The sequence below is a fragment of the Uloborus diversus genome, chromosome 7 (genome assembly GCF_026930045.1).
Source record: "Uloborus diversus isolate 005 chromosome 7, Udiv.v.3.1, whole genome shotgun sequence".
NCBI lineage: Eukaryota > Metazoa > Arthropoda > Arachnida > Araneae > Uloboridae > Uloborus > Uloborus diversus.
In genome coordinates, this window is record NC_072737.1 from 106,279,589 (window position 1) to 106,423,767 (window position 144,179).

A 144,179-nucleotide genomic window follows, 5' to 3' on the forward strand; every position below is an offset into this window, starting at 1 on the left:
AGCTCAATCAACAAACAAATCCAAAACTATCTTTAAATTTTATTTACAAATGCAGTTTTAGTATTTCATTATGTTCGGTACGTAAACTGGTAAAAAGAGATGCCATTTTGGTGTTGCAACCTTTCTTTTAAAAGAAAAAAAGTACAATTGAGGACCTGAATAACAATTGAAAAAACTTCACAAGTTTTCAAACGATTCAAAAGTTAAAGGGTTTAATTTTGATAATAGATCCAGAATATTAGTAGAAACTCTTTTTTTTTCAATGTTTTTATTCTTGTGTGTGTGTGATACTCGAAACACTTATAACTTTTATTCAAACTCTTTGAACAAAGCACATTATTCGAAAAAAAAAAAAAAACATGTTTCAGTTCTTACAGCTTTTTAAAAATTTTTATTTTCCTTAGCCCCCCCTCCCCCCTTAATGAATTACTCAATCGCCCCTCTCAACAGGATCGTTTGGATCCGCCACTGATCGCTCCCTTAAAATGATCGTCTATATACTTTCTGCGCCCCCCCCCCCCCATTGGCATGCGCCTTCAGAAAAATTGGGATATGCGCCTTTTTGAGGACCCAGTCCGACCCTGTACACACGCACCCACACACATGCGCCTACACGGGAGGGGGATCAAAGATAGCCAAAATCATCCTTAAGTAATCAATAAACGACCACTAAGTTTGAGAACGCAAGAAAAAAAAAATAAAAAAACCAAAGGCGCACATGTTCAAGAACGAAAAAAAAGGGGGGGGGGTGCTCAGGTTTGAGGGAGCAAAAAGAAAAAAGAAAAAAAAAAGGACCCCCTCCCCCCCCCGAAGTCGTACAAGTTTCAGGGCGCAAAAAAAAAAAAAAAAAAAAAAAAAAAAAAAAAAAAAAAAACAGGCGCACAGGTTCGAGGGGGGGGGGGCACGAAAAAAAAGAGGAAAAGAACAAAAAAAAAAAACAAAGGTACACACGTTTGATGGCACGAATAAAATAAAATGAAAAAAAAAAAGGTTTAAGGGCGCAAAGAAAAAAAAACGCTCATGTTTGAGAGTGAAAAAAGGGGGAGGGGGAGCTCAGGATCAAGAGCGCAAAAAACCAAAGGCGCACACAAAAAGGCGCAAAAAAAAAAAAAAAAAAAGAGGTTGCATAAGGTTTTATCGTCCCGTCAAGGGGAACACGTGGAGGCGCAGTCACGTTAGTTAAGGCAGTGACTGCTTGCAGAGGCGGACCCTTTTCTCAATGAGGCGGACTGGCCTGCGGGCCGATGCGCCCTTGAACGTCCTCTGTGTGCCTTCGTTTTTTTTTTTTTGACTCCCTCAAACTTGTGCGACTTCGTTTGCTTTATTTATTTTTGACGCCCTTGAACCTGTGCGCCTTCTTTTTTTCACGCCCTCAAACCTGTGCGCTTTCGTTTATTTTTGCACCTTTAAAACCTTTGCGCCTTCGAACCTCAGTTCTTTCGTGCCTTTTGGTAGTAAAGGTTGGCGTCCTCTTGGGGGACCCAGTCCGCCCCTGGCCCTGCCTGCTGGTCAATCTTTGATTTATAATCCTCTCCAACGCGATTGTCCTCTCACTTCTCGTCTTTATGTCAGCGCCAGTGATAACAGTCCGCATGCATGTCAGCATCCAGTATTTCGTACTCGTGCTTCAACGAGAAAAATTTCCTGAGACAAGTTAGAACTGAAGAGTAATAGAAAAAAACATTTTGATGTTAATTTAGTAATACGTCCCAAGCAATTCGCCGTCTTAATAATAAAAAAAAGCCTTTTCCATATTAATGCAGTGTTACAGAATTTGCCACCCCTAGCAATGTGCCGCCCGGGGCGAGTGCCCCCTTTGCCCCCCCCCCCCCTACGCTACGCCACTGCCAGACCGCCCGCCGGCCTCTTCAGGCGCGGCTGTCCCCCGGTCCTGAGCTATCCGCTTCTCCAGGTCGGAGGCGTCCATGTCCTACACACACGCACGCTCACACACATACAAACACATACACTCACACACGCCTACGTGCATACACACAGGTCCACGCACACACAGAGGCCTACACACACACAAACCTATACACACACACACAACTATGCACACGTAACCGACCAGGAGGAGGGGCAGGATTGGGGGGACTAGAGTCCCTATATGTTCTAGAAACAATAACACCAATGAGTAGGGTCCTGTTGCAGTTCGTGATTGCGAAAAACATAATTTGAATTCAAAATTTCAGAATTCAAAATAATTTTCTTTTCTTCTTCTTCTTCTTCTTTTTTTTTTTTAACGTGGCCGTTCCTGGTACTGAATTAGTACTCTCTGCGTGGCAGTTCTTTTGCGTGGCAGTGGCAGTTTTCGATTCAGCAGTCAACATTTTGTTGATCGGGGATTTCGTTTTGAAGTTCACGAATTTTGTGATCATTCGTAAACATTTGTGAATATTTGTGATTTCCCGTTGTCATGGAGCGTGTAATGAATGGCGAAGTCCCTAAAAAGTCAAAAGTAAGTTCATATTGAACTTATTTTGATTCTTTCTAAGCAATATTTTGCTGATGCAATGTTTTGCACGAGGTCTACCAGGAAAATCAACTACGTAAAATGTTTACGTATTAACCTCGAGAACCATGATAATTGAGGGAGAAGATTTGATTTTATTGTTACTTTTTGACAAAAAAATTAAAGTTTCAAAGTTATAAAGCTATATATATATATATTTTTTTTTTCTCAAACGTTTATGATGCAAGCATCTTCTGTTAAATCTACTACGTACAATTGTTTCTTGTTATTTTTGTGTACAAGTTTGACATCTGTAAATTTCAAAAATTTCATTACCTTACTTAATAGGGGCAATTCCATTGTGACAGGTGTGACATTCTAGCTTAAACATCCTAAAGAAATGTTTGAATTGTTTAAGTAATTAAAAATAATTAATATATTAAAATAAATGGCTTGCTGCTACCTAATTTTATTGAAACCTAGGGCAATTCCATTGTGATGGGAGAGATCAGACATGATAGTTACTGGTTAAACCACCGTTTTGAGCACTAAATCTGTTAATGAATACTAACAAAGTATTTTATTCATGTTTAACTATGCATTTTTTGAATAATTGAGCTAAAACAAAACTGCAGGACTCAATTTTATTTAAGAAATTTTTAAGCTCTAGTGATGGGTGTGACTCTTGCGAGACATGAGTTTTCACTTGCTCTCATATTTCTAGAAATTCCTGTGAATATTTAATATTTCATGACTTTTGCATTTTTTCCCTGTTAAAAAACATTCAAATGAAACTTAATACATGATATTTTTGATAAATTTAAATATTTTTAGTGGAGAGGAGAGGATTTTTTTCCTTGATGTGACTGGTGTGACATTGTGAAATTTTGAAACTTGGATGAGCAATTTCTAAAAGAACAGATTACAAACTAACAGATATCAGGACAGTTAACAAACTTTGCCATAGTGAATATAAATTTAAATTTCACAAGAAATAAAGCTAAATAATGTACATTTCTTTTAGCACTTCTTGAATGGCCGCTAACGAAATTAGGTCGGGTATTGCTTGTTTTGGTAGTGACAAATAATTTTTTAAAAAAAATTTCATCTTTTACGGAATAGTGAAACCCCTCTATTACGGACACTAACGGGACAAACTTATTTGTCCGTAAGAGAGGGGTGTCCGCTTTACAGAGGTTTTTTTAATTTAATTAACTTTAGTTATTTGTTTATGTTTTTTGAAATCTTAAATGAAATATGTGTGAATTCTACTCTTTCATATGCATAGATTTTTTTTAATTTGCTAGTTTTTACAAACATATACATAATAAACAATTATTTTATCAGGTTAAATTCAAATATTACAGTTTTGCACACTCAAATAGATTTAAATAACAGGTTCGCATAAAAATTACATACCTAATTTGTACTTTTAAAAAATTGTTCGATTGATGTCTGTTGATATGTTTTGATCGATGAAAGTCTTTCATTTTCGAAATGTATCTTAAGTTCTTGTACCAAGTCTAGTCCTTTAGGATCGTTGTGTTTAATTGAAAATTCCCTGAGTCCATCTAATACGCTTAAAGCTTCGTTAACATTTTTAATTGTTTTAACGTCTTCTTTTACGGACAGTTCATCTTCATCGTCATCCTCAACTGTATGATCTTCGTTAATTTCGCGCACTATGCTTGCAATTTCTGTTTCGCTTTCTTCAGTGAAAACTTGGTCGTCGATGGGAGCATAGTCTTCAGCGGTCACATTTGTGAACCCTGCTTGTTGCATTAACGACTGCAAATCGGATCCATCATTGTCACAATCAACTTCGTTGTCAATTTCCTCTGTGGCAGATCCTTTTTTGAATCCAACGCGATTAAAGCAACTTACTATTGTTTCTTTTTTAACTTCCTTCCATGCGTGCTTAACCCAGCTGATTGCATCTAACACATCAATTGTTTTGGACAATTCACTACTTGTTTTAGTTTCTTCCATTTTATTGATTAAATGCTTCATAACTAGTTGTCTGTATTGAATTTTAAATGCTTGAATTATCCCAGCATCCATAGGTTGGCATTTCGATGTTGTGTTTGCTGGCAAGAAGACTATTTCTATATTTTTCAAGTGAAAGTCTTTGGGATGGGAGGGCGCGTTGTCCATAAAAATAACAATATGCCTTTTTTCTCTCCCCAACTTCTTATCAAAAGTTACAAGCCAATCAGATATGACACTGGTTGTCATCCACGCTCTTCTATTTGAATACCAGTCTACAGGTAATTTTTTTATATCCAGTCCTTTAAAACACCGAGGTCTGGCTGCTTTTCCGATGACAACTGGTTTTAATTTTGTACCATCCATGCTGGCACCCAACAAAACTGTTAAGCGTTCTTTGGAGATTTTGCCACCAGAGCAGTTTTCTTTCCGTAAAGTTAAGGTTTTATCTGGCAGAGCTCTATAAAACAAACCGGTCTCATCAATGTTATAAATGTCACATGGCTCGTAATTTTCAATCAAACTAGGCACTTTCTCAAACCATTTCTCGCAAACGTCAGCATCCACATCCATGGATTCACCACATATTTTTTTAAAAACGATATCATGTCTCGTTCGAAAACGATCTAACCATCCATTGGAAGCTTTGAAATTTTCTATACCCATTTCAGTAGCTGCTTCTTTCGCCTTTTCTTGTAAAATAGGGCCAGAAATCGGAATATTTTTGCTTCTTGCGGACACAAACCATTTAAACACAATTTCATCCACTGCAAGGGCATTACTTTTAGGAAAATCTTTTTTCTTCTCTTGGTTTCCATTTATGAACCATTCTTTCTTAAACTTCTTTTTTCCTTTTCATATACAGCAAATTTGTGTGCGTCCCACACCAAACTTTTCAGCAATGTTCCGTATTCCAATTTTATTTTTTTCTGCGAAATCTATAACTTCAATTTTTTCTTTAAGAGAAAGAGTACAACGCTGACGATGAGTATTCAGAGCCATTTCAATGAGAACGATGAAACAACTGAATGCTTTTACCCTTAAGTTTACTTTATGATATTGCATTGGCTTTACTTTTACTCTCTATAAAATATTTTTGTTAGATGGTGAGTCAACTCGGCTCCACTTAGACACAACACGCCTGCTTGTTAGTCATCTGAAAAGGAACAAGGCAACGGGGGAGGGTGGGGGTATACAGACAGAAACTTGCAGAATAATCATTTTCTCTTTTCTTTTCTTTTATTTTTGACGATTTGATGATGTTTTTTGGAATGAAAAATGCATTTCGGTGTCAAGCTGAAAATTTTTTGCTACGCAGTAGATGCAAAGTAAAATTGCAAAGAAATATTTTTTTTATCTCCGTATAAGCTGGTCGACTTTGCATTAAATGAAGCCTTTCAATGGAGTAGCTATTTAATTCTCAAGTTTTAAATACTGTCCGCAAAAAAGGATATATCAATGTAAATGACTTCGAAAAGGGTGTCCGTGTCCGTATTTGAGGGTGTCCGTATGAGAGAGGTTCCTTATACATTAGGTTTAATGTCTCTCTGCCGGGGAATTAAAAACTGTCCGCATAAGAGGGGTGTCCGCATTAAAGGGGTGTCCGTTAGGAGGGGTTTCACTGTACATTCAACAGGGTAATCCAATAGCGTGCATATCTTTACTTATTTTTCTTTTCTAAAGTTAATATATAAAACACATAATAATGTGTGCTTTGTACCTACTACTGCTTTGGGTAGTTAGTGAAAAGAAGAAAAAAAAAAAAAGCTTTTTCAGTGTTATTATACTAATCTGACTTGGAGAAAGATATAATATTTGATTTGTGGTGATAGCTATATTTTACAAAGTAACCTGTGCAGTCTGTTCAGTTTAAACATTTTCAGAGCTGTTTTCCCAATTGTCTCTTCCCAGGACTTTTATTAATTCTTACTTGCAGATGACATTCACTCAGACTACAGTGTTTGCTTAAATGTCTAGTTCAATTCTTGTCATCTTCACTGCATAATTAAATGAAAAGCAGTTTGTTTTGACTCAGCTCAATTTGATAATGTTGGCTTTAATTAGCCCTCCACAAATGACTACTGTCCAGTTCTATGCAAAATAGTAAAAAATTTGTAATCTTATTTCAGTTGAAAATCCACTGCAATGGAAAGAAGCACTAGTATCATTGTTATACATCATTTTTGATTGAGCATTATCAGAACTTTTTTTCTCTTTTCATAGTTAAAAAAATTCTGTTTACCTACCAATGCTAGCATTTTAAAATGTTCCATACAGTTTATTTGTCATGATGCAGTAACTTACTCCCAAAGGGAGGTAGTTGCTTGGTGAGCAAAAAGCTACCCGCTAAACAGCATCGAAAGCAATTTAAAAGATCTTCCCTCACTGGTTAGGAGTTAGTAATGGGACAGGTTCTAGCCAAAATAGTTGTGATGAAAGAGGAAAACAGGGAGGATGGTAGTTTGGCAGATACTTGGCAGGAAAACTAGATATCATAACTTTTTAAGGCTGAGGGTTTTGGGGTTTAGGATGAAGGCTTTTTTTGTAGGGTTAAAGGTTTTCTTGGCGAGGGGGGGGGGAGGGAATTTTTACAACAGGGTTGTTTTTGATGAGTAGTAATAAACACACTTACACTAAAAATGTGGCTGCTTTAAATAATAATCCTGGGTGATTGAAAATACTATGTTTTTCCTAAATACAAGTTTGTGCAGTTATGAGAATTTTAGACCTAAAAAAAAATAAAAAAAATATTTTTATGAAACTTATCTTTACAATTTCAGAAACCTCATTTTATTGGCTTTAATTTGATATACAGTAAAACCTCGCTATAACGATATTTTGGGGACCAAAGAAATATATTGTTGTAGAGGGATATATTGTTATATCGAGGGCCTATATACTTTGATAATACAATAGGTTCTTTTTATTTAAATGTTATAGTATATGCATTACCTAGGTGTAAATGTTTTTATATATAGTATATTTGTAATACATTTATTGGCAAGGTGTTAATTATGATTAAATATTACTATCAATTGAAATAAATTCCGAGAATAAGCTCGTAAACATACCTCAAATCCGTTTTTATCGAAAAACATCCAATATTTTTGTTTGTTTGGCCGGTTTTTTGACTGTTAAGTCAACCAACAAGGTATACATTGAGTTCAAAGCACGAAAATGATCCTCGTTTGTGGCTGGAAGACTTGAAAAGGGGATATTTCGTTAATTGGGAATCTGGCTCGGTCGTCTCATTTTTGGCGTAAATAATTTTATTTTGGTAACCCTGCTGATTTATAGTAACCCTATGTGAATATATGTTTTTATCTCTTTGTTTTGATTTGCGAAGAAAAATAACTCTCGTGCAGGGACTGGAGCCGAAAATTTACGCAAATGAAGAAAGATCGCCAGATTCCCAATTATCGAAATATCCCCCTTGAAAAAAATGTCCGCAGAGATTCCATTTATTGGGATATTTGTTGCCCTCATCTCTTGAAACCACTTGAGGACGGCAGCATCAATGTTTTCATTAGTCGCGACTTTTAGTCGTTTTCGCATGGGATTAACTGAATTTGATCTCACAGCATCTTCAATATGTTTCCTCTTCTTGAGGAAGTTGCAACTGTAGATTGAGATAATCCATATTTCTTAACTGCATCAACCTGCTTCATTCCTTCATCAATATCGCTGATGACGTTGAGTTTATCTTGAAATGAAATTTGCTTTCTCCCTGCCATCTTAGGGAAAAATACACTAGTGAATAAAATCAAATCTTTCGTTTTCGTTGATCATGTGACAGTGATGACGCAATCAGACGGGAATGTTACACCTTTTCGGATCATCTTCATTTGCCACTCACTCAAAAAAAAAATTGAACATTTTCTGTTTTTTTACTTGGCAAGCATTTTTAGATGTTTAGTTTCCCTCTTTATGTGCATGTTTTCTTTTCCCAAAAAATAAATAAAAACACTGGTTTAAACAAAATAAAAGAAGAATCTCGGGGGGGGGGGGGGAGGACAGTTTCAGACTCCTTTGGTCTAGACGCCTTTTGATACAAGGGCGCCTTTTCTTTTTGTTCATATGTGTTGCAAAAGAAATTTATACAATTGTACTGCTGTTTTATTTATTTTGGAAGGTGCATATTTGTTTTGACTTGTGAAAATGAACTATCTCCAGCGTGACGCCATTTTGGAAACGCATTGTTTAAAATGTAGCGCGAAACTTGGAGCTAACCATTTTTAAAGAAAAAAATAAAGTTTTAAGTTTTTTTTTTTTTGAAAATAGGAGGGGTTACTTTCATGATTTTACTGTACTTGAAAACCAAATTATCGTAATAAAGAGGGGTTGAAAACTTAAAAAAACATCGCTTTACAGAGGTTTATTGCTGTAGAGAATATCGCAATATTGAGAGGAGGATAACATTAATTCCTATGCGAGTTCACCGGGACCACGAAATATTATCGTTGTAGAGGGATTTATCGTTGTATCGGATAGCGTTGTAGCGAGGTTTTACTGTATTACTTATAGCAATAAAAACATTTTTAAATTTCAACCCTCATGTCCACTTTTTCGGAATTGCCCATATGACATCCAGACCGAGATAAAATTGAAATCTGTCTGTGAACTCCAATAATTTCTTTAAAATGTTGTTTAAAAAATGCTGTACTTCTCAGAGTCTTATGTTTTTCTATTTAAACTAGGTATAAAACTTGAGGATGATGAATGAGTAAGGGCAGCAATTTCAAGTTTTTGCCTGGTTGGGAAAAATTGTAGATCTGTCACTGTGAAAACTAAAATAATGTTTGCTGTTGTTGTTGATTTTTGTCTCAAAGCAAAATTTATGTTTAATTCAAAAAGATTGTTGTCCATATTGATAAAGCAGTTTGGAGAATTGGATGAAAGAACTTATTCTCCAGCTAATTTCTGACTGATATTGGTGGAGTTAATGTTTTTTTTTTGCAAAATAAAATATTTCAATGAAAAGTTTGAAGCATAAGATGGGTTTAAGGACAAACACCAACACTTTATGTAAAGCAGCTAATAATGGGATGGATTGTTTCCTTTAGTCAAAAGTAGTACTTTTAGTCACTGAAATTGATAGAATAAGCAAAAAAAAAAAAAAAAAAACATTTACCCATAAAAATGCTTTTATTTTCCCAACAGTTTTTTTTAAATTAATTTTTTATTTTTCAAACAAGGCGTGGTCTAGATGACGTCACAAATGATGCTTTTTAGTGCATCTTTATACTGCGTTTCCATGTTATGATAATCAAGAAGCAAATTAAAATTGCACTCTACGCTTGCTATCAACCATATAGTTGCCAATACACATGACTAAAGATGCGAATTTAATATTTTGCTCTGAGAATGGCAGCACAGAATGGCATTTCATCATTTGTGATGTCATCGGCAAGAAATGTAAATAAATGATAGATCACCAATTTAAGTAATTTTTTTTAAATATTAAACTTAAATTATTTAAAAAATGGTTTGATCCTATTTTTTTAAACATGTTCTTTCAGGAAAAAATACTTTTGAAATATTGGAAACGACCCCATCGGGCCATTTTTGCTTTCTTTATTGAAAAAATACTCAGTAGCAGACATAACATAGGTTATATGACAGAATACTTCATGTTAAGCATTGTGACTGAACTTATGACTTATTAGTCAAAGTTCTTACATTGCTCCCTGGAGCTAATGATGAAACACTGCATTAAAAAAAAGAAAAAAATCTGTTTTTGAATTCCTGCATTACTTACAGAAACTCATTTTTTTTTTAAATTACAGAATTTATTTTTTGTATATATTCTGTTAGTCCAGCATTAAATTTCAAAAATTGATTTTCTAGAAAAGTGCTCCATTGTTTTTTTTTTTTTTCCAAAATCTGAAGCATTTTAAAATTAATCTCATGACTTGCATTGATTTTGTGCATATATTTTTTATAAATACAGATTAAATTATAGTTCTCTTCCATTATCTTCCTAATCTTTCCTGCTATGCACCCATCCCTCAAAATAAATAAATTGAATTAAAAATAGATGATTAAAATAAAACCATGTTTTATTTTTAGACACATATCTTTAGAAATTTACATTTCTTATATTTTGCACCATTTATACAAATATCATGTACCATATTTTAGAAACAAAACCTAGTATTTTTTGTGTTGTAATAAATAATAATGTTCATAACAAATGTTTTTCACTTGTAATTTCATATTTCTAGCTTGAATTTATTCTTTTTTGATTCCCAGACAAAATGAAAACTTATACTAATGCCCTAAAAGTTCTTCTGTTTTTTACAATTAACCATGTGGAAGAATTCGATGATAGTTATTCCTCGATTTGTGTGGTTACCTAAATCGTCTATTACAACAGTTGTGCCTTTAATGCAATCTGTCCGAAAGACATTCAAGGTATTGCATAAGATTTTTGACCCTTTTAATTAAAACTTCTTCCTTTACTACATATTATTTAAAAAAGTTAATCTGTTAAATCTTATTGCATCAAAATTTTATTATTGCACAAAATATTAGAATTTCGTTATATAAGAAGCATTTTCAGAACAGTAAACTTTACATAGAGATTGCAATCAGAAGTTAAGCTTTATGATAATTTAATTAATTTGTCAATAAAATACAATAATTTAAATTTAACACAAATCATTGTACTAAACATTAAGTGTTTAAATTTTGGTAATGTAGTAAAATTATCAGTTGTATCATATTTTCAAATTAACACATTTCTTAAATTGATTATTGCTGTGATTTTGTTTTCAAAATTAATTTTGTTCCATGTGATAGTATGTTCAAAGAAAAAGATAAACATTATTTGTTAACATAATTGCTCAAGCCCAGATTCTGTGCACTTGGAAATAATTGAAACATGCATTAAAGATGCTCAAAATACAGTTATAACCTCAGTTTAACGATTGTCATGGGACTGGCAAAAGTTATCGTTAAATCGAGGAGCATAAACATTCAATGCAGTCAAATCTAGACCAGTGAAATGTTTTTTTTTTTGTAATTGAGGAAATCGTTAAATGGAAGTTATACTGTGTATGCTAAAACTTGAAAAATATGTGCTAATTTTCTATTTATGCAGCATTAAGTTCTCTCAGACAGAATAAAAAAATATTGTCCTTTTTATTTTTGCATTTTATTAGGAAAGTGCTAAATATTTTTAAGCAATTATTCACACAGCAAATGATATGATGCACATTAAATATTAGAGATGTACCGAATATCATCACCATAATACCAAGCGTTCGGTTAAAATTCTAACTGAATATTAGTGCAAATGCCGAATATCGGATTAAAAAATTTTAACTGTGTAATATTTGTGTTTTTTTATTTTATGCCATTTCAAAGTAGATAATGTTTATGAATTTTGTGGGAAATGTAAATGCACTTCCACTATTAATTAAAAATAAATAAAATGTAATAAATCATTCCAAACGCAAATTGATATTACTTTTCTTCCCGATACTGATATATGATTTGTTTGACAACTGATTAATCATGTTAACATCTTAAAAATAAAGATTCTTGCAAAACGCTTAATGCTCCTTTACCACTCTTGTACTTTGATTACAATCATTAATTTAATTTCTTTGTTTTTGAACAGTATATTCAGTATATTTTCTATGATGGAAAACTTCAGAAATATTACTGCAAAACTTAAAATTCTAGTGTTTTTGTTATGTTACATAATTATTAACCTGATTTTTTTTTTAGCTGTATAGTTTTTAAACTATTAGCATTTTGACTTTTCTTATTCATATACACTGAACATTTTTCTTCTGGTACATGTCATATTAAAAAAAGTTTGTAACAATGAGGTTAATAATTATGTGTTATAAAAAGAAGTGGCCAACCACCCATTAGGTGGCTAGACAGTGTTGAAAATAATCTCGAAGTGATTGGTGCTGAAAGATGGAAGACAATGGTACTAACAGGACAAGATGGCGAAAACTTTTTGAAATGGCCTCGACTTTTCCTGAGCTGTAGTGCCAAAAAAGAAGGAAGATCAATATATCCTTTCTGCTTCTGCAAATGTTATTGGGCAAAATTTTAAGTATTTGACTTTGTCCCATGCCATGAAATATCAACCCTTACACAGGGTTTGTACGCTCCTTATAAACTCCTGCTTTTTAAGAAAAGAAAATAAGGACCCTTAACTCTTGAATTTTGTTATTATCTCCTTAAAAACTCCCTATTTTTTTTATTCTACACGACCTTAAAGATTTTCTTCTATCGCCAATCTGATATGAGTGATTATGTTATACCGAATTTTACCGGAATTTTGCTATTTTTCGTCTGTTAATGCCGGAAATTCGATTTTTTCCTTTGACTATTCTCTACCCCAAATCCAAATTTCTCACGATTTTGTCGATAATTATTAATAATATTAAAACACCTTGTAGACTTGTTAAAGTATCATTTTGAAGTTTTTTTTGTTGCTTTAAATCATTTTATTCATAATGTTCTTTTTATATGAGGGCATGCAAATGTTTATTATCATTATTTTTATAGATTTTGAGAAAAATCGTGACTAGCTCTTTACTTTCGACCTCAAGCCCTGTTTCTTTTTCTTATAAGCCAAGCTTTTCCGGCAACATATGTAACTCTTGATATCTTTATTTCAGGGGAAAAAAGCTGCGATGGAGAACGAGGAAGAAGATGGCCCTCAAAAGTTTGTACTAAAAACGCCTAAGGGTACAAGAGATTATGGACCAGTTCAGATGGCTGTCAAAGAAAAGGTGTTCAATAAGATTATAAGTTGCTTCAAAAGACATGGTGCAGAAACTATTGATACTCCTGTATTCGAGCTTAAGGTTAGTTTTACTATTCATTTATTGCAAAAGAAACCCCCTTCTTCTTCGCCATCCTCAAAGTGCTCAAAATTTTCTAAGAATGGGGTCGTTTCCAGAATTTTAAAAGTATTTTTTTCTGAAAAAACATACTTAAAAACATTGAATCTGACCATTTTTAAAATAATTTCTTTAAGTTTAATATTTTTAAAAAATTACTTAAATCGGTGCTCTTTCATCGTTGAACGCTTCTGCTGATGACATCACAAATCATGAAATGCCATTCAGTGTTGCCATTCACGGTCCAAAATATTGAATTCACATCTTTACTCACATGTATTGGCAACGATATGGATGATAGCAAGCGTAGAGCGCAATTTTAATTCGCAGCTTGATTATCATGACGTGGAAACGTAGTAGAAAGATGCGCCAAAGAGCATCATTTGTGATGTCGTCAACACCACGTGTTGTTTGAAAAATCGGACATTTAAAAACAATTAAGTTAAAAATAACTGTTGGGAAAATGAAAGTATTTTCCGGGTCCATGTTATTTTTTTGCTTATTCTATCAATTTCAGTGACAAGAAGTACTACTTTTGACTGAAGGAAACAACCCCATTAATAGCTCCCTTTTGATTAATGTTGAATACAGCAACTCCTAAATCCAGCCTAAGAATAATACAATATCAATAGAATCTGCTTTTCAACCACTAACTTAAATGGGAAAGTTGACCTATGCAGTTTATTATTTTGATAAGCCTTTAAACGTCCATTTGAGTGTCAAAATGGTTCTAATGTTGATTCAACGTCCTTGCTGAAATCACAAAATATTCTTTTTATAGAAAACAGAGAGTGACTGCAGTTTGAAAAATAAGATAGTAGTTATTTAATTCCATGGTCTTTCATGTGAATAATTTCATAAATGAGGCAGTGAGAAGCAAAGGGATGTAAGTGGACATTTTCAAGTTTTGAGTAAAATCCGTTTAAAGATAACGTCGTAGGTAGGCTTTCATTGAATTTTATTTTATAAATCATGCTATACAGCAACACCTACCTACCAGGACTACTAATTCTATCTCTTGCCTCAAGACAAAGGAGAGATTCCCTTAGCATTTGTACTGATTATCTGCAAATTTTTTAATTTTGCCATTTACATCCCTTTGCCTCTCACTGCCTTAAATGAAGTCTTATTTTCTTTTTTTGAAATTGTTTTTTCTTCACAGGTAATACTTGTGTTTTGAAAAAATAATTTACCCATGAATGTAATCTGCTTCTTACTAATTTCACATATTCCCCTCCTACACACCTTAAAACAATCAATTATGTTTTAAAACTTTTTTTTTTTGTTAATTTTGAATCAATCTGTCTTGCAAGTCTCAAGCACTGTATATAAAATGCAAGGTTGCTATTAGAATTTAGTAAATGCGCAATCGATTTTGGCATTATATTCAGAAGTGGTTGGCTTTCAACATAAGCTCACGATATAATCATAAGTTTGAACAAGAACAACCAACCCAAGAATGTATTTTTCAAAAATTATTCAGCTGTAACATACCAGAAAAAAATAATGTATAGTGACAGGTTTTTTTAAATAATCATTATAATGTTTTTAGTTTTCTTTGCAATATTTCAATAGAAGAAAATCAGTTTCAATAATAGTTACCTGGATTTAAACTTTAACTTAACATCCAGGCAAAGTAATTGCCTAAATGCAATTAGAGCTGATTTATATGAAAAAATTCAAATACTTTGTTTAATTCGTCCTGATTCTGAAATTGTGGCTTTATCACAATTTAAAAATTATCATCAATTATATTGAAAATAAAGTTTTTTTTTTTGTAGTTTCATTAATACTTTTAGTTTACTGCTGATACTCTCATAATCCGTTTCATCAAACAAAAGAGCTTTCTGAAGTTGAAGTAAATAAACTGGATTTAGATAAATTATATTGACGCAAGAGATTTCCTTGCATATGTAAATGATTGAGTTTTAGTGATTAGTATTTGAAATTGAGTGTGCATATTAAATACTATATAGAATATATTTTAATAAATTAACTGGTATTTATTTTTTGTGTGTAGGAAACACTCACAGGGAAATATGGTGAGGATAGCAAGCTTATCTATGATCTGGCTGACCAAGGTGGAGAAATATTGTCATTGAGGTATGATTTAACTGTTCCATTCGCACGCTACTTAGCTATGAACAAAATTACCAATTTCAAGAGGTATCATATTGGAAAAGTCTATCGTCGAGACAACCCTTCATTTGCGAAAGGAAGATATCGAGAATTTTATCAATGCGTAAGTTATTTATGTACTTATGTTTATTAATATTTTTCCCCTATTAATATTAGTTATTAAAACATACTTTCTATTTTAATATGTGTCTTTGAAATTTATGAGAAAAGAAATAATTCATAAAAAAATATGTTAAAATTGAAAGTTTTAATTTACATGCGTGCACATGAATGCAGAGTTGGAGTAATTTGAGGTAAAAGAGTTGAAGTCTGTAGTCGAAGATTTAAAGTTCCAAGAGTCGGAGCCCATCATTTTCCCTTCAAATTTAAAACTCTGCCCGTGCTTGCAGAGTCGTTGAACTGATTTTGGGTTAAAGGAGTCGTTGGGGTCAAAGGTACTAAAATTTCAGGAGCCTGAGTCTGTTTTCCCTCAGACTCTGCAGCCCTGTGCATGCATGTCACTTTGTGAGTTATTAAAAAGGTTTATTTTAGCAAAATGTTATGCATGAAAAGAGATCAATTAAGATCAGCAAAGATGTATTGAAACTGTGTTGTAAATCTTGAAAGTATGATACAGTGAAACTTCGGTAAGTCAAAGTTTGATGAGCCGAAGACTTCGATAAGTCGAAGTGAATATTGATTCCTGTCTAACTGAATGGAGAATTAATGTTATTTAATTTCAATAAACGGAATTTTGTTGAGTCAAACAATTCAATACGTCGAATTTTATTTCATGACTGTCGTCAAAGTTTCCTTGCTAACGTAACTTTATAAGTCGAAATCGTGTTTTTTTTTTGCTCCCAAAAAAGAATGAGCAAAAAGAGAAATAAATCAGCGCCATTGTTTGCATCAAAAGGGGTCTAGACAAAATGGATCAAATAAATCTCTGTAGCCAATTTTTAAATTAATGTTTACTTCATTTCCTTCGATAGAAAAGAAAAACCTGCTATGGGGAAAACCAGAACCTAAATAGCATGGAAAAAATTACAGGAGTGCGTATATTCGGATTTATTTTTCGATTGTAGCGTAGCAAAAACTTAGGAAATTACATTGAAAATGAATTTGACTCCAAGTTTTGAACAATTTTAAAAATCGGAAATCATTTCGATTGGCAGTGCAAAAAAAAAAAAAAAGAGAAGCAGCAGATGCATGGCACATTTTAATAGAATTCCTTCCGAATATTCTCGACTCCATCTTTGATGCTTTAAAAGTATCCGAAGATTACTTAATGAAAGAACAGATTTCGGCTCAATGCACAGTTTGATAACAGATTTTTTTTTAAATATTTCTTTTTTTCTGGCAAGTAAATATTGTTATATCCTACATAAAATAAAAGTTATGTTTTCCAAACTATACAAACTCTTAAATTTAATGAATTATGTACGTGCTATTATAAAGTATGTGCAAGAATAAATCTTTTCCTTAGAGCAACAGTAAGACATATAATTCCAGGAATTACAGTGAGATATCCTACTGTTGCTTTGCGATCTTACCGTTGATACATTACTCTATCACTTTTTTGCTCATATTATAAATTTAATGGGCGTCAGTGGTGGTAATTCTATGGTTTTGTTTTTCGTATTCGGTGAACCGAATTCTGGATAACTCGAATTTTTCTCGCATTCACTGCAACTTCGACTTATTGAAGTTTCACTGTAATTGAAGAGTTGAAAAATGCAGTCAGGTTTTGTCCGATTTCAAGATAAGCTTGGGAGTTGAAAAGCTTTAAACAATGACCCTTGCCTTAGTTTTGTCATTTGTGCTGAAATCTATCCCATTTTCCATTCAAAGAAATTTAATCAAGTCTGGAATCATGATCTAAATTTGAAAGCCCTTTTACTAATCTCGTTGCCCTCCTCTAAATCCTTTCCAATAAGTTAGAGTTAGATTAAGGTGACCAAAACTGAACAGCAAACTCCAAATGAGGTCTCTTACCAATCTTTTGTATAAAAGTAGAACTTCCTTAGCATTTTGTGAAATAGACCTATTGATAAAGCCCAACATTTTGCTGGCATTTTTACTTGCTGTCCTACACTATTGACTAAACTTATACAGACTTAAAGCAGTGACAGACATCCACTCAAAGCCAAACTGTTTCGAGTGGACTTTCTCCTTTTTCAGTTCAAATGCGTCAAGTTCACTAATCTCCGCTTTTGCACTCAGTGTCTCAAAACTTCTGCTATCTTGATGCGAGCATGTGTTGTGTAGGTTTTGATGACGTCATGCTCTGAAGGTCTCGCCAACTAACTACCATTTGCTTTTTGAAGAGGCCTTTTTTTTTTAATTTCCTTTTTTTTACTCCTGATAGCACAGTTTCATTTTAAATCTATAATTTATTTTGAGTATGCTTTAGAAAGTATTATAATCATATCAAAAAATAATTTGTTTAAAGAAATTCTGTGAATTTCCTAAAATTGTTCCAATATTATTTAAAGAAAATACATTTTATCTTGTAGAAAGTTGTATCTCAAGTTACTGAAACTTTTGTGTCTTACTCATTACCATTGCATCATACATTTTATTTAGAAATTGACTTTATTTCTAGAATTTAATTTTATTTCACTTAAAAATGGATAATTTTGCTGATTGCTTAAATTTGTTTATGTATGATTGGTTATGTATTTATCTAGATGTATGGTTTGTATGTACATACTGTCAGCATTTCAAAAAAAAAAAGCTTAAGTGTGTTTATATTTCCATTCAAAATTTATTTTTCATTTGTTTTAGGATTTTGATATTGCCGGAGCGTATAATGATATGGTGCCAGATGTTGAATGTGTGCGAATTATGAAAGAAATTTTAAATGAGCTTGACATTGGAGATTATGTGATAAAGGTTTGTCCTTTTATTTCTTAATTTTATAAATAATGTTGCCACGATCCTTAAAATCATTCTCACTTATTTATTTTGTTTTATTTTTTGCATAGAAATCAAATTCTTTGAAAAATTATTAAAAATGGTTTTTAAAATTTGGGGCCAAAAAATAAGCAAGATGAACTATCAACATAAATAAAATACAAATGTTTCAAGAATTACAGCAGCTAGTTATATCAATACTTCACATGGTCATCACATGGAATGGGAGAGCGAATGAACATAACCAATTGGCGAGAAATTCATCATCCATTATTTGTAAATATACAGGTGAACCAAATGACCTTTTAATTTTCTACTACGGGCAAAGCTCTGTGGGTACCACTAGTAAGAAGTATAGAAGCAGAAAAGGAAAAAATAAAGGAATAAAACAACTTCATAAATGGCTTCAAGTCAAAACTTTGATTAGAAGTCCAACTAAGGACAGTAATATGAAAAGCATGTAAACTGCTTCCATGCTTGCATTTCCTGTAATTTTCTTCATCTTAAAGAAGGTGCTTGAGGTCCCGATATGTTTAAGATTTGAAAGAGCTCATTTGCTAAAGAAAAATACTGAACAAATTGAAATGAGAAATGGAATTCAAAATGTGAATCTAAAATGTGTACTGTACATGCTCACATACGAGTATAAGTCAGTTAGTGGTTAAGTGGTCCCACATTTTCAGAGGGAGAATCTGTACAACTTCAAACCCCCACTTTCAGAGAAAATATTGAAATATTTTTCAACATCTTTATAAAAACATCAAACCTTTGTCAGATGCTCAATTTTCATCTATAAGCTCACATTTTATGCATTGGGAAAGAGATTTCTTGTAACCCCTAAAACCTGTGTCTTCAAATTTCATCTGCTATTTTTGCTTCAAATGTTGTTTTTTGACTTTTAATTCTTTTGTTTAAAAATTCGGTCAATTTTATTCAAATTGTAACCCAAAAGTTTAACTATGGGTTAATTCCATATGTGACAGACATTACATCAGGCAACTATTTTTCTTAGTTTCAGGTACTAAATATTAAAATATGTTAATAAATTTTGGTGTACTAAGACATTTTTATGCCCTTATTACATACAAATAAAAAAAAATATTTTGTTGAATTAAATATTTGAGTTATAAAGGAATAAAACACTGCGACAGACATTACAAAAAATGGACATGGAAATGAGCTGATGCCTTGTTAACCAATTGCTCTGAATTGATTTATGTTATGGGTTCAAAAAAAAATTGTTAGTAAACAAAGAATGTTTTCTACAATATTTAAGTGAAAAAAGTAAAAATTTCAAAAAAGTTTTTTTTTTTTTAAATATTTCAACTGTGTGACAGACATTACAAGATTTTGTGACAGACATTACACGTGCAAAATTTTTATTTAAATTTCTATCAGTAAATGAAAAATATTTATTTCTTATGACATTAAATGTTACAAATTGAATACTTAAATGATTTGGAAGATGAAAAATTGCTAAACTACATTATTAAAGTTTGTAAAACCCACGAGAGTTGACCAAAGTTGGAGCAACTGTGGTTGCTACTATTTGTGTTTTATTATACCAAACAGCATGGCTTCTGACTCAAATTTAAATAGTCCTTTTATTTTGGCTGGCATGAGACACTTTATTTGGTACTGTTCTCCCTCTGTTTTAATTATTATACCATTAAACTTTTCACTGTCATATGTTGCAGTGACCCATTGACCGCATTGAAATTCTTCACTACCTGAAGGTAATGGTATTAAAGAGCTTTCCACGCATTCTCCAGTTTTAAAATATAAAATTATTCCTTTTTTGCTGTCTGATATTGAACCATAAAATATTTTCCCTTCAGAGCAAGAACGGAAACAGTGTGCTTTCCTGGTATTTGGAATTCCCTTGATTTCTTCATCATCTATTCTCCACAAATTATCCCAATCTGCTTTCATTGCTACTAGCCTCTCTTTACACGTCGTTTTATGGTTCCACCAATGCAATCGATGCAACCTTTACCATGGGAGGTGGCTGAAAAATGCCACGCTGTTGAGAGTTTGAGTCATAGCATAAATGGTGTACTTTTGTTTAAAATGTTGTGATGTACCATCAGATATAAATTCAGCATGCTTCATTTTAAACTGGGGATGTTTTTGAGAAAACTGTTCCAATATTACGTCATTAAACGTTACATGACAGCATATTTGTCATGATTAAGATAGTCGGACACAACAACATAGGGTTCAGAACTTACATTAGCACTCTCCGGTGTTTCTCGATAATATAACATAGTTGTGTAAATTGTGGTTGATGTGCTTTGCCAATGAGCTGACCAAATTTTATCTTGATAGACATGGGCATAGTTTTCACTAAAATCAACATGAAATAAAAGTGTGCCATAAGGTATATTCGATTTAAGGTTTTCCAAATATTTTGATTGTTTGCGCTTTTGTATCTGTCTGATTATATCATCTGTCTGTCTTTGTATTGATCTATTGTATTGATTTTACTCTAGATCATCTTCTAGTTCTAAGCAGAAAATAATGCTCATAAAACTTGAAACACTCACAGTATGAGGCCTAATGGGTTGTGTTGAGCTGTTTACTAAAACTGTTCTGTTGTTGCCAAAATCAACTTAGAAATTGTTACAATTTGATGCTTGCATATTTAAATAAACTATTGTGACAGACATTACACATGTGACAGACATTACATATGTGACAGACATTACAAATTTAAAAACCCTCTATATAATTGAATCTTTTAGGTTTTTTAAAATTAACTACATGGACATGTTTCTTATAACACAGAATAAGAGGAAATATAAATAAAAGTATAAGATATAAACATATAATTGTTAAAACTTAAAAAAGTTATGTTTTTTGTGACAGACATTACAGGTCTCAGAGAGATTATTCTAAAACCTTTAAAAAATTCAAAAATATTTTTTATCAATAACTTTGATGGTTTTCAAGTGCTCATGAATCATTTTTCTTGACTAATAAAACTTTTGAAAGGGATCCATTTCAAATTTTTAATTTAAAGGAAAATCAAAGTTGTGAAAATAAAGCTTGTAGTTTCGGTCACAGAATTCAATCTAAAAAATACTTCATAAAAAAATATTAAGATATATTAATAGCAGTGAATTTTATTAATTTCAAAAAATTTGTTTTATTTTCTACACATTATGATCCAAAACTAAAAGTTTTGATGAAATTTAAAAATTAGTAACTATGTCCACATATTCATGGAATTAACCTATGGCATAATTTGAAATGACCTTGCATTGCAAAGTCAAAAGTTATGACTTAGTATTGTTTTTTTTTTTTAAATCTATGTATATTTTTATTTTTTTAATTTTAGGTTAACCATAGACTAATACTTGATGGAATGTTTGATGTATGTGGAGTTCCTTCAGAAAAATTTCGCACAATATGTTCATCTGTTGATAAGTTAGACAAAACACCTTGGGATGAAGTTAAACTTGAGATGGTGAATGAAAAGCATTTGGATGAAGCTATTGCTACCAAAATAGGAGAATATGTTAAAAGACATGGTATGTATGCATGCACTTTTGATAACTTACATAAATTTTTATTAGTGCTTTGTTTCAATGCATATTATTTAAATGTTCTTTCATTTTGTAGGTGGTGCAGATCTTGTAGATGAACTTTTACAATCTCCTGAATTGTCCGAGAACAAATTTGCTAAACAAGGATTAGAATCTATGAAATTATTTTTCGTATACTGTGAACTGTATGATGTACTAGATAAAGTAAGTATTTTAGATGATATTTAGTTTTAGTAAACTTTTTTTTTTTATGAAAGCTTTCCTCTCACTTAATTCAGTTATTCTTTTACATTTTTTTACTGAATTTTGGTCCTTATTGGACAATATTTTTTCAGTTTTTGTCGATCATTCTTTTATTTTGTTTTGATATACTTCCGAAATCTTAAGAGGTTTCCACAGAAGTCATTTGGACATCACAATTAACTGTTTTGCACAAATGCTTAAAAGTAATTAATATCAAATATTCAAGTTTATTCCAGTTTATAGTTTTTTCCAGTTTTAACAGTCACATTTTTTTATTAATCATGGAAAAACATCTATATTTTGTATTTTCAAATGTTCTGTTATCTACAATGATTTCTAGCATAAAAAGGCATTTTGCATGTAAATTTTACTGAGTTATTTCAGAAATATATATTTTTTCTGTGCAATTTTCTGCTGTCCTTATAATTCTGACCACCACTGTATCCATGAGAGATAATAGTACTAAAATTTCCATCATTTTAATTTACATAAAGTGTTGTTTTTTTTGCTGTGATTAATTTCATCTTAATGCTGTTGTGCTAGTAATCAGTCCTAATTGAGAAGCTATGGTATGAGAGCAAAGGTGCCCATTTGGGGAGGGAGGCTGAAGCCCCCCCCCCCCCCCTAGAAATTAGAACTTCCTTTCTTTTCTTTCTTTTTTATTTGCAAAAATGTAAAAACATTTCTCCAGCCGTTAATGAGTAAGTTATTAAAAACGTCAAATTTTAATAACTCTAATCTGCACTAAAATCAGTTTCCATGGGGAAATTATCCTGCTAAACCATTGGGAAAATATCTGAGCCCCCCCCACCCCTCTTGCAATTTTGCATATGGGTTCCCTTGTATGAAAGAACTTTTTGTGCTCCTTAGAAGGCGTACATTATGGTGGTTTACTATTTTAAGCCTTCAATGTTTTATACTTTTTTTGCAATGTTTTTATAACTAACTTGATTATGCAGGTTTCCTTTGATCTAAGCCTGGCAAGAGGTCTTGATTATTATACTGGTATCATATTTGAAGCTGTTTTAAAAGGTATGCTTCTTTTGTGACCAACCCTTTCTTTTAAGTTTCTTATTGTATTTATTTATTTATTTATTTTTTTTTGAAACTATTTTTGATTGTAGAATGTAAAATGTATCGAATTCATGTTCTTTAAAAGTAGATTTTCCCTTTATTTTCAACACATTAACTATTTAAAATCTTGAAAAACTTAATCTTAAAATTCAAAATTCACACATGACAATTTTCAGTTCTTCAAATTTTGTTTACTGATCATTAATTTTTATGTAATTCTGAAACCAATTTATGTTATAATTGCATTACTTGTACAATAAAAAATCATATATTAATTGGAACACCCCCCCCCCAACTGCAGCAATGTACTTAGTGTTAATGTTATTTTGATTTCTTTCTTTTCTAATTATTTTACAGTTATGTGAAAGTGTAAATCCACGAATTGGGATGTAATTTCCCACTTTAAATTAATTCTAAGGTGACCATTATTTAGTGACTACATTTAGAAAGCCTCCCTCTTAACACTACTGAAATTTCTTCCTTCAAAACATCTTAACATCTGTTCTTTACTGTTCAATTAATTGGTGCTAACTAAAAAGCAGTGCATTCTTGTTAATGATTTTTAAGAAAATTAGTTCTTTGTGGTGCTACTTGCTACCCATTATATGCTATCTCAGAGGTTCCCAAGCCTTTTGGCTATGTGTGCCACCAATTTGGTAGAAAAAAAAAATAATATCTGAGAATATTTTGTCTCTGAGAGCTCTTTGTGAATCAGAAAGGGTCTTGAAGTTAGCTTGGAAAATTTAAAGGAAATATCCATCCAGTCATTTCTTGATAAAAAATTAATTTTATTGAGGTTTTCATAATATATCATTGGTTTTATGGTGCTGCTGTGACGATACCATAATTGCAGTCCATTTCCGCGACAAATACTCGTGCTGCCATCTAGTAATAGAACAATAAGTTAACTTCTAATTTATTATAGCTGATTGCAAAATTAGCGGAAAAAATATTGACTGGAATTTTGTCATGGGCGCCCATATGCAAAATTGTAAGGGGCAGCTCAGATATTTTAACCATGGTTTAGCAAGATAATTTCCCCATGGAAGCACATTTCAGGACAGATTCGAGTCATTAAAATTTGACATTTTTAATAACTTATTCATTAATGGCTGGAGAAGAAATATTTTTACATTTTTTCAAAGAAAAAAATACTAAAAGCAAGGAAGTTCTAATTTAGAAGGGAGGGTCGGACCCCCCTTGCCCCCCTATATGGGCGCCCTTGAATTTTGTTAAAACTATTTTTCGAGTACGAAAGGAAAAGGTTAAGGATGAAAACTTTTTATCCTTTCTTCAGCGAAGAGAGGATTAATTCTGTTTAAATCAATGAAATTTGCTAACTGCACAAGTTCGTTAGAGATTTTTATAACTCATTACAAAAGTAATGTAAAAAATATGACATTTAATGCTGTTGTATAGATCATTTGAAGAGCCCTAAAAAGATGTAATAGATAAAATAAAGCTTGCAATCGAAGTTATTTTGTTTTCTGCGGAGGCGGGGGTGAGGATTAACGAGATTGAAAAGAAATGTAAAATGAAAATAAAGGAATTTTTTTAAAAAATTTTTTTTTTGCCTTTTCACTTCTCTTTTACAATTAGAGATTTTAGAAACAAATCATTAAAGTGAAAACAATTATATTTTAGATTTTTCGTGAACTAGAATTAAAACAATGACACAGGTATGAAAAATATCAAACGTTGTAAAATGATCAAAAAAAAAAAAAAAAAAAAATCAATAGCACAACAAAAATTAATTTCATGATAATTCAACATTTTCTCACTACAGTGATCCAAAAATTAATATTAATAACCCAATAAGGAAAATACGGCAAAAATTTAAATGAACAAATAAGTTTTACTAAAAAGCATAACTTTTAGTAATGAAAATATCATAGAAAATAAAAAGTTTGATATTTTTCCTGAAAGCAAAACAGAAAATGGATGAATTACATATAAAATAGCAAATTTGCTAAACTCGTACGGAAGTATTTTGGGGTTACAAGTATTTCCTTTTTCCTTTCAAGAAAAATGTCAGCTGGCAAATTAAAAAACTCTACCTTAGTCCATTGTCTCTGCTCACGTCTTTTCTGCAGTAAAATAATAATAAAAAAGAGTTCCCCATGACTTCAAAACATGTGTTTTGAAGTCATGGGGCGAGTCAAGTTTAGCGAGTTTTTACCAATTTATACTTGAAAAAAAAAAATCTTTTGTTGGTACATTTTAGTAGTTCTTATTTTCCACTAAACCATCAGTGAGCACAAAATAATGCCTCAGTATCAAAAATAAATAATAGAAATTATAACACACTGAAATGAAAAAAATGCCTGAAACTTAATTAAACAAATACGTTTTGCTAATAAGTATTACTTTTAGACATGTAAATATCATAACGAAGCAAAGTTTCAAAATTTTCTGAAAAGTAAAAATAATTAAGCAAAGTAAGAGAAAAAGCATAAATCTACTAAAACTCTCGGGCACGTGTTTCGGGGTTACAAGGAACCTCTTTTTCCTTGCAAAATAGATATAAGCCCTTGAATTTAAAGACTCGTGGCCAAAAAGTGATCCCCCCCCCCTTTCTTTTGTCGATACTGTGGCACTGCCTTCATTCTCTTTGAGCTCACTATTAGTTTAGAGGAAAATAAAGACTTAAAAGTACCAAGTTTTTTTTTCTTCCAAGTATAAATTTGCAAAATTACGCTGAAACGTGTTTTGGAGTCATAGGGAGCTCTTTTTTTCAATGCAGAAAAGGTGTTAGCTTGTTTATGTACAGACAATCGACTGGGGCGAAGTTTTTAAATCCTCAAGCTCACATCAGTTTTGAAAGGAAAAAGGAGTTCCTTGTAACCCCGAAACACATGCCAACGAATTTTTGCAATGTTTTGTCATTTTGTATTTATTTATTCATTTGTTTTCCTTTTTGCTTCAAGGCTAATTTTCAAACTTTTTATTTTTCATGATACATTACTAAAAGTTATGCTTTTTAGCAAAATGTATTTGTTTAGTTACATTTCAGGTATTTTTCTTCTTTTCAATGTGTTATTATTTCTATTATTTATTTTGATACTGAGACTGAGACATTTTCATTCACTTTCAGCTCACTAATAGTTAAGTGGAAAATAAGGACTAAAAGGAAAAGTTTGTTTCTTTTTTTTTTTTTTCCAAGAATAAATTTGCAAAAACTCGCTGACACGCGTTTTGAACTCACGGGGAGTACTTTTTTTATTATTTCATTGCAGAAAAGATGTGAGCTGAGACAATCGACTGATGTAAAGTTTTAAAATCCGCGCACTCACATGGGGTTCCTTGTAACCCCGAAATACGTCGGTACAAGCTTTTGCAAATTTATATCTTTTTATATTTATTCGTTTATTCATTTTCGCTTTCAGGAAAAAATATCAAACTTTTTATTTTTCATAATAAAAGCATAACATTACTAAAAGTTATGCTTTTTAGTAAAACTGATTCATTCATTTATATTTCCACCGTGTTTTCCTTAAAAAAAAAGGGGGGGGTGTTACTAATGTCAATTTTTGAGTAGTGTCGTAAGAAATGTTTGAATTATCAAGAAATAAATTCTTATTGTGTTATGGATTTTTGTTGATCATTTACAACGTTTGATATTTTTCATCGCAGAGGCATTATTTTTATTCTACTTATGAACAATCTAAAATATGATTATTTTCATTTAATGTATAAGGTGTTTTCTTCGCGTACGATTTATTTCTATAATTGTTAAATATAAAAATTAGTAAAAACCAAAAAAAAAAGGTGAAAAATTTGCATTCATTTTTATTTTCCATTTTTATCACTTTTCAATATCGTTAATCCCCCCCCCCCCCCCCCGCTGAACCCAACACAATTTGGATGGAAAGCTTTATTTCATCTATTACACCTCTTTCGGGTTCGAAAAATGGTCTTTATAACTGTATTTTATGTCATATTTTTTAGTGATTTTTGGATAACTTTCACAACTAGCAAATTGTATTGATTTAAACAAAATTCCTCCTCCCTTCTCTGGAAAAAAAAAAAAAAAAAGCTTTCTTCCTCAATTTTCATGTTCAAAAAACAGTTATAGCAAAATTTCGGTCAATAATTTTTCGTTAATTTCGTAATCAACTGTAACAAAGTAGAAGTTAACTTGTTAACGTATCACTAGATGGCAGCACTCAACATGCGGAAAAGGACTTTATTTATGGTCTCATCTATTGTGCATGTTTTCTGAAATTTCCACTAAGCTATCTCCTTCTGGCCTGTTTTTTAATTTTTTTCCTGGGAGTGCAATGAGTGCATTTTCAATGCATAGCCTTTTCCACTAAGCTATCTCCTCCTGGCCTGTTTTTTAATTTTTTTCCTGGGAGTGCAATGAGTGCATTTCCAATGCAAATTATACAAAAAAAAAAAAAAAACTCACCCACTGATAAGTAAAAAATATTAGTTTCTGAAAGCCAGCGGGAGGCAATTGTCCATTCCTGACCTTCTGAATGATGGGCATGTTTTTTTGTTTTTTTTTTCTTGGAGCAAGAGGTGGTTTCTTTAGAGAGGTTTCACTATAACTCTACACAGTTAGTGATAAAAATATTTCCTTTGTGTTGTAACAATTTCTAATCAAAATAGCAACTAAAATTAGAATTTTAACCACTGCTTAATTTTTTTCTTATTTTTGGTAAGATACCAATTAAGGCATAAAGAACAAAGAGATGCAAGTGCATACTTGCCAACTCTACTGTTTTTAACGGGAGACTCTCGTTTTTTGCTTCGATCTCTCGATTTCCCGTTTTTTATAATTTTCTCCCGTTCTTGCAACATTTTCAACCAATCATCAAAAGTTTCACTTTCTTCTCAATAGATGGCGCCTTTTTCTAGTCTGCCAATGTCAGGGAATAAGATTTTTTTCATATTAATAACTCATTTAGTAAAATTTAATTTTTTTTAAAGCTTTCCACATTGCATGTTCAACAAAGCACGTGCTTTGCCGAAAATTGCAGCAGATTTCAATCCTTTTGCATCTTGAAAATATTTCAATTAATTGGAAAGTTTGAAGTTATTTTAACATGTGCTACTCTTAGTGATGTAAAATACCTGGGTATTTACATTTAGGGTAAATACCCAGGGTATATAACCAGGTAAATACCCAAAATGGGTATATACCCCGGGTATTTATTTCAAAAATTTATATTCAACTAAAATACTTTTCTGTATGTATTCCACTATGTATATATACAGGGTGTTTTGTTTTAACCTTCAAGACCTCTATTTTTGCAACCGTTAGTCCTAGATGCATACTTCCAATCACAAAAATGTTCAAAATCAGATGAAGACTTAATATATTGAAAATTTGAAGTAAAAATAAAAATGAGTAAATAAATACAAATTTTAACTTTTTACACGGGCCCCAGGTCCTCTGATTTAGGGAAATAATCTCCATTGAAAAACAATTACAAAAAAGTTTGACATTATTACGACCAATATTCACTGAGATATGAAACGCAGCGTTTTGTGATTTACATCACTTTACACTTGCCCTCAGTAACATCTTTTGGGGGAAAATATAGCAGTTAATGGGTGTTTATATAAAATTATATGTGTGCAGAGTTAGGTTTTTCAAATTGTTCAAGGTTTTGCAGCATGTTTTGTGTATTACGGCATAACATTTGCATGAATTTTTGAATAGAAATGAAAAATGTAAATACCTTGTATTTTTTACTTTGCCAACCTATCATTCTTCTGAAAGGGTAATAAGTTCTAATCTCATCTTCTGCATGGTCCCTTAAAACTTTCAAATGGAATAATATCTCCTTGAGTTTTGATTGCACAAACGTCAAGTTTTTTTTGTGTCATTAAGTTTTAAATGCAGATCATTTCTCTAAATATAAGTTAGGGGACCTAGGGCCATATAAAAAGTTAAATTTTGTAGTTTTTGACTCATTTTTATTTTTGCTTCAAACTTTCAATATCTTTACTCTGCATCTGATTTTGAATATTTTTGCAATTGGAAGTATGCATCTAGGACTAAGGGTTGCAAAAATAAAGGTTTTTGCAGGTTAAAACAGAACACCCTGTATAACCAACCATATACAAAACAATGAATTTTCCCCTAAAATTTGTATTTTGATCACATATTTAAAGAATTATTGTGTGAAACAACTCAGCAAGCTTAAATGATATTCACATTGAATGTGTTGGATATGCCTAATCAATGTTGATAGCCAAATTTCACATATAAAAAGCCATTCTACAAAAAGTAAAAAGCTTAACTGGTTACTAAAAAGAAAAAAAAAATCTTATGGCATTGAAAAGAAAGATTCTTTGGTTCATGATATGTTTCTTTCATAATTTCATTAAGTCTTTCAATTAAAAAAATTATAAACTGTGTAATACATATGTATGTATCAAAATTACCAATTATTTCATATTTAGATTTTAAAAAAAATTCCTCGTTCACTTTTTGCATTTTTTTTGTAAAATACCTAGTTTTTGGGTATTTACCCAGGCCTTGGGTAAATACCCAAAAAATATTTACCTACCCACTGGGTATTTACCCAATACACATCACTAGCTACTCTATACCTACTTATTTTATATTTCATTTTCATTATATATTGTGTTTTTTTTTTTTTTTTTTTTTTTTTTTGATTTTAGTAAGTAAATTTTTGTAGCTACTTTTTTGGTAGAGACGAGGGAATGTATGAAACTTAAAGCAAATTCACGCCTTATTATTTGGTTTATTCCTTTGCAGTATATTTTTTTGCTACTACCAATTTGCTTACATTTGAAAAATCCCCATTTCACTTTAAATTTAGTATTCGTGTAATTTAAAAGCATAATTTAATGCTTCTGTTGTGAAGATATGTCGCTGGTGAATCTCCTATATACCTCTAGTGGAATCTCCTGTTTTTTTTTTCTTCGAAGGTTGGCACGTATGCAAGTAGCAAAATTAAAAGTTTGGAGATAACCAGTGCACATGGTAGGTGAACCTCTCCTCTGTCTTGGGGCAAGAGATTGTACTAGTAGCCCTGGTGGCTGCTGCTGTACAGCATGATTTAGAAAAAAAAATTTCAATGAAAGCCTACCTAGGAGCTGATCTTTAAACGTGTTTTACTCAAAACTTCAAAATATCCACTTGCATCCCTTTGCTTCTCACTGCCTCAATTGTGCAAGTAGGATTTTTGTGAAGGTACTTTTTCCCAGCAGTTGCCTACCTTTTATTTTTACTTGTTACCTTTTTACTTAGGACTGAAAAAGTTGTAGGTTTCTCTCACCCTCCTTTATCATCTTGGGGGGAACGAACAACAGCTGTCCGTCCTAATCTTATAGACTTTTGTGAAGTTGCTCACAAATGGCAGTTAAATCACTGTTTTATGGAATGAAGGAGTCTCCTACTGTTAATTGATACTTGAATCTATATATTTCAATCTAATGAAACTTGGTTTAGATAAAAGTAACATATTATTATTTCAGGTGAGCCTGTTCATCTAACTGATGCAGATGGCGAATCATCAAGTGTTGGAAGTATTGCTGGTGGTGGTCGCTATGACAACTTAGTTGGAATGTTCGATTCAAAGAACAAAAATGTTCCATGTGTTGGCATGAGTATTGGAATTGAAAGAATTTTTGCTCTTATGGAAGCAAAGTTACAGGTTTGTAAAATCTACATTTCAGTTTTTGTTCGCCTTTTGATTCATGAAAAGGAAGGAAAAAACTTCTTTACTGAAAAAAAAAAGGAAAACTCTCAAATAAAATTGAAGTGTAAGGTATGGGAAGTGTTACAGATCGAATTAAATAATGGTATATTTATTTATATATATTTATAAGTAATATATATTTATTTATTTATTCTAGGGATGAGTCGTTCATGAACGAATGGGTTCAGTAATATATATATATAACTTGAAAATGGTGGAAAATGAGCATTCAATCATGAAACTTCAGAAATGAACATGCTGTTAATTGATTTTGAGAGGTCAAAATTATAAATTCAAAAAAAAAAAAAAAAAGAAACAGTGATGAAAAAGTTGTAATAAATAAAATCATAACCATTAGAATCAATTGGCTGATGATTAATCAGTAATTGGCCAATTTGCTTATAGGTGTATCCCTAATAAAAGCTTCTGAAAGTTTATGTATCAACAAAAAGTAAAGTTTAAAAATTTGGATATGTAGAGCCTATGTGCTAATATTGACATACATATCAAATATCTGAAGTGCTATAAATTCATTTTAAATTGCATAAATACATTAATTAGAATGAGACATTATGCAGAGCTTGGTCCTAGGCATGTTATCCTTCTCAAAGTTTGTAACAGAAATTGAGGATTTTCTTGTCAGGGCTTGTTTAATGTCAGGTATTTTCGTTTTGTGGAATATTTTGTGCTATGACAATAAAATTTGCATTTTTTAGGCAAATAACAAGAAGATACGAACCACTGAAACTGAGGTGTACGTTGCAACAGCCCAGAAGAAATTAGCCCATCAAAGAATGCTTTTGTGTCGAGAAATGTGGGATGCAGGAATAAAAGTAAAATTTTATTTGAAATTAATTTATTCTAAATTGTATGGTTTGTGAACAATAGCATTAATTACATTAATGAGTTCTTTTTGGTTTCATCCCGTAGTTTGACTTGTTATATTATTGCCATTATCCGGATTAATTTAATTTTGACCTTTTCCGTAAAATTTTCTAGTTTATATTCATAGCTAATTTGATTTGCTGTTAGAATCCCAGTGGCAAAAAGTTTTGTAGCTGTCTGCGACAAGCTTTTAGAACTTCATAACCCGTCTGCAAAATTTCTCAAATGTTTTCAATAAAAAAAAAGTAAAGTAGTCTTTTCAAATAATTTTATTTAAAACATGTCAGGAGGTGACCCTACCCCACCCCCAAAGACAATGGTGCACCTTCCTAAGTTCTAAGAAGCACTATCCTCTCAAGAACGAGACCCCCCCTCCCAAACTGAGACCAAAATCTTGCTCAAATTACTTCCCCCCGCCACTTAAAAATTTCAACCCTGCAATCTGATGGCCCCCCACCCCCTGTCCTTAGTAGGCACCTGATATTTGCAAACATGTGCTGACTACTGAATAGGAGTCTGTCCAGGATTTTTCACAGAATCCTTTTTTTTTTGAAAAATCAATTAATTTTGAGAAAATTCAAATAATTTTGTGTATGGGGGGGGGGAGTGTAAAACGAATTTTCAAAGTGGTTTTCTTTTTTTGTGGTATTCTTTATTTTTCAATAGATAATATCATTCTTGAAGGTTTTCAGTAGGGGGGGGGGGCGGAGGGCGCAGCGGCATCACTCACTGGGAGATAGGAGCCCGTTACATATATTAATACTCATGCATCATTCCACATTATATTAAATTATGCTATAAATGTTTATTGGAAATTTTATATTCACACATTTAAAATAATTGAAAAAAAAAAAAAAAAAAAAAAAATCAAGTAGTGGTTGAGCATCTTTGAAACTCTTAAAAATCTCAGAATTTCATTTAAAACTTCTAAACTTCGAGATTTCAATACAAATAAAAGAAGAATTTATTTGTTTACCTCTTAACAAAGTGTTCTAAACATCAAAAATTTGATTCTCAAAGCAGATGCAAAGAGATTGCTAAAAACGGCTCATAAAAGAATTATTTAAAAAAAAATATTTTAGAATTGCATTTTAGAGGCCTATGATAAACGTATCATTAATATCTATTGACATAGTTGCAGCAAAACTAAAATGAAACCATCTATTCAGCATTTAAATTTTTACTCATAAACAAAAACTGAATTTTGTTTTAAAATCTTGAAATGATGGTTTTAATAGACGTTTATTTGCCTCCATATGAAGCGAAGTCAGCTTGAAAAAAGAGAGTAAAAATTCGATTCTCATATCGGATGCAAACAGATTGAATTTTCAAAATGATGGCAGTAAAAGTATAAAAATGGTAAATGAAAAAGTTTATTAAAGTAAAACAATTTCGGGGTCGGAGGGGGGGGGGGATAGGATGAGTCAAGGTTTAACACCAGATGCTAAATGGCGATAATTTTATAGCTGGAAACCCTATTTTAAGTGAAGAAAAAGTCCTTACATTGTATTTTCAGAGAACTTTATAACAACACCACTGCTAATAAAGATATGCTAAAACAAACAACCAAAATTATTCACTATGTTAGTTATTTATCACTTGCATCACAGAAGTGTACTGACCTTTTATATATATACTAGCAGTACCCGCACAGCGATGCCCGTGCTAAAAACTTAATGGAAGTCCGTTGAATGAAAAAAAAAATTGACGCCCTCTCCCCCTCTGATGTAAAATGATCATTTTTCTTTGTATAAAATGCGTACACATTTTTTCAAAGAAAAAAAAAACCTATTAAGGTTTCTTTGGAATTTAAAACTTTTCGTCAAATCATTAAATTAAATTTACAGTTGCTTTAAAACTCTATTTAGCGAGTGAAGCGGTTTTTACTACAATTTAAAATATTTCGCAAATAAACAAAAAAAAAAAAGATATCAAATAATATCTTTCAAATGTAAAAATAGTTCCGCAACTCTATTGTTTATCGCCAAACTCGCCCAGCAACCACGCTCTCATAATCCATCCGTCTAACGAAAAAAAAAAATCTAATTTGAATTCTGAAACTTTGAATTCAAATTATGTTTTTCGCAATCACGAGTTGCGACAAGACCCTACTCATTAGAGTTATTGTTTCTAGAAATGGCTCCCCCCCCCCAAGCATGTCCCTCCTCCTGGGTGGTTATGTGTGTATAGTTGTGTGTGTGCAGGCTTAAGTGTGTGCACGTAGGCCTGTGTATGTGTGTAAAGGCGCTCACGCGTTGGCGAGTGTGTATGAGCATGCGTGTGAAGGACATGGACGCCACCACCCAGCAGAAGTGGATTCCGGGGGACAGTGCTCAGGAACAGAGCAGCCGTGCCGCCGCAGCGCCGGTGGGCGGTGGTGCTGCTGGTCCAAGCTGAAAAATAATCCCAACGTCAAGGACTGTCAAATGAGAACAATAAGCAATCGTGATTGCTCAAAAAACATCCAGTGGAACATTTAAAAATCATCGTTAGAAAAAAAGAAGAAAATGTCGTACATTTCACTCGGATAAAAGCAAATCAAAAGTTTCTTTTCTTCCAAAACAAATCGCCAAAACAATGAATTACATTTACGGTTGCTTTAAAGATAAAATCCTAGACTGAACTGCTCAGCGCCTAACTCGCCAAGCCACCACGCTACCGGAACCCAGCCCATTTGCAAGTGAAGCGGATGTTTTTTCTTTGGCAAAGAAAAATGTAAACTAATAGCAAAAGTACCCGGCGTTGCCTGGGTTAGCAATAATTATGAGAAACAATCGTTACTTGCATTTGTTTTCTGTTTTAAGTGAAAGAACTTAAAACACACCTTTTTGACGTGATTTAAAATCTAGCTTCTTCCTTACTCATAAAACTAAAGTAGCAGTAAGTAAAAAGAGCAAAATAGTATTCATTTAGAAACGAAAACACGAAATTTAAGCGTATACAAATGTGGAGAATTTCTGAAACATGAAATTAAACTTCACATGTTTAAAAAGATTTATCAGTTAATACTGTTTTTTTTTTTTTTTTTTTACATTGAGTCTTACCTTCTCTGCATGTCTATTGAAGAACGAACTGTTTAAAAAAATGTAGCCGCGCGCCCGTGATCCCCTTAAACTTGATTTAGTTATTTTGGAAATTTTCAATTATTGTGGGTTCTTGGTGCGATTTAAAATATTACCGAATTCGCGGAAATCGTTTTGGGATACCTTGGATAATGCTCCCCCTCCTTACTTTGTAAAACGGTATGTTACTAATTTTTGTTAAAGAGATATTGTTGCCATATGCTAAAATACTTTTGGTCACCATAAAATGGCGCTAGACAATTTCATCCGTAATGTTTCCAAAATAAGTAGTAAAATTTGACGTTGGTTTGAATTTGTGCACAAAGTCACATTAATGGAAGTTTTTGTGCTGTTTATGGATTTGCCTAATTTAGTTGCTGGATTATTTTACAGTAAAAAAAGTTTTTAAAGATTCTTTGATTGGCGATATTTTGTTTACATTCTGAAAGCTGACAAACATTATTACATAGTCTTTGGCTTCAAAAACCGCGACAGTTGAAAAAAATGCCAAATGCATCCGCTACTGAAATCTTTCTACATAAATTTTGGAGAGGTTTCTGCTGTTAGATTGGGTAATGATTAAGTGTCCAATCAGCACAAATAAATATAAAAAAAAACCAGTAATTACAATTGAAGTTCCGTTTAAATGGAAAATAATCAGCCAAATCTAGTTATTATTAGCCAATCTTGGGGAAAAAACGTTACTTTAAGATTTGACTTGAGAAAAGCCTCTAACAGTCAGACGAAACACAAAAATATTCAACAATTCTAGCTTTGAACTGGGAGTTGAGATGATACACTAAAAAATGAATTGTATTGAGGAAAGCCTTCGAACATGGAACAAAAAAGCCCATAACTCGTTTTTCATACAACTTAGAACTTTCTAACAGATGCCATCTTCAGCAGAAAAATAAGCGCTTTCGATGGACACATAATTTTAATATGTGCACATATTTTTTCACCGTCATATTGGGGCATTTATGCGAAAATTTGAACAAATTAGAATAAAAAAGGAACTATCAGTCGGATTTTTTTCGAACTGGTCTACAAACCTCCCCAGTGCCAAAAAGAACAAACGGTGAAAGTTTCAGCCAAATCTGCCGGGCAGTTTCTGAGATCTTAGGGAACAAATTTACCAAACTCCATTTTTATATATATAGATATATGCACACAGAAATATGCGTTATTTTGATTTGACATGACATTTGCTTTTTCATTAAACAATGTGAGAAAGATCGGACAGCTTTTTTTCCTTTCTTTTCTCTGCAGATAAACTTTTTTTTCCCTGGACGGATAAATTTTATTCTTTTAGGGAGGACAGTCGTGAGAGGGGGGGGGGGGGGGTCGTTGTCTGCAACAATGTTGCCCTGTCCAGATGTCATCGTGTCGCTGTCGCAGCGTTTCTGCCACTGGGGTTAGAATTATTTACAATTTTTCTCCTATTAAAAAGATATCTTCTAAGAAAATCTAAATAATAAACTTAAAAGTAATTATATATTTTTTGGCATTTTCTAAATAATTTATTTAAATAATACTTGCTGCATGAAAAAATAGTAGAATGTTGCATTTCCTTTCTTTGGATTGAAATCATAATGTATTTGTTTTTATTTTTGTGTTCGTTTTTCCAATCAATTTATGAAGTTTTGGTTTCAGTTTTACTTTCAACAGTTGAGTCACTTTGGTGAGAAATTATTTAGATTATTTGAAATTAAAGTCCTAATTAATTGATTATTTCATTGTACAAAGTTTTAGACTGCTTCTTTTACATGCATTAATATAATTTTGCAGGCTGAACAATCATACAAGTTAAATCCAAAATTACTGGATCAGTTACAGTATTGTGAAAGTCGTGGTATTCCATGGGCCATAATCATTGGAGAAAGTGAACTTCAGAAAGGAGTAGTGAAATTAAGAGACATAGACACCAGGGAAGAGGTGAGGAATCATATCAGAGCATTTAAATAGTCTTCAATTTTAATGACCTTTCTCCTTAATTTTGTTTCTGTATAAGACTCTCATCAGGTATCGCCAATATTAATCTATTTAACGCAAATCATTGTTGAAAGTCTTCAGTAGTTTGCTAGTCTGAGATCAGTAACTAAACTGCCAACATTGTAATCACATTCAAAATTAAGCCACATTTTAAATTTTATTTAGACATAGCTTAGTAAAATTATGCATTTACATTTATGTAAAATGTTCTTGGATGCGCAATAAGTTTGTTTAAAATATTTCTTCCGATACATTGTGCAAATTTTATATACAATACATACTTTTAGGCCTTTGTTGAATTGTGGTAGAAACATACATTGTGGTTAATTTTAAGTTAGCCACTAACACATTGCCTGTAGACCAGTATACCTTGTCTTCGTATTTACTGGATTCAATGATCAGTCACATTTTTTAGGATTTCTAACAGTTTTCTGCATGTAATTGATATTTTTGGTTACAAAGCAGAGCTATGACATGTTGAATAGCTGCGAGACAATTTAAATGACTTTGTAAACCAAATTTCAAGGTCAGACATAATTTAATGTTGATTTTTAACAAGTTATATCGTAAAAATAATAAAGACTACCATTTTATTTTAAACCTTTCGTTTCCAGAATATCCATATCACGCCAATAGTTTCTTACTTCTGCTTTGAATTTGTTCATGCTCTGGAAAAGCTTGGTGCATATCCAGGGGTGTTCACCTAGGGGGGTAATGGCGCAGACTGTGGCATTGAAATTTTTAGGAGGGGAGGGTTGAGAGACATTTTTCTCTTTTTTAAGACAGAAAAATACCTTTCTGTTTTCATCATAATTCTGTTGCAATGACCCCGCCCTGGGGTGGTTCATCGCGATATTTAGAAGAGGTGCACCCTTGCTCTTAAGGTGTGGGCACCCCTGGCATATCAGGTGAAACATTAGCCAGAAACATCCTTATCTGAAATACACTGCCAGCTCAGTCATTTCCAGCCGAGGACTGCAATTTCGTGCTTATTAGCACTCATCAGCTCGGCATAGGAAGTGCCTGAGCTGGAGGTGAAAAACCTTTTAAGGAAGCCAAAAGTGCCAAACAAACTGGAAGCTAATATAAAATTAGCACTAACCAGACAAGTGACCAAAACAATGGTTCGGTTCAACTGGAAGATAGTCCTGGGCTGGAATGACTGAGCTGGCGGTGTATTTCATGTATTTTTGCCTTAGCCCTGGCTATAGGGCGGTAACTTACTGAAAACATCCTTATCTCCCTACTTTGTGAGAGGTCGTGGTTTCATTTTTATGCACATGCTAGGGGGTTGAGTTTGGGTTGTCTTGGTAAAAAAGACAGAAGCCGTAACTACTTGACCATATAGCTTGGCATAAAAACCCACAACAAAGTAGAGTAACATCAAAAGTGTTTCTTATTTATTTCTACCCTACGTGGGTTGCACTCTTAGTAACGTTACTGCAATTGGGTACATGAAACCAATATTTTTTTTTCTGTTTGTAGCATTTTTTGACTGAAATCAAAGTATGTTAACCTAAGCAATTTCTCTAAATTATGAAGTTTTGCATTCTGTATTGCATTATACTACACTAAATCAATGCATAAAGTATTTCAATTTATTGTTCAATTTTTGTACGTAACTTATCTGTTTATTCTTTTTGCTGATTCTGAGTTTTGTGTTTCATTTAAGTTTTGCTATATTAAACAATATTTTTCTCCTTTTAAATACTTTTTTAGGTGGAAGTGCCTCGTAATAAACTAATTGAAGAAATAAAAAAAAGAAGCTCTGAAAGTGACTGTTCTTAATGACTATCTTTTACCTAAATAACTCAAATCGCTCCTATGTTATATAGATATTTATTTTGTATTTATAGTCTATCAGCCTGTAAATATTATGCATTGTTAATTTTATACCATAAAATTGTGTAATTTTGTATTAAAATTAAAGCAATTTTACTGTATTAAAAGTTACTACACATTTTAACAGTCATACTTTGACATTCTTAATAGTTTTATATATTTATAAAGTTTATGATTTCATTTACTTCACCTTTGTGCTTTGAAATTTTAATAATGCAATTTTTAGGACTCGATTATACTAAAATAAATAATTAAATACAAACATCATATATACAACTGTGGCATACGGTGCCCTTCCAGAACAATTATTTGTACTTAAAGTCATTTTGAAAAATTGTGATCAACATTTTTTGATTTTGCTTGATATGTTAAATTAACAAAACTTTTGTGTCATCTGCAGGATTTTTTTTTTCATTACCAGTTCTTTTATTTTTAAGCATAAATTAACAGTGGAGTATCAGAAACATAGTGAAATAATTATTTTCGTAATTTTGACTTAAGTTCATTTTAAAAAGTACCAAAGACTACTTATCTTGCTGGGATCTTCATCTACATCTTCATTCTTTGAAAATTCCCACCAAGTTTGGGTTTTCATGCAAAATATTTTCAATATGCAAAAATGAAATCATCAGTTCAAATAAAAAATTTTTAGTGCATTTCTGCTTTTCATTATTACTGCTGTTGTCATTATTTTGCCTGTGTTTTTCTGACATGTTTTTTTTTTAATTTAAGTTGTGGCCAAAGCATTTACTTCAGTAAGTGTTTTAAAAAAAATGGTTCAACGGTGGTAAATTTAAAAGTACTTTTTAAGAATGTATTTGCACTTCAGAAAGTCATTTACTTTTGGTTTTTGTGTTTACACTTATATTTATCTTTTGTAATAGTGGATAGGATTTTCGGTCATGAAGTGCAGTCATTCAAGCTAACTTTGAGCCGTTATTTCTGTGTTTTATACTGCTCCACTCTTATTTTAATAGTTATACTGTATTTTTTTGTTTAAAGCATAAGAAACACTCCTGGAATAGGGTATAGTTATCCAAAATTTAAAGCATATAATTATTTTTAAAATGTTAAAATGAAATATTACCCTGCTTTTTAACTGTTCTCCCATTTAGAGTAACTTTGAGCCACATCAGAAATGAGGTGCAAAATAAATTATTTTAATAAACCTTATGCAACTTTAATGCACAAAAATAAAATTTGTGCTAAAAAAACTCTCTCATTGCTCTTCACAACCTTCACTAAGATTTCTATCTTTTATAATATTGTGTTGAATATCACAATGTGATAAATGTCTTTTCAATCACTTAAAAAAAACTTATAATTATAACATTGGTTAGTGGGTTCATATATTTAAAAATTTGGTGTGGTGCAAATTTAACCGCAATGGCTCAAAGTTACCATGGGTGACCATTCTAAATTTGATACTGAAATAGTATTGAATTGACACTTATAAATTGGTTGTACGAAAATATGTAACTGACTCAATAAATCATTGATTTATCCAAGTTGAATTGTATACTCATTTAACCAAATCCATATACAGTCAACTCTCAATAACTCGAAGTCCCAAGGGACCAGCTAATACGTTTGAGTTATTGGTAGTTCGAGTTATGGGAAGTTTCTACAACAATCTCAAGAGTTTGGAACCCGATGGAAACTTTGAGATAAAGTAATATTTGAGTTGTAAACTTCGAGATTCGACTGTACATACACAACATATATGTATATATGCAATTAGAACCGAGTAGACAGTGTATATTTTATCTATAGATGTATATTTTATCTATACAAGGTGAATTTGATCTAATCTGCCACATGAAAGGGGGTGTTAGAAGAGCCCAAGTGGAGCATAGAACCACTCATTATCGTGGTTAATTTGCTACTGCAAACAAGTTTGGGTAGATAGAAGAAACATGAGCCTAAAAACAAATTTCCGAAGTTAAGAACAATTTCCGAAATTCCTAGGAAATCTACACACTAAATAAATACACATTGGAAAAGAGTGGAGAGAATCCTATAAAAGGACAATTTTTTAATCAAGATAGTTACATTTTTCAGCGAGTTACAAGCTTTGAAACATTCAAAGTACTCAAAGTTGAATTGGCGCTAAAATCTACTAAAAATTTGTCCACCCCACTAGCTTTCAAATGACATCACTGTAAATGATATTGGGACTCAAGTTCTGCAGAAACAGCATTTGTCAAAAAAAAAAAAAAAAGAACTAGTAAAGATATCATAGCCTTTAAGTACAAAACCCATCTGCAAATTTCTACCTTGATTTATTTTTTGAACAAAACACAAATTTCATACATAATTGTGTTCAAATGAATATGTTTTCGCCTTGTTTGCCAATATATGACCGAACGTAGAGTAAACTCGTATCACCCTCTTGGATTCTGTTCGTGTTTTTCGCTTCATATCGCAGAAACTATTTACCTGCGTGTAAAACAATTTATGATGAATTAAGAAACACAAAATTACCTTTAAAAAAGTATTTGTATTATATTTATATTTCAATTGCTAGAATATCTAATTCTAGCTAAATTTAATGGCTGTTTTTTAATGTCTCCCAAGCTTAAAACCTCATATTTCGATAACGATGAGATGAAAGCTAATGATTTAGCCTGACAAAAAACATGATTCTCTATGCTCTTTCAATTGGTACTTATTGATCAATGATCAATTGCTTAATTACCTCATCTGATCGTTTTTGTCATTCTTAATGATTTTTCAGATTACCATGACAACGAAAATAAGTCTAGCTTGTTTTTATGTTTATTTAAAGAAACTAATTTTTTTCCTCATTGCTACAAATTGTTCGCATTCATTAAAGGCAGGTTTATAGTAAAAGATGTTTTCGTGTGTGTGTAAAATCACGTTTTTTCAAGTAAAACAAATATATATATGAACTTAATAGCAAAACTTCATCTAAATACAAAACTTTCCAGATTACTAATTCCCATCATTTAAGTTATAAGAAATAAAAATACTATAATAACATACATTGCAATTATGATCTTGATAAAAATAAGTGTGCAAAGTGACTGTTATATTCACATACCTCTGTTACCGCATCCTAATTACCATTTCTTTTTTCATTGATGTGCATTGTATTACCTAATCTAGAAACTCACCAGTCATATTTCACCAATCCATTCCATTTCATTTGTAGAAACAAGAAACCTAACGAATAGAGCCCTATCACAATCGGTGATTGCGAAAAGCATATTTGGAATTCAAGACGTCAACATTCAAATAAATGCCAGGAGCTGCAGGTGCTGGATTTTTTTTTTTTTGAACTTTTGAGTTGTTACTCGGGGTTGTTGAAGCTTGTACTTGGAAGAGTCAACTTCAAAAATAGTTGAAAATAAGAGGTTGCAACAGGAAGAACAACATAAGGTTGCTACAACCAACTGTTGGAGAAACAGGTTTTTTCATGAAGTATTGTTGCTTGTTCACAATAACAAAAAAATTTCAATTGAAAAGTCAGACTAATCTTCATGTTAAGGTGCACCAGACCTGTGATTTAAATTTTTTTCCAAGGAGTAAGGGATGGGGTGTGCGCAGAAATTTTGTCGCCTGTCACAAATTGCATCTATGAGGTCCCCTCTACATTGTTTACCCTTACATATATTACACCCCTCGTTTAATCAATATTATCACGTCACTTCTCCCCTTGAATAGTTACCCTAGTAAGTTTTTAAAAATCTCAAAACAACAACAATTGTTAAATTTGTCTCTTTTGAGAAAACATGTTATAGAATAAGCAATAAGTTGCTGCCTTCAAGCCAAGGCTGAGGCTGAACAGCATTTGAAATACCAACAGCAAACGGTTTGTTTGTAAGCTCAGTTTTAATGAAATAGCATTTGCCTGCTGCTCAGTTATTGTCTATTTCAAATTGATGAGTCTATAACAAGGACGAAACGAGTCAGGATGTCATAACTGGGCTGTCGGCACTTAAGCTATGATGTTAACATACGAAACAATACATAAAAGAGCATGTTTTAATTTTGTAACATAGGGTGGAAAGTTATTGTTATATGAAAATGGAAAATGCGCGATTTTAGTGCTAAACACTTCTATAAAAATGTTAAACCGTGAAAATAATGAAAGAGCAAAAAAAAAAAAAAACCTACGATCTTGACAACGTATTTCGTAGTGTTAATTAATGAAGAAGACAATTTAATCAGTGAACAATCTGCGAACGTGCAGACCCCGCATTGCAAGGTCCCAACGGCCCAAGAAATTGAAAGAAAAAAAATAGCACTAAAGACTTAACGTTGCAAATATACACTGCTGGCCTCTAGTTAGGAACCCCTCAGATTTTGTTGCAGGGGGGTGGGGGGGGGGGGACAAAATCTTCGATTTCTCCGCGGCAGGGAAAGAACTTGATACTATCGCTCTTCCTTGAACTCTATATCAAATTTTAATTAAAAAGAGTAAAAGAGAAAGAGGGGGAAAACATAATTACGGTGAATTTATAAAACGTTAAAACAGAAATTATTTTTCTGAGTAATTTATTGCTCTGAAGGCGGCTCCATCTTTGATGATGTCAAAAGAAGGATCCAGAGATTTCTCTCGAAATGTTTTCGAAACTTAAGTCCCTCTTTTGTAGTGTTAAAGAGACGAAGGTAAGGAGGTCTACATGGTAAGCAGAAATTTTCAACATTGACGTCAAAAATCTCAAATTAATGCACTTTTTCGTAATGTTAGGGAAAGGGATTAAGTTGGTACTCCCTTCCAACTTTTTTCAGAATTGAAAGTCAAATTAAGATTCTGGTGACAGAGGCGGACTGGGGTGCCAATGCGCGCGCCCCCAAACACCCTCTCTGCACCTTCCGTTTTTCCCCCCCCCCCCCGCCCTCAAACTTGTGCACCTTTGGGTTTTTTTTTATATTTTAGATCTCTCTTTGGTCTCAAACCTGTGCGACTTCGGTCTCTTTTCTTTTTTTTTTTGCGTCCTCAAACCGATGTCCCTTTTCTTTTTTTTACTCCCTCGAACACTTTTTAATTTGAAACTAAACTCGCCCCCTCCCCACCCTTTTTTTTTAAATTTTAATAATTTTTATATGTTTCTTTCAACCTTTTTCTTCCATGGACTACAATATACTGGTATGATAATACATTTCGCTATTACTTAGAACTATAGTGCCTAGAAAGAGTAGTGTGCCGATCGGCGGGGAAAAAGTGAGGTCAGATCTGAGGAAAAGCCAGGTGGCGCTGCACTCGAGTAGTACGTTATGCTCCTCAATCAGACTCGTTTTAAATCAGCGATTGCATGCTGATTTCGCAGTTTAAAAGCCCCGTTTTTCGGATTAAACTTATTTCTGCGCAAAAGACAAATTCTGTAATAAGTGCTAATTGTTACATGGGTGTTCGTTTATTTTTTGAAGCATATAAAATTACCTTATTACCTTACTATAAAACTACCTTACTTCAATGAAAATAGTAGACTATAAGGGCCCATTCATTAAATACGTAAGGGTCCCGAGGAGGAGGAGGGTTGGAAAAGCCTCTACGTACCTTACTTGGGGGGAGGGTCAAACTCATTCTTACATAATATTTTCCAAGTCGATATTTCACATTAGAAACTGCGCGGTCAAATGATTTGGCAGAGATTATGTTCCATTTGCTTCTGGAAGGTAAGAAACGTGTTAGGATAAGATGTTTTTTTATTTGTTTTACAAAGAATTTATAGTGTAAAATATAATAAAGGAGTCGCATTGCGTACGGCATGTTTTATTTGTAATTAATATTCCATCAAAAAAAAAAAAAAAAAAAAAGTCGAAAAAACATTCAGTTTAGATTCTTTTCAGTAACTATTTCTTTACGCAAAAGGTTTAATTTAATAACGATTCCAGTGATGTAACGATTCAAGATTTGTTATTTTATCATTTTGAAAACGAAATGGAGTCTTACATAAGAATGGGGGGGGGGGATTCTTACGTACCCTTGCATGGGGGAGGGGGGGGGTCAAAAATTGCCAAAATCATCCTTACGTAATTAATGAATGGCCCCTAAGTATTCAATAACAGCGCGTCTCTTATTCTCTACTAATAATAAAGCTGAGTCTTTCTGTCTGGATTTCTGTCCGGAATTCTGTCTGGATCCCTGTGACGCGCACAGCGCCTATACCGTTCGGCCGATTTTCATGAAATTTAGTACAAAGTTAGTTTGTAGCATGGGGGTGTGCACTTCGAAGCGATTTTTCAAAAATTCGATTTTGTTCTTTTTTTATTTTTAAATTTTAAAAACAGTTTCCGAAGCAGAATTATCATAAGATGGACGAGTAAATTACGAAATTATCCTGACGTGGAATCGTAACATGGGAAGAGCGAATGAACATTGCCAATTGGCGAGAAATTCATCATCCATTATTTGTAAATATACAGGCTAATCAAATGACCTTTTAATTTTCTCCTTCGGGCAAAGTCGTGCGGGTACCGCTAGTTACAAAATAAAACTGCATCTAAATTCTTGAAGCTAATTAAAATTATCAGGGCTTCTCAGTCTGAGTCGAAGAGTCGGAGTCGCTTGAAAACCTACCGACTCCGACTTGTTTTTTTTTTTTTTTTTTAATAATTTTCAAGGACTTTCCTTACATTAAAAAAATAATTGGGCCACTTGCTCCGATCACATATATAACTACATACTAATTTGCAAATAACTGCAATTGGCAAACAGCTGGTTTGATTATTTGTTGAATTTTCGGTAATACTCATCAATGTCAAACTGCTAGTTTGCTTATTTTTACAACGTTCTTTAGAACTTGTCAGCAAACGGTTTTGTTGTCGAAATAGAAGTAGTTTTTGAATCTGACGCTATCACTGTCAAAAAAAAGTATTTATGTATCTTTATCTTTTATCTCATATGTAAAATAGCGAAAGAAATGTATCCTTAAAAACTAAAAACAAATGGGGCACCTCCTCGGCCCTCTCCTTTGTCTAACATTGCTTATGATATCTTTAAAATGTTCTTTTAAAAGGAAGCGCAGCTTCTGAATCTCGATACCCTTAATTAGGAAACAACATGACAGTGTTACAATTAAAAAATCTAAATAAGTAGCGATCAAAAGAACATGTTTTTGGGAGCAAAAAATATTTTCCCCTTGTCGATATATGAGATTTTAAAGCCTATGGGGAATTTTAAGAAAAGCGAGTCTCGTTGTTCCAAATTTAGCGAGTTTCGATGGGGACAGACATCTTTCTCACGCTCTGTAGATATGGATGTCCTGCCACATGCAGAGGAGGAAATCGTCTGTGAGAAATTGGTACCTTCAATCTCTCGCCAAGTGTTTAAATTTGCCACTTTTCTTAAAATTTTGGGAGACTTAAATACCTTTTATCTCGATAACGAGGGACGCGATAACAATAATACTTTTTAATTTTATACAGGATTTTAAAAAGCTAAAATTCAAGAAAAAAACTTTTATTTTAAATATAACTTACGTGCTCGTGAATTCCGTTTGTCCGAAAGTCTTATGGTCGGTCACTTACAGATACATGAATGGGGCTTGAGTCTCCCAAGTGGCATTAAAAACAACAACAAACGGCGCCCTAAGCCATCTCGATTGATAATACATTTGCCTTAAAATATAAGTATCAGACTTTCAGAGTCAATTGTGTAAAATTTTGTTTCGAAAGCATCCTTGTCTTTGTGTCTACAAATTGATAGACAACTAATGTATTACCCTTCAGTTATTTCTTCTCATCTTTAAAAAAGCGATTTTTTTTCTTTTCGACTGACGATTTTTATTTATTTGTTTAAGCCTCGTGATAATAAACTGCACAACAATTTTTTGCGTTAATTCATTTTGATGTTGTAAACAATCAACTTTTGGGATTTTTGCTGGATTGATGAAACTAATCATATCCAAAATGCTATCACAATGTAATTCATTGATGCTGAAACAATGAGTAAATTCCATTGCAACTTTTACGATTGGATGCAGCAACGCAAGCATCAATTGCTAATTTTTGCTTTGCTGTTAACTGTAAAGGTTTCGAAAGTTTCGCCTTATTCTTAATTTCCTTAACTTTTAATTTGTTTGATAAATCCATTGATTTTTTCTTCAGACGGTAAGTTACTTGATGCATATTTTTAATTTTTTTCGCAACCATACTTCTTTGTAAATTTGCTATATTTCTTTTGTTTTTCAGAGCTCCCTGTGTCAACAAATATTTATGTTTCTTTTTACAAAAATTACAACTTAATTTTTCACTCAATACAAAACCTTGACATTTACAGTGTCTTAAAGATGAACCATCAGCAAAATATTCAGTTCGTTTCATTACAAGCAACACAATTTTGAATTCCTCTGATGTACCCATCCCATTGCACACGATTCTAGCGTCAACGTCAATAAAAAGTTTTGACATCCGATACTGATTTAAGAACAGGATAATCTACTTTTACACCTTTGACTAAAATAGTAGCACTGATTGGTAAATTTTCTTCTACTTCAATAATGATCTTTTTATCGTCAATATTATTTTCCACATAATTTTCATTATATACAAAAACTACAATATTTGGAGATTTTTAAAATTTCATACAAACCCAATATTCGTTAGGCAAATTAATATGCACAATTTCATTTATAATAGATTTATATGTGGTTATTTCAGTTTCATCTGCGGAAAGATCAAGTTTTATTTTTTTCAAACAGGGAACATTTTTCTTAACTGCATAATTTCTGATGGACCTTTGCTTTGGTATTTTTTTAGTAAAGTATGTTGTTTCAAAAAAGGTTTTCCTCGAGGAATCAAAACTTCCTCACCATTTATAATATGCTTATAATGCGTTTCAATAAAATGTTTTTCGAAATGCAGAGCACAAATTGAGCAATATTTATCAAAAAACTTTATCTAACTTGGGAATTAACGAGTTCCCCTTCTTAAGTTTTTCTTCATCTGCTGGAGCTTTAAAAAGCGAAACTTTTTCTTTGCATGTTTTGTATCCACTTTTGCACCCTGGTACGAAACAAGATGAAGCTTTATTTCTTCTAATATTAAACTTTGATGCCTCCATTAAAAGCCTTAAACGCTGTTTCATGAAATATTCACGAAATAAAGATAAAAAAGAGAAACGCGGAACTAAATTGTAACAAAATCTCGCGTCTGCTAATGTAAACACCGCGAAATTGAACGTACACCTCGACCCCACTGCCCTCTAGCGGTTTTCATACATTTTGTCTTCAAGAATCGAAGGGGAAAAAGCGCCGATCGGCACACTATTCTTTCTAGGCACTATACTTAGAACAGTGGTTTCCAACCCTGGGGTGATAGCCCGCAAAGGGGAGATTTAACACTTCAAAGGGGCAATAAGTTTGTGTGGGGCGATAGGGGGCGTTTAGTATTCAAAATACCGGTTAAAGGGGGGGGCATCTCCCTACATGACAGGTTTTCCATCGCCACCCCCTTGAATAGACTGTAAATCCGCACCCTGGTGCCCTCGTATGTTTCTTTTGTGCCCTTGAACATGTGCACTTTTTTTTTTTTTTTTTTTGTGCCCTCAAACCTGTGCACCTTCATTTTTTTTTTTTTTTTTTTTTAACGCTTTCAAGCCTGTACGACTTTGTAGTTTTTTTTTCGACATCAAACCTTAGCAGCTTTGCTTTTTTTGTGCCCTCGAACGTGTGCACCTTTCGAGGGGAAGGGCTTTTTTCCCCCTTCTTCTTTTTGCGCCCTTGAACCTGAGCATCTTCGTTTCCCCCCCCCCTCAAACCTGAGCTCCTTAGGTTTTTCTTTTGCGCCCTTGAGCCCGTGCGCCTTTTTTGTTTTTATTTTGTATAATTTTACTTTATTTGCGTCCTTGAACGTGGCCACTTTCTTCTTTTTTTTTTTTTTTTTTTTTGCGCCTTCAAACCTGTGCACCTTAGCTTTTTTTTTTTTTTTTTTTTTGCGTCCTTTGGGGGTCATCCTTTTGGGGGTCCCTGTCCGCCACAGTCTGATATTGGCGGTCTGAGCCTCTCTCGAAATTTTCCAATATCACTTTTTAAAAATGCAACTTTTGATGACCTTAGGGAAATAGGAAAAATTCTGAAGCTTTAAAAATTTATGAAACAAAACATAAAAATCAGGTGTTTGTCCATGATTTTTCACAGGGTCCTGTGTTTTGTGAACTTAAAATGCATTTTTTGTGAAAAACCAAATCTTTTTGTGAAATTTTAAAATGGAAACCAAAAGTAATGTATCAATATGTGGTAGTTTATTTATGACGTTTTGCAGGGGTGTCCACCTAGGGGAATGGGAGGAATGGTCATGTCAAAGACTGCGCCATTGAAATTTTTTAAGAGGGGGGAAGGTCTTTTTTTCTTTTTATTCGGGGCTCTTCCTTTTTTTCTGGGGGGAGGGGGTGCACCCTTGATATTAAGGGGGGTGGACACCCCTGCATTTTGAGTACTGCTTTATTAATAAATGAATTGTGTGAGGTCCAATTCGGCCAATCTAGATTTTGTGAAGGGTCTGTTTCGATTAATCAGAATTTTGTAAAGGCTCCTTTTTTAACAAATTATAATTTTGTGAAGTGTGTTAAAAACAATCTCAATTTCCTGTGGCCAGACCCTTTCAACATAAAAATGCAATGTAAAACTGACTTCCGCCTTAATAACACTCCTGATTGTAACAATACAATCAGTGGATATCGAGAATTTTAATCGTGTTAGAATCAGGCCCTGATTACCCAAAAGGCTCTGGAAGCTTCAGCTTCCCCTCAAAATTTTTTCAGGGGCCTAAATATGACTATAAAACTGAGCTTCAAAATACCGGTTTCTGCTTTTAACTGCGTTTTTTTAAAGGGATTGCTAACTTTAGAACTTGCTAAACAAAAATATTTGAAAGAATTAAATAACTACAGAAAGTGAGGACACATTTGATAAAATGTAGTCATAAGCTAGATTTTCAAATGCAGAACTTGATTCTACTCTGTTACAAAGTACTTTTATGTAATTTAATTTGGTATAGCATCAAATATGGTTCAACATGCTATTACATATATTTGCTGAGTATTCAAGTGCAACGCATGTGATAAAACAAAATTTGTCAGTCAGTAAGGTGGAATAAAAGTAAATCTGAGTTCTTCTGGGAGACTTAGATTTAGCCAGTGTTGTATCAATGTGCATAGAACGTTTTGAAAATTTTCCCCGAACAAAGTGGGGGCCCCAAAGTGAGTCCAAGTTTCCTCTAATTTCAGATTTTAATCGGGCCCTGGTTAGAATGCTATTTGCTTAGCTATCTATCAATTCCACCTCACTGCTCAATAGGGAAGTTGCAACCTATTAAATGTTCATATTTTGGCTATTGGATATTGTTAATCGACCCTCAAAACTGAAAAATTTACCATCGCCAAATTTTAAAACACCGTGGTTGATTTTTAATGAATTTTTAAAAATCCACGCGCAAAAGTGCGCGCTTCTGAAACGTCACGAGCCTACGTCACAGGGCGCGAATGGGCAGCCTTCCGCCGAAGATCCCTTGTTTTCGCTAGGAACATTTTGAGCGCGCTGATATTTTTATTTTTTAGAAATTCAATAATCCTTTTGAACACTCGATGGAGGCCGGATTCGTTAAAGCACAATCTAAATAATCTTCCTCAAGTAACACCAATAAGATATTCGAATATTTTCGAGAGGATGAGAGGTTTAATGTTCCAGAAACGCGAGGGGTTAAATGCGAGGAGAAAGCAGCGAGAAAGCCTTTTACGTTTCGTCTTCGAAGTCGAATGCGCGACCTTCGCTTCTCCCCTATCGGAAGAGGGGATGACGTCACTTCCTATGCCATTTGACGTCACAAGAGCTTGAACTTTAAAAATTAATTTAAAAAAAACTACTTATCGTATCGCAAAAATTTTTTCACCTATGATGTTCATACATGTTACTCTAAACATATAAAAATAAAATTGAAAAATCGAAAACTTCCCTATTCTTTGGAGAATTTGGAGTAAGCAAGTCGCAACTCCAATAAACTATAGGGGGCGCTGCAACCACTGTCTAATGGCGGATGAAAAAGGTAAAACAAACACATGCCTTAACTTATAACTTGCTTTGACACTTGGTGAATGACAGTAATTTGTCAACGTTTTTGTAGGAAGCTTTCTTTTCTATTCTTCTGGAATTACATTACACCATAAACTGTCTAAAGCCTGTAATTTACCTCAAAGAAAACACGTGGAATGAAATGTTTTATCTTTTTCTTAAGTATTATTAATCACCACAAGGTAGCGTATTCGAGCTCTGGAGTTGCGAAGGGAGTTAGATTTTCATCAATGTCACGTGCCTAGTCCACGGAGGAGTTTTCCTCGTTAATGAAGTCAGGCGAAGCCGACTCAAATTGACTGCTGCAATATTTTTCCTGTATATATTGAACAATACTGGCAACAGCAGATGATGAAGAGGAAAAATGTCGGGAAATTTTAAGGAGTGTAGCATGTATGGGGCTTCATTGCCGGAAATTCAATAAGTGAAGTTTCCCCTTCCTCCGTATCATAATTAAACCAATAAAATTTAGAAAAAAAAAATAACGGTAAGTTTATTAGAATTATAATTCATCTTCATGTTGAAAGTTCTCGTCAGTTAATCTGTTATGCTTTAATCATGTGATTTTTTTGTTTTGATTTTTTTAAACATATAAACAAATTGACTTCATACCGTTTTATGAATTCGTCTTTTAAATTAATGCTCGGAAATAAATATTATTTCGAAGAAACCGTGTACATTTTTGCATTACAGAAGAAAATTGAATAGGCTTTGACCACAAAAATATAAATTTATTTAAAACAATTGTCAGGTTTAATGAAATGCTTTTAATTAAACTTGCTCAATAGTTAGCGTCGCTTTTTTTAGCCACAATGAAAAGTTTCTAAATTACTTTCATGAATAGATTTACTATTCTACTAGATGAATCGTATGTGGATTTGCTTTTTAATACTTATTTAGTGTAAAGTTGGTAGTTTTTATGTATATATACTGTATTTTATCGGTCTAGTATGAGTTTTTTGTTTTTATTCGTTTAAGGTTCCGATTTCACGTGATTAGATCGTTTTAGCTTCAGCAATAAATAGACTGCATTCATTTTCGCAATAATTTTATATTCATTTGCTTTGAAATATTTAATTATCTATTTACTACCTTGCATAACATGTTTCAATCTTTTTGTGTCTGAAGCAAAATCATATTTTTCAAACTGGCAAATATTGTTCTTGGGGGAAATCCAAATGGAACAAAATAATTCAATATAACCTTTTTTAGCTTTCCCAATTTTGACCAGTGATAATTTTTATTTGAGATATTTTTATCTATATTTTTAAGAAATTATTTTCAGCTGAAAAGATACTCTGTGCAGTAACGGATTTTAAGGGGGGGGGCACGTGCCCCCCAAAAGGATTAATTAATTTCACTATTTTAATTATTACTTTTTAACTGACCTTTCCTTTGCACTTTTTTTTTTACGTAGCTAATTAAAAAGAACACACACACACAGCATATTTTGAATAAAAGCATTTTTGTTTGCTAAAGTAGAGACGTACCGAGTAGCACTTTGGCCGAGTAGCCGAGTACCGAGTACTCGGCCTTTCACTACTCGGCCGAGTACCGAGTTACCGAGTACTCGGCATTTCACTACTCGGCCGAGTTAACAAGTACCAATTATGTTTTAAGAAGAACCACTGACACACACATGATCAATTTTGAACTTATTGGAATAGTAGTATAGACCTCTTTGTCCATATAAAAGTTTTTAAAACTAAATTCCTGCTGAAATTTAATTTCGCATTATTAAAAAAAATTTTGTTTACGTCAAAAATTTTACAAAAAAACTATTTTTAAAATTAAAAATAAATAAATAAAAGGTATGATAGATCAAGTTGGAATTAAGACAAACTATACCAATCTATTTTAGTTCTAGTCCGCTAAACATAAATAATTTTTAAAAGCAAATGTGCAGGAACACTGCACACATGTGTTTCTGCGTTAGAAGGAACGTCTTTATCGGTGCATAAAATGTGAGCTAACAAATGTTAAGACATTCGACAAAAAAGTCCGACTTTTGTCGGATGCCTTTAAATCTACAAGCTCACATTTTGTGCATTGAAAAAGGAATTTCCTGTAACGCGAAAACACGTGTCTGCAATGTTCCTGCACTATGCTTTTAATGTTGTTTTATTTCCCTTTTTTTTAAGCAAAGGAATTTTTATATTTCTTATAACTAATTTTTGTTTGTAGCAAAAATCTATTTTTTATGCAAAAATTTCATATTTTCTATACTCACCTTTTTTGCACAATTTTTAATAAATAAGTTTTATTAACTTTGGGGACATTAAAATAAAGATTTATTCCATTAAAGCATTAAAAACTTCATTATTCTCAAAATTTAAAATTGACTTGTAAAATGATTGCAGAATATTTAATATGCTTGCACTTTTTTATAAATTTTAATATCTGTCTTGGACAATATTCAATTTTTTGCAACTACTCGGTATTGGCCGAGTATCTGATCAAAATTTGGCCGAGTACCGAGTACTCGGCAAATTGGCCGAGTATGCCGAGTACCGAGTAGTTACCGAGTACTCGGTACGTCTCTATAAAGAAGTATTACTGGAGTCAGAGGCCCAGAGTTGCAGAATACATTTAACTCATTGGCTTCAAATTCAAGAGACCACATTATCACGATTTGTCTATTAATTCTTCTTTGATTGAATCAATAATTAAAATTTTTTTTAAATGTGTAGGCACACCTAAAAGAGTCATTTTGATGTAGGAACCTATTTGCGAAATAATAGATTTCTTTTTCAGCTAATAAAAGATGCAAAATGAAAGAAATCATGTGGTGGTTTCTTGGAAAAACCATGATTTTTAATAGAAACAGCATGTAGTATCAATATGTTATCTCAACTGTATCATGGCTTTAAGAACAAATAAGCAATTGTTTTGAAATTCACACAGAAATAGTTTCTGAATTCTTTAGTGAAACTTATATATGTTATGAAGTTATGATTAAATTAATTTTAAAAAACTGAACAAGAGAAGTATGGGTTTATTTAATAACCTTGCCCTCGTGTTATAATCATTATGACAATGTTCCTAGATCAAGCCGCTCATTGTCTAGCATCTCGGTGACATTATATTGGGTTAAGTATTTAAATGGCTTGAAACGTTAAAGATGTATTCCGTCCACATTCGAAGTATATTAGTGCATAATATTCATGTACTTAGAAGTAGATTCATTGACCTTAAGGAATTCTAAAAAAAAAAAAAAAGAAAAAAAAAACACGCACATTAAAAAATAAAGGAATTCTAAAAAAAAAAAAAACGCACATTAAAAAATAAAGTCATCAAAACTTTGTTATGAAACATCGAAGGCGGGGGGGGGGGGGGGGGGGGGGGGGTAAACAATTTCCCGTGCCACCTCCAAAAGATTTTTCTGTATCCGCCCCTGACTCTGAAAAAAATATATTGCAGAAAACCTTTGAAAAATCAGTAAAAGCTATTGACAAAAAATTTACGGACACCAGCCGTGAAAGCCTTCATTCTTACAAGAAATTTACTTTTTAAACTTTTATATTCTATTTACTGTTTTTTATGTTGATGTGAAAAACTAAAATCGGAAAATATTGTCTTTCACTGGGGATTTGCTAGAATTATTTGATCTTTAACGCCAAAGTCTTTGTTACCATGCCGTGCGTAACTATATATCGCGAGACCCAGCAATGCAGATATGCCCTAAGTTGAAAAAGGGCAAAAAATTTTCAGCCTTATTTTCTTTTAATTTATTAAATTGCTTTTCAAAACAAACTAAATTTAAGGTTAATTTGGTTTTTTAAAAAATGAAATAATTAATTTTTAAAAAAGTTAAATGTTATATATATTTAATTTAAACTAGAAAACAAATAAAACCAGAATATAAGTTTCATCAAACAATATTTAATGTTTTTTATTTAAAATATACTAATGTTTTTTACAAAGATATTTAATGTTTTTTATCAACTTGCTGAGTTCAAAAAAAATGTTAATGCTGTTTCCGTGAAGTTTTAGTTAAAATACTGTATTGTCACTTTTGCCTTTCTGATAAAAATATATTTTTAAAAAATCATTGATTAAAATCATTTTATTTTTAAAACTAATTTTGCACTTTTAGAATGTGTTGCTCTCAATTTAACTACACTGCATTATACAATCTAAACTTCAACTGTCTAAACTATATGGATCTCTTTTTCTGTGTGTCTAACAGATTTTCAGACTCTTGCAGTATTGCTTTTACTGCAAAATTCCAGTTCAGAAAAAATTAAGAATTTGCAGTTTATCTTATACACCATGACTAATATATAGTTAATAAAAGTAATTGTTTAACATATTATTTTACATTAAAAACGTACATGATGATGGTAAACTTATCTTTAAGCAAAGCATAAAATAAAATCACATCTTATCTAAATATTTATAAATTTTTGTTCAAATGTTTAACTCGTTGTATCGGATGTTTCACTGTATCTGTATTTGTTGTAACGGGATTTCACTGTATAGGGTACTAGTGCTGGGCATTCTAAAAAACACACATCATTATTTACTCTTAAGAATTTTTCCTCTAAAGCCAACTATTTTCTTTTCGAGAAAAGCTATTTTCTTCTCGAGCCGGGCTACGAAGGCGGCTAATATATATATAAACAATGTGATGCATCACAATGTAAGGTTGGTGATGCATAGGCTTGCCAGGTTTCTGAAATGTTCAACCGGGACACCGGAATGTCTCCCCGCCCCCAGTGTCACTAGAATTTAAAAAGGGGGAGTAAAAAAAATAAATTTTCACTAGGGTGGAGTGAAAAAAAAAAATTTCGAATTCCGAAAGCCTGGGGTCTTAAAAGTTGCTTTTTAGCATCAGTAGATCACCCCTTCAAATTTTAGTCTCCTAGGTTAATATCTATAAATTCCAAAATTGCCCCAAAAATACAAAAAAATTGATTTTTTTGAAACTTTTTAAGAAATTGAAAATATTTTATTTTTAAAATGTTTGAGGGGGTAAATGTTAACTCTTGCTAACATTAATATATCATACGAGTTTTACTTCAATAGAGTAATTTCTTTACATTTCTAAAAATCAGCAAAAATAACCAAAAATCGACCTATTTTTCTTTCCAATTTACACGATCGTTCCAATTTACACAATCTTACGAAGCAAAAATAGATTAAATGCGCAAAATATAAATATTTAAAGGGCAATTCCATGATAAGGTCAACCAGATGATCAAATTTTCAAAATTAAAATTTCTAAACAAATAAGGTATCATTTTATAGGTAAAGAGTTGTATATTTTGAAATGCCTGTCTTAAAGTTGATAACTTCACTTATAAATAAGTTACAGGCGGTTATACTAAGGTCAACATTTTGAGTATTTTCAAACCATATTTGGTAACTCAAAGAAGTTCTATTTTTTCCAAAAAATACATATCAATATTATGAATTGATATGACACATTGTATCCTTAAATAACCACCATTTCCTTAAATAACCACCATATCCTTAAATAACCATACAACACATTGTATACTTAAATAACCATTTAAAGATACAATGTGTTGCTGGTGATGTTACAAAAATGTGTCAAATTATAATTCATATTAATTTGTAAAAGAATTCCTCTGGGGTATGTTAGTATTTTATATCCAACACCGAAATGTGAAATTAATTATGCTGAGCCAATAATTTTAAAGCTACATACATGTATTTTTGGGTACAAAGCAAGATTTTCAATCTCATTGATGTAACCTGTTTTAATTTTGTAACAAGTGAATATTTTTTATTAAAATCTAGGTGTCGGACGTAAATTTTTTTTAACGTTCAGCACCATTTATGTCCGACACTGTTACATTCCTTTAAACAACACTTGTTTTCAACTGTGTTTCTCCTATTTTTGCCTTTAATTTCAAAGTTAAAGCAAAATATGCAAAAAGAACAACTTAGTGAATTTATTGTATATACATATAGGGTTAAATAGGGTAAGTAGTAGTACCCTTTATGAGAAAGTTCGTGTACATAAAGGTAGGCTGAATGAATGTAATACAGTTGATTAAGATCAATTTTGGCAAATTAGGCAAAACGGTAAGTTGAAAAAGAAATTAGAAACATTAATTGACTGCTGGGTTAAGCATTAAAAAATATATGCACTCCACACATCTTCTTTTTCTTCTTGACAGAAATGCACATAAAGGTAAGTTTAATTAGAGAAAAAAAAACCCTTTTTGTTTTATAACCGAGAGCTTTCTTGGTCAAACACCAGAAATAAGTCAAGTCTTCGTTCAACTAGTAACATTGGGTAAGGTGTGTCTTAATCACAACAATTACATTTTCTATTTTAGATTGCCTTTGAAACTTAAAATAATAATTGTTAATTTTTGACTTTTAAACATTACTGATATCTTCAGTAAGTCACCGCCCTATAGCCAGGGCTAAGGCAGAAATACATGAAATAACACTCTTGGCTTCTTTAAGAGGTTTTCCATCTCTAGCTCAGTCACTCCTAAGCCGGGCTGATGAGTGCTAATAAGCACAAAACTGCAGTCCTCAGCTGGAATTGACTGAGTTGGCGGTGTATTTCATGTATTTCTGCCTTAGCCCTGGCTATAGGGCGTGACTTACTGAATACCTGCCTTGCCTTCAATATTCGAGTTGAACCGAACCATTGCTTCGGTCACTCTTCTGGTCAGTGCTAATTCCGTATTAGCTACCAGTTTGTTTGTGCACTCTTGGCTTGCTTAAGATGCTTTCCACTCGTCTGGTCAATGCTAATTCTATATTAGCTACCAGTTTGGCACTCTTAGTTTCCTTAAGAGGTTTTCCACCTCCAGCTCAGTCACTCCTATGCCAGGCTGATGAGCGCTAATAAGCACGAAATTGCAGTCCTAATCACTTTTTGCGGAAAATTCCAATTAAAACTTCCTGAAAAATTGAAAAAAATTCATATTTTCAATTTTCCTGTAGTGGAAATAAACCCCTTCGGAAAAAAAACGGATTTTTCCTGACTGTTTTCATTTCTAAAAATAACATAAGCAGATAAAATTTGAGCATTTCGCTTCTTGAATGTAAATTATTTACAATTCATTCTAGTGAAAAAAACACTTTGAATGATAAATAAAAAAATTGAACAGTATTTGCATATACTTTTCATTTTATAGGACTTTTTTAAGTCTTTTTTGGTTTTGATCTTGTTGTAAAAATCCTCACAAGCTAATTCATTATTAATTTAACAAGTCACTGTTACAAATGATACAATAATTATCTAAAATATATTGTCACATTTAATTATTTTTAGAACTTTTTGGTCATTTGTAATCAAATTCATCATTTCCGAGACATGAAGTAAACCAGCGGGGACACCGCGATTTTGTCTGAAAACCGCGATTGTCCTGGTCAAACCGGGATGTGACAAGCCTAGTGATACATCAAGATGTAGAATTTTTTTACATCGCTCAGCCCTATAACGCATGTGTTCGTGATATGAAATCATAATTCAGCTTGTAAAACTGACTTCAGTGGAAGTAAAAAAAAAATTATGTTATTAAAATTGTCAGGGAACCTATTTCTACTTTTAGCTCATGAGAGTACCAAATGTTCAAGCCGTTTTTCAAGTTTTAATACCAAAGCATCTTCTAGTAGAAAGGTCTTAAAGAAAGAAACTTAGAAATCCTTTTCTTTCAGAGTTTGCAAGTATCACAATAGGTTTCAAATATACCTTTTAAAAGAAAAAAAGATGACTAGTTATAAAAATAAATCAAGATTACGTAGTGTTTCCCTCAGATACATTTTAGGAGTGTGTTGCGCCCTGCTTTTTTTTTCCTTTTTTAATTGCATTTGTTAATGCGCCCTCATTGCCCCTCCAAAATTTATCAACACTTGATCACAAAAGCAAATTTACTTGCTAGAAAGGTAAAAATTCACTCCAGCATGGCTTTGAAAATTTATCTTTCTCATTCCCTTTGTCCAGTGGAATGGGTGTAGGAATATTATGCTACAAAATTTTGTACTTTTTTACAAAAAAATTATGTGGAGAAAGTGTCCTTTTATCCAGCAGCACCCTGCTCCTTTTTGATCTAGGAGAAACACTATTATTGATAAATTTTGTTGATTAATGCATTTTGTTGTCTTTATAGTTATGGTATATTTCCAATGTAGAAATTAATATTTCTATTGGCATTTCACTAAAATACTCGAAAACTATTTCTCGTCATGTACTGTCTGCCTTTCACGAGTAAAGCTCCGGCCGTCAAGTCTGAGCCTGTCTATTGCCATAGAAACGGACTTCGTTCATTTTCTGCAAGGGTTAGCAGGAAGGCTTTTTGGCGTCATTTCGCCAGTCGTCTGCTGGCCTTTGTGCAGTCGTACGGGTTTTTCCAACATCAATCTTCCCTTGAAAAAATGAGACGCGGCTCGTTGCTATAGCAGTAGACAGGCGCAGACATTTCAGCGGTTGCTTTTCTAGTGATGGTCAGACAGTCATCGTACGATGTGTTATAAATGTCCACAAATATTTATTTTTTGTGTCTGAAAATATTTCAGTATGTATTTTCTTTTCAGATGGCATCATTAAAAGGTAGTAGCAAGTTGAAGAAAAAACATTTCAAACCAAAATACCAAAAAGCTAAATTATTTCGAGCAAATGAGCCTCTGATTAGTGTGTTTATGTGGGGAATAAATCATACGGTAATTTATGAACATTCATTTATTTATTTTTAAATCAAATTGGTAGATTTAAATTGCTTGAATTTTTCATATTTTTCTCATTAACTATACCATCATTCAAACTTGCTAATTTTACTCTAAATTGAAGCCATTTTTGTAGTATTTATCTTGTATTTATTACTTTTAATGTTTTAAATTCAGAATTCCTACTTTTATTAACTAGAACATACAAATTATTTTTGCAAATAATTGTGTTGATTAAATCAGTATCTAAAGTTTCTTTTGAAATTGCATGTGTGAAGTCATGTAGGTTTGACTGTTGACTTAACTATGCTTGAATTAACAAGATTTCACTATAGTTGTTTCTTTCCTTAGATCAATGAGCTGACACATGTAAATGTACCTGTTATGCTTCTTCCTGATGATTTCAAATCTTTCAGTAAAATAAAAGTTGACAATCATCACTTTAACAAGTAAGTAACAGCATAGAATATTTTAAATCATCTGTGTTTCAGCCAGGGTTGTAGTTTTGCCCGGACAAAACCTATTTTGGCCATGTGACTGGCAAAAACCGGCCAAAGCTGGATTTAACCACCATAGAGCTGGCCAAAACTGTATTCCATAAAAGCACACTAATATGTATAATGTTGCAAATTTTAATGCATAATTAAAATAAATAGGATGCCTGTTTTGTCATAATTGAAATAATTTTTAAAACTGATTTATTGATTTTAATGCAACTTTTCTTACATTAACATTAAAAATTGTTCACAGCAAAGACAAATTAAGACACTTGTTTATAAGGAATACGAAACAGACTGCAGCATAAACTAATAGCTATTCTTCACAAAACTTGTAACATGTATTCAATGAATTAGAAAATAAATAATATACTTTGATTTAGTTTTAAATTAATTTTGTGCGCATAAACTATAAAAGCAACTACTATATATTGTGCTGTTTACACTGTTTAAAACATATTTTTAAAGAACTATGGCATATTTCTCCTATGATACCACTAACCGTCTTAAACATGCCACCATTTATTACTTGCCTAGGGTGTAAATTAACTGTTTACTGAAATAATGAATAGTGATTGATTATGGGATTGATGTTTCATATATCTTTTATTTATGTACTCATTTATTTTAATTAAAAATTTTATTACTTCCTATATCCACATCCAATGGCCGAAACTGGACAAAACTGATTTTATCCAAGCCGGTTTTATCCGTGGTTAAAACCACTACTTACAACCCTGGTTTCAGCAAAAAAACGTGTTATTAGGCATTGGTCATATTTACTGTGTTATTTCCTTGATGTGTGAAAAGGAATAGTTCATAATATTTTTTTGTGGGTTTGTCACTAGCAAAACATCAATGCCCAGTAGCAGAAACTTTCTAGCCAGTCTGCGACACTATTTTCGGTAGTTGAAAATATTCTGCAGCATTATTATTAGTTTTATTTTAAGTTTTCATAAAATACACTAGTCTTTTGTGAAGGTCAAAACTTGGACAATTTTCCGACTGGCCAGTGACCACTTGGCCCAAAAAACTTAGTGGCCACCACTGTCACTGAGTTTTAAAGCATTAAGAGGGGGAGGGGGGGGGGGAAGGCAGCAGCCTTCACTACTTTCATAAAAATAAATAGAACTCTACACACTATGAAAAATAATTATTGGAGACATATTAATTTTAATATGGAAAATTTGCGTTGAAATAGGTTTTTAAATATTTTAAATTAGTAAATAAGAAGTTGGCAGCAAACTGCACTTTAGATGAAATATTTAGCTTATAGCAAAGCCTTCAAATCAATGAGGATCAAATACAACTGTGCAGATAATAATTCGCATTTTTCAAAAAAGTATTTTGTAAAATGAAAAAAAAAAAAAAAAGATTTATTGAACATTTTATGTTATCTTCAATAGTTTGTGTTAAGGTAAACATTCAATTCTGTTTTTGGAAACTTAGGTAAGTAATAGTATCGTTTATTTCCATCTTGCAAATGACCTAACATGTCGTCTACACTTAAAATTCATTGTTATAAATAGATATTTGAATTTGTTACTCATTTTTAGCACATTAGCCTCTAAAGCAATGAAGATAAGGTAATATTCTGACGATAAAATTTTGCATTTTTAAATACAATAATAAGGAATTATCCAAAAAAAAGTTTGCATTGCAATGAACGTCCAATTCCGTTTTTGAAAACGTAGGCACTTCATGAGTCTTGCGTACCAACATCTTGGGAATGACCAAAATGGCGACTACGCTAAAAATTAAGATATAAATTTCTGAATTTGTTGCAAAAAATATTTTTAAAGTAAAAATCCTTATGAGACTAAACTTTAGTTGAAAAGTTTTAGCACTTTTGCATCCAAAGAATTGAGGATAAGATGAAATTTTCACATAAAATTTTTCGATTCTCAAGAAAATTATTTTAAAATATAAAAATAAAAAAACGATTTTCTGCACATTTTAAGTTATTTTCATTTCTTGGCAGAAAAATAAAACATCCAATTCATCTTTGTTTTTGAAAACTTTTGCACTTTTCTACTTCAATTTTGTGAATGACCAAATATGGCGACTATGTTTCTAGCTAAAATGCTGAAGCATCCATCGCTCAAAAAGCGATCTCCAAACGATCTTTGCCAAGTTGTATATATATTTTTTCTTTTATTTATTTATTCTTTCTTTTTGTTCTTTGGTAAAATTATCCAAAAAATCTGCAACGCACGTCTCGCGTCTCGCAGTTTCTGCTACCGGGCATCAATGCACCAAAAAGGAGTTGTTAGAATAGAAAGGAATTTTATGTACCTAAGGACAACATTGATATAAAAAAGTAATAACAAAATTAAGACAAAATGATTACTTAAGTTCCCTGTTTGAGTGCCTCTCGCACAAATGCACGAAGCAATACTGGCCATGGGTGCCCATATGCAAAATTGTAAGGGGAGGGGTTCAGATATTTTAACCATGGTTTAGCATGATATTTTCCCCATGTGAACCAATTTCAGGACAGATTAGAGTCATTAAAATTTGACATTTTTAGTAACTTATTCATTAATGGCTGGAGAAGAAATATTTTGACATTTTTGTAAAGAAAAAAGTACTAAAAGCAAAGATGTTCTAATTTGTAAGGGGGGGGGGGCTCGAGCCCCCTTGCCCCCCTATATAGGCATCTTTAATACTGGCCAAGAATGACAGGGCACTAATATGACCAAACTTGTAGGTTGTCCAAAATGATCCCAGTTATGCTCGATTTGCAACAAATCAGGATCAAGCATGCCAGAAAAGGTGGTAATGTGGAAGAAGAAGTCCCCTTGCATCCTTGCTGTGTGTGACTGAGCATTGTCCTATTAAAAAATTACTCCAGGGACGCCGCTATGACTGCCAATGCATGTGTGTGAAACATGCTACAAACATTCCGTTAGGCTGTCTTGGTCAATGGTTCAATGTTTGAGATGACCATGTTCATACATGATAGCACCCTAAGATATAACCCAGGTGCAGTGTGCAGCTGAAAAGAATGCACCCTATTTGGGCATCCACAAGCATATCCGCTTGTCGTCATTGCTCGAGTTATTAAATCTGGATTTGTTGCTAAAGACAATCTCTGTTGCAATCTAACCCGGTAGAATATAACTCTACTCCAAATGTCGGAGAGAGTTTGCAACTCCTAATCCTGTCTTAGTGTGTGTGTGCTTACCTTGCAAATTATTTTTATATTTTTAAACTGCTATAAGAAATTCTACTTTTGCAAATGTGTATATAATTTTTTTTGTTAATGTATTTGAAATGTAAATTTTATTATTTATATTTATGCAAGAAATATTGTTTTCATTGCCAAAAAAATACTTCACATTTTATGTTTTATATTAGAGAAAGCATGCCAAGTCATTTTAAAGTCAAGGAATATTGCCCACTTGTGTTTAGAAATCTGAGGGAACGTTTCAGTATAGATGATACAGATTATATGGTAAGTCTGTGTTTTAAACATTAGAGTTTTTTTCTTTCGTTCAATCATTAAATGATCTTATTGATTATTTACTGTGTTTGAATGTTTTTCCATGCAGTTTAACTGCTAATTTACTTGCTTATTTTCAAAGAATTTTGATGTAATTTTGGGAATTTTATGAAAAATGGTTTAGAATTTTGCAAAAACAGCTTATAAACTGAAGTTCTATTTATAAGTAATAAGCTTAGCTTTTGAAGCTTAGACTTTTTTTAAAGGACCTTTTTAAGTTGTTTGGAATGTTAATGTGGATCTTGTTTGAAGAGCCCATAGTTTTAAAGATTAAAATCTGGAAGTTTTGGAAGTCTTCATACTTTGTGACTTGGTGAAGAGTTCGTAATTTTACCGAATCTTCACAAACAAGTTGATGAGGTTGCTGTTGTTTGATGATTGGTAAAGAATTTGTAAGCAGACCTATATTTTGGCATACCTGACCTGGCAGCATTGATTGCGTAACCAGGTTAGATTTGCCTCAACTAAAGTTTCTTTCTTGAAGGACCCATTTATATAATCCATGTTAGGATTTTTTTAAAGATTGCTTGTTTTCAAAATAGGTTATGTTGTATGTAACACAGTTCTTGCTGGGTTTAAAAAAGTAATAATAATAAAAGAAGATCAAATATGTTTTAAAGTGACATATTATTGCATGATTTTATTTTTTCAGTTGCATATATAAGTTAATACTACATACAAATTAAAAGTAATATTATAAGAAAATCAACATAAAGTAAGCAGAAATTGCAAACATTTCACATGCACGTTTTGTTTTTTACAAGGAACTTTGTAAACACATGAAGTTATGAGCTATAGAGTGCAAAATTAGAAAACCATATTATTTGTTGTTGCTTAAAAATAGTTCTGCTTGCTCAATCCATTTACATGTTTGTGGGATTTTTTCTCATGTATTTGCAGTTTAGTCCCTGAATTTTAAACTTTGATTTTCAATTGCGACTAGTGATTACAATACTCGCATACCGGTATTTCGAACAATTTTGCAATTTCGAAATACCGCTATTTACTGAGGTAAAATACCGATATTTTTGCTATTAGCTGAAAATAATAAGTTTCAATTAAAGAATTTTTAATTTAACTTATTAAATGTCTACTTATATTTTAAATGCACATTTCTTTTTCCGTGCTATAGAACCAAAATCAATCTATTGATATAAAAATTTGGCTTCAAAAGCACGAGCTAGTAAAATATCATTAAAGAAAATGTAGTGGAAAGATTACAAAATGATACTTTTATTACTAGACAGTGAGATGAATTGCATTTTTGTGCATTTTGGTGCACCATATTTTTTTTTTTTTTCTACTTCCCTGATCACTCACTTTCTCTTTAGTGAAAGTTAATTTCGAGTGTAATTTTGAATGTATTTGTTCTATGAGTAATTTATTCGAACCATTAATTGCAGCAATACCTTATGGTATTTTCTTTAAATATTTGTCTCAACTGTACTGAATTTTTGGAAGAAAAAAAAACTTGTTAGTAAAATAAATGGTAGTTTTTTGTCACTGGTATTGGTTTGTAATCATGTCTTGTTTTATACTTGGCAAGATAATATTTCAAAATTATAGAGTGCCTTGAAAACTTTCATAGATGATACGCATATTCAAATTTAACACATATTTTCAGATATTTACATAATTATAAATAGTTAAGAATTTTGAATAGAACGCGAAAACGAATAAGAGAAACTAATTTCCAAGATCAAATTTCATCAAGTTTATCTCAAATTTAGATAGTATTTTTAGTAGATCTAATAATAAAAATTAAAAGCAAACCTGTCCTGCTTAAGAGAAAATGATTTCAATATTGGAAAAGCATCGTCTCGGAAAAAAAATTACTCTTAGCTATAAGTCTAAGAAATATATATAAAAATAATACAAACACATTCAAAAGGATTTTTTCAAAAAATAACACTTAAGATACCATCTTATTTGAAGATGATGGACTTCTAGACGCGATAGTTAGACGAGGTGTATCGCGCATTATTACCAGTACCACCGACCTGCGTGAATTCAGAAAGAGTATTTTTAACTGTTATAAGATTGAGCACTAAATGAGTTCCAGGCTTAGAGACAATTCAGAAGAAGCATTATGTGTTTTACTCTTATTGTATTTTTGTTATGACATTTGTTCTTTCTTTTTATATTTGTTCACAATGAGTTTTAAAAAATAATACAATTTGTGTACGAAGTTATAAAATGTGGCAACAAAACAAAATGATTTCAAGCATTTTTTGATAAATTTCAAATACCTGCATTAATACCGGTATTCCAGTATCACATTTTAAAAATACCGAATACCGGTATTGAATTTTTGCTGCAATATTGCAATCCCTAAATGTGACTTATTTGACTATGAGGAACCAGTATGTATCAGAGTGTGAAGTATCATCTTTCGTTCTTGGTAATTATATGTACTCCTGATAATCTGCGAGAAGTGTGGGACAGTAACCGCAGATAATCTGTAAACTAGTTAAAAATTATACTAGTGTCTGCAACAGCTTAAAAATATCAAGAACAGTTGCATACATTTAAACTACCCCTAAAACAATAACAATGTATGAAAAAGTTAAAAAGGAAAAAAGGTGAACAAATCGTGTAAACTGATTAAGGGCCATTCATCAATTACTTAAGGATGATTTTGGCAATTTTTGAGCCCCCCCCCCCCTTTCTCATGTAAGAGTAAGTAAGATTTTTCAAACTCCTTTCCCACCTATCTTACATAAGATTCCATTTTGTTTTTCAAAATAATAAAATAACGAATCTTACATCACTAGAATTGTCATTAAATTCACTATTATTAATTTTTTTAAAAAACTTTTTGTGCAAAGAAATATTTACTAAACGGAATCTAGACCGAATGTTTTTTTTTTAAATATTTTTTTTTGAGAAATATTTTTTGTATATGATGCAATACTAATTAAAAATAAGTTATGCCAGTATATGTAAGACACACAGTGCAACTCTTTTATTATATTTTACACTATTCATTCTTTAAAAAACAAGTGAAAAAAAAGCTCATCCTAATGAGTTTTTTACCTTCCAGAAGCAAATGAAATATGATCCCTGCCAAACCACTTGACCGCCTGATTTCTAATATAAAATATTAATTTGGGAAATATTATGTAAGAATGGGTATGACCCCCCCCCCCCCCAAGTAAGAGTATGTAGAGATTTTCCCAACCCCCCTCCCCCTTTGGACCCTTACATAATTAATGCATGACCCCTTACCTGTGAAAGAGGAAACTAAGTTACATCGAAGGTTGAGATTTTTTTCACGACTTGTCCAGTCACTCGTAACTAGTCAGATTTCAGTGTCCTTGGAAGGTTTGGTGTCGTTGGAAGGAAGGGGAAAGAAATAAATAGGAATGTCTAAAAATAAATTTTGGCACTTGTTAAGTTGAAATGTGTGCATTTATCTATATTCAGTTTATTGTCTGCAAAAAAGAATTTCTTTTGAAAAAGTGAAAGTTCACAGATAAGCGGCCTGCAGATAATGGAGAGTTTACTGCAATTTTTTTTGGTGGAGGAGACTGTATATATTTGAAATTTCTGCTCACTACAAAATATTCTCTTGATTAAAAAGTCAAACTGCTATGTCTTGATAAGATTTTTGATATTTATGTTTAATTTATTTTTATAATAATGTTATCTATTTAAGATGTAACTATATATGATGTGCTTTGATTCTATTGATGATAATTTGAAGGTGCTAGATTGTCTAAAAATATGTGTTAAAAATAAAGGAAGTATTTAGAATTTTGTTATTTTTTAATAATTTTTTGTATCTGCAAGTGTTTCAGTTTCAATTTTGTTATTTTTGTACAAAAAGTTTTGTCCACCTTTCTTTTTTTTTTTTTTTTCTTTTTTTTCTTTTTTTTTTAATAATGAAACAATTTCAGTGTTTAAAGAACTGAATTTAACTATATATGAAACCAACAATTTAGAAAAGAGATTAATGGGCTTTTATTTTCAATAATGTTTTTTTTTTCAGAATTCTCTTACCAAGTCACAGCCCAGACCCATTAGTTCCCCAGGTCGGAGTGGAGCCAAATTTTACGAATCATATGACCATTTATTTGTAATGAAAACCCTGCAAAGTGAAGAAGTTGAACAGATGCACAGTTTGCTGAAGCAATACCATCCTGTATGTTTGAAAAGTTTATAAAATGCTTTATTTAATTGCAAGCAGGGAGGGGCTGAAATTCAGGGCAGGATGGCAGGATTCCTCTCTAAATTTTTTTGATCTCCTTGAAAGTATCCTGAATGGAAGACTTGAACAGCTTTATGAAACTGTTTTGAAATCTATTTTTTTTTAAAACTCATCCGTAAAGTTACCAATATTATTTTTAAAACACCACATTATTGTGCATAGAGGTTCATCTGAGTAATATCAATGATTGATTATACAATCAAACCCTGCTATAATAAACCCTCAACTGACCGACTTGAGAGATCACTATAGTCAGAAGCTCGCTACATCCGATTTTTCCAAAAAAATATTCGCTAAATTACTTTTATAATGAACATCTTACTTATGTGATGTTTCTATTTGTAGTTAGAACCAATAAAGTGAAATGTATCAAGTTTATTGTATCCAATAATAAGCTTATAAGCTAACTATAAAGTTTTAGTTTTTTTTTAAAACTTTCTATAGCATGGAAGTGTTATTTTCGGTTGCAAACATTCAGATTTTTACATTTCGCTAATTTTTTAGTCCGCTAGTGGAAACAAACCCACAACATGTTGATCTATAGTTTCTGTTGCCAAAAAAAAAAAAAAAAAATCAAACCTTTTTGACAGTTGCCTTTGGAGCTGAAAATGAAGGTCCAGGATCTTCTGTTTTGAATCACTCTAAAGAATACTTATATTGAAATTGATGAACAGCTAAAGAGAAAAACTTAGCTCAAACACTACAGCAAAATTTAGAAAAACATGCCAAATATCACAAAATGATATGATCTTTGCTATTTTTTTGAGTCGGGATCCAAAGTCTGGTACGGTTGCAGTCCAGATTTGGTTTCCTGTACTTGATAGATGCATCTTACTACTGAACAGGGCCGGCTCTAGTAATACTGCCGCCCTAGGGGAAAATTGACAAGTACCCCCCCCCCCCAGCCATTGAATAATAATAATAAAATAATGTATTAAAAAATAGAAATACTAGTAAAGTGCTTAAAATTAAAGTGAGTTTCTTTTTAAATTCCAAACTGGGTTTTGCATATCCAAGCACTGGTACACACTATAAATTATCTTTCTTAACTTTAAAGTAGTATGGCACTGAAACAGATAATATTTTCAAAAGACTTTTAAATCACGCAATTTTCCGCCTCTAAAATTAAATTGAATTTCTAGTTAAATTCTGAACTATGCTTTGCATATCCAATAACTGGTCCACACTCTATAAGTCTAAATTATTATTAATTTTTTTAAGCATCAAAGCAGTGAATCTTATGGCACTAAAAGAGATATTAATACCGTAATTTCGGGTAGATAAGCCGCCCTATCGTATACGCCGCACATGCAATAATTTACTAACTAAAAACAAAAGTTCATCTGATAAGCCGCCCCATCGTATCAGAAGAGCCTATTAAAACATGGCGCCTCCCTCTCTCTCTAAATATTATATATATATATATATATATATATATATATATATATATATATGCATATATACGGATGCAATCATTTATTATAGTTAGAACAAAACTGTAACAAGCAACTGCACTTGTTGACAGATAGAAATGGAATAAACTTCGTGTAAAAAAAAGGTCAGAAAATGCTACGGTTACACAAAAAACTAGTGTTGCCAAATGACACCTACATTTGGTTGGATGAGAAGTTTTCAAATCATTGTGTTATACATAGCAGTTCATCAAAAAATTGTTCAACCTTTATCAATTTATTCTTTTTTTTTTTTTTTTTTCATATTTATCATCATTGAGACATTTTAAAACACTACTCAGACTACAGGGACTCTAACTCAGACAAACTAGCTATTCCTCCATTTTTCAGCCTTGTGAAACGTATGTTACCATCACGAATCTGGCAACACTGGAAAGAACAACAACAGCGAACAGCGGCAAAATCAGCGCAAACTAATGCAGGTTTAAGGATGTGAGAAATTAAATTTAATGAAAAACCTGTTTCATGGTGCAATTTGAGAGCTCTACTAGCGTTTTTTAATGAATTTTAACATTGCCGCTCGATTGGGCGAACATGAAAAGCAATAAGAAAGAAGGGTGGGGGAGAAATTTCTTCAGATACGCCACTCTGGCAGATACGCCGCAGATGTTAAATTTCAACTTTAAAACACGTATAAGCCGCGGCTTATCTACCCGAAATTACAGTACTTAAAAAAAAATTTTTTTTTTAAACTTCAAAATTTACAGCTCCTAAAATTTGCCGCCCTGGGCAGCTGCCTAGGTCGCCTACCCCAGGAGCTGGGAATGCTACTGATAGCAATTGACTTTTTGCAATGTTTGCTTTATTGCTGATGATATCAAAGCTCTGTTTTGTTTTTGTGAGGCAATGGTTAATCTGAATTCGCTCTAGTTAAAATGCAGTTTAAATCTCTAGTTTTGAGTAGTATTGATAAGTAAATTGGAAAATTTTATTGATTTGATTTTGAATAAAAACTATTTCCTTTTTATTTTAAGGGGTCACAGTACTTTTTGAACATTTTTTTTTTAAATTTATGAATATTGTGTTTTTTTTTTTTGAAACCATAACATACATACTCAATTCTCAACCAATGATTTACTTTCAAAATCTTAAAATATTGCCCACATTTTTTAAAAGTTCAAAAAATTTAGGAAAATTTCAATTTTTTAAAATCTCTGAGGCGTTTTGTTTTTGCACTTATTTAAAAAAAGATTTTTGCTAAGCAAAAACAATATTCAACTCTAAAAATCTGTGCATTCATTTGTTTATGTATGCATTGGAACATTTTCTGTGATTAATTATGTAAAAAATCGTTATTTAAAAGAAAAAAAAAAAATTAAAGGTATAACATGCTCTAAACATTTGAGTAATTTATAAAATGCTTATCCAATGCACAGTTTTGTTAAATATATTATCCTGACTACAAAAAGTATTACTTGAAAGCTGTATCTTTAATAGAAAAAAATCCTTTTGATTTTTTTCTATTAACATGAAAACACAAAAAAAAAAAAAAAAAAACCCCGCAAAAAAATCTAATAACATGAAAACACACACGAAAAAAAAAACACACCGAGAAAAAGCAATTTAAAATTTTTCTTTTGCATAAGAACACATAGCGAGCATGACCTAAAACTACTCATAACTTTTTAAATATGTGAAGTAAAGCGATGAAACTTTTTCCCTGTGTTTGGAATAATTTGTAGTTTTGAAATTAGCAATAAAATATTTTTTGATCCTTTGATCATTTTTGAGGTACTGTGACTCCTTAATCAAATGAAAGGATTTTTTAAAATTTGTACTACATTGTACAACTTATTAGGTTTTTAAAAATTTATTTATTTTTTTTAAAGTTTACGACTTGCTGTCAATTTATTAGTTGTTGACCATAGTTTTAACAGGGGTGTTTCAGCTTCCTCAGAGTTGTCGAAAATTTCACACTATCTTCAGAAAATTTTACTGCTTGAGTCCACTGTTACACCTGTTTTTTTTTTTTTTTTTTTCACCATACCTATCTTTCAAAATATTTTATTAATGTGTTTCTAAACAATTCATATTAAAATTTAGTTTTGTCTTTATTCCTTTTTCAGTACATAGTAGAAAGGCATGGAAAAACATTGTTACCTCAATATCTTGGCATGTACAGGTTGACTGTAGAAGGAGCTGAAACTTATATTGTAGTGATGAGGAATATCTTCTCAACACGATTGAGGATTCACAAAAAATATGATTTAAAGGTACGCTGAAGTATTTTGTTAATTGCTGTGCATGAACAAACAAACAAAAATAAGATTTAATGTATTACTAATGTGAATTATTTTCAAAGTTAACTCCAAAATGTTTTAGACTTTAAAACAATCATACCTTATTTTGCTGGATTCTTATTTATGTTAGCATAAAGTTATACCTTGACTGGAATTCTCTCATAGTATTTTATTTACAGGGATCAACTGTAGACAGAGAAGCAAGCGAGAAAGAAAAAGTAGGAATTTACATTTGTTTTGATTATAAAGTCAGTTTATGAATAAATCTCTTAATGTTATGGTACATTAGGCATGTTTTGATGATAAGCTCTTTGTTGATGCTAATCAAGGTTTGCCAATATATATCATGATATATATCAAGATATACAGTAAAATCCCTTTAATGGGGCTCATTTTTTTGTCCGCAATAGAGGGGTGTACACAGGACAGGGGTTTAATAATGTTATTTTCCTTGGAACCAGGGAATTAAAAATTGTCCACTTAAGAGGGGTGTCTGTTAAGTGGGGTTTTACTGAATATCCGATCAATATTTATTTTTCTAGCTATGATATAAGCAACATAGCAATTATTATATATAAATTGTATGAATTTTTATCATTTATTGTAAAAAATAAGTGAAAAAGTAATATACTGTATTTATATTATATATTGATTCTTTATTAATATAATATAATAATGTAATATTATTTTTTAAAATTTTACATTAATAAAACTGTTAGTAATGTAACAATTTCAATACAGATTAAAAATGTCTGGTTGAAAGTTACTCAGAAAAAAGTAAAATGTCTTACTCTTAGAGCAAGAAATATAAATGGAGGGAGCAAGTCCAATCATTGGCTTAGCAAAAGCTTGGGCAAAGATCTCAAGTAACAACTTTTGTTTTCAACAGATGGTTGACACATTTTGCGTGAAGCTAGCAAAAGAAACCTGATTTTTTCCAATGCTTTGCTTTAAACTTTGTGACTTGGTATCTTTGTTTCACGAATGAAAGTCTTCACTCCTTCCGTTTTATCTCTTCCCGCTGGTCTTAGATCTGTCAGCAGACTAATGAATATTTTTATTTCTGAATCATACAATTTTGTAAAGTAAGATAACAAAAAGCTAATAATGCTAGCAAAAGAATAAATGAGTAAAGCAGCTAATGTTTAAGTAACTCAATTAAAATTAATAAAAATTTTAAATAAAATAATTTAAAAATTCATATAAACATTATGTATTACAATAAGCAAGTATACTTCCATAACATATGCTTTTTAACCCCCTTGCGGTTGACCCATCCCAGAATTACATGTTAAATGAACAAGTAATCTCGTCAAGAACTACAAGGTGGTTAAGTCCTTTTTCTTGATTTAATTTTGCATGGTATTTTATTATTATAAATGTGATGCTGTGCTATTTTTCTGTGATTTTTACAGGGCACATGCATATATGTAATAAGTTTTATGTGCTCTGTAGAGCACATTTAACGTAATACATTTTTACATAAAGTGTTTATCTATGAATAATAAAAGAAATATTAGTTTTAAGTCTACCGGTGTATTATGATAATAAAAAGAAATAATCAACAGTGATTTGTGAACACAGTTACCATTTAAAGACTTCAGTTTTTGCTGATTGAAAATCTCCAGTATATAACAAAATATCAGATACAAAATATCAGACATTTTCTATATTTTCAAAAATATCATACTTTTAAACCCTGATGCTAACAGCTAAAGTATGAAGAATGATTTCAATCCTTATAAAATTCTGAGAAATTACAAAACTGTTCAATATTGTAAAATGGTGTTTAAATATGCAATGCATACAGTTCAGTTTATTATAACTGATCTAATGGCCCATGTGTTTCTTTTGTTAAGTTATTTTTTCTTTATAAGTATAAACGGTACAGATGTGATATACCCCCCCCCCCATTTGGCAACATCCGATTTTTGCACAAAATCAAAATATTTTTCTCGCCAATGAGGCGATAATTTTTTAAGTATGACACATCCCAGGCGAAACTAACCTGTGTATGGTAACTCGAAGGGAATCTTAGATCTGTTCAAACTTGTTTACTTGGGTTGTTTACTCGGTTTCACGCAGGAGAGATACGTGTTGTTTCGTGCAATATACCTTACAGGAAAGCTTACTTTGTGTTAGTTTAAATTCAGTAGTTGTGTTTTGAAGTAAAAACATTAGAAAATGCCAGTTGCTTCAAACTTGAACGTTAATTAAAAGTTAACACCATCGTGGTGTGTATCTGTAACGTGCCATTGTCATATGATGCATTGTTTTAGACTGAGTGTGAGGATATATACCATAAAAAGGTAAGTTCTTTATTTTAGAATTCAAAAAAAAAAAAAAAAAAAACTCTCATTTCCAAAATTCTTTGTTTTTACAAATACTTGGGGGATTCTTGTAGTTTTAACTTTATTTTTACTGTATGTAAATTAATTTTACAAAAATAGTACAGTTATTTTGTTCTAAAAGTTAATTCTTATCAATGTCACGAATTATTTAGACATTCTATTAACGTGCCTCCTTTAGGTACTGAATTTCTGAAAATAAGTTGACTCCAGCATTTTATAAAAATATAAAGGTATTATTTTATGTAAAATATAATAGGTATTTTGAAAGCATGCCTGGATAGCAAATAAATGTATGGTATTTTTATATTATTTATGTTTAGGATGTTCTGTTGAGACATTTCTACTTTTTACACGTCGAAATTTGAGTAACTATGCGCTTTTTTGGCGGAAATAGTTATTGATTTTAGGGATGTTTTCCGCTTTAAACATCGCAATTTGAATCGTTTTGCTCTTTTTTAGCAGAATATAAGAAAAGTTTTTGTTCGATGAAATGCATGTTGGAAAATAGCTTTTATTTCTATTGGTACATATTTCATTGGTGAGCTGTTATAGTAATTTGTCAATTTAAGGGTGCTCTTCACTGAGAGTCTGAAAGATTCGGATCTAATGTTAACCTACGGGGAAAGTTGAATGTTATTTTACAAAATTCCTTTGAAGTTTTCGGGTCAATTTTTTTCTGAGTATTTTTCAAGCCTATGTCTGTGTATTTTAGTTTTTACTTTTTTGATACGTCCATTCTTCGATTTTTTAAAATTCGAGAAAAAATGAATTTCTTCGAAAACGAGGTACTGTTCGACCTTTCGCTCTGTAAAAAAGCTGCAAATCGTGCTATCGAAATTTTAAGAACGCCCCAACATGCAAAATATTTCCAGCTCTCTTTTGAGACTAAGTTTGAAATGATGCGACCATTTCTAAAAATATATCGGAGTTCCAACCATCTGAAATATTTTCGAAAAAGCTCAATTTCTCTACTAAGCCACGCCTCCCACCAGTCCGTCCTTACTTGAGGGGAAAAACCGGGTGAGATGTATAAGATTTACAATCATTAGCGCAAACGACCGTTTCCATTTACTACTCCCCTCTTTTCCGGAGGCAATTTTCAATGAAGGAATGAATGAGTGCTTTTGAAAGTGAATCCACATGCTTGGAAACATCTTCACGATTTGATTTGCGGTCAGAAAGGATATAGTTTTTAAAGAGTGCTTCTGAGATAATTCTTGTGAATTCTTGTGCTAAATGACCTCCTGAATCCAAATATGACCACCTTTTCCCATTCAAACGTCCCGCTTTTTTGGAAATGTCACCTGCAATTTTTTTCAGTTTTTGACAGTTTCATAGCCATTATTTTTATTTGGAGGGGAAGCGATCGTTATATTATGCATTAATACTTTTCTGAGGGGCTAGAGAGGTGCTAAGTTAGTACGCAAGAACATATGGAGGAAATTGGTTAACTCATGGGGGGGTATTACCACTTATTACATTTTTAAAATCATCAAAAACCATCCTTTTTTCTAGGGGTTTGTTTTAAAAAATTTTCCCTTATTTTTTGGCATGAAACCAGAGTATAGGACTCACACCTATAAACCCTATATCCGAAAAAAAAAAAAAAATTCACGTTGTAAATTTAAAAAAAAAGGAAGTATCGCATTTTGCGTAAAGTTGCATCGCAGACCTTCAGTGAAGAACCTTTCCGTGTTTCTCAAATTAATTCACGGATATAATTAAGATTAAAATGATCTTAAGTATGCTTATAATATAGCATTAATGAATATTTCTATTTCTGGGGATGCACTACCCCCATTACTTTTCACTACATCAAGAAGGCATAAACAATGGAGCTGGTGCATCCAACGAAAGATAAATATGTATATTAATGCTACTTCATAAGCAAATTTAAGGGTGCTTTTCACTGAGAGTCTGAAAGCCTACGGATCCAATGTTAACCTGCGGGGAAAGTTGGATGAAGGTTTTACAAATTCCTTTGAAGTTTTCATATAAATTTTTTTCCGAGTATTTTTCAAGCCTCCATCTGTGTCGTGTACTTTTTGCTTTTTTGAAATATCCATTCTTTGATTGCTTAAAATTCGAGAAAAAATGAATTTCGTTGAAAAAGGTGGTAGGTACTGTTTGACATTTTGCTCCATAAAAAATCTGGCAAAACATTTCCAGCACTCTTTTGAGACTTTGCTCGAAATAATGCGACCATTTCAAAAAAAAAAAAAAACCGGGGTCCAAAACCGTATTCCAGATACTTACTAGATATTTGGAATCTATTTTTGTCTATATTATACTATGTTACTACAAATGTAAACGCATAAAATGCTTTCACAGCTCAACAAACATTTTTGAAAATAATTTCTCGAGCCAAACTCGTAAAAAATTCTTTACAAGGTATGTACACATTGATCATGTAATTCATAATACAGTGAAATCCAGTAACAATGAACTTCAAAATCGGGACTAAAAACTTATTTGGTTGAAACGGGTATTTCGTTATACTGATATACGTTGTAACAGGATTTCACTGAATTTTTCTTTTGAAAACTTTCTAAGGAGAAAAATGATACATACCTGCATTTCTTTAAAGCATGAATGAGAATAAAAAAATTGTTTTAAAGCAGGGGTGGGTTCCCAGGGTCGTGACCCCAAATGGGGTCGTGTAGCATTTCTTATTCGGTCGAAACATTATTCCTACTACAGTATAGTTGGGGGTGGATCGAATCTAACATAGCAGTTTTGTAATGTAGCATCTAACGTAGCTTTCACAATGTTGCCAGGTTAGGTCCACACCTAGCGGTACTTTACTGACATGTAGGCTACGGGATCACAGGTCCTTTACTTGGACAAAAAAGGGTCGCAACGTGCAAAAGATTGGGAACCACTGGTTTAAATTTATAGATAATTAGAGAACTGATGGGGGAAGGGGGAGAACACTGACCATTTCGTTTTTAACTGGATGAATACACAATGTTCTAAGAATCTTTCGGTAGTCGTGTTACACTGAAATTTTCATAAGCTCAGACAAATAATTTGTCTGGCGTCTAAAACATTTCCCTGAAACCTAAGGTTTTTCAATTTTAGCCGGTCTTTATCAATATATATTTGTGTGTATGCACTGTGCAGTCGCGCCTGTTCATAGTGAAGTCTAAGGAACCGAATAACAATTTCGTTTACAGCCTCAATTTCGCTATAAAAAAGGTAAACAACAAGAAGGGAACTGAACCACAAATACAATATATACGGCTTGAATATTAGTACAAAAAACCAAATTTCTAGTTGAATTTTAATTTAAAGTGTCAAAGGTCAAAGTTTTTTAATATTCTGGATAAAAAAACAAATACATAGCCACAAGTTTTCAATCAAGCAATGCATTTTCTACACTTATAATTAACATCTTTTACATGTGCTTTTAAGACGTTGTTTTTGACTTTATCTGTTTCTTGCACAAAGCTCATGCTTTTTAAAGTGCATATTTTATTTACAATTTACACATTTAAAAATTGAAGATATTTTGGAGCACCCGATTTAAAATGGTGTTGAAGCTTCATTGAAACATTATCATTACTTAATATTATTCATAAATGGGGGGAAAACATTCAAAAAATAAATTAATACCAAACAGAAAAGAAAGAAACATTTAGCATCCAGCCCATAGCTTTCATTTGAATTTTGACGTCTTGAATTTAAATTATGTTTTTCACAATCACGAATTGTGGTAGAACAATACTCGTTGGGTTTCTTATTTCTACAAATGGTTCCTATCCGAATTATATTTGTAAAAGTCATGATTTGAATACAAGACGTCTACATTCAAATGAATTCCAGGGGCTGGATGCTGGACGTTGTTGACTGAATGCTGTTTTTGTCTGAAAAGTATTGTAGAAAATCGAGAGGGTCGGGAATAAGTAAAGTCGATAGCGGGGGATATGAACTTCACCGCCCAGGAGGAGGGACATGATCGCGAAGACACGTGGAACAGACGAGTTTGCATTAAAAGCATAGAAAAATAAAGTCGAAAGAACATCAACTATACGGACAAGTGAAAACAATAACCAACTGTGGTCGCTCAAAAAAAAAGAATATATTTGGTCTTGGTCAAGCAATAATAAGGTATTCGAGGGCGAATGATTGGTATTAGTTTCATGCAACTTTGCGCACATCTCTCAACTTTTGTTGATTTTAAATGTTAACATTTATTAACATAGAAATTACACTACTTTAATGTACAAACGTGCAAATTAAATTACACTTGTTTCGGGGTTACTAAGAACATCTTTATCAATAGAGATAGATACATGTGTTTCTGTCTTTTACATCGTTCAAAAAGTTTTTATTGGGCCTGACAGATTTCTCTTCCACGTTCTAGAGTTATTTGAGTTACACTAATTTTGCTAACAGTTTAAAATTTCCCCGGGAAGTCGAGAAGAGATCAAAAAAAGAAAAATTAGAAAAATTAGAGCAATAAATGTTAGTACACTCAACAATTTATAAATTCTGCTTCATGAATACTTTTATACAAAAAGAAAAAAAAGAAATTGAAATATTTTTTAAACTTAAAGGATAGTATACTAATGTGTGTGATTTGCAAATGTCGGATTATATTTTCAATTCTGATATTTTTTTCTGAATATAAATTACGTATGTAAGACATTGTTCACATTCTTACGAGCAAACAATTGACGTAAGTAGGGAATATTCCACGTAATTGTTACGATTGTTTGATTGATTGCAATAATTTGCATCAATGAAAGCTTGATTGAGTGCAGCTATCAAGTTTAGGACTTCGTTTGCACAAAGCTGTCAACATTGTGTGATAATAAAGATGTTTCATTTAATTTCGAAATGCGAGCATGAATGAATTTTCTGAAAATTGTGATTTTAGCCGTTGCTTTTCTCACCATAGTATCCGCAGAAAGGAAAGCATTTCTGATTATTGTTATTGTTACTATTTTGAATCGCAGAAAGCAATGCATAACTAATGTAACCAAAAATTGAAAATCATTAGAAAAAAAAAGACCTGAGAAGAAAAAAATCAAAAAAAGTTTTAAAAAGTTATTCTATTCCTCCTAACATTTTGCATTTGAATAAGTCGAAGTACATTGTTCCAAGTGTACTACAAGTAAACTGCAGCTTGTATTTTTAATTTAAGTACATTACTACAAGTAATTCCCTGTTGCTCGCGTAATTCCACCCACGAAATGTATTTTCAAATGTTCTCAAATATCATATAACTGCGTGCTTCAAAAATACACTTCAATAAAAGACTTACCAACTACTTATTATTATAGCCTGTTGCACTTTTCCTCTGATGCGTAAAATATTATTTATTATTAATATTATTTTTATTATTATTATTATTATTTTTGAAAAAGAATTTCAAATTTAAGAAGTATATTAATCATTTAGTCTTGTGTATGCTGCTCTAGTCACCACGCTGATTATCTATGTTTTTGCGGGATGATTTGTTTACTGATAGTAAACAAATGCAGCCCTGCGCATGATGAATCACCGGAAAAATATAAATAAATATCTAAAACATTAATTGATTAATTAACAAAAATGTCAGTTCAGGGTTGCATATCCTCCATCGAATTGCAGAAGTATTCCTCTTTCGACCATATATATATATATATACTTATAATAGCGGGATCCTCCCCCCCCCCCCCTCTTTGAAATGTAACCATATCCTAATATGAAATTGTTTTCTGATTACGACATTTCTGCCGTCCTCCCAATAATTAAAAATAAAATCAGCATCGTTCCACCTCTTGACTGTAAATATCCGATAACCGATATGTAATCATCCCTCCTCACCCCTCACCCTTTTTTTCCGGGACTACACCACAGTTTTACACTAAGCTTATACCTCTTATGTTTTTTATATATATACTAGCCGCCTGCGGCGACCAGCTGGTTCACCTTCTTACGCCATTCGCCTTTCTGTGCAAGCAGCCACCTACGGCGGCTGTTTGGCTAACTTGTCATTTACCTTTTTACTTCAAGTTTGCCGCCTTCGGCGGCTGTTTAAATAAATTAAGCAGCAGTATTAATCAATCCATCTCTATCTTTTTTTTTGTGCCATTCACATTTTTACGCAAAGATTGCCACGTTCGGCGGCTATCTACCTTTACGATCTATCTCTAAATTTTCTTAACCTTCTCTACTTATTTTAACCTCCCGGCTATTTCCTAATAAAAACAAACATCACTCAAAAAACCGATTTTTTTTTTTATTTAAGTAGAAGAAAAAAAAATACCCGTAGTGTGCAAAAAGTAGCGTTTGACAAAGATGAAAAAATCTCGCTGTTTTTATTGAATTAAATGAGCACAACTATGAAATGTAACGTAATATAGATACAGCAAAAGGTCCAGCTTGTGGGGGGTGGGGATGGAAAAAGAAATAAACGCAATCCCTAACTAAAACAAAAAAGGAAAGAAAAAAAAGTAAGCGCTGCTGGAAAAACACGTGGTCATCACGTCATAAAATGTAGAAGTAAAATATATAGTAAAAAAAAGATTAACATTGCTTGCAATTAAGATTCCATCGTAAATATCGAATCGAAACCCAAGTAGTGACGTCACAGGCATAAAAGATTGAAGAACGCTGTTTTCGACTGATGCGTGAAAGGACATGATGTGTTCAGCATTAAAAAAATTGTAAAAAAAAACTATTGCGTATTTTTAAGATCTTTTTTCTTCTGAAGAGGGTGAAATGTTTTTACTATTACCAACTTAAATTTCAGAAATGAGGCTTTGATACTTCTCGCAGGATGATATTAGAAAAAAATAAAACTCAGGAAAAACTGCAAATTAAAGGTTTTTTAAAAAATTCGTAAAAAATACAAAAATTGCTCTGTCTTCAAATTTTTTTCATTAATCATATTTAAAATTAAATTTCCTACCCTACAGTACAAAAAATATTTGTGTGGTGCGATTGGTTTGGGGTCTGTGAGGTAAAAAGTACTAAAAAGTGCTAAAAATCACATAAAACATTAAATAACTTTTTTTCTAATCAAAATATCAAAAATCGAAGCCCGAGGTGCACATCTTCAGCAAAAACTGCACCTGTATACCAAATTTCATCTTTCTAGGCGTTACCGTTTTCCCGGGATGCGCGCCACACACACACACACAAACATCTTATTTTATTATATGTATATATATATATATATATATATATATATATATATATAATCATATCCTAACGCAAAAAATTGCATTCTTTAATTAAACTTCAGACAAGAAACGAATTAGCTTTATGAACGAAATAAAATTCGGACGTGGTAATTGAAAACATCGTTTAAAAAAAAAAAAAATAAGACAATCGTTTTTACTGTTCAATTTATGATAAATTTTCATTTCATTCATCAATTTTTCATGAATATAAAATCTGGGAACGCATATCCAAAAAAAAAAAAACTTTGTTTCAAAAATTACCGCAGACCCTTTGGTACTGACTATTATTTTCTGTTCTGTTCAACCTTCGCGTCGGTACTGTTCAAGTGGGGTTTTGGCCGCCAGCTAATTTCCTTGATTGCTCTTCACTACGGGGGTCATTTAGGGGTTCCTTTCCCTCCAGAACAATGACAGCTGTGACAGGTCACGTGTTCCTGCCTTACATCGATTACCGTCCACTCCATTGGCTGTTGAAGTGTCAATCATTTGATTCAGGTTCACTCCCGTCGTTCAAGGAAGAAAGTCATTTACACCCTAACTTCAATGTTTTCCCTCACTGAAGAGCAGCCTTAAGCATTTTAAATACTTTCTAGTCATTGTTCTTTGTGTACAAAAACTTTCTAGTTTCTGGTATTTTTGAAACGTATATTCGTGATGTTTTTTGTTGTGGTTTTATGTTATTTTTATATATATTGTGTTCTGAAGTGCTTTGATCATGTTTTTTATCTGATTTTTTCCTGTTGGCGCTAAAAAAGCATCACTAAGACCGATGTATGACATATGTCGTCATACATCGTTTTCTTGGCGACGCTTTCTTGGCATCAACAGGAAAAAGTCGCCAAGGGTGGGGTATATCACATCAGTTCCGTATAAACTACTAGTGTTCGACTTGAAAGTAATCACTCGCCACTAACTGACTAAATTTAACTGACTTCCTTTGCCAACTACTTAAAATACTAAACTGGACAATTTTTAAAAACCCTATCAGACATACATTCATTACTTCATTGGTTTTTTTGTCAATAAATTGTTTCACTTTTGCTGCTGATATTTAGTGATGTAAAAACAATCCCAGGTTTCATAAGTATTCCATATCACCAACGGATAAGAAAATCTCTTTTTTTAAACAAAAATTGAGGAGGTTGAAGCACCATGATTTATAAATATGGTGCTTCATTTTTTATAAATATCCATATGCAGTTAGATCATATGCCAATATTTTCTTTAAAAAAGAAGTCTTGGATAAAATAGTTGCTGATAAGAAAAAAGTGACTACTAAACTAAAATATCGACCAGTCACTGCAACATTCTAAAAAATTTTAATTTTCAGGCCTAACCAGTGCAGTATTGGCTATTGATGGTTTTACCTTATTCGTTTTCAAAATGTTTTTCTGAAATTTTAGAAACTAGAAAATTAGTGTCATAATTAGTATCAAATTTAGTGAAAACATTTTCTGTAGAATTTGTTTCGCATAGAACTTGCATCAAAAAGGTAATTTCATGATGATTTTTTGATTAAGATAGAACTTTTACCTGTCTATAGCCTTGGTCTCTTTCTCTCTCTCTCTGTGTAAGGGGGGGGGGAGGTATTGGAATAATTTCCATTTATATCCAAAAAATGCGATTTCTCTTGTGAAACTAAATTAAAATCTTATAAGTTTTTCTTTTTTTGCTTTGTTACTACATAAAATGTTCAGAGGGCTTACCTGGAGTATTAGTGCTTATTGTAATATTTAATTTCAGGAGAAAACTATTCCGGTGTTGAAGGATAATGACTTTGTCAAGGATGGATGCAAAATGTTCATTGGATCAGAAACCAAAGAAAGAATATTGGACATGCTGAGTGCTGATTCAATGGTGAGGAAAGCAAAATATATTTAAATAACGCTATTTCTTTAAAATTGTCATCAAATAGATTAAGATGTTAGAAATTTGGATAATTTGTCTAAACAGGTTTATAAATTATTTATCAAATGAGGCAGTGAGAAGCAAAGGAATACAAGTGGCAAAATTAAAAATTTGGAGATAACCTTAACAAATGGTTGGTAAACCCATCCTCTGTCTTTGGACAAGAGATAGTACTAGTAGCACTGGTAGGTTCCGATATACAGCTTGATTTAGAAAAAAATTCAATGAAAGCCTACCTAGGATGTTATCTTTAAACGTGTTTTACTCAAAACTTCAAAATGTCCACTTGCTTCCCTTTGCTTCTCCACTGCCTCAAATTTCTTTCAAAAGTTGTTTTTCAAATTATCATCGCTAATGTAAGTAAAAAGAAAGAAGAAAGAAATAGAAAAATGATGTTTACCTAAAAGCTAAGGTGACCTAATAAAACCTTACCTTATTCCATTTTGTTTTTTGCAAAGAATGCAAACTCAGCATACTTTAATGCAGTGCTGTCCAACTGGCGGCCCCTCAACTTCTTATTTGGTATATTTCTTTTTTCGACATGTTATGGTATCGAGAAGCATTCGAAACAACCATTCTTGGTCAAGTCGTGTCCCCAAAATTTCCTCTTGATCGCTCTTTTACTCCTTTCATTTTATTGTGAGAAAAAGGTACAGGCCATCTACAGATCAAGATCAAGCAGTCCTACCCTGCACGCTGGTGTTCAAACGAATTCTTAGAAATAGTATTGCCTCTCGTTGGCAGTGGGAGACAGGAAGGGAAGAGAGAAACATTTCAGATAAGTAAAACCTGCCTGCAGTTCGTTAAAAATAAATAACCCCCTCAGCCCTCACTGACTCTACGGCCTTTGTTGATTTCGAAAAAGAAATTGAGAGCTTGCTCTTGTCAACTCTGCGCTCTTTTCTGTTGATGATATCGATGTTGACATTCCTGCCCTTGTAAAGAAGGCGGATCGGCCTCAGTTTTCCCATTAAATTGTAAGCGAATTTTTTATAATAATTCTGTTTCATTGTTTTATAACTAATAATTCAACTATTAATTGTTATTGTATAAGAGATAAGAGGTTATTATTCAACTTTTTCAAACTGCGGCCCGCCAAGTGATCAGTGACCGGAATTTTGGCTCGATTACTCTTTGCAGTTGGGCAGCCCTGCTTTAATGTATGTACAGTTGGTGCTGATTAATGTGATTGCAATTAATTTTATCAATTGCTTATTGTTATCAAAAGCAATAACTCCCAATTTTCTCTATATCTGTTAAAACTATCACTTTATGTGATCATTACATTGTTTAATGTTATCAGTTTTCAAATCAGGGATCATGTTTAAAATGACCAGAAACTACTTCAGTAACTTATTTTTTAAAAAATAGTTAACCTAAAAAAGATATGAGCGACTAGTACTAGACACTAGAAATAGTCGTAAAACGAAGATGCGAATAGAACTAGTTAAAAAGACACGAAAATATTCAGGTTTACTATCTCAAGAGTTCAAGCCATAGATAGATCAAAATATCCCTGTCATTTCCACATTAATATAGTGTGAAATTTTCTACAATGTAATAGAAAAACAAGATGGAGAATGGAAGTGATGAATTAGATTAAGAGTACTTTGTTGTTGATCCCAATTCCAAAAAGTTTAAATGAGGTGTTGAAACGTGGAGTACAACACCACTACAATGAATTTAAAAAATGTCGATTGCAAGCAATTTCAAATTATCCATTCAATTCAATGTATCTTTCCATCAAAATGTAAAATTATACATTCTTAAAAAAGAAAAAAAAAATCGTTGACTGTCTCCCAGAAGCTCAATCTGGCAGACAGTCTACAATTGATTTTTTTTTCTCTTTTTCTTTTTTAAGAATGTATAATTTTATGTTATGATGGAAAGACACAACACATGAATGTAAGATTTATTTTTAAATTTTATTTTGAAATTCGGTAGACTAACGGCACCAGTAACAGACAAGAGTCCAGTTACTGACATTTATAAGTTTAGATTTAAATAATAAGAATTTTAGGTGGGTAAAACTGATGTTGCTGTGGTACATGAATACAATGCAACCATATAATGTTATCAGAGTGAATTTTATGAGCTAGTTGGTATATTTACAAGGCAGTAGTGGAAGGTTATGACGAGATACCATAAGGTCAGCTGGTGTTTCATGTTCATTTGAATTTAATAAGGCTTTACTTCTCAAAATAGAGAACTTTTGCACATTTTGAAGAGAAAGGAGGAATTTTGTCCATTACTCATCCTTTCCTCATCCTGTCTGTTACCAGGCATCATCAGATTTCTCTGTGTCTGATACTGGGGGTTGGACCTTTTTTCTAAATTGAACAAATAAAAATAGAATTAACTAACTCAGAAGATTCAGAAGCATCCAAACGTTAGATGAGGTGTAGTTTCATGAGAGAAAAATAGTTTAAACTGTCTAAATACTATAAAAGGTTCAGAAAATAGAGTTAATCTGAGAGCGGTGTCTTAAGCATGTCTGTTACTGGTGCCGTTACCCTATGTGTGGCTTAAATTGGCTAGTTTATGCAACTTGTGATTAATTTATCATTATCAAAATGATTGTGTCCCAAAATGATTCTGTCAAGTTGAGACTGGTGTAGAAATTATGCTTGTCTTTGTTCTCTGTACTTGTGAAAAGATGTTATGAACCATAATTTTTTCAGTTTCTTTCATCAATGAACTTGATGGATTACTCTGTATGTCTTGGCATTCATGATTGCGAACGCGTTGAGCTCGATGCCCTAGAGAAGGAGAAAGTCGAACAATCCTCTGATGCTGAGGGTAGTGGTGGCGAAAATGGTCCTGGCTCAGAAGACGAAGATTCAGCAGGAAGTGGAATTGGAGGAGCAGTGCCAACACCCCCTGATTCCCCACCAGCATTAAGGGAGGAGTTCTCGTTGAATGGCGACGGTCTGAATGCTGCGCGTGATATCTATGCAACTCCAAGTATTGAAAGTTAGTGTTAATGCATTTTGTGCTACATGCTTTCAGAAGTTTCACAGTAAAAATATATATTTCTACCGTAAAATTAACAAACATTTTGACTGTGTATTTATATTACGTTGAAGTACAGGAGACAACAAGCATTTTTTTCCCAAAGAACTGTGGTAAATCGTAAATATTAGTCAATTGTTTCATCCGTAATTGTTACATTCATAGTTGTTACTTTATTTCTCATCATTTTTTCTTCCTAATTAAAAATATTAATTCACTAGCCGCTCGTTATATATCGGTCATTCGGATATATCTCTTTCTTCTTGAGTCTCCTGAAATATTAAAGCCTAAAAAAGAAAAAATTTGCTTTAAGTTTGAAACTATTGACCATTTGATTTGAAGAAGTATATGAATTCAATTAAATCTGTAAAATAATGTACTGTTTTTTTGGGGGAGGGGGGAATTTTTTTTTTCTTGAATATAAAATCAAATATTATGGAATGACCCATATACATATACAGTGGCTCCCAAAAGTGTTCGTACACTTTGAAATTTTTTAGTAAAATCAAAATAACGCGAAACTGAATTTGAATATGAAGTCCAATATTTTTTCACATCATTCTTATATCATTCTAAAAACAACCTATTGGTTTTTTCAAAATATTGACGGATCTTCTTTTTGAAATGGGTCAGAAAACGAAGATACAGAGAAATAACACGCCACAAAAGTCATCGTACACTCAAATATTTTCGAATAAATTCATGATTAAAATTATCCTATGCCGTTTTATTAATATTTTTGCATTTTGTTGACCCTTTTAAGTCATTTGGCTTGAATTTTTTGTTTATTTATTCCTTAATATTGTGCTTATTAGTGTAAAAAGGCTGATATTCGTAAAAAACCGCAAACACCATTCAAAATTTGAATTTTTTTCCCACAGTAGTGGTAAATTGGTGTAAAATGTCTCTAAATTAGTTATTTTATTTGTTTGTATAGTAAAGTGCTTGATAAAATGCTTTAAAGAAAGGAATCGGACCGAAAACAAGGTAAGAAAAGGTCAACCGGCAAAGTTGACAAAACGTGATCAGAGATTTAAAGTTAAAAAGATTATGAAAAATACACATTTGAGTGCTGTAAACGTTTCTGCAGAGTTAAATGAAACATATTACACTTAATTTTCACCTAAAATTGTTCGCAAAGTTCTCTGATTAGCTGGATTAAATGGGACCTCTTCCCGCAGAAATTTTCTTGGTCGTGCGAAAAACAGAAAGCTTACGCTTTTCGTCGCAAATTCCATTATAAATAAGCTAAAAACGTTTTAGAGTTACGTCTTACTTACAGATAAAAATTAATTCAACATTTTTGGTTAAATTGTTGTATAACTGTAAGTAGAAGAAAAAATTAGGCACTTAATCTTAAGAACTTATTTGGATCAGCTAATCAGGACGGTGGAGGTGCTCTAGTGTGAGGGTGCATATCAGCATCAGGACTTGGTAGTTTGTAATTTTTTGATGAAATAATGAATCATGCTGTTCCTTTAAATATTTTAAAAACCAATTTTGAATTCTTAGCCAAAAATTTGGTTATTGGAAACAACTTTGTTTTTTATCAAGACAACGATAAGAAGCACACGGTTTTCAACATTTGCATCTAGTGCCACGAAAATTGTCCTAAAGTTTAGAAAATACCCCCTAAATCTCCAGATTTTAACTTAATGTAACATATTTAGAGATATCTGGTGGCTAGATTAGGAAAATAGGGCTTTAAAACGAAAATAGAGCTAGAAACTGTAAGACTCGAAGTGTGGTAGAACACTTACTCAGAAATTACGCAAAAAAAAAAGAAAGAAAAAGAATGAAATCTATTCCCAGATGTTTGAAAGGTGTTATGAATACTGTATGATATTCTACTAATTAATAACTTAATCAAAAGTTAGATTATTCAATAATATATAGACATTTTATAAAGTGTACGAAGACTTTTGTGAGATAAAATTTCCGGCACTTTTTGATTTTTGATTTCTAAAAAATTAAGTTTCAATATTTTTTAAAAACTTTTCATGTAGTTTTGTTAAAAATTGATCATAGATCTTATAATTAAATACCTATTCCGAAATATTAATTCTAACCAATTGATTGGGGCCTATTTTGTTGAAAGTCGTAGGTGTACGAAGACTTTTGGGACCCACTGTATATACATACATTTATCGAATGTTCTTTTTATTGTTTCATAGTTTCCACTGTAGACAAGGTTTTTCATTCTGTTAAAGGCAATATGTATACTGCATTATTTGGTACAAAAAAAAAAAAAAAAAAAAAAAAAAACCCATAGTAAGATAATAAGTATAATAGTAAGATATAAAGCATCTGCGCACACAGCTCAAAACTATCTGCAAGTATTAAAAAAAATATACAATGGGTTGATTAAATTTTTCAGTCATGCAATGCTTATTATGCTTTTAATCATGTATCCATGAAAGCAAAAGATTAATTTCTCAACAGATTTTAGAGATAACCATTGTTTAATATTTATATTAATTTTAAATTTTGAGCAAGGTACATATTTGCAGCAAATGTATCCGCACATGGCGTGCGCGTGTGTGTCTACATTATTTAGCTTTGAAAATACTATTTCTGCATTGAATACTGTGCTAATGCATGTGTACTAATGCATGTGTCTCAGAATTACAAGGAATCTCTTCTTTGGTGCATATAAATTCAGTTATATAGAAAAATAGCTTTCATGTGTTAAATTTCCTCTATAATACTATTCATTATTAATTCTATTTTAACAGGTGCTCCAAAGAAAGAAATTTACTTCTTGGCTTTAGTTGATGTACTTACACACTATGGTGTAAAGAAGAGAACAGCACAAGCAGCCAAAGCCGTGAAGCACGGAACAAATGCTGAGATTTCCACAGTACATCCCGAGCAATATGCAAAGCGACTTACTGATTTCATTGCCAAAGCCATGGAGTAAGAAGATCGGAAGTAATGCAATGTGATGATAATTTATAAGAATATACATGGTGCCATTCCATGATAATTTCATATGAAGTAGCATTTATAAAGCTGCTTGGTGATTTCACTTGTCAGGATAGGAAGTAGGATGTGTAGAATCAGTTTCATTAAATGTTTGATATGTTAAGTCTTACATCTGAAGAGTAAGCGGTTGTGAAATTAGACATTGAAATTGTTTCCTTGTGAATGGATTTCTTTTTTGTTCGTGTTGAGTTTATCTTTTTTTTTTTTATTCTTTTAAAACAAAATTTTCCTTAAATTCTTTAAGTATTATTAAGAATATATATAAGCATGAAGTGAAATCAATAGCTCTTAATTGTTATTAAAATTTAATGCATGTGTCTCAGAATTACAAGGAATCTCTTCTTTGGTGCATATAAATTCAGTTATATAGAAAAATATGTTGTTAATTCATTTGCCCAGAAATCAGCAATTCCAGCAGTCCTGAAATCAGCTGAATCCATCAGCATTTATGTGCTGATTGTCATATATATGAATAAAAGGATTTGTTATATATATCATAATAAGAAGTATCAACTTTCTAAACAAAATTTTTTCTTTGCACTTAAAAAATACTGATTTGTGCATGTTGTTGGTGTGTGTCCGTACGGTCACCTCACAACACTATGCAAATCATTATTTTTTTAGCTCAAAAATCTTTTCAGAAACCTCGGATACTTTATATTCTGTCGCGTAATGGTTCCTTATGTTCAAACATATTGAAATTAAAAGCCCAAGTTTAAAATTCCGAAAATAAAGTAAAAATATTTGTATAAAAATGTCTTATTTGTACAAGTGCATTGAGCAGTTTGCAAATATACATTATTTAATAAAATATTTATTATAATTTTATTAAAGTTTATGGTTTTTTTAATGTAAAAAATTTCAGCCCCCTCCCCATTGTTGGCGAAGGATCCACATTTTTCTCATTTGTTGGTTTACGGAATCAGGTTAGTGGTAGTTTGGTGTAAGCATTGCACTCTAGTTGAAGAAGTTCCTTGTAAATGTAAAATACACGTGATACAGTTTTTCTGCAGTTAGTGTCTTGCAATATTGTTTCACTTCAAGCTGCAACTAACATAAGGGTAATCAATTTTTATTTATTTCTAAAATGTTTAAAAATCTACCTGCATTAAAAAGTTTATTCTTATTGATTCAGTAAGGTATCTAATGCAAATTTCTGCATGATAATATCTTTTCGTCTGAAGAAGGTTCGAGAGTCCTTTTTTTTATCTTTAAAAAATGAATAAATAAAATGTAGTATCATCAGCAAGTTGAATTTTTAATGGAAAAATTAAGATAAAGAGTTAGATTTAAAGTAGTAGGTTGTAAGTTATCACCCTTGAACCAGGGCTAAGACAGAATTGCATGATGAGTTCATAATAAGGACAAAACTTCAGTCTCTGGGTGGCATAACTGGGCTGTTGGTATACTGCATGTTGTTTTAAAGTATTTAAAAAAGCTTGAATTCAGGGGCAGACTGGCCGATGCACCCTCAAGGCTAAACACCTTTTTTTTAAATGTATTTTTTCCTTTTTTATAAATGTTTTTTATTTTTTGGTGGAAAATTCCTTAATTTTTTTTCTTTTTGCACTAAGAATTTTTTCTTCTTTTCTTTAAACCTGTAAATGTGTGTACCATGTTTTTTTTTTTTTAATTTTTTTTATTTATTTATTTAATTTTTTTTTTTTGGCGCCCTTTGGTGGCCAAGGTTGGCGCCCCTTTTGCGGAACCCAGTCCGCCCCTGCTTGAATATTTTAATAGCTTCTTTACTTTTTTGATAAGTTTTGTTTTTGACTTTTAACTAGTATTCAATTGCACTCTTTACGTGGCATAATTAAGCTATTTTAATTTAAAGTATATTCTTTTAACTAATATAATTGCAGTTGGATATTTGAATGTTATTACAAGATGCACATATTGTAATATCAAGAACTTTATTCCGCAAACTACTCGAAAATTGCAATGAGATTACTGCAGACTTTCTGCTTTTAAAAAATTGTAGTTGATTAGTTCATGAAGGAAAGATCATCGAAGGAAGCAAATATTATGACATTTAAGGTTTAAATTATTGTGTTAATGTAAGAAAATTTTGTTACTAATTTTATATGTGTAGTCCATTCAATGTTCATATACATTTTACACTACTATGCAATTAGTTCATTTGTAAGCCTCGTTTTTCAATGTTGCAAGTCAGAATTAAAATAAAACTTTACTAGATAACACTTTGAAAGTCATGTAAAATAAATGTCGTATACATAATTATTTCTTGAATGCATTTGTAAGCATTCTTTTGTCTATATGTATGCATTGTTTGAGTGACACTTTTTGTTTTCAATTGGCATGTTTGCTATTATTAGTTAATGAATGTTGCTGTTACTCATCATAGCTTCAAATGTTTTGAGTTTATGCATGATGAGCTTGGAATTGGGGACCAGGTATCATTTTTTTTCTCCAGTGTGGGTTTTTCACCTCAATTGAATAAAAATGTCTGCTGTCCCTAAATTTACCATTCAAATTTTTATTAATAATGGGTTTCATTGAGGACAAGTTTGTAACACCCCCCAGTTTATAACACTGCAATCCCCGTCAATGCTGTTAATTGTTTTTAAAAAAAGTAATTATATATTTTTTTCTTCCACTTCATCCTCTGTGCACCACATGATATCATATATTCGTTTTTTCATACGGAAATATAAAATTGTTTAGTTTGTATTTATGTTTGTTAGATTAGTTAAGTTGTCTTTTTGCCATTTCTCAGTCTTTCAGGACCTTAATGAAGATTTATTTGTAATGTATGCAATGTTTACTGAATATTAACAAGTGTTTTTTATCTTTTGAACAGTAGGAATAACACTATTAGTACTTGCATGTAAAAGTATTGTGAACCTCCCTTTTTTTTTTGCAATAACATGATCTAAAAGGGCTCTTTACTCGTTTCTTATAGCAAACCAATGTTCATTTCACCTCCCCCCCCCCCGTTCTTGGCTACTAGATTTAGGATTTATCTTTAGTCTATGATGAAAAACTTATCACTACTCTGCAGTATTTGTGGTAATCAATCGCAATGGTAGCCAATTCCTTATCTGGTGATCTACAGCAGCATTCGTACGATTACTCAAATCAAAAAATAAAGCCATGTTTCACGTTTTTAAATGTCGATAGTTTCTTTATACTCACAGTTTCTATTTCATTCATATTGACATTAAATATTAATTAAATGAATTGTCCTTCCTATGTTTGTACGGTAATTTTTTCTTATGTACAAACCAGTTCTTTTGCTTTTTAATATTTGTCTAATCCTCTACTGCCTAACTCGAAGGTTGCATCAAATTTGACCAGTGTGTTGAGTGGTGCAGTATGGCTGCTTTACATTTTGGTTGTTGGTACTAACACAAGTCTATATTTCAGTCACGAACCCGTTTTGAAAATGTAAAACTTTTTAAAAACAAAAATCCACCTTTTGTGTGTTAAATGCACTATTCTTTAACATTCTGTGTTTTTTTTCCTACAGAAAAAAATGATTTGGGCAGTAGAGGGTTTGAATATCCTTGATTCAGAATTTTCTTCTCTGAGAACATAAATTCTACTTCGTTAAAATCTCAATGTATTGGACGTTTCCAAAGCTTGTTTGTTGTTTTGAAATACTTGAATTACTATAGTTGGGGCTAACCTAACTTGGCAGCATTGAGAAGGCTACCCAGATCCTTATCGCAGCATTACGATGCTGCCAAGTTGAGTTTGCCTCAGCTATAGAGCCATGATGCTGGAGATTACATTTTGTAAAAAAATTCCTAATCAGGTATTTGTACTTAGTTTTTGTGATGAAAAAAAAAAAAAACTTTATGTCCTACTTTTAATTACTTTTCTTTCTTCCAGTGTAGAGAAAGGCATTAAGTTTTTCTTATCATTTCATACTTATTTATCAATTTCATTGAAGGAAGCAACATTTAGATGTTTACCATTTTTGTATATTATATTTTGGACGTCTGTATTTTTAATTACTTGAAATGGTTTTGTGTGAAAATAACTGTTCTGTGCCTTACAGTTATAATGGTCAGTGACTCAAACATGTTTTACAAAGCATTATAATAATGTACATGCAATTTTAATATCTTTTGCTATGTGTGTAATTTCTTCCAGTTAGTATAATGTAACGTAACCTAGTCTTCCCTGCATGAAACTTTCTTTCATGTAAAACATAATTTGTAGACATTGCATTCAGCAATAGTTTTTTCCTTCCGGTATATATAAGTACTTCTATGCATAAAACATTTACCTTTTTATGGTACCTTTGTGATTTTAGCTAAAATGTGCATTGGAAAATGCAATCCTTTATGATGGTATAGCATTGTAAATCATATAATAAACTTAATAATTTAAATATGTACTCAATTTAAAAAAAAACCTCATTGTGTCATGCAAAAAATACAAAAGACTTCTCAAACAGAGCACCTACTATACTATTTCATCTAGAGTTTTCATTCACTTGCCTGTGACTAGTCAGAAAATTTATTTCAAAGATTAAATCATGTTTTGGGGTGTTAAGAATCAAGGCTAAAGGATTCGTTTCAAAAATATTTAAAAAAAAGTTACTCAATTTGAATTTTCTTCTCCTGTGATGCCCCCCGCCCTCTTTTTCTGAGAAAAGTAAGGTTTTTTTGCATATTCCATGGTCAATTCCATAGCTATTATATTGATAATAATGTATCACTTATCATTTTTGGACAATCCTGTTGTATGAACTACAAACTGGTACTTGCTATATTGATTGTTTCATTTTACTATGTGTCTTAGCTTGTCAATAAATAATTGTTTAATTTCTTTAATGTTAAATGCAATGAGATGGACTTTTTTCTTAGTTCTTAAATTGTTTTACCCCCTCAAATATCAGACTATGCATTAACATGCTGTGAAACACGCCTTTTGATGGATCTTTCGATTCTGTTCATTAAAAGATGAACGAAAAGTCTTCTACAAAATTTTTAGGGATTAATTAGTGGTAGGGAGATAAAAAGTGCAAATATAGGCTTGAGCATTCAGGGGTCTGTCCAGGATTTTTCACAGGGTCCGTTTTTTGTGAAAAATCAAATAATTTTGTGAAAAATGAATTAATTTTGTGAAAAAATCAAAAAAATTTCGCAAAAAAATAAATAAATAAATAAATAATAAAAAAAATTTTTTTTTTTGTTAAAACGAAATTTTAGAACTTAGAGATGGCACAAAACTGCATCAATTAAACTTAAAGTTGAGTGTTTTCCTCTTCTATGTCGAGAAAATCATACTGGATTTTTTTTTCTGACATTTGGCCGGGGGGGGGGGGGGGTCATCGCTCTTTCAAGTATCAATATTTATCTAACATTCTACATTATGTTAAATTATACTAGATATATTTCTGTATAGTATTTAAAATAATTGTAACAAAAATATAAATGAATGAAATAAAATACAGAATAGGGTTCTGCATTCAACTTTTTGACCCAAGACACTGTTAAAAAGCACAGAATTTCGTTTAAAACTTATAAATTCCCTGATTTTAACAAAAATAAAAAGATATTTCAATTGTTTACCTCTTAAAAAAGCGTAATAATCATCAAAAATTCGAAAAATCGGAATCCCATATCGGATGCAAAGAGATCGCAATTCTCAAAGTGAAGGCATCAAAAGTATAAAAACGGCTTGTAAAAGAAATATTTTTTAATAAAATTATTTTAAAATTGCATTTTAGAGTCCTATGATTACCATTTCATTAATATCTGTGGACACAGTTGACCCAAAAAATAAAATAAAACAAACCATCTCAGCATTTTCATTTTTGACTCATAACAGAAAATGGAATTTTGCTTTAAAAACTTGAAATGAGAGTTCTAACAGAAATAAAGAGACTTTTCATTTATTTGACTCCTAATAAAGCGAAGTTAGCTTGAAAAAAGAACAAAATATGATTCTCATATCGGATGTTAAAAGATTGCATATTTCAAAATGTAGACATCTAATGAAAAAAAAAACGGTAATTAAAAGAGTTTATTTAAAGTTAATCATCCTTGTTAGCATCGAAAAATCAAAACCCATATAATTTTCTCCCAAAATAACAATTAAACATCGCACCGCACCGTAAAAACGCAACTATTGACAAGCTGGCAAAATGATGAGAATATTTTCTAATCAAGTCATTATAAAGGTTCAACGCCAAACGCGAAGTGGTGATAATTTTGAATTTGGTAACTCTATCTCTCCCTTTGCAGTTCTAAGTTCATTTCGCAGATACATATTATTATTGTTGTTAAATCATGAGCGGAGAAAAATGCTTACCAATGCCTTTTCAGAAAAGTTTACAACACCGCTGCTAATTAGCTGTGATAAAACAAACAACTATTATAAACTACACCGCCAGCTCAGTTATTCCATCCGGAGCTTTAGGGCCTGTAACTTACTACAAAACAACCATGATATTTATTTGGCAGTAGCAATTATTTATCGCTTGCAGGAGAATCGCAAGAGTGCCGATTTTTTTTTTTTCAAAATTAGCCGATTTTGTATAAGCTGATCCCTCTAATTTGACTTAAAAAAAGGTTCCAAAAATTATCGGTTTATACACAGAAATATGCGTTATTTTGCTTTCAGATTTGCTCTTTCAATAAACAATTTGTGACAGATCCGATCTTGTTTATCAGAATTTTGTGAAAGGTCCGTTTTGGTTGATCGGATTTTTGTGAAGGGTCCGTTAACGGACCCAAATATCCTCTGGCCAGATCCCTGGCATTAGATTCAAAACTTCAATAAATCCTGCTATGGCTGCCTTCCTAATCTGGAGGGGTGTACCCAATTCTTTCCTAAACATTTCTTTTTCATATGATTTATTATAATCAGGGCTGCAGAGTCAGAGGAAAATGACTGACTCTGACTCCAGGACTTTTAGAGTCTTCAGACTCAGACTCTGACTCCTTTACCCCAGAAATATTCCAACTCCGCCTCCTCAAGCATTGGCAGAGTTGTAGACTTTGAAGGAAAATGACTGACTCCGACTCTTGAAGTTTTAAGCCTTCCACACCTGACTCCAACTGCTTTACCACAAAATCAACCCGACTCCAACTCTGACTCCGTAGCCCTGACTATAATATAGCTGGAAAAATATTATGTTTGGCTAAATGAGAATAATCGATGGACATTTCAATTGCAAGCTTAAAGTAAGTAATTGTTAAAGATCCATAAAAACTTTTTAAGCAGGAAGTGTTGCAAATAAAGTAAGAGTTTGTTCACACTAATATAAAATTTCATATAGTAATTTTAAAAACTTGAATGTAAATTCCATTAGGTCAAATAGTCTTGACTTAGGGTTTTACATCAACCCAAATATTTACTTATTTCTACCTGCCATTATTATTATTTTTTAATTAATGTTCTATCCTTTAAAATTCTGCCTAGGATTTATTAGTATAGTAGTTTTGTACGTTTCCTCTTCTAAGCAGGAAAAAAACCTTATTTTGGCAAATGATTATGGTATTTTAATGTAAATAAAAATATGATAGATTTTTAATAAATGTGAAATGCAATATTGTCTAACATTAGAATTTTTTTAACAATTTTTTAAATCCTTGTATTTTTTAATTGCTGTTCGACAGTTTGCACAGTTTTCGTAAATATGTCAACCTTAATTTAATTGTTGAAGATGATTTACTGATATCTGCATTTTGAAATCGGTTATTACGTATTAATGCGTGAATCAAGGAATATTTTGTATCTCCATTATTTGGAATTTTTCCTTATAATTCCATCAAACAAACTAAGTAAATATGAGCTACAGCCAAACACCTATTTGGTAATTTATTTCCTTTACTAGTTTAGGTATTAGTTCTCTTTTGATTGTTTCATAGTTCTTCACTCACTTTATTAAAGTTCCAGCATTTTACAATAATATATCTGCATTAAAGATTAAATATAGTAGTGGTTCTTAACCTTTTCACAACATAGGACCACTTGGTACTCTTCCAAACAGGACTGCACAGTGGGGGGGGGGGGGGGGAATGACTAACTCCGGAAATTTTAGAACCTTTGACTCAGACTCTTTTGCCCCAAAATCTCTCTGACTCCGAAAGACGAGGAGAGCTGCGGACTTAGAGGGAAAATGACAGACTCTGACTCTTGGAACTTGAAACTTTTGACTCTGACTTCTTTACCTCAAATGCAGTTTGACTCTTATTCCACAGCCCTGCTTCCGAATCCTTTAATGAATTTAATTAACACTATAAAAATAATATGGATGAATTTCACTAGCTGTTCGTTCGGATTGCGAATCTTGGAAAATATATCGCTCTCTAACTCTTTGAGTCTGTAACAATGTCAAAATTCTCCTTTGAACGCTTTTAAAATCTGAGTCATAGTCCACAAGCTATTAGACAAAACCTTAACCCCTGCTCAACAAGGATTTTTCCTTTAATATACAAATTTTATTAGCAATAAACATTTCTTTATCCACCAACTATGCAACTCTTATACTCAGCTCGTCCATTTTCATATCATATGTATTTTAGACCTTTGCTCATATTAAATGTAGAAGCACTTTGATTATTCTAATGTATTTTACTAACTTGATTTGAAATTGTGCATTTCATGTGTCAAACTCTTATTAACAAAAAAATACCTTTGTGTTTTAAAATTAAATGAATAAATTACCAATGTTTTAAATGCACAAAAATTGCAAATTACCGACACATCTTTCGAGGTTGCAAAGAACCCCTATTTCAATACAAAGAAGTGTGAGCTTTTGGATGAAAAGCGCACACCCCTTTCCTCAAATGACTTTTCATCCAAAAAACATTAAAATTGCATTCCTTGCATTGAAAAAGGGATTCCTTGTAACCCTGAAATATGTGTCTGCAGTAATTTACAATTTTTGTGTACTAAACTGTTGGCAATTCATTCATTTAAAGTCTTATTAGTTTATTGTTTTAATTGGATTATTTTATAAACTAGTATGCTTTTTTTGGGGGAAATTCAGTTTGATCAATGTGTCCAGTAATTTCCAAGTATGCTAATTTAGATAATTGGCACAATCTTGAATTACAAGGTTTTATTTTGAATAAAAAACAGACTCTTTGATCATTGTGAGCTGGTGTGGGTGGTGGTGTGTGAGCTGGTTGAGTTCTCCAATGCTGCAATCAAAAAGCCTTTTTTTGTTTAGAAATATTTCATCTGCACATAGTTGTTACTATTTTATCAATTTCTTGTTGTTAATTCTCTTTATAATTGCTTGCATAAACACACTAAGAAAAAAGTGTTTGTAGCAATTTAACTGTTGCCAAATGCTAGTAATCCTTTTTTTCAATGGGTAAAAAATTGTCTCCGAGTGTGAGGTACTAAACTTTCACTTTTGAAATAGAACATCAGAGAAATTTAAAATTTACTGCTGAAAACCTGGTTTGCTGTTTATAATTTTAAGGAATTATGTAGTTGTTGAAAATGCTCATTGTTCTGTGGCCATGGCAAATATGGTTAGAAACCTAAATTTGAATTACAAACTATGACCATTTTTAAACGGCAAAAATTATTTTTATGTATGTGAGATACGGAATCATTCTAATGTTTTTTTTAATAGCACCTAAATGCATTGTTTGTATATTTTCTTTATTTAAACAAAAATTTAACTTTATTTTTGTTCCAAAAATTAGTGTCGCAATAAAATGAAACTTAATAATGATTTATGCTATGTTACAATTGACTCATTGTCAAGTTTGTTTTTAACCCCCAACACAAAAACGAAGGTGTTATAAGTTTAACTTATATATCTGTGTATCTGTCTGGTATCGTAGCTTCTGTTTATTTCGTAGCTCCCAAATTAATTTTGAAAAGTTTCTCTCTCTCTTTTTTTTTTTTTTTGACAGGTGATTTGATTGAGAGTTTTTAGCTATGATTCAAAAAAGTCAGGGAGGGGGGGGGGGGTAGAGAGTTTAGTGTAAGTTTGTTAACTCAGCTGCTAGTACATAATTTTTAACAATATTTGGAATGTTTTAGAATAAGATTCACTTTTGGGAAAAATAACATATTGATTTTGGTGATACAAGTAATGTAAATTTTAGTTTCCATTACTAATTTTTAATCAACATAAAAAATACATGAAAATGTTTTAAGCACAATTTTGAAAACAGTATTATTTTTCTAAATGGACTATTTTTGGCCTGTGGCGCAACCAGAATTTTTATTTTAGGAGAAGGGGGGGGGGGGGGCTAGGATTAGAAAACACGATCAACGTTAGGGATTCTTTGAGGATTTAGGTTGCGTCCCTGTTTGTGAGCTATAACCAAAAACATTTTTTTCTCTAAAGTTTGTTCATCTACTTTTATTTGCAAATTTATGTAGCATTGGCTGATTACAGTAAAATCCCGCTAATGTGAATACTAATGGGACATTTTTTTCCGCAATAGAGGGGTGTCCGCAGGACAGGGGTTTAATAATAATATTTGCCTTGCATTCGGGGAATTAAAAATTGTCCGCAAAAGAGGGGTGTCCATTAAAGGGGTTTTACTGTATTTTATTTGCAGCAAAGTACTCTCTCACAGATAGGCGAATGTGGGGATGAGATTGCCATTGTTTTTACTTGTAGTAATGCTGTAATTTTTTTCATTATGATCTGTTATAATTGAATCGATCTTTTGATCACTGCTGCATGGTACATTCCTGTCTCTTTATATAACTTATTAGCAAATTCTTATTTACCTCTTCAAGTAATAATGAAATACAGATATAAATGAACCTTGTGTGGAATTTAGAAAAAAAAGTTCATTTTAGAGGTTTTTTGTTTCTTGAATTAAAATTTATTTTTTAGCTTCCCACATTATCAAGATTTACTTCCTAATTACCAATAAATATTCCTTGTGCAATTTTTATTAATGGGCCTGTAAACGACTGGCCCATATTCCTTTGTATATTCTTAGGTGTTTTGTATCATATTTTATTAATGCGTTATTATCAAAAAAACTATGATGTTAATTATCTTTTTCATGTTTTCAACATTTTTCAATTGTTTGTTGTTGAAAGTTCTTGATTGTACAAAAAAAAGGGAAGATTAAAAATGTTTTAAAAATTCTCATTGTATCAGGATTTAAATATTTGGAATTTATGTGATACGGTATGAAGTCAACATCACTGTTAATATGCAAATGTTTTTCTAAATTGTGGTGTGAATTGTTTGAAACTGTTGCACTGTGTTTCAATGAATTTATTGCCTAAAGCTTTTGTACATAATGTAGATGCTATGTCATGTTGATTGTTTTGTGAAGTATTTCAGTGTATGTTACTTTTTGTAAAATATTTTAAAATGCAATAAATGTTTGGTGTGGTTTTTTAAAGTTTTTGCTTTGTTTCATCTCTTATCATAGCTCCTTCATATTGTATGCAATACCGTGCTTTGTATGTTAGGAAAATATATATCAATTGAGGAAAATATACTAAACTGCTGGCCTAGAAGCGTTTCTGCGAGAGATTCTCTAAACCCCAGCCCTCATCCTGAAAAATGTCTTGTAATTGCATTTTTAGGAATTAATTTTGGGACTACTCTGGAAAGAGTCCCAAACCCCATTCCATCTCCAAACTTCATCAAAAATAGTCAAGAAATGGGTTTTTAGGATTTTAAAATAAAAAAAACAATTTCAGAGGAGTGCCTACTGTCCTCTTTACACAATTTAAAGATCATGTAAATCTTCATTTTAGGACTTAAATTTCAAAAGAAATTCCGAGTGGGTTCTCCAACATTTCTCCTTGTCACCAAAAAAATAATTTACTATTCTGTTTTTGGAACTTACAGTTCCAAAAAATTACTTGAGAATACCCCCAATCCTCTCTCCCTCCACAGCATAAAAGAAGATTTTGGTTTTGGATTTCAATTCGGAAAAGCTTCCGAGAGACGGAGAGACTTCGAACCCAAACGTTTTCCCCTAGGTTTACAAAGAGGGCTTATAATTGCTTTTTTAGGACCTATCATTCAAAAATTTTCCAGGGAAAGATTACTCAAACCTCTTTTGTTTCCAAAACTTTAACAAAGTTGGTTTGCAACTTTTTCATTTTTAGGATATTTCATTTCCGTTTTTGAAAAACTAGAGAGCCTCTCTGATTCTACTCCCCCCCCCCTTCCTCTAGTTTAAAATCGTCAAAAACTTCATTTTTAGGACTTCAATTTCGAGAAATTTCAAAGGCCTATGAGCTTTAACCCTTCATAAAAATTCCTGAACTTCTCCTCCTAACATTACCAGTGTTCGTGTTAACTGTAAGTTTAGAACTACAGTTTCGAACATTTTTCGGGGGAGGAAGACCTTCGCGAATGTTATACTTATGACTGTAGGTTCATATGGTTATTTCTCTTTCCCCCCTCAATGCAATTCTCTAAATTTGATTGTGTAATACAAGTAATGACAGTCCCTGCACCCAGAGCCGGATCAAGGAGTCAGAGGCCCTTAGGCATTAGAAGTGATGGGGCCCCCTAAAGCCATTGCGAGGTCAGAAAACAGGAGCGGGGGTCTGTAGCGTCTAAATTTTTCACACCCAACGCGCAAGCACATATATTTTTATTGAATACAAACAAGGAAGGAGCACCCCCTACCTTTTTTTTTGAAGAAAATATAACTTTTTTTTTTTTGTATTTGCAACTTTGATATTTCTCCGAGGCCCTTCAGGACCTCGGGGCCCCTAGGCTACTGCCTACATTGCATATTTGGTAATACGGCTCTGCCTGCCCCCCCTCCTCCAAAAAATATGATAGACCCTCTCTCTCTCTCTTGTTATGTATATGTTTTAAAAAAAAATTGAATGACTTCAAGAATATTGAAAGTATCGAAGTTGAGATGTTTGTTTAACATTAGAGTGGTTAGCTTTTTTTTTTATTATTTAACCAGCTTTTTTATATTTTTTAGGAAGAAAAACTACCAAATACGATTCCATTTCTCCACTGTGCACTGACTCATGTTATGACGCCTAAGATTACTATGAAGCAGATGTCGCGGTATAGAAGGCACACTTGAGATTACTGAAATGTAAATAAGAGGTGAGGGCAGTCAACAGGATTTTTTTTTGTGGGGGGGGGGGGGCGCAAGTCACTATTTTGCCTTGGGGACCGGGTTGAGCTCTCGGCGGCCATGGGTGTTCTCATCAACAACAAATTCAAATTTAATTAATTCAATGTCGTTATCAATTTCCTTAAAAATTATGTAAGAGTGTCCTCACTCCAATTACTGCATATACGACGTAATTCTGCAACTCTTTGTCTGATTCCTTGGTAAGGAATCAGTCGGCGGAGGGGGGGCGGGGGACTAACAATATTCTGAAGTCAAAAATTATCGCATATTCCATTCACACTACAATGTATTCATTAACTGGAGTAATTGAGCTTAAATGTATTTCTTGAATAAAGGTCCTTTCTTAACCCCTATTCCTTAAACATTCCCCTATTTCTTAAACCTGAATAATAAATGTGTTTTATAAACACAAACAAATATTAATTACTGTGCATAGTTTAAAAAAGAAAAGGACACTTGCTAAGCTTTAGCGCTGCAGTTCCCAACCTTTTCTTATTGTTCGGACCACCAGTTTCAGGGGTCGGAGTGGTGATTTCAAAAATTTTAGGACACAATTTTGGTAAATTTTTAGGACAACAAATGTCAAGTTTTGATAACTTAAATTTATTTTATAAGCTTGAACTTTTGGAGTGGATGATCAACGTTTCAAATTCATTCTTGGAAAACTACAGTAGAATGCATTCAAACTTTTATTCTTCAACAGAGTGACACATCATGAAGCAGAAGTATTTTATCTTACGTTTTGAATCTGGGGAATCCAAACACGTAATTTAAGGGAAGATCTAATGAAGTCGACTTTATAAAAAGTACACAAAAAAAACAATTAAATACAGAAATAGACTTTTTTGTCTCTCATTACTTTAGATTTCATGAACTTAAAAAATATACTTCTAATAAGTTCGTTCAGTTTTAGGCACAAAAAAAAAAAAAAAAAAAAAAAAAAACAAAAACAACTGGGCTTTCTTTCTGTAGAAGCATTGATAGTACATACTTTTTGAGCAGGTTAGACAGAAATAAGACAAAATCTATCTAAATTGCCACTTTTATGCTGAACAGAAATAGATTTTAAGAAATAATGTTAAATAACTAAATACTGCTCAATCAGGCTATCACATACAGGCCCAAGAGTTAACCACCTTGTTTCAACATATCGTAATATATATATATATATATATATATATATATATATATATATATATATATATATATATATATATATATATATATATATATATATATATATATAACCAGCCAAAGCTTCATCAAGCAATTCAACTTGCCCCCCAAGGAACAATAATCTTCCCTCCAATTTAAATTTAAACCATTGATGAATGTCTATTGTAAACTTATCTTTGTTGAGCAAAGTTTTTCAACTCCCTTGAGCATAGCATTATGGGAGCATAGCATCGGGAGTGACATCTCAGCTAACATGGTTTTATTTATTTTCCATTTCTTTTCACAAAGGGAAAAAATATCAAAAATATCAGATCCTATTCCCCTCCTCTAACTCTTTTTCTGCAACACCTGCTGTGCAGCTGTTTTTATTTTCTTTATTATTATTATTATTTTTTATTATTATTATTTATATTGTTTTGCAGAAAAGGAATGACTGCAAGAGTTATTATAGAGAATCGATGAAACAACATCTTTATATTGAGCATATGTTATGGTTAAATGCATCCCCCCCCCCCCCGACATACAAAGGAAGGGGGTTATAAGTTTGACGTGTCTGTGTGTCTGTCTGTGGCACTCTAGCGCCTGAACGGATGGACCGATTTAGAAAGAAAAGAAAATTGTTCCAAAGGAGAGTTGATCCAGAGTGTTCTTAGCTAGGTTGCACCTTTTTATGACATTCATTAACGAAGATATTAATTAAAACCTCTAAAAGGTTTTTCGCGATTTTTGCAGTGAAAACATAGTTAAAATTAAAAAAATTTAATACCAAAAGAAAGAGATTTTTTTTTCGCGTCTGATAGAATGTGTTTGGAACTTCCATGTTTCATAGAATTCGAATTACAACGTTTTTTAAAGCAGATTTTAATAACGGCTAAGCTTTATCATAAGATTGATAAACGAATTCATCGTTGGCCGAGAGGAAATAAAACGCAATGATTTTTAAAAATTTTATCTGTTGCCAGTTTCTATTTAATAGCAAATAAAATACTTGCAATTGATTTTTAATAATATAAGGCTTTTAAAAGGATTTCCAATTTTCCCTCTTGATTCTACAGTTGCGACTCAGTCGGGGTTTTTTAAAATTTTACTGTTGTTTTAAGTTTTATTGTTACACTTTAACTGTACTTAATGGCTTTTCTGCTTACTTGTTAGAGAAAATTTCTTAAGGTCTAGAAAGTACATTTTATCCTAAAATATAGGCATACAATCATGAAAAGTTTAATTTTTAGGTTGAATTTTTTTTTCTGCGCAAGTATGGAATAAAATAATGCAAAATTTAGGACAAAACTCGAAATTTTAGGAATTTTAGGACACAATTTAAAGTTTTAGGACCATTAGGACACCCCTGCCCCTGCAGTTTTATTTGAAAAAAAAAAAAAAAAAGAAGAAGAAGAAGAGAAATAATAACGCCCACTAAGTGTTAAATATGCAAAAAAAAAAAAAAAAAAAAAAAAAAAAAAATTGAATTCTGAAATTTTGAATTCAAATTATGTTTTTCGCAATCACGAGTTTTAGTAGGACCCTACTCATTGAAGTTATTGTTTCTAGAAACGGCTTCTGTCCCCTCAAGCCTGCCCCTCCTCCTGGGCGGTTACGTGTGTATAGTTGTGTGTGTGTGTATAGGCTAGGCGTACTTGCATGTGTAGGCTAGGCGTGCGTGTGTGCGTAGACCTACGTGTATGCACGTAGGCGTGAGCGTATGTGTGTAAAGGCAGGTGTGTGTGTGTGTCAGCGTGTATGTGTGTGAAGGGGCGTGCGCGTGTGTGTGAGTGTATGATTGTTGGACATGCACGCCACCGGATTCCGGGGGACAGTGGTCAGGACCAGAGGAGGCGCGCCCGCAGAGGCCGACGGGGGGGGGGGGGGGGCACGGCGGTGCTGCAGAAGCCCCTGGTCCAAGCTGGAAAAGGAACCACAACATCAAGGACGGTAAATGAAAACAATTAGCAATCGTGATTGCTCAAAAAAAAATAAATAAATAAATAAATAAATAAAATAAAATAAAAAAACCTGTGACCAACTTCCTCCAATAATCAACTCTAATTTGAATTCTGAAACTTTGAATTCAAATTATGTTTCTCGCAATCACGAGTTGCGACAAGACCCTATTCATTAGAGTTATTGTTTCTAGAAATGGCTCCCCCCCCCCAAGCATGTCCCTCCTCCTGGGTGGTTATGTGTGTATAGTTGTGTGTGTGCAGGCTTAAGTGTGTGCACGTAGGCCTGTGTATGTGTGTAAAGACGCGCGCGTGTAGGCGAGGGTGTGTGAGCATGCGTGTGTAGGACATGGACGCCACCACCCAGCAGAAGTGGATTCCGGAGGACAGTGCTCAGGACCAGAGCAGCCGTGCCGCCGCCGGTGGGCGGTGATGCTGCTGGTCCAAGCTGAAAAAGGAACCACAACGTCAAGGACTGTCAAATGAGAACAATAAGCAATCGTGATTGCTCAAAAAAAAAGAAAGAAAAGAAAAGATAAAATTAGCAATGATTTTGTTTCAAAAAGTGATTTTCGAGTTTGATCAGACGTTAGTTCACCTACTGACTGTTCTTCACTTGAAATCAACTTCAAATTTTTAAGATCGTTTCCTTCAGACAGGTTTCTCATCCAATGGATTCCTCTTAATTTTAAGGGAAGAAGTTAGGGCACAAATGGAACGTCTTGCCTTATTGGCCACACTGCAAAAAATAACTGTTGTTTTTATAGTAATTTCCTGTTTTTTTCCCTACAGTTTTAATACTGCTCTACTAAAAACAGCAGAGAAAAACCAAAACTGTAGATTGCGTGAAACGATGCGCAAAAGGTATTTCTTTTCGTTCAGGAAATTTCAAAGAGAAACTAACGAATTCAAGGTATCGACTGCCATGTTTGTTGATTTTTTGTTTCAAGTTAAATGTAAGTACTAGTTATATTTATTCATTCCATTTTCCTTAAAGTGTAGCTTTTTTTTTATTAACTGTAATGTGTGTAAAATAATGGCATTTATATTGTCATTGTAATTTGAATCCCGATATTCGTTGATGTTCTCTTAGCAATTTATTTTAGTCACAAAGTTGTAGCGATTGCTTTGAAGTAAAAATTCGAGTAGTTGTGTTTTCAAAAATTTTATTGTGCGTATGATAGTATTGAAACATTTTCTGAAATCCCAATTAGATTTAAAAAGTATTCGACTCCTTTCTTGATAGTAATTGAAGTTATTAGAATATTAGACTTTGTTTACGATTGCATTTTGTGTTATGTCAGAACCTAACATTTAAATCCTTATGTTTTCTAGTAAATTTTTGACGTATCGCGATAAACTTCTGTTTTTTTCCCTTATTAACCGGCTTCAAAGAAGGAGGTTATGATTTCGTATTGCGACTTTTTATGTGTGTTTTCGAATCATTCCAACACTACTGGGCCGATTTGAAATTTTTTTTTTGTTTGGAAAGGTATACTTCCCAGATGGTCCCATTGTAATTTGATCTGGATCTGATAAAAGATCCCGGAGAAATCCAAGAAACTTTAAATTTCATACGTCACGGTCACGTGGTGTTGCTGTAATTGGTGTATTTTCACACCTAAGCTTTTGGCTTTTATTTCTTTTGAACGATATTTAATTCTCGCGGCACGTAGATGATTAATTTTCTCAACGCTGCGCCGCATGGTAATTTTTTATTATAGGTGTTATTAATGTATTTATTACTGCGTAGCAAAGCAGTAAATTAAATATATTTTGCTACTTTAATAGTTGAATCAATTACCTTAATATTTTATTTACTAATAAATAACTTTATTTAGGCACTAAAATATAAAGTTCTTTATTTAATATTCCAGTTTTTAAATATATTTAGTGTTCAATTGAGGAGGAATTGAATACAGAACACCCCTCCCCCACGATTTAATTTATATTCTTTAATAATATACATTATAACTGTGCATGATTTCTGAAGTTTGACCAGTATTCTGGATTTACCATTTCACGATGCCGCCAGTTCAATTTGAAATTAGGGTTACGTTAATTAGCAGACTTCAAAAAAAGAGGAGGTTCTGAACTCGTCGGATTTGTTTTTCCTTTGTGGGCAGTTCTCAAAAGGTGGGAACAAAAAAGTTAACTTTGAGCAATTTCAAAAATTTTCGAATTTGATATCAATTTTGCTTTTATTCTATAGTATGCATATCTAGAACACAATATATGAACATGAAAAGACAGCAGGTATTTGTAAAAATTGTTAATTAGCAAATTAAATTAACAGTCTGTAGGTAACACATTTTGGACATTGTTGTCCTGTAGGTAACGGATTTTGGACATCATCATAATGTAAGTTTCACCATTTTTGACAACTGTTAATCTGATTTTTAACTTTTCCAATGAAAATTTTATTTACTACTTTTTGAATTTTGCAATTTAATGATAAAGAGGATATTAATGAAGTACTTGAATGGCTATACATACTGCTCTTTACATATAATAAAGTTTTGGAATGATTTTGAAGAAGTTGATGAAAGGTAGAAAAAAGCTTCATGGAAATAATTATACAAACTTGTAGTTTGATTTATTGAGACAAATAAGGAATAAAAATAGAGACAAATACGACATATATATTTTTAAAGGAAAAATAAACAAAATATGCTTTAAGAAAGAATGTAAAAAGTGACATCAGTTTTAAAAATGAATATTTTTTCTAATGTCATAAGAATTAAAACGATGTCTAAAAAAATTATTGAAAAAAGAAATTCGTATTTCTATTTGGAGATCGTTAAATTATGTTTAAAAGAAAGAAGAGAAAAAAAATTCTAAAATAATAAAAGCGGCGGGGGAAAAAAAATTGCTAGCGCAGGTGATAAAGGCGCCAAAAATGGTGCAGCTGACGATTAACTACATTTGTCAAACTGGAATCCCCCTCTGGTAACCCTTAGCTTATCGTATACTGTGTTGTCGCCAACGGAGGTTTGCTTGGCGATTTTCGCGCAAAATGGCTTTCGTTCGATCATAACAAGCCATGTTTCTACTGTAATTTATATATTGTTCAATGTGTAACGTATTAATTATGCAACATACCAATGGATTAAAAAAGATAACATCATAATAATCTTTTTTATTGATGTTAGAAGACAGTGGATTATAAAAAAATTATAAATAAACGGACAGAATTATCGGAGTCAAGATCGTAACGCCATTTGGACATCTCACATGTATGTTTAAGAAAAATTATTTTTCTTCTAAGATACTGCATAAAAGCTTATGAAAACACTTTTAAACAATTAAAAACTGATTCTGAGGATCGATAAATACCTTTAAAACGAAAACATCATATACTTAGTTCTCAAATAATAGCATTGTAAAGATCGTAACTTTTGGACATGCATCAAATTTCAAACTTACTTTTTTCTAAAATCGTTTACAAAGTAAATAATCTGTCTTTACTTTTGTTATTTGTGTAAAATATTAACAAAAAATTATTCAGTGTAAGATTGATGCCTTTAATTTTTTTTTGAAACGTATGGAAATAATTAAAAAAAAATTTTTTTAATGGTACATTTGCTCAGTTAACGTTTTGGTATGTCCAAAATTGCGCCATTTAGCAAAAAAAATATTTTTTAAGGGCATTTGAAGAGCTTTTTTTCCATAATTTATGTCAATTCTTGTCTCTATACAGCATTATAATTTACCTCAAAAATTTTAGAGTTAAATAAAATGAAAGTTATTTGGTGTTGAAGCTTCAAAGTTGAAGTCTGTGTTTGCTCCCACCTTTTGAGAACTGCCCTTGTACAATGTTCCATAAATACTCGAAGACACCTGCACCCAGGGGCGTGCACAGGGAGGGGGGAGGGACACCTGTTGGCCCGGGCTCGAGTCTGGAGGGGGCCCAATATTTTTGTAACTAACGCTGAAATATAGGGGTACCGTGTCCAAGGGGAAGGTTTTAGGGGTTAAACCCCTCCCACAGTGGAAGCATAATAAAAACCAAAGAAATGTGAAAATTTGACTTAACATTAACTTTAATGTTGAAGTTTGTTTATGGTATTTAAAAAAACAAAACATTCTCATTGAAGTTTCCCAGCATTTTTTTTCCCTTTTCTCTAGTTTGTCTGAACATAATAAAATCTTCTTCAAAATGCTACTCCTACGAACCCCCCCCCCCCCCCCCGTGCCAATAGCATTAGGGAGCATTTCAAACTTTGGTTTCCAGATCTTCAGTTTCGCAAAATTTCCAGAAAAAGCCCCCGAACAACATCGCTTAGTCTATCAACATTGCTTAAAATTGAGTCGCCGAAACTCGGGTTTGGTTTTGTTTCAGTTTTAAAAGGGCCCTAATTTTACCAAATATGGTCGTACGTTTTTGAGACTCCAGTTTCAGAAAAAATGCGAGCAAGAGTCCTCGGATCGCTTTCCTTTAATATCATCAAAAATTAGGTTCTTCAAACAAAACTAACTAAAAATTTAAGTAGAATAATCTCTGAACCCCTCCTCCTAAAATCTTAGAATACTGCTTAAAGTTTTAGAACTTTTTAGGAAAATCCAGGGGACAGCATCAGAGTCCCCTCCTCGTCAAAATCTTTAAAGTTAATCTGCAATTGCGTTTTTGGAATTTCAATTTCAAAAATTTGAAAGGGAGATTAAAAATAAATTTTAATCTATTTTCCAAGAAAAAAAAAAAAACGATTAGGGAGAGTCTCTGAGCCGCATTCCTTGCCATAACGTCAATAAATATGGCCTATAATCGCGTTCTACGCCTTTAATTTCTACAAATTTCCGCGGAGCCAAAGACCGTCTAAAATTCCGTTTTCAGTACTAAAAATTTCAAAATTTTCCGGGGGAGAAACCCTGACACCCTTATCAGATTAGATTATTTTTCAACATGTCTCCCTTAAAACTTATTTTCTAGTTGCAGCACTGTTTTGCACTCTCAGTTTTAAATTATTATTTAAGTAAATATATATTTTTTAACTATACAAGTTTGATCCGGATAAACATGAGCCGAATAAAAACTAGGTATGTCTACTGTATATAAAATATACAATAATAGAATTATCACTATAGGTAATATCACTTGAAAACACATCTTTTGAGATTTTGGACCCCCCCCCCCCCTCCCACACACACCGCTATGCCCCTCATTGTAGCCGTTAAACAGAAATGAATTGTTTGAGCCACTGTTGTGTTTTTCTGACAGTGCAGGTAAGAACGAAAAAACATTGAAACCAAAACCCCTCCCTTTATGAAATTCTGGACACGGGCCTGGGTGTAAACAATATGGAGAGGGGCCCGGAAAAGTCATTTGTGATGGGCTTCAAAATTTCTGTGCACGCCCCTGCCTGTACCGATAAAGAAAATTCTTTTTTTGTTTGAAACGGTATACTTCCTCGGCGGTCTATTGGTCATCAAGTTCAGGTTTGATGAAATTGAGGGAACTCTTAATATCATACTCACATTTAAATCGATTTGTACTCTATTAACTTTGTATATCGTCTCACTTAGTGAACCGGTTTTTATGCTTTTTTTTTTGTTTAGTGGTGGTTTTGTTTAGGGGTGGTCTAACTTAGGTTCCAAATCTTTGATTTACCCTATTTGTTCTTTAGAGAAAAGTTAAGGGTAAAACAATAAATTTCATGCAATTTCCCTCACAAACGATTAAATATAAAACCCATTGACAAACAAAGGCCATAAAACAAAGGTATATACTTTCTTTACCTATAGTTAAAGAAAGTACAAATATATATATATATATTATTAAGAGTAATGATAATGAAAATTTTGAATTAAGGATTCTCTGAAGCAAACATAAAATTCATTCTAGTGGAATTTTTAATCTTCATGTATAGTAGGGCCATGTGAAGAAACATGCGACTTTTATCACGAGTTACATGACACTAATTGCGAAACATAAATTACAATATTACAATTCTAAAATTTACAAATTTAAACTTAAAGCGATTTCGTTTTTTTTTTTCTTTTTTAGTGGCTCGTGCATTTGCTTTCGAAAAGCAAACTTTGATAAAGTTGAACAAATGATGAAGACAATTTTTTTGTACATAATTACGCATTTGAAAAAGCCTTTCTTCACAGTCGTCGGAAGTCTCCGAAACGCTCGCCGTGTTATTTATACCACTAAAAAGCAAAAAAAAAAAATTACATTTAAATAAAAAAAACGCCTTCAAAAACTACCCAGAAACTAAAAAGCAAAAAATAACTGATTACATTTACATTCTATTTCCTACCCAAACATAGAAGAAATTTATCTTACAATTCCAGTACAAAAATCAACTAAACTAAACACCGAATTATAAAATAAACACTGATTTAAATTACTATACGATGAATTATTTTAAATACCTAACTAATTATATACGATATCTTAATTTTGTAATAACCTTTTGAAGTCGGGGCCTCCTATAAACTACTACCTAACGAAACTGAGTAGGTTTAGTTTTAAAGACTAATTTCGCGTATAGTTAAATTAGTGTTTAATTCAGGATTCGGTGGGTTGTCGGTTACGTTATGTAGTTGTTATGACTAATTTTGTAAAAAATTTAATTTTTCAAAATTTAAAATTTAAATTTAAATTTTTCAGAAAAAATAAAATGATTTTTTTTTAAATTCCCCAAAACTTTTGATCATTTTATCTTCATTTGTACAAAATTTCAACTTGGGATCTTAATGGGATCATATTTTTATGAATTTTTGAATAAAATTTGACTTAAGAAATAATGATATTTTCCAGATTCTATTTAGTTAAATATGGGGCTCTCTTGCTGGCAGTGGCGGATACAGCCGGCGGGCAACCGGGCATTTGCCCGGTGGGCCGGTCGTGCTTGGGGCCGATCAACTAACAGCAAAGTCTTTCGGGCCTGTCTACTAACAGCAAAATGAAAATTTCGCGCATGTGTTTAGAATAACGCAAATTCGCAAAACACAGCATCAGCTCCTCTTTACGCTCCTCTTACGGAGAAAAATTAAAATATTGCGAGAGAGCTTGGAAATATTGAAATTAATAGTCACACCAGTAGTTCTAAGTGTTTGAATGTAAAAATCGTGTATGAATTGAAAATTGAAACAAAACTTGATCAAGAGGTGAAAAAGGAATGATATTTAAAATAAAATAGAGTGAACAAAAGAACAAAGGTTATTAAGGTTATTTAAGGTCACCAAAGCACCAGATCAGTTCAAGAAAAGTTTTCTTTACCTGGATCCGCGGGTAGCTTACATTTCCAGCAAATAAAAATACTAGGCTGAAAATTTAAAATTTTATTATGGAAAATCTAAATGTAATTTTTTTTGAAGGAGAACACTGTTTGAGGGTGTTTCATATATTTATCAATAAAATAAATAAAAGAAGATTGGGACGTAGCCAAAAGGGGAGAAGAGAGGGATCTAAAAGCTTATATCTTCCTTTTTAGTCACCAAAGCTTGCCTAAAGTGCGTTTTTAAAACTTAGCTTTTTAAGGAATTCCTGGGAAAAACTCCCGAACTCCATTCCTTAGTTTAACGTCATTAAAGATGACCTACAACAGCGTATTTGGGATTTCAGCTTCGAAAAACTTCGAGGAGAGTATTTCCGTCGCAATCGACCAAGAAACGTTCCCACCCCATCATTAAAGAGCGTCAGAAATCAGTGTCGAAAACATTTCGGAGGCCCTTTAAGCATCTCCTTCCCATAATATCATCGAAGATCGTCTAAAATGATCTTCTTCGGGTATCAATCTGAAAAAAAAATGAGGAAAATCCCCAAATCCCTATTTTTCCCATAACATAATGACAGAAGATTTTTTGACCTATTCACAGAAGTTAAATTAAAACCTCAAATTTAAATCTAAACACCACACACCACTCTTCTTAGTAACATTATGAAAGATCGTTTATATCTCCGTTTTCGAATCCACAACATCGAAAAATTTCAAAGAAAGTCCCCCTCCCCCTTCGTCATTATCAGTAAAGCACATCAGAAATCTCGTTTTTAATGCTTCAATTTCGAAGAAAGTCCAAGGAGAGCCGCGCTATAACTCCTCCTCCTAAAATCATCGAAGATCGGTAAAAGTTTCATTTTTGAAACTAAACTTTTGAATAACTGTCGATGTCCTAGTTTTTATCAAAAAAAAAAAAAAGCTTACAATCACCTTTTTAAGATTTCAATTTCAAAAAAATTCTGGGTGGATGTTGCTCGATAATCAATCCTTTCCCTAGCATCACTCAAAATCTTTTAAAACTTCGTTTTCAGAGCTAATATTTTGAAATTTTCCCGGACACCATCTTCTAAACAGAGATGGGCAGATTCGTATTCGTAAATCCGAATCCGAATTTGATTCACAGAACCTTAACGTGTCAATCCGAATACGAATACATTCGTATTCACAAGTGTGAATCCGAATCCAAATCTATTCAGATTCGGATTTATGAATCCAAATCATTTCTGATTTACATCTGTGAATACGAATCCATTTGGATTCACACTTGGATTCACTGAAAAATTCAATTCAAGAGCCCAATATAAATAGATAAATGTCTGTCTGTACCTCGCTACAGGTCGAGTTTTCTATGTTAGTGAATTTCTGAAGAAAAATGACGATATTGTTATGGGTCCAAAAACTTTATAAGTGGAATTCTACCAAAGTCATGTAAATTGAAACTTGGTTTGTTTATATAATTTTACCACAGATAATTTATCTCAATTTCACAACTTTAAAATATAATGAATATACAGTGATTGATGTTACAAAGGATCAAATTTGATTGTAAAAATTTGTTGATGTTACAGATACTTGTACCGTTGAAAATGCAGATTCTCTCTGAAACGTTTCGTTTAAAAAAAAAACAAACATATTATGATGGAAGAAAATGGTTTTTTATTCAATAATACAAACATACATTTCAACACTCCATCTCCGGAAGGAAGCATCGATCACAAAGATAATTATTTACTAATAGTTCTACTAACCAAATTTCTCACGAAAAAACAGAAAATGCGTAAAAGAAAGCTAGGTTGTATTTTGTATTTCGCATTTATTTTCAACTATCGCAACCGTTGACTACTGCGAAAACGTTCCTGTTTGTACCAAAAAATTCTATAATAGGGTAGAGGAACGACTCATATACTGCTTCCATTGGCCGCCATGACCAAGCACGGAGACCGGTTTGATAGAGATTAGAGTGGCAAGAACGGTAGTTTCGTTATGAAACGTAATGAAATTTCAAGCGGCGATCAATGTTTTTTACTGCGTCAAATTGCTGATATTTTTCCTCGAATGCAACTTCAAATGGAAATAACGATGGAATCTGCTGGGAATTTTTGTTAAATAATTTGAGGTTGAACAGTATAAAAAGTTTTAATGAATGATGTATAAAAACATAATGCATTGACAGAATACAGTGATTTTCAACAGATAAATTGGGAAATTTTTAATCAGTACTCAAGAACAACAAAAAACTCTACATATTTTATTAAACAGATTATAAACTAGTGTTTAAATTGTTGGATCTTGCTTCATAACAGGATTGATAAAAATCAGGATTTTTAAAAATATATATATAAAAACTCGGATTTTTTTATTTAAATCGGATTTTTCTGATTTAAATAGAATTTTTGAAATTTAAAATGATTTTAATATAGTATTTGATACTAACAAGTGAAAATACTCAAGTTAGATGTTAAGTTAGATAATTCTTTTCCTATATATGGTTAAAAATTCATAACATCTAAGTTTGAGTAATTCAGAAATCAGTAAAAAATAATTACACGTCTGAGCTTGATAAAATCTTGTTACAAAATAAAGTCCCATATCCATATGGGTGTATTTCCCAGAAATTTTTTAACAATCAAAATAAATAACACCTTTCTTTTTTCTAAGGAAAAAAAAGGAAATAATATGGAAGTACACAAGAATAAAAATAGCGTAGAACATTGAATTATTTTCCCTTTTTTTTTTTTTTCGAAAAATAACACCTGAAATAAAATTCACGAAGAAAAAAAGGAAACCATATGCTTCTTGTATTTTAAATATTTTAATAAAACTCACCAAGGACTGAAAAGAAGACTGTTTTTTAGAATTCTTATCTTATAAAACGCATGCATATTTTTTTCTCACTGTTTTGACTGTCAGTTGAGGAGGATTATATGTTTATTTTTTAATGAATAAGTAAATAGCTTAACTAGGGTGGTTCAAAAATACATGTAAAAAAAGTTTCTAATAGATAACAGGACACCCCTCAATATTTTTAGACTTGTGGATAGTAATATACCGGAAGAATTTTGACTTCTTATTTCAACTGAAAGAGAGTGCTCAACTCCCTCCCCCAAGCATCGTAAGTATGGGGAGGGACGTTAAAAATTACATTGAAATGAAATAACAATGCTACATATTATAATATACAAAAGTAATATGCATATACATTGCAAAAAAAAGTATTTACAAAAACACAGCTGGGGAAATTAAATGTTTCGAAATTTGTGACATTTTCCATGCTACGACTAATGTTAAATTGAGCACCTTCTTAAAATTTGAGTAAGAAACTAAAACTTTTACAGCATCATAATACTATTAGTAAGTCTGAAAAAAAAAAAAAAAAAAATAGGGTGTGTCCTGGACTCTAGCTAAAAAAAAGTTTTTTTGAGCCACTCTAAGCTTAACTCTTAATAGGTACGTATCCAATTTAATTTATTATTTCTAATTTCATTGAAAAGTAATATCATTTCATATATATATATATATACTTTGCAAGTTTTTTCTTTTTTAATGTTAATAGCTACTATGATTTTTTTTATATTTTTCTTCGGTTTCAATTACATTTATTTAATAACAATATGTTTTTTTTTTGTTTCTTTTTGTACGATTACTTATTATTCCGAGGACAATTCTTTGAATTCGGAATGCGAACCCTTTCAGAAATTGCGATTTTCGCTTAGATCAGCACTAAGTGGTGATTTTTTCAAGCCGGTGAGTGAAAATGCTGATGCTATTTCCCTAGAGAGAGCCTCTCATAAATCTATTCGAGCTTTATGTTTAAAATGTGATACGAATGTTCCCTCAAAAACTAAAGAAGTTCAGGTGAACATTTTGAATACTTCGAATTTAATACGCCATTTACAGCGGTACCACTCCACTGATATTGTGGAAGAATTCAAAGCTAGTCTTATAGCTGCTAGAGAAGAATTCATCATCACGAACCCCCTAGGAAAGTCCCTAGGGAGAATGAACATTTTTTTTGTTTTATTTTTAAAGGGACAAATCTACACACTTATACCTTGTCTTGAAGGGACTTAGTAAGGCACATCCTGAAAATAAAATACTTCGTTCGAATGGAAAACGTATGATTAATATGCTACTAGAGGTAAAAGTTCAAAACTGTCAAAAGTATGGGCACTTGACTGTACGAAAAATTAGCGAAAATTTTTAGTTTTCATGACCATAAAATCATGATTTTTAACTTTTTATGGACTTCTAAAACCTGGGTCCAGTAGTATTCGACTTGGGGCTCCAAATAGTAGGAAGTTCATTTTCGGGTCAATTACTTAGTTTGACGCCAATAAATATACATCCAAAAACTCGCTAAAACCCAAAACTCGAACTGTAACGAGGTACAAAGAAACATTTATTTATTTATAATGGCCTTTTAAATTTAATTTTTCAGTGAATCCAAGTGTGAATCCAAATGGATTCGTATTCATAGATGTGAATCAGAAATGATTTGGATTCATAGGTCTGAATCCGAATAGATTCGGATTCGGATTCATAGGTATGAATCCGAATTTCGTATTCGGATTCACATTAGCAAACATGAATCTATTCGAATTCGGATTGACACGTTAAGGTGCTGTGAATCAAATTCGGATTCAGATTTACGAATACGAATCTGCCCATCTCTGCTTCTAAACATGATTGAAGATAATATATAAATGCAAGTTCGGAGTTTCACTTCCAAAAAATTGCCGGAGGAGGACCCTCAAACCTCCGCTCTCCCTAACATCCCCAGAGATAATCTAAAGTTGCGTTTTTAGGACTACAATTTGAAAAACTTTCCGGGAGAGAGACCCCAGGACCCCATGTTTCTGACTCAATGTTAAACTTACAATTAGTTTTCTAATGCTAATATTTAATGACTCCCACATGCAAGAAAATCAATCTTCTCCCTATCTCTCTCCTTATTGATACATGTGTTTGACAAAATTAAGGGGTCACCTCCCTAATAAGCTCCCTATTCTAACTGAAGTAATGTTAGGAGATATCATTACGGAAATAATCAATACAGCAGCATGCACTTAAAAATACTTAAATAGATTATTACAATAGCCTTTTCTTTTTTTTACAAACAAAGGTTTAGCTTATCTTGTATCAATTGTTCACCATTAAAACACAGAAAAGAATCCCATCTGTTAAAATTTGTTTAAAAGAAAGTATTTAATTTTTTTGAAAGATTTCCTCATATTTAAGTGATATCGTTTCCCAATCATTTTTGTAAAAATTAGTATCTATATAAGCTATGGGGCCGCGACATCCCTTTATGCCAGGGCCGATTTCTTTAACCAATCCGCCACTGCTTGCTGGTGATGGTCTAGTGAGTCGTAAGTAAACATGACTTTGCTTGATATGAGCTGCGATAAACTTGTAGATTGGTAATCATGTTTATTTAATACTCATTTGACCATCACCAGTAAGAGAATCCCATGTTTAACTAATTTAAGTATAACCTGAAAAATGTCATTACAGTGGAGTCTCGACTTACGCGAGGGATGCGTTCCAAGACCCCTCGCGCAAGTCGAAATTTCGCGTTGTAGAAAAGAGTACGTGTAAAAACTTTCATAAACATACCCAATTGATTTAAACACTTGTAAACACCACCTCAAACTGCTAAAAACCATTTCTTAACCTTACATTACTGTTTCTTACAAAAAAAAAAAAAAAAAAAAAAAAAAAAAAAAAAAAGGAACTTTTATTTGTATTTGAAATTTAAAAACCGTTTTGTTTAACATAAAATATTGCTGCGATGCACAAAATCAATGATCAATGGGAAAGAAAGACATAAAATACACCACCACATTACGTAAAGTATGAGTAGTTAGAAAAACAAATGCACTATAGTTTTACTGCACAGTAGATCTAGTAACGATATTTGTAACTTAAAAAAGTGAAGATGATGTTGATTTATGCTGCGCGATCAAAAACAGTTATTCTTATCTTATATACTTATAAATACACAGTACGGTTGCTTCACTAGTTCTTTTATAACTTTTCTATCTATGGCAACACCCCTATTCCTGGTTTCTTAAATTCACAATACAAGAGCGTCTTCTGTTTTCATAATTTTTACAGTTTGCTTAGATATTACTCGGTTAACTTTAACGGATCTCTTTTTTTTTACTTTTAATTGTACATATGGAAGATTCACTCATACCTAATAGTCGTGCTACCTTCGACACATTTTATAGTTGTTCAAGCTCATAATCTGTAGCTTTTCTTTTACTGTCAGAAACTTTCTCTTTTTCTTTCTATCTTCACAAGATGAAACAGCACTCTTGTTTGTCATTATATTTCAACAACTTTCACATTTAGAATAAAGAAAAAATGGAAAATGAGGAGTAGTTATTTGTATAAGCGATGTATCAGACTAGTAAAATGTGGGAACTTCCGCTCTCAGTTATACTAAAGGGATGAAGGTCCATTCACGAAAAAAAAAAAAAAAAAATTAGTAGCCAATAACAAAGCCGATACTTACACACCGTGATTCCCTTCCGAAAATTTTTGTGTTGCGGGCGAGGAATTCGCGTTATATCTAAAATTCTTTACTATTGAAAAAAATCGCGTCATAACCATTTCGCGTAAGTCGGATCGCGTTGTAGCGAGAGTCGACTGTATTTCTTAAGCCAAATTTTATTCAAAAATTATTAAAAATGTGATCTCATTGAGATCCCAAATTGAAATTTTGCACAAATAAAGATAAAATACACAAAATGTTTTGGGAATTTTTTTTAAAAAAAATCATTACATGTTTTCTGAGAAATATAAATTTTAAACTTAAATTTAAATATTTAAAAATGAAATCTTTTACAAAATTAGTCTTGTTAGCATATCATATTAAACCGCAACTAATGTACTTTAAAATGCTTTTTACCAAATCTTTCTATCTATATTTGGTGCTGAGTTATCGTCCATTTTATGTTCAAGCATCCATGAAAAAAAGAGGGTTTTCCAAAAATCAAGTCTCATAAATAAAAAAATAAAAGAGATAAAAATCTAAAAATTTGCACTTTTGATTACCTTGAAGGGTACAATCGATGAGCCAAATGTCAAAAAAATCCAAAAATGTGAGTGAAAAAAACTCTCAAATTTTGGACACTTGACATGGAATGACCCATGTATAAAGGCCTACTAATAAAAAAAAATAACTCATTGTGGCAACCAACTGGCATGATTGTTTATCGAACTTTCTATAACAGCTACCTATGCCGCAGTCTCCTAGTTTGCTTACTGTCAGCAAAACAGTTTTGTTGCCTAACATTTTCTAAGTAATCAATCATATAAAAATAATAATATATTTTTTGCCTCGGGGGATCTCAGTTATAATGTAGTAAAAGGAATGTATCGCTTGAGCAAGTCGGGAAACTTCTGACAGAGCTGGGTAAATTCAAGTAAGTGTTGGTACGAAAGCGCAAATCCCAAAGATCCGATAAAATATAAATGTTTTTTTAAATCCAAAGACTTTATCTAAAAAACTTGGTTATCACTAAAAAGTACAAAATAAAATAAGTACATGATTTATTGGCAGAGGCGTAGCGTGACCAAACATTTGGGGAGGGGGCACCAGGAATTTCGACAAGAAAGGCATTGCCCCCCCCCCCGGTCCAGTTTTCCAGAAATCGGGTCACCAATTTCATAATTAAAAAAATAAATAATAATTTAAAAAAAAAAGCACACACAGAAAGGAAACCTACGCGATCTTAAGAAAATGGAATAGAAGTAATAAGTGAACAAATAGAATAAAGGTTTCCAAAAAGGTTTTTTTTTCAGCAAAATTTTGAAAGCAAATGCAATCTTTGAATATTATTTAGGAACATTCAAGGTTCTGCATTATGAGTTACCTAACTGAGGATCGCTGAAACGAATGTTTCGAACATTTTTAACCAAGCTTCGGTCAAATAAAAAATGAATTGGTGAATAAACGAACTTCATAAGGACCACTGACATAATTACATTTCTATCTTTTTTTTTCTTTTACCTATTTAAAAACATTTTGTGGAAATCGCAGTGCAATGGAGAAAAATATATGTGCCATCAAAATATGTTTTAAATAAAGAAAAAGTTAAAACAGAGTAAAGCGAAATTTTAAAAAAGTCATGACTAGTCACACCAGTAGTTCTTAAATAATTTAAATATAAAAAGTGGGAAAAAAAAAAACAAAAAAAAAAACAGAATTTTACAGCGATATTCAGAGGCATGAAATTTAAAACAAAGGAAAGTGAAAAGGTATCGCTGAAAAAAAACCATATCAGTTGTAAATCTTGAAAGTTTTTTTGATGGGAGCCGCAAACAAATAAAAATATATAAGGCTGGAAACTGAAAATTTCAAATAATTTTGGAAAAGAAAAACTGATGGAGAGTTTTTCAGAACATTTTTATCAATAATTTAATCAAATAAAAAAGATAGAGACTTGCCAAAAAAAGAGGAGGGAGAGAGGTCCCGAACTTTACCCCTTCAACTCACGCTATCAAACCTAGCCGAGAAGAGCAATTTTGAAACTTTGACTTTGATGAAAAAGTCTCCGAAACCCACGTCTTCTCCAATCGCCATCAAATATTGTCTAGAATTGTGCAAGGACTTCGATTTCAAGAAGCATCTAGGAGTGCGCCCGTTCCCAAACTCACGAAAAACAGCCATGTCTCATCCTTAAACATCGTCTAAAATTCCATTTTTAGGACTTAGAATAAATTCTGATCCCCGAACCTTTCCTACCTCTGATATCACCAAGGACTGTCTAAACTTTCGCATTTATGGCTTAGATTCTCATAATATTTCTGGGAAGAGTCCCCGAATATACCCTGATAATATCATTGAACATCTTATATATGATTGTTCTAGCCCGTTTTTCTGTGTCGCTATACAAGATCTTATGTATTCCTTTATCAAACTCCATGACTTACTCCTCATTGTAATGTTTATCGTGTCTGCTAATGACGAAAAATAAATCCACGGTCAAAATATTACCTTCTTCTTCTTTTTTTTTTTCAAAAAAATGTTCTTTTTCTTATTATTATTGCACATTACTTCGCAGCCGAGAGCGAAGGCACATTGGCTCGGTCAAAAAAAGCAGCGTGCTAATAAGGGGAAGGGCTTAGGCTCAAATCTGGGTAGAAAAATATCGTTTTAATGGGTTTTTTTCTTAAGCAGAATTATTATCCAAGTTTCCATTGATGTGCAAAATTATACTCATAGCAGAGTTTTCATGTATTTCTGCCTCAGCCATTGTTATAGGGCGGTAACTTACTGAATATACCTGCCTTGCCTTCAATATTTGAGTTGAACCGAACCATTGTTTCGGTCACTCGTCTGGTCAGTGCTAATTCTGTATTAGCTACCAGTTTGTTTGGCACTCTAGGCTTCCTTAAGAGGTTTTCCACCACCAGCTCAGTCACTCCTATGCCGGGCTGATGAGTGCTAATAAGCACGAAACTGCAGTTTTCGGCTGGAATTGACTGAGCTGGCAGTGTATTTCATGTAGTTAATGGTTGAATTAGTTTCATCCCATCACAAAAGCATTTGATAAGATATAAGATGTTATAAAAGTACATTCAAAGGTTGGACCAATCCCACTTGCATTCGTAGTACCAAATCCCACATTTGGTCCCAAAGTTGGGTCCTTTGCGGCTTGCGGAGCCCCTCTTCGTATAAAATAGCCCCGATTGTATAAAATTAAGGGCGCCTTGCGGCACCCCGTCCTTTCAGGCTCAGTCTCCAAAACATTCGTTTTCTTTGCATCATTGAAGCAAATACAATTTCTGAGAATATAACTGTTTAAAATCAAACAAAAGGCACTTCTTATTTGTCTGGTTCTCACCAAAATTGCTTGAATTCTGCCCCTGCATGCAGTGACGTAACCAGGAAAAAGTTTTAAGGGGGCACGGTGAAAAAAAAAAAAAAATTGTTGATCGGATTGAAGGTGTCCGGTCAAAATTTTGAAACTTTTAGCTTTAAAAACGCAATTTTAGCCTTAAAACGCGATTATAGGCCATGTTTATTGACGTTAGGGTAAGGGAGGAAGCTCAGAGACTGTTTCTGATCGATTTTTTTTTTAGAAAAATAGATTGAAATCAATTAATTCTACCCCTGCAAGTTTTCAAAATTGAAGTTCAAAAACACAATTTTAGACAAATTTTAAAGATTTTATGGATAAGAGGATCCTTGAGCATTTCCCAGGAAAATTGTTCAAAATTATGGTTCAAAAAATTTAAACAATGTTTTACTTTCAGGGGCTAACCCAATTGAATTTTCGTAAGTGTCGTTTGAAAAACCCATTGCTTGTGATATTAAAGAAAGGCGGCAAGGGGAGAGACCCTTGTACGAATATTTTCTTAAACTCAAATCTTAAAAGCAATTTGTAAGGCCGTATTTTGTAATATTAGGGCCAGTGATTTTTCGAAAATAGAGCTCCAAAAACGCAATTCTGAGCGATTTTCGATGTTGTTGAGTATTTGTGGGCTTCTCCCTAAAATTTACAAATATTTGATGCAAAAGAATAACATCTTTGTTTATAACATATAAGAAAGCTGGTATTAAATTTTTAGAAGTAAAACCAAAAAAACTCTTGAAAAGAATAATTGGATGAGTCCAGATCGAATTTTAATTTTGTTGTAATTTGCTTCAATAAATACATTTTCTATTTATAATTAGCAAATAATTCATTCATATTCTTAGTTTGATCAATATGAATAACCAATTCAATTTTAATTGTTTTTTATCTTGTGGGATAACATTTTCGTAGATAAATATTTGGATTTTTAATATTTCCATTTTCGAAAAGTGTTTGCTGCATTAATGTTTCACAAATATTAGAAACAGATTTATTGCTTGTGATTTAATTTGTGTTATTATGCATAGCCCTTTGATTGTTCTGTTTATTAATATGTCAAAAAATCAAGTATGTATTATGAACTGATGTTATAACTAACTTGATTTTTCTGTGTGTATATGGGGGGGGGGCGCCAGGAAACTTTCGCCCCGGGTTCCGTCAGCTCTTCGGACGGCCCTGGTAATCAGGGCCCTGTTTGTAGCGGAAAACAGTGAATGAGTTGTTTCAGAAAGTGCAGGCGACTTTTATTTTACATATATGTAAGTTTTACAGGAAATAACATCCAACAATAAAAAATGTTCACCTACATTATACGAAAAGCTTTTTTATACAAAATATTTTTGATGAGTACTTGAAAATTATAGTCTTTAATTACTATTCACTGTAAACTTTTTCGGAAGATAACTTTCCACAATTCAATGAACTTAAAATCCAAAAATATTTTATACATATATTTTGATTCTGTATGAACACACAATAGCATGATGCTCCTAGAAGTAAAGGGTCGTAAGTGCCAAAATTAAAAATTTGGTGATAACAGTAGAAATAGTAGGAGAAACTCTCATCTGTTAGAGGAACAAGAGATGGTACAAGCAGCCCTGGTAGTATTTGGCGTAGCATAGAACTTCTTTACTAATAATAAAGCTGAAAGTCTCTCTGTCCGGATCTCTGTCTGGTCCGATCTCTCTGTGTGAGGATCTCTGACGCGCATAGCGCCTAGACCATTCATTTTCATGAAATTTGGCACAAAGTTAGTTCGCAGCATGGGGTGTGCACCTCTATTTTTCGAAAATTCGATGTGGTTCTTTTTCTATTCCAATTTTAAGGACAAAATTATATGATGGACGGGTAAATTACGAAATTATCATAACGTGTAACCGTAACATGGGCACAAGCCAATTGGCGAGACACGAAATTATCATAACGTGAAACTGTAACATTGGCACAAGCCAATTGGCGAGAAAATTCACCATACATTATTTGTAAATATACAGGCGAACCAAAAGACCTTTTAATTTTTCTATTACTTGCAAAGCCGTGCGGCTACCACTAGTTTCTAATAAAATAATAATAGTAATATTAATTAAAAATAAATAAATAAATAAAAAATATTTTAAAAAATAAAACAAAAAAAGAGAGCGAAAAAATAAAAAAGGGAATGAAGGTTGAAAAAATTGGAGGAATTTTCGCCATTGGGGGGGGGGGGCACCCCAGCAAAACAATAATATGAATCATGAACTATCTTTCGTGAAATGATAATTATTATCTTCAAGCAACTGAAGAAATTCAGTGACATCACTAGGATTTCTATACGCAATGACGCCACCACTGTTCCTTGCTGATTCAATTCCTTTTTCTAATGAAGTATACCTTATTTGATATTTTCTCAAGTCAAGGGTTTTTGCATTTCCTGCTTTGGTCACTTCTTGAAAGTTCAGCATTCCGCCACCCATTGCTGTCAAGATAGCTTGAGGTCCACATGTGTCCCAAAAGTGAGTCGTTCCCTGTGACAAAACGTACAAGTCCGCTTCCTTACAAGCTACCAGTAGGTTTTTATAGCCGGCACCAGCAGCGTGCACTACTTGATACCTCGATTTCATGATATCTAGTAGACGTTCGTTCTCGCTGCTGCTGGTTACTATTATTCTTCTCTCTATTTCTTCACTCTTTAGGTTGTTGGAGATTTCACTTGCATTTTGGTGAGCGAGTCCCCAATAGACTTTACTTCTCCATCTAAGAAACACAAACAATATTTATAATATTAAATAGATAATATTTAATGAACCACTTTGCACTAAAAAGCAGAGTCCTGTTAAATTTAGAAAAAAGTTCTAGCAACTGGGTTAAGTGGAATTTTCTTTCTTTCTTTCTTTTTTAAAAAAATCCTGTAAAATGCGTTGAAAAGGTAAAAAGCATTTCAATTTTCATGAAAATTTTGATAAATTTTTTAAAAATAATTTACTAAAAAATTCGAAATCAAACTTTTTATATGGTCCCCAGTTCCTCAAAATTTCATTTAGGGAAAATAAAAGCATAAAAAAATAATTTGAAGACAAAAAGTTTATCGCAGCAAAGACCATAATATAGCACTTTTTTTCGTTTTGTTTGAATGCCATTTTTTTGCTTAAAATACAAAACGTGAAAATACACTTTTAAGACTAAGTTTTTTTTAAAGTTCTATTTTCGATTTTCAATGCTTGAAATACGTTTGTTTGAAGCGTTAAAAGTGTGATCAGCGTACTCATAGAACCGATATAGACGATATTCAAATAATCAATCCCCGTAAACTTGTTTTTACCTTCGCTGGATTATCACCGAGACAAAACTACATGTACAGTACAGCGGTTCCAAACTTCTCCGATTCGCGGCATACTTACAAGAATTAGAATTTTCTCACAACACCTCAGTCTGTCTCTAGTATACATTAACAGTAAACCCCCTCATTTTTCCTAATCGTATAAAAACCGGACTTCTCTTAATTCGGACAGCCATTTAGATGTACAAATCCTCATATAAATAATAGTCGATGATCGACTAACTCGCGTGTTTCAACAATGAAACTCGCACCACGGCATGATAATTTAATAATATGTTTTTGTAACTTTTAACATGCAGGGAAAGGCTTTATCGCGACAAGGCTGAACTCGATCCGGTAACTTAACTGTTTTACTGGTAAGACTGTGTCATTTCAGGGGAATGAAGAAACGAAGAAATGGTCAACAATGTATGCTACCTAATGGAGTAACATTTGGTTTAACATTCCTTCTTCCCTAAGAACTGTATGTTGGACTTACGTAATTTGAGGAGATAAGGTCAATTTATTAAATTTAATACGCATCTGGATTGAAAAAGTGTTATCACTGACAATTGAGGCAGTGAGAAGCAAAAGGATGGAAGTGCTGAAATTAAAAGCTGTGATAAAACCAGTACAAGTTTTTAGAGGCCCTGTCCTCTGTTTGGGCCAAGAGATACTACTAGTAGCCCTGGTAGATTCTGCTATACAGCATGACGTACAAAATTATTTCAATAAAAGCCTATACTTGGGATCTGAACTTTAACCGGATTTTACTTGACACTTTAAAACGTCCACGTACATCCTGGGTGTAGCCAGACGAGGGCAAGGAGGGGCAACTGTCAATCCCTAGAAGAGAACCCACACATCTGACTCCCATACTCCTTCCAAATGTCAGCTAAGATAATTTAAAATTGCAATTTTAGGACTTCAGTTTCGAAATATTTCCCGTGAGAGTCACATAACAAGTTTTTCTACTCTCATCTGACAAAAAATAGCATGAAATTTTTTTTTTGGTGGGGAGGGGGTGGGTTGTAGGGGGAGAGCAGGACTATAGTTATAAGCAGCGCCTATGCTTGCCCCTCCTTAGTGGCAAGGGTCCATACGTACACCCCTGTACTTCTCACTACCTCACTTGTTCGATCGATCATGCGAAAAATAAAAAGAAAATAGTTGCACGTACTTCAGCGATTGCAAGTCTTTGTCATAGAAGGGTTGGTTAATTACTCCTAGGATTGGGTCACCAGTCTCCAAATCATAAGCTCCGATGAGAACACATACACATTTCAGCCCGTACTGCAAAATGCCTGAATCGTTTATTTCGTCTGCTTTCGCTTGGATGTACTCAGCTGTAGAATCTAAAATGGAATTTTTTTTTGTTGTATTTTAATCATTTAGACAAAATCTATCTGTACCTCAGAGCCAGACTAACATAAGTCCAAAAGTTGCGATTTTCCGTTTATTAATGCATTTTATGTAGAATCATATTCCGTATCGAGCCATGCGAAACGAAATTCTAAAAAAAAAAAAAAAAACCTTTGTAATTAATTACCAGTGTTAAAAGAGCGCGTAACATCCTTTGCATGCAACAGACAAACGTTTTCCCTCTATCCTGTAAAGTGGCGATTATGTGACCTACGTTGGTCTAGCTCTAAGGTACAGACATTTCATCAACAAAGAGTATGCGTGAACACAAAAACTTGAAAACTCTAGACAAAGAACACGAGATATTTCAAAAAACTACGCAGCAAAAGTTGTAAATCCTAAAATTTTAAATCACTAGGGGGCTCCACCCCCTGCTTGCTGGTGCCCACCAACCCCCGAAGATTGCTTCGAAATCTTATTTTAATCGCATTAATTTTAATCGATTAAAAGAAAGAATCAGATTAAAAAACGCGTTTCGAGTCCCGTTTCGAACAAAATGAAAATCACCATCTCTCTCTCCCGTAGAAAATGGAATTTAAAGAGCTTATAATTAGAACCCAACCCCGCTCACTGCCGAAGGCAACAAGAACTTGATAGAAATCTGCATAATCAACGCATTAAAAAAAAGAGGAATTGGTATTGCCTTGAAGAGCACCCCTTTCCCGGGTTCCACACTAACGTGTCCCAACTTGCACCTTGCATGGATATAGGTGCAATTGCGCTCCTGAACATTATAAAACGGCAGTTTGTACGTTTGAAAAGTCGCTTTCAAATCCGTGGTCTCTGTACATTTCACTCTTCAGTTCCGGGCTTGAATTGAGTCGAACCTAGGAATTTTCGCTAAAATAGAAACCCTTATATCAACTGTTCTAGTTAATTGAGGAAATTTGAAAGAGCTTTTATTTGATGCAGTAAAAAGTGTCTTTCGAACGACATCGAATGTTAAGGGGTGTGGGAAATCTCTCATCCCTTCCATAGGCAATTATGCAAAATTTTAGCTTGAAAAATTTATTAGAAAAAATTATTCAAATTAAAATTTAAAAAAAATACAGGTACACACCACAGACGCGTGAAGTAATTTTGTACAAAATTTCAACGCTGTAAATGCTATAGGGTCTCCTGGACGCAGACCCGCCACAGACTTTCATTCACAATTTCTTTGACCTTACTTTTTTTTAGTATATAGAGATTAAAGTAAACATCCTTAAAACACTTTTAAAACGTCGTAATAGTTTGCTACAGAAAATAGGCAATATTATAAATCCTTATAATCTAATCTAAGAAATAGCTTAAAAATTAAGTAAGAAAAACTAATAACCGAGAAACAAACATGGCAACAACCCTTCATTCCGAAAACTACGGTTAAAAGTCGTTGAACCGAGCTCCAAGGAAGATAACCATTTTTGCAGAATAAAAAGCAATATTTAATCTTTTCTTTATTTAAAAGGAAACAAGAGCAAAACAGCCCTAGCAAAAACAGTCGCTGCAGATGAACAGAACGAACAAGGTCAACGATAAAGGCAGTATTGAATTCGCAATAAATTGAGCTCATAGAGATAATTTAAGACTAAGATCTCCACGCTTAGTAATATCTTTGATTGCTATAGACTCACAGCTGCAGAAATGCTTACTACACAAGTTCTGCCCGCGGCTATGCTATTGTGGTAATTTTTGGGTGCCCCCTCGCAGGGCCTGATTAACGCATGGTCCTGCAGGTCCGTGGACCTGGTCTGGGCATTACAATTTTAAGGGCACCGAAACAGGTTAAATTAATTTTTTTCTTCCCGTTTTGGGAGACTACTGCTTCGAAAATTTGGGGATTTTCTAGTGAAAGGAGCACCAACTTTTATCAGGACCAGGGCATCACCTTGGCTTGATCAAGACTTGGCCCTTCATAATTTTTAAAGCATCTGCACTCTAATTTGTAAAACAAACTTGAACTTTGGGAACATGTATGCTCCATAATGATCCTCAAAGTATTTAAACCTTTGAAGGGCGGTGGTCGCACAACAAAGGTATCTTTTTCTGTTGGCTCAAATTTTTGAGACTCGAATATGAGAAGATATTAAAATTTTCAATTAACGCTAAACCAGTCAAACATTTTTCTTCATTATTCAATTTTATTGTTCTAAAACACCTTTTTGCATGCAAAAACGCTCTTTTTTCCTGCCCTTGGTCAGCGGTAGGAATAAATAGGGACACCCCCCCCCCCCCAGTGAGAGAAATTCATTATATTTTTTTTACTGTCAACTGTAAGTCTAGATGATCAAGTAAACTCCCTCATAGTGTTTGTTAAATAAGATTTCTAAAAATTTAATGGTCCGCCCTTCAAAGGGTTAAAAAGTTAATTAATATGCAAGATAAACACAAAACAAGCAATATTTTTACCTATAGGATCAATCCAAATACCAATTCTTTTAGACGCAATGCACGAACTTTCAGTGCATTCAGTTTCAAATTTATCGCTTTCGCTGTGGACAATTCTGGACAGAACTTCAGCGACATGGCGGTTCCCGTTCAGAACCTGACATAGTAAATCTGTTGTTTGGGGAACTGATGTGAGCTCGACTCTGATAGATTCACCTAGTGTGTTCTGAAAAGTGTTCTGCTCCTCGCCTTCAATTTTCGACAGAATTGAGGGAAACTGAAAGAAGGGGGGAAAAAAAGCGTTAATGATGATGAAACTTAAACGGCACATATAATCTTAAACTGCATTCCAACTTGCTGGATTCTTTGTGTTGGTAAAACTTTTATCCGAACAGCGAGATTCACATGATCACACATTTTTAAATGTTTGAATTTATATAAGTTCATGCATCGAAACTGTTTGGATTCACATGATTTTAAAAATTAGAACTTGAAGAACTCATATTGCTAAAAATTTTATAAATACAGAGGCGGATCAAGTGAAGTGGGGGCCCTTCGCGGTTAAAATTTTGGGGCTCCCAAACTTTAGTAAAAAATAGAAGTTCCAATAAAATAAAAAATAAAGCATAAACAAAAAATAAAAACAATATCGTTACACAACAATTTTTATTCAAGTACCTTATATGAATTTCCGCCATGTTTTATGAGTAGCAAAATCATAAATTATTTTTTAGCGTCGATGCGGTTTAACATCTCCAGCTGTATGTATAAAATAGCTGAGTAATATTCAGTCTCTCTTCTCCTATTTTATTTCTTAAAGAATTTTTTACCCTTTTCAAAACTGAAAAGGTTCGTCCGCAAGATGTATTCGTTAATGGAATTGTTAAAAAAAATGTCAACATTGTTTCCATGTTCGGAAATGTTCAAGACATTCCTTTAGCTGCTTGCTAAATGTGATAACAAGAGAGACCTAATGTGTCTGGATTTTCTGGTGTTGTTCTAAGGGTATCTTTGTTTTCTTGGAGAAACATAATAAAATGAACAAATTCATCTTCCAAAGGGCAAAAGACTATATCATTTCTATACATATCTTTTCAAACATTTGAGAGATTATTTTCTTTCTTCTGATGTCATGCTTCGATCAAAGAAGGTTCGAAATGGCCCAAGCACAACTTCATATATCGAAAGTCGTGTCCTGCTTTTTTGTTTTCATCGAGAAAAAAAAAAAAAGCTTATTCCTTGATGTCTGCTAATTTCCAAAATGCAATGGAATCGTGTGCTTTCTCAGTTTCCTGCAATGTATATCTTAAAGAGAAAATAAATAAATTGAAAAAAAGCAAGTAAAATATTAATAAAAATTAGTCTTTCGCCCACTTTTGCCTCTTAATTAAAGGGGTTCAAAAGACTTCTGAACATGAAAAAAAAAAAAAAAAAAGAAAAGAAAAGAATGAATGAAAAGGGAAGAAACTTACCTTTTGAGCGACATCTAACTTGATCGTTTCTTGGACTAATACATCAGCAAGAGTTTTGTAGTCCTGAATGAATCTTTTATTTCTTTCCAATACAGATTTTTTTTCAACTAGAAGCTCAAATAGATCGTTTTCCTCTCGAAAAATCTGCGCTATCCGCGCTGCCTTTTCAGAACATTCTAAAAGACAATGGAGTAAATCATTCAGTGGAATCTCTTCTTCTGCCATTGGAGACATTCATGCCGCATCAAGCGTAAATAATCTAAAAGAGGACGAAAGAAACAATTACTGAGCAGAATTTCTTTTGTGACTTAAATAAGTGTAAATAGTTGATATTTTGAGTTTGATCAGTAACAGCAAACTAGCTACAGTCATTCAGGGTATAACATTGATCCTCGATTTATCTATTTTGAACTGTAACACTCATTTTTACTTCCTTTTACAAAAAAGGAAGTATTGTATTCGCGAAAAAATTTTCACTCAAAAATAGACAGTAAATTCCATTTTAATCATCCCCGAATGAATACTGAGTTTTTTTTTTTTTTTTTTCGACTCGACCATACGTGGATAAGTGCCTAAGAACGTATAGACACGCGAAATATCCATAATGATAATTCCCGAGTTATTTACAACGAATTTTCTCGTGACGTCTGTATGTACGATGTACGTATGTATGTGCGGATGTGCGGATGTATGTCGCATAACTCAAGAACGGTAACTCTCAGAAAGTTGAAATTTGTTACGTAGACTCCTAGTTGGGTCTAGTTGTGCACTTCCCCTTTTGGTTGCATTCAGCTGTTTCTAAGGTGTTTTTTGCCTCTTTTTGGGAGGAAATCATTGTTAATTCCGATGTAAACTCAAGCGGTGTTATAATTTGGCGGACACTTGGCGATATATCGCCAGTCTTTTAGTCGCCAAGTTTTGTTGCCAACTTGGCGACAAATTTGGCGGCTTGTTTTTTTTTTTTTTTTTTAAATTTGTTTGTTTGGCCACTGTTGGTGATATTTAGAGAGTAAACTGTTGAATCACATTAAAATTGCCAGTAATGGGGAAATGACATTAAATTGGAGTAAAAGGAAGTCATGTGATGCACACATCAGCTCGTTTAATAATGTTATTGCATCTATTGACATGATACTCGACGAAAACTTCTACGGTATTGTGTAGTTTTTCAAAATGAAGAAATAGAGTAAACTCCAGATTATCCGCAGAATGAATAAGGCGTCACACTGATTATCCGAGCCGCTGATAATCCGAATAATAGGTAAAAAACGATACTAGTTTATGATCCTTTCTCCAGTAAACGTAACTTTTGAACGCAAATATTTTTCCAATTTCAAAACCTTTTGTATTCTTCTTTTTCTATTCTTACATGAAAGTGTTACCTTCTAGAAGTAACCATAAACAATAGTCCAGCTAAGTTCTAATTATTTTACTCATAAATAAAATAATAAAAAATGCCTTGTTCACGGAAATTTAAAAAAAAAAAAAATCGAAAAAAACTTCTATTTTTTAAAAATTGAGGCCAATTTAATATCAAAGTAGTAATTTTGTTAATTGTGCAAACAATCAGCTATTTTGATTATCAGTGGGAAAATAATATTAAGCTCTTTTAATTAAAGTACGGCTTAATTTGTAGTTTAAATGGATTTTAAAAAATAGTATTTACTAAATTTAAGGATGTATTAGCAATTTATAATTTTGGTAGAATGCCTATTATTGGTTTATTTTCCCTCCATCATTTATTTTCACCTCAGCAATAATGACATTGATAAGGTCTGTCACGGAGGTGAGGATTTTTCCATTAATATAGGCCTAATAGACACATCTTTCAGAGAAATTTTTTTTTTTTTCGTTGCTACAATCTGCTTAAGCATATGAAAACATGTTCACTTCTTTTTTTACATTAATTTACATTTCTGAAATTCAAGTTCACGGAGGTGAGAAGTTACAATAACCACACCACGTTATTAAAGCAAAATCTATCTTCTTGTTTTCGACAAAAATCTCACAACTTCAACTATGGCTGAAAATAAACAAGGGGGCTCTCTTGCATCATGGAAAATTTGATGTCATTACTGCCACGTGGTGATGAGGAATGGCATTTAGTGTTTAGGTAACGGAAGTGAGAATTTATTGTGTGACATGACTCCTTGTCCTACTAAAACGAACTAAAACACAATATTAAAAAATTAAATATACTTAAAAAACTAGTATTTGAGACACTTGTGAATGGAATAATAAATAAATAAGCATATACTTTTAATCAAACAAGTTATTAAGCAACATAAACAGTCACAAAAGGTGTGTGACATGCCACGGAGGTGAGAATTCACATGTTGTGAACCAAAAATATACCAAACTAAAAAATATTATTTAAAAAATGTTGACAGGTTTAAATAGATATATTTTTTTGATGAAATTAAAAAGCATTGTTAAATGAATTGTTCCTTAAAGTTTTTACTGTAAAAGGCGTGTGACAGAAAAGTTACACTTTTTGAAGAATGACTCTTATACAATAACTAAAAAAAAAGAATAAAACTCACGCATACATTAAAATTATAGCTAAAAACAGTAACACTAAATGTAAAAAAATATATGTAAAAGCTGAAAACGAACAATAACAGTTTACATGCAAAAGCGAGCAATTCAGGCTAACAGTTTGACATTGATTAAGATTCCTATTTCAGACGAAAATTGGTAGCACTACACTTCGGATTGACGTCAGAACTTCTACCTCAAACCCCCCGTCGATGCACAGAAATTTTGCAAACGGATATTAAGGGATTCGTTATGACGTCAATCCGAAGCAGTGGCGTACCGAAGAGGGGGCGGAGGGGGCGGTCCGCCCCAGGCCCCGCTTTGACATAGGCCCCTAATTTTCAATTTTTGGTTTTCACCAATATTGTCGCATATCTTGGATCTTGGTTTGAATGCTTAAACAAGTTGGCTTAATAAATCATAATTTTTTTAAGAACAAATATTTGTTCACAGTGACTCCTTTTCGGGATCAATGGAGGGTTTATGATACCCAGGCTCCGCTTTGACACAGTCCCCAAAATTTTAATTCATTTTCTTTTTCGCCAGACGTGCCTTATGTCATGGTTTAGATAAATAAAAAGTTGTCTTTTTATGTAGAGTGAATATTTTCTCAGTCCCTCTTGCCTAAACAAAGAGAGGGCAAATTATGTCCCACAGGCCCCGCTTTGACATAGGCCCCGAAATTGTATCTTATTTTTTCCAATAGACCTGTCATATACATCATGATTAGAAATATTAATCGGTTGCCTACATATATGCGAGTATATACCATAAATTTTGTTAAATATGACTTTTTTTTCACAGTGACCCGTTCTAGTGTATAAAGGCACATGAGCGCTTGGGCCACGAATTTAATGGGGGCTTCAAATTTTTAAATTAACCAAATCTATAAAAATCGTTAGCTTTTATTTCGTTAAGTGCTTTCAGCAAAGTTTTATGCATTTTTTTTTTCAAACAATTAATAATTAAAAAAAAAAAAAAAAAACGAATGCATAACAGATGCACGTTTATAATTTTTGATCATTACAGTATACAGCTAAAATATCTGTTTTATGTTTTGTTTTGTGTATTAAGACTACGACGGTCTAGTCTTAATTCATACACTATTTTTGAAACCAAATTCAAACATATAACCAAGAAAATCCATTCATTAATTAGCAGTTGTCTATCCTTTGTGGCGTTGGAAGAATCAGCCAGATATTTTTTTTTTCTTTTTTTTTTTACCAGCTGCACTTCTGTTGTTTTAAGTTTCGTCTTCTGCCCGAAGCTATATATATAACTTTTAAGAGCCAATCGGACGGACCCCTTCTGACTCAAGCAAAGGGGATTTCCTTTTTGCTATGCCCCTTTCGACAGCATAAAACTGTTTAATTGGTCAATCCTTCGGGACTTTTGACCTTGACTGCATAATACCTCCTCCCAACCATTCTATACCCGATTGCAAGCTTACTTGACTGTGGAGAAATGAGCTGCGGCCAAGCGAAAGAAATAGTTCCTAGCGCTTTGTCCGATAATCAGGGGAAATTACGCTCTTCGCTTTAGAAATCGTTCTATATTTTGAATGCCCTCATTTCTACACATGCATAAAAGGTCAGTAAAATGTAGTTACTAATATTTTTAAAAAATATTTCAATTCATGAGTACTAATTGAATTTTGTAATGAAGAATTGCAAAATTCAATTGATTTTTAAATATATACTTGGATGTTCAGATGCAATAAATTTTTAAGATACAATATAATTTTAAGACTTTTTTCTGTTTTTGATATTTTCTGACAGAGCACAATTTTATTAAAAATATAGTATTTACTTAATTTCACTGAAAACCATGTGTTTTACTGTGGTATTTACAATAGTGTCCGAAATCAAACCAACACTACCTGAAATATGTAAAAATGTACCACTTAAAGTAATTACTGTAATATATGGTACGTACACATAGTTTGAGAAACTTCAGTTTCAATACCAGATAGGCCCCCATTTCGAGTAGCGCCCCAGGCCCCCATCCGTTTTGGTACGCCACTGATCCGAAGCAGAATGCTACCGATTATTTTCCTTCGGAATAGGACTGGAAATTTAGGACTCAATTTCCCGAAATAAGTTAAGTTGGGTCAAAAATCGTGAAGGAGAGTGAAGGGTATTTTTATCGAACAACTAGAAAGTCTACTATTATTACCTGTATGTGAAAATTGCTTCTACATTTGAACGAAGCCATTGCCTGTTTGATCATATTCTCATAGTTGAAATTGTAACCCTAACTCCAGTGGATTAACCCTAAATTCCAGTGGGTAGCGTTCATTGCTAACCATTTTCTCGTTTCTCAATTCCTCTGAAATGACACAGTCTTACCAGTAAAACAGTTAAGTTACCGGATCGAGTTCAGCCTTGTCATGATAAACCTTTCCCTGCATGTTAAACATTGCCAAAACATATTATTAAATTATCATGCCATGGCGCGAGTTTCATTGTTGAAACACGCGGGTTACTCGATCATCGGCTATTATTTATATGAGGATTGATCTAATTCGCTGACTGCATGTGTACAAATCAAGTTCCAATTAGTCTGGTTTCAGTGACTTTGGACACGACCGGATCTGGGTACCCGCAGATCAAGCTCAACGGCTCAAGCAATTAAAAAAAAAAAAAACTAGTACTAAGATTTATTAACGTTGCAAATATACACTGCTGGCAAAAGGGGAGGTGCCTACAGATTTCGTTGCATGGGGTTCCAAATTTTTAAAGATCCGGGCCTGACTTTGGAATTTTGATATTGTGGGAAGGAAGGAGAAGAAAGAAATAAGAATGTAGAAAAGCAGATTTTGAACTCTCAAAGTTAAAATTGGGGCATTTTCAGTAAATCTTAATTAAACAAAATTGTGAAAAGACCCTTAGGTAATCCGACCACCGATAATCGAGTTTACTGAACATAATATTATACAAAATATAAAACCATTACATAAAGAACAAAATATCATCATTTTTAATTTCCTTTGTAAAGGTGCGGATTATTTTATTGATAGAAGTATGGTGATTAAATTTTGAGTTCCTATTGAAATAATAGTTAATTGTATTATGTGTTACTTTTTGTAAATACAAAAACACTGATTTTCCATGATTCGTACTCTCCACAAATGTATGGTAAATCGGAAAATCAATTGAGTGCAAGAAATTTGGACGTGTCGAAAAATAAGTTAATATTTGTACTAACTATATTTTGCTGATTCCTACAATAACTGTTACACGAAGGTCACATATGGGGTCAGGGATCATTCAATTGACCAAAATGGGGTCGCGAAGTGCAAAAGGTTGCTCTATGCGTGCACACCTTATATAAACCTTACTAGCTGCGTCGCCCGGCTTTGCACGGTCCACCTCGAAAATAAAAGTTATGTCAAGTGACGCGAATTCAAGACTCAGGCTTGAACCGAAAAAAAAAAGTCGGTGGAATTTTGCGGCAGATTGCGGAAAACCCCCAAAAAGTAAACATTTTAAATCTCCTGATTACAGGAAAAGCCTCGAAACAAAAACAAGAATTTTACCTGTTCATATTCGAGAAAAAAAATGGCAACAAATCTTTCATCTCAATGATTTTCTTCACACGCTACACATTTTAATTAAAGCGTTGTTGCGGAAAGTTGAGATGAAGCACTGAATAATAATTTGAATGGAGGAAAGCCTTCGAAAAATAGGGATTTTATGTCGAAATCCAAGCTTCATAATTAATAGTAATTAATAGTTTTTAATTGATATCTCCGCTAATTATTATCGGAGGATTATGTTAAATAGCCAAACATGAAGACGGGAAGATTTCGAATCCATCGATACCTGGTTCGATGGTCAGTTCACTGTTGTTCGGGAGAAGAAGCTTGGACATACAAAGATACGCTCAGTTTTTGATTATATAAGAAATAGTAGAAACAACTTTTTGCGTAGAAAAAAGAAAGCTATTTCCAAGGACATAAAATGAAAAGGGTTGGGGGACTTTTTCTCCCTCCAATGAAATGAAATTTTAGCTTAAAAATAAATTTAAAAAAATAATAAAAATAATTCGAAATTTAGAAAAAGCGCTCCGATGTGACACCTGGAGTACGTCCGAATTTTGTCCTAAATTTCAAGGCTGCAGGTGCTATGGGTCCTCTTGAGCATCTTGCAAAAGGAAAGAAAGGAAGAAACATCAACTCATTTAAATATGGGTGAATCTACAAAAACGGGTAAATTTAGAGTGTGTTTGCAAAAATGAGCTCTATTCAAAAAGTATGAAAAAAAAAAAAAATAATTTGAGTTCTGACCTCTTGAATTCAAATTATGTTTTTCGCAATCACGGGTGTGTGTGTATGTAGGAATGTGTTTATGTGTGTGGGCGGTATGTGTGCTTGTGTGTAGGATGTTATGTGTATATATGTGTAGGCATGTGTGTTTGTGTCTGTGTGCAGGTATGAGTGTGTGGGTAGTTGTGTGTATGAGTGTTTGTGTGTGGGGGGAATGTGTATGTGTGTGTAGGCATATGTGTTTGTGTCTGTGTGCAGGCATGAGTGTGACGAGTGTGTGGGTAGTTGTGTGTAGGCATGAGTGTGATGAGTGTGTGGGTAGTTGTGTGTAGGTGTGTGTGCATGTGTAGGTGTCTGTATGCATGCGTGTGTGTGTATGTATGTGTTTGAGTGTGTGTATGTGTTTGTGTGTGTTTGGGTATGTGTGTTTAGGTGTATGTATTTGTGTGTGTGTGTAGTTGTGTATGTATTCGCATGTGTGTAGCATATGGATGCAACCTGGAGACGGTTTTCGCTCTAGGAGCAGCATCGTGAGGAGCCGGTCGACAGTGGTGCTGCAGAGGGTGCTGGCGGGAAAATAAAATGATAGCACATCAAAACAGTCAAGTGAGAACAATAAGCAATCGTGATTGCTCAAAAAAAAAAGAAAGAAAAGAAAATATTTTATAAGTTATATATAATTGAAATAAGACATCAACAGAGCTTAACTATTTTTATTAAAATTATACAACCTGAATTTTGCGAGAAATTGAAAAGATATCACCTGGTTGGCATCATTTTCGGTGATAAATTTGATGACTAACTCAAAATGCCCCGCCAAGTTTAACAAGCGCATCATAGGTTAGTGATCAGCAGGATGACTGACACTGTTCCTTGGGGCAATGTTTACGCTCTTTTTTTCACATTGCATTTTGCAATGTTTTTACATTGCTTTGAGTTTTGCTTTTTTAAATTTTATTTTAGATGTATATATGTACTTGTAAAAAGATGGAGCTGAAATCTATAATCTGTTTACGTCTAGAGTTTTTAGAAAATGAGAATTATAGACACGCCGCAGGACAGAATATACCGATGACATTCCACTGAAAGAGCAGAGATTTCAGAAATTTCATATTAGCATTCAAACCGGCTTCTAAAAAACCATCTTAGAGCTATCGCACATTTTTTTTACTATTAAATGTATTTTTTCTATGCTGTGTCGAAGCTATTAAACAACGTGTTCTGTCAAGAAAAAATGACTTGGTCTCGTATAAAATATAATTCTTTGGTGCATCTTACTTTCTCGAATTACTCAAAAAAGAAATAACTTTTTATGTATATTAGCAGAGACTTTTCAACCTGGTTTCGCAAATGCTATTGATTAACAATTATTATTATTATTATTATTATTATTATTATTTTGAAAAATTTAATAATGTGCATAGTTATTGAAAAATTTGTTTCATCGTTTTCATACAATTGCATGTTTTGCAATACGGCAGCAGGCTATTATGCAAAATTAAAGCTTTGCAGGTAAAATAATGAATCTTGATAATTTTGAAGCCTATTTAATTATTCTGAACTATCGGTTTATAATTTAGTAAATAAAATCTGGAATAAGAATTGATATAAAAATGCCAGTTCAATGTAAAAATGTGCTTCAAATTACAAAAATAAATTAATTACATTTTATTAATGGCTGATGGAAAAAAAATTATTAAGTTTTGGACAAAAAGGCTACTTTTTTAAAAAATCTTGTTACACAGCATAACTTTTTTTCAAAACTTATTTTTAAATCATCTCTAAGATACTTCTAGCGAGAAAACGACGCGTAAAAAAGGACATATTTCTGGTTAAATAAAATTGAAAACAGCCCATTACCAGTCAAACAATCAAACCCATTGGAATGACAAGAAAAGAAAAGGTGATTTTTCTCCTTTTTAAAAAATGACCATAACTAAATAAACATCACGTGATCTCATGCTGCGGCTGCATACAAACGGGAAAAGCATTACTTCAGTGGAATTAAAAAGGTCGGGAAACAGAGAAACTCACATCCAAACCGCACTCCCGAGACGAAATTTCAATAGTTATGAGGAGCCTCTTACCTTATGCTTCTTCTGTTTTCTTTACCTAAGCGTATTTGATCTTGTTCACTAATTAGACTTGAACTGAAAAAGAAACCCGTTAAGGCCGATAAGGGCACGGGAAATGCCTCTTATCGCTCCCAGAAAGTAAACAGAAGAAGAAAAAAAGTAACAGTCTAGTACGTGGAAAAGCGAAAACAAGGTTGCCTTCGATCGTGTGCCAGATTGTGACGTAAATACTCCGTCAAGTGCTCCACGCGATGACGTTGCGCTCTGAGAACTCCCGCCTGTCCCTTTTGCGCAAGGTGGAAGCCTTGGCTAAACTGCCAGACATTTTGGTTCTCAGAAAGCCTCGGATGATTGACTCCACAAATGAGGCGGTGAGAAGAAAAGGAATGTAAGGGGCCATTCATTAATTACGCAAGGACGATTTTGACAATATTTGACCCCATTCTCCCCCATGTAAGGGGAAGTAAGATTTTTAACCTCCCCCCCTATCTTACGTAAGCTTCCATTTCGTTTTTCGAAATAGAAAAATAACGAATCTTACATCACTGCATTCGTTATTAAATTCACTATTATTGAAAAAAAAAAAAAAAAAAAAAAAAAAAATTAAACCTTTTTTGTCCAAAGAAATATTTACTAAAAGGAATCTAGACTAGATGCTTTTTCGACAAATATTTTTTTGTATATGATGCGATATTAATTAAAAATAAGACATGCCATACACAGTGCGATTCTTTTATTATATTTTACACTATTCATTCTTTGAAAAACAAATAAAAAACAGCTCATCCTAATACGTTTTTTACCTTCCAGAAGCAAATTAAATAGGATCCTTGCCCAAACCACTTGACCGCGCGATTTCTAATATAGAATTTCGAATTGGAAAATATTACGTAAGAATGGGTCTGACCCCTCCTCCCCCCAGTAAGGGTATGTAGAGATTTTTTCGACCCCCTCCCCCCTCAGGACCCTTACGTAATTAATTAATGGCACTTAAGTGGCAAAATTAAAGATTTGGAGATTCCCAATATAAATAATACGTGAACCTCCCCTCTGTCTTGGGGAAAGAAATAGTACTAGTAGCCCTGGTAGGTTCTGCTATACAGCATGATTTAGAAAAAAAATTCAAGAGAAGCCTACTCTGAATCTGAACTTTAAACGCGTTCTACTCAAAACTTGAAAATGTCCACTTACATTCCTTTGCTTCTCACTGACTCAAATGACGTCACGCTTTGACTTTCGAGAGTTCGTGAAGTTGTGACAGGAGGCCCGACATTTAGGGGGGTCAGGAATGGACAATGGGGTCGTTTCCGAAATTTTGAAAGTATTTTTTTCTGAAAGAGCATGCTTAAAAACGTAAAACATAGGACTTGACTATCTGTTTTAAATAATTTGACAAAGTTTAATATTTTTTAAAAATTATTTTAATCAGTGGGCAGATTCAATTTTTTTCCCCCGCTTCTGCGCATGCCATCATAAGTGATGAAATGCCATTCCCTGATGTCATTAGCGCAGGGCGCAATATTTAATTCGCTTCTTAAATATCATATCATGGAAACGCGATAGACTGCAAGCGTAAACATTCAGCGCTCCAGAGTTCATCACTTGTGACGTCATAAAGACCACGCATTAACTGAAAAATTTTACATTTCAAAAAATTTATTAAAAATTAAACGTTTTGAAAACAAAAGATTTTCCTCGCTTCATGTTTATTTATTTATTTACTGCTGCATTCTATTAACTTTACTTAGGTGACAAAAAGTAGTACTTTGGACAGATTTAAGCAAATCGCATTCAAGCAGTGAGAAGCAAAGGGATGTAAGTGACAAGATTAAAAATTTGAAGATAACCAGTACAAACAGTAGGTGAAACTCTCCTATGTCTTGGGGCAAGAGATAGTACCTGCAACCCTGGTAGGTGCATCTAAACAGCATAATTTTGAAAAAAATTTTAATAAAAGCCTACTTATGACCTTCTTTAAACGCGCGTATCACTCAAAACTTGAATGAAGTCCACTTACATCCCTTTGCTTCTCACTGCCTCAATTGAACCTGATGGCTTTGAGAAATTAATGTATTTACAAATAAGTGGGCGTGGTTTTTGTTGTTTTTCGTCATAATTTGCAGGGGGTACATGCCCTTTGACCCCCTGGAGAAATTCGAAATGACAGTCCTGTGTGACAGTCTGCGACAGAGGGACGGGGAATAAGAAATGTGACATCAAGTATTTTTTTTAAATGTATGTTCGTGAAAATTGTGTAACATGTGACGAAGAAAGGGGGTATGGCGAAGTGTGACACTTGGTGACAAAGGGGGGGGGGGCCGTGTGATATTTACATTTGAGCTTTCCGAAACAAAGTGAATCCGATGGAAGAATTTCCTTCAAGGTATTCCATAACCATCAGATGATAACGTATGAAAACAGGGGTGCTCACGGGGGAAATTATGGCGCAATTTGCACCATCAATGTTATTGAGGGGGGGAGGATTTTCTTTAATTTTTTTAGTTTAAATTTATTCACTGGTTTCTTTTTCATTCAAATTATTTATTTTATTTTATTTTATACCGTTTATGGATCATTCCATGCGAAATGAGCAAATCAGCTGTGGCTGACATGTCACAGATTTCAATGAAAATTTTTATTTAGGTAAACCATACATATCTATAAGGGAATGCAAAGTATGGAAGTTTAAAAATTGTTTGTTGCTTTGTTATTGAAATTAGAAGTTGATCCTTACGCTAAGCCTAAATTTTCAGAGTCCATCACTACCAGTTTGTGACTCAATAACTCCATAAGTTATAAACGTACACTTAAAAAATAAATATTTCCGCATTCTATAAACAATTTTCTATTGAGAAAGAGCAAAGTAAAATTTATTCGGATCTTTTTTTGAATCTGAGATATTAACAAAGATTGAAATTTTGCCAATTTACTTCAGATTTTAAATCACTCTTCTAGCTCTTTTAATGAAAAAATAACAGTAAAAATAATTCAGATTGAAAAACTGTCTATAAATAACTATCTGCTCTAATTTAGTAACTGTTTATTAATTTCTTGATGACGAAATTGTACTTTAAAAAATCGAAAATTTCCAAAAATTTCATTTTTTCCTCTGTTTCAGATGTTTTTTTGAAGATGAGGGAATGCTCTAAATTTACTCAATATTTTTTACGTAACATATTGAAGTGTGTTTTAGATGCTACTAAATTTTAATCATTGGTATCAGCGTATTTTTGTTACTAGAGTAACTTGAACTAAGCTAAAATTTCATTAGTTACTTCATTTTATTTTGTAAGTTTAGCAAAACTAACCATTTCTTTCGTGTTTCATTTTCTCAAAAGCATGTTTATGAAGTACAGTCTGAAATGTACATTTTTTTAATTGAAATAAATGTTAGTTTTACTTGCTTTTGCATCATTTAGTGGTTTATCTAATTCTTTGAATTCTCGTAATTTCACATAAGGGTCAATCCATACAGGTTCCATACAGTACAAACTACTCATTCATGTTCAAATATTTCTAAGTTATCAAATTAAAATAATTATTTTGAAAATTACAGTATGTTTTTTCAGTATAATGTATTACATAGGGCACAATATACGTAATTTAAGAAGGTGCCATGACGTTTTCACACTTTTTATTTCTGTTTTAGTGTGTGAATTGACTAGCAAAATTGCTTAATTTCAAAGACCTGTATCTTTTTTACAAACCAAATACAAAAAACAATATGTATAACATGTATAGTACTTGAACGGAATATTCAATTGGCCAGGAAATTTATTTTTAATTCTATCCCCTTTTGGTTTATAGGGGTCTAAAAATGTCATTTTCGTCATTTTTCCGATTTTTGAGGGGCTGTAATCTATAAAGGGTGCACAAACACACAACAACAGTTACATATTCTTTTTAGCATGGTTCCAGTGATTAGTTTTTGTTGTATTTCATTTTGTGTTTCCGTCCCCTACGTGAGTTATCCCCCTTTGAAATGAGTAAAATTTTTACATTTCGTCTTGAACTTTAACCTGTTGCCATTATTTTAATTATTAACTTACAGCTACGTTACTCAGCATATAAGACTATCAACGTATGCACTTTAACATCAAAGTGTGAAATTAACTGTCATAAATGTAATTCAAATAGATTTCGGCCAAAATGCAAAGGTCCCATTTTTGACTACGAAAATCACTTTTGATGACCTCTAAAAAATCAAAGGTCCAATTGAGAGAAAAAATAAAAGTGGTTTTAAACATCTTTCATATGCAGCTTTTAGGAATATGAATTTCAAACAAAAAATTACAAATGGTTGAGCGCACCCATCCGTCGAAACTGTATGGATTGACCAATAAAACAAAAAAAAAAAAGCTATTTTTCTGAATTTTATTTTACGTTTGGAAATCAAAAACCAATTTCGAGTTTCTTCAAGCAAATAATAGAAACACAGCTCTATATTCTTGTAAAATTTTAAAGTTGTCTGAATTTTCCCTCATTTGAATTTTAGTGTGTATGTGAAGGGGAAAATCATCATTTTACAAAATGTCGCCAAGTTTAAAACTGATTACGAAGACAAAGGAGTTAAAATACAACTTCAAAAGTAAGGTATTTCTTTTATGATACTTAGCACATTATTGGGTATTAATTTCATCAAAGCTAATGCATTCCTTAAAGATTGAGATTAAAAAATAAAATGCTTAATTATGAGAAAATTGAAATATTTTCAGTTTTTGAAACTCGGTTAAAACTCTATAATAACTTCGAAAATTTTACTGATATCAGA

General features: G+C 32.5%; 3 protein-coding genes across 4 annotated transcripts; 2 read left to right on the plus strand and 1 right to left on the minus strand.

Moving 5' to 3' along the window:
- Positions 1 to 2,300: 2,300 nt before the first annotated feature.
- Positions 2,301 to 40,181, plus strand: LOC129225549 (histidine--tRNA ligase, cytoplasmic-like). 2 transcript variants are annotated; one of them, XM_054859993.1, is made up of 12 exons: positions 2,331 to 2,461; positions 10,694 to 10,855; positions 13,087 to 13,275; positions 15,332 to 15,553; positions 18,217 to 18,324; positions 21,686 to 21,878; positions 21,970 to 22,097; positions 23,096 to 23,168; positions 30,669 to 30,847; positions 31,609 to 31,725; positions 36,628 to 36,774; positions 38,551 to 40,171. In XM_054859993.1, exons 2-12 carry the CDS (start codon positions 10,751 to 10,753, stop codon positions 38,617 to 38,619), a joined length of 1,530 nt encoding a protein of 509 aa, XP_054715968.1. In that variant the 5' UTR covers positions 2,331 to 2,461; positions 10,694 to 10,750; the 3' UTR covers positions 38,620 to 40,171. The 2 variants fall into 2 exon arrangements, with proteins under 2 accessions (XP_054715969.1, XP_054715968.1); XM_054859994.1 differs by lacking the exon at positions 10,694 to 10,855 and having other exon boundaries at positions 2,301 to 2,461; positions 38,551 to 40,181.
- Positions 40,182 to 51,082: 10,901 nt separating this feature from the next.
- On the plus strand, positions 51,083 to 88,842 carry LOC129226037 (phosphatidylinositol 5-phosphate 4-kinase type-2 alpha-like). The gene is made up of 10 exons (XM_054860614.1): positions 51,083 to 51,198; positions 59,238 to 59,363; positions 59,718 to 59,815; positions 63,224 to 63,320; positions 67,360 to 67,512; positions 71,117 to 71,263; positions 71,470 to 71,508; positions 82,560 to 82,673; positions 85,406 to 85,697; positions 88,472 to 88,842. Exons 2-10 carry the CDS (start codon positions 59,238 to 59,240, stop codon positions 88,654 to 88,656), a joined length of 1,251 nt encoding a protein of 416 aa, XP_054716589.1. The 5' UTR covers positions 51,083 to 51,198; the 3' UTR covers positions 88,657 to 88,842.
- Positions 88,843 to 123,205: 34,363 nt separating this feature from the next.
- LOC129225965 (inositol polyphosphate 1-phosphatase-like) lies at positions 123,206 to 139,605 on the minus strand. Its single transcript, XM_054860532.1, has 5 exons — positions 139,421 to 139,605; positions 130,529 to 130,787; positions 129,078 to 129,333; positions 126,448 to 126,622; positions 123,206 to 124,705 (listed from the first exon to the last, which is right to left on the minus strand). The coding sequence occupies exons 2-5, from the start codon at positions 130,760 to 130,762 to the stop codon at positions 124,204 to 124,206; spliced, it is 1,167 nt and encodes a 388-aa protein (XP_054716507.1). The 5' UTR covers positions 130,763 to 130,787; positions 139,421 to 139,605; the 3' UTR covers positions 123,206 to 124,203.
- Positions 139,606 to 144,179: the final 4,574 nt, after the last annotated feature.

Bases quoted from the DNA above. Each gene is read 5' to 3' on its own strand.
- LOC129225965 (XM_054860532.1), bottom strand. From the start codon at position 130,762: ATGTCTCCAATGGCAGAAGAAGAGATTCCACTGAATGATTTACTCCAT. The intron at 126,623-129,077 runs GTAAAAATATTG...ATTCCATTTTAG, and splicing joins TATTTGGATTGATCCTATAG to ATTCTACAGCTGAGTACATC. The intron at 124,706-126,447 runs GTACGTGCAACT...TGTGTTTCTTAG, and splicing joins AAAGACTTGCAATCGCTGAA to ATGGAGAAGTAAAGTCTATT.
- LOC129225549 (XM_054859993.1), top strand. From the start codon at position 10,751: ATGTGGAAGAATTCGATGATAGTTATTCCTCGATTTGTGTGGTTACCT. The intron at 21,879-21,969 runs GTATGTATGCAT...TTCATTTTGTAG, and splicing joins AGAATATGTTAAAAGACATG to GTGGTGCAGATCTTGTAGAT. The intron at 23,169-30,668 runs GTATGCTTCTTT...TTATTATTTCAG, and splicing joins ATTTGAAGCTGTTTTAAAAG to GTGAGCCTGTTCATCTAACT.
- LOC129226037 (XM_054860614.1), top strand. From the start codon at position 59,238: ATGGCATCATTAAAAGGTAGTAGCAAGTTGAAGAAAAAACATTTCAAA. The intron at 63,321-67,359 runs GTAAGTCTGTGT...TTTTTTTTTCAG, and splicing joins TAGATGATACAGATTATATG to AATTCTCTTACCAAGTCACA. The intron at 85,698-88,471 runs GTTAGTGTTAAT...CTATTTTAACAG, and splicing joins TGCAACTCCAAGTATTGAAA to GTGCTCCAAAGAAAGAAATT.